This window comes from Leopardus geoffroyi, chromosome B1, assembly GCF_018350155.1.
Source record: "Leopardus geoffroyi isolate Oge1 chromosome B1, O.geoffroyi_Oge1_pat1.0, whole genome shotgun sequence".
Taxonomy (NCBI): Eukaryota; Metazoa; Chordata; class Mammalia; order Carnivora; family Felidae; genus Leopardus; species Leopardus geoffroyi.
The window spans coordinates 181436432-181580610 of record NC_059327.1 but is presented as its reverse complement, the minus strand read 5'-3'; positions in this window follow the sequence as shown (position 1 = coordinate 181580610).

The following is a 144179-nucleotide window of genomic DNA, read 5'->3' as shown; positions in this document are numbered from 1 at the left end:
TGCACACTTCAAGGAGACAACACTTACAGAAATTGAGGGGGGGCATATCAAGATTTAAAGTGACACAGAGAACCTGGGAAATACACCCACAGTGGCTAGGTTAGCTAGTTCCCTTTAAAGAATTATACACAACTCCTTAACAAAGGTGAAACATTTGTCTGAGAAACCTACATTTCTTTCATGTTGATGCTACTTCCAGTGAATTATTTGCACCTTATTCTATTTCTGAAGATCCTTTCATTTTCCATTACTGTATTTAATTTTAATTGATTTTGAAGGAATGGGTATGTACAGATAATTTACTGGGTCAGCCTTTTATAACCTCTCTTCTTAAAATTAGTTTTTACTTTTTAAAATATCCATTGTAAGAAACTTTGAAAATGAACAATTTTTTTTTAAACCACAAGGAGAAAAGTAACAGAAAAGCCCTGCTACTTAACATAGAGATAATCACTGTTAACTATTTTGAGTTTTACACGTATACGTGTATATATATGCACATAAACACAAAACAGAAGCAATAACCTTTATACTGTTTCCATGTGATTTTATAGCTGTTAATTTATAACATACAACACCTTATATAAATTAATACATTGCTATAATAGTTGATTCAATGATTGTATAATATCCATTACTTAGGTATCTCATAATGAATTTTTTTTTTAATTTTTTTTAACGTTTATTTATTTTTGAGACAGAGAGAGACAGAGCATGAACGGGGGAGGGGCAGAGAGAGAGGGAGACACAGAATCTGAAACAGGCTCCAGGCTCTGAGTGGTCAGCACAGAGCCCGACGCGGGGCTCGAACTCACAGACCGTGAGATCATGACCTGAGCCGAAGTCGGACGCTTAACCGACTGAGCCACCCAGGCTCCCCTCTCATAATGAATTTAACCAACACCTTAGGAGAGTATGGTAGCTTTGTAGTTAGGATTATTGATTTTGAAGAAGACAGAAATTAAATCTAACAGCAGCTTGTTGAAATCACTCAATCATTCAGTTCTCCGTTGTTAAAAATCACTGTTTCACCTGGACATTTTGTACATAGGTGCATCCCCTCTAGTAAAGCTGTATTGAGTGTGACTCAGGCTTAGGGATGCCTCAGTGAAGAGAGAAATATATTAAAAGAAAGTTATTTGCAATGTAATTGAAAAATAAACTATTCTCAGTAACTCTTGGCCATGTGTATGATGAGGTAGATGTTGAGGTAGTAATCAGGAGTGAACCGCAACAAATGCCAATCTAGAAAAATTTTGACATCCTTTCATGGATATTTCCCTATGATGATTCACTTATACAATGAAATTTCTAAGTATAAGATATACTCAGTCTTGGGGTGCTTGGGTGGGTCAGTTGGTTAAGCACATAACATAGGCTCAGGTCATGATCTCCCGGTTCATGGGTTTGAGCCCTATGTCAGGCTCTGCATTGACAGCTCAGAGCCTGGAGCTTGCTTCAGATTCTGTGCCTCCCTCTCTCTCTGCCCTTACCCAGCTTGCACTCTGTCTGTCTTCTAAAAATAAATTAACATAAAAAAAATTATGCTCAGTTTTAAAGCCTTTGATGGACATTGCAAATTTGGGGGGAGGCAGTCTGAGCTAATTTACACTCTCATCAGTCACACCAAAGGGAACTTATTCACTCCTTCCACATTGAAAATATTGGGTGTTTTCTTTTTTAAAAAACATGCAATTTGAAAGGAGTAAGGTATGTCAATCTTATTTCATTTTGAGTTTTTTGTTTTTTATGAATTTGTTTGCCATTTAAAATGATTTGTAAGAGGCTGGAGATACAACATGGTGGAGAAGTAAGGGGACCCGAAATTCCCTCGTCCCTCAAACACAGCAGTGTTGAGGCCAAAGGACTTTGAATTTCAAGAGTCGGGGCTGCAAAGTGACAGAGATGTCTCCAGGGACCCATGGGGACAACCTGGAGGGCCATAGGCGTGTGATTGCAAACTGAGAGAGATAAAATGCACTGGGTAGGCACGGAGGGTAGGGATCCCCTTCTGCAGGGAGACAAAGGGCAGAGAAAGAGAGACTGTGAAAGTGTAAGAGGGGATGGTATTTGGACAAGAGAAAAACCATGGACCAGGAGGGAGAAAGATCCAATCTCTAACTGCTGGGCTTTCTCCAGACTGGGGCTGTCTGCCCTGTTGCACACCTGGGGTGGAGGGGAGCCAGCCCTGGCTTGGTAACTAGTTCAGAGGCAAAGTCTGCAGTGGGAGAAAGCGATCCCCTCCCTGGAGTGCTGTGGGAAGAAGGTATATAACTGCTCAAAGGACAAAGACAGCCTGTGCCCTCCAGCCAGAGGTCATATATGGGCTGCACAGAGAGGCACTTTCCCAGAACCAAGCTGCAGGGAGCGGGACCCTTTAAGACACCAGGGTTTAAATCCCAGCTGAGCAAGGGGAGGCACAGGAGTCAGTAGAGGGGGACAAACCGCCTTTTTCACACCTGTAGCAGTGTGAGGATGTGGAACAGAATTGTTTAGGACACCTGGTCCATGGAGGAGAGACTGGGGTGTCACCATTTTTCTCCCTAGCACCACCAAGGTGAGGCCTCAGGCCCAACAGGGGGCCCACAGGGGAGGCAGGCCCCGCCCACACAAACCACGCCCCTCCCTGCCAGGTAACTGCGTCTGTACGGGAGCAGGATTGACACTGATGAATCAGACAGACTCTCTTCCAGACCAGCACTACCACCAGTTCCAAGGCACCCAGTGGTTTGGTATTTTCTGATGTAATTCTTGTATAATTCTTATTATATATATATATATATATATTTTTTTTTTTCTTCCTTTTCTCCACCTTATTTCTTCTCTCCAGTCTGGTTAGTCTGGTTGTTGGCTTATTTAAGCAGACATATTTAATATATTCTCTTTATACCTATTCTATATCCTCTTCTTTAATTTCTTCTCTCTCTCTCTCTCTCTCTCTGCATTGGATTAAGCCATTTAGTTTCTCTGCCTGGTGAATTTTCTCTTCTTTTCTTTTTCCCTGCCCAGTTGTTTTGTTGTAGCTGGTGTTTTTGTGTTCTATTTTCTTTGTTTTTGTTTTTACTTGTTGTTTGTTTTCTTCTCCAGGGTTACTTCAATGAACAAATCAAAGCACACCAAGTAGAAGGTCCAAAACATCAACATGAGTAGGGAGATAAAGCATCCAAGTCACAACAACAGAGAGCAAGTAACACACTCCAAAAAACACCTCCTGAAGGATCAGGCCCTGACAGTGTATGACCCCTTTTTAATATGGTAGTACTCTCAGGTGCAGGGCACATAACAAGCTTTTAAAACATGTAAGGGACAGGAAACTAGGCAAAATGACAAAACAGAAGAAATGCCCTCAAAAGAAATTCCAGGAGGAAATGACAGCTAAAGAATTGATCAACACAGACATGTACAATATAACTGAACAATAATTTAGAATAAGAGTCATAAATTAATTGCTGGGCTTGAAAAAAGTATAGAAGACATCTGAGAATCGATTGCTGCAGAGATCAAGGAACTAAAAAATAGTCACAAAAAATTTAAAAATGCTGTAAATGAGGTGTGAAATAAATTAGAGGCAGTGACAGAAAAGACTGAAGATGGAGGAGGTGAGAATAAGTGAAAGAGGACATAAACTTACAGAAAGAGATGAAGTTGAGAAAAAGAGATAAAAAAAATTCTAGACCATGAAGGGAGAATTAGAGAACTAAGTGATTCAACGAAATGGAATAATATCTGTACCATAGGAGTTTCAGAAGAAGGGGGGGGTTGCAAAAGGTGTACTTGAACAAATCATAGCTGAGAACTTCCCCAATCTGGGGAAGGAAACAGACATTGAAATCCAGGAGGCACAGAGAACTCCCTTCAGACATAACTTGAATCAATCTTCTGCATGACACATCATAGTAAAACTAGAAAAACACAAAGATAGAAAATTCTGAAAGTAACTGGCAACAAATGGTCCTTAACCTACACGGGTAGACACACAAGGGTCGTAGCAGACCTATCTACTGAAACTTGGCAGGCCAGAAGGGAGTGGCAGGAAATACTCAATGTCCTGAATAGGAAAAATATGCCAAGAATCCTTTATCCAGCAAGTCTGTCATTCAGAATAAGATACATAAAGTTTTTCCCAGACAAACAAAAACTGAAGGAGTTCTTCACCACTAAACCAGCCCTACAAGAAATCCTAAGGGGGAATCTGTGAATGGAATGTTGCAAAGACCACAAAGGATTAGAGACATCACTACAAGCATGAAAGCTACACATAACACAATGACTCTAAATCCATATATTTCAGTAATAACACTGAATGTAAGTGGACTAAATGCTCCAATCAAAAGATGTAGGGTATCAGAATGGATTAAAAACAAACAAACAAACAAACAAAAATCTATTTGCTATCTACAAGAGACCCATTTTAGACCTGAAGACAACTTCAGATTGAAATTGAGGGGATGGAGAACCACCTATCATGCTACTGGAAGTCCAAAGAAAGCTGGAATCGCCATACTTACATCAGACAGAATAAATTTTAAACTGAAGGCTGTAACATGAAATGAAGAAGGGCATTATGGGGCCAGTCCACCAAGAAGAGCTAACAATTATAAATGTTTATGCACCCAATTTGAAAGCATCCAATTATATAAAACAAGTAATCACAAACATAAGCACTAGCATTGGTAAGAATGTGGTAATTGCAGGAGACTTTAATACTCCACTTACAACAATGGACAGATCATCTAGGCAGAAAATCAATAAAGAAACAATGGCCCTGAATGATACACTGGATCAGATGGGCTTGCCATATATATTCAGAGCATGTCATCCTAAAGCAGCAGAATATGCATTCTTCTCTAGTGAACATGGGACATTCTCCAAGACAGCTCACATACTGGGTCACAAAACAGCCCTCAATAAATATAAAAGGATTGAGATCATACCATGCACACTTTCAGATCACAATGCCATGAAACTTAAAATCAACCACAGGAAAAAGTTTGGAAACCTCCAAATGCATGGAGGTTAAACAACATCCTACTAATGAATGAATGGATCAAGCAGGCAATGAAAGGAGAAATTAAAAATATATGGAAACAGGGGCACCTGGGTGGTGCAGTCGGTTAGGCGTCCGACTTCAGCCAGGTCACGATCTCGCGGTCCGTGAGTTCAAACCCCACGTGGGGCTCTGGGCTGATGGCTCAGAGCCTGGAGCCTGTTTCCAATTCTGTGTCTCCCTCTCTCTCTGCCCCTCCCCCATTCATGCTCTGTCTCTCTCTGTCCCCCCCCAAAAAAATAAATAAACGTTGAAAAAAAAATATATGGAAACAAATGAAAATGAAAACACAACAGTACAAACCCTTTGGGATGCAGCAAAGGCAGTCCTAAGAGGAAAATACTTTGCAATCCTGGCCTATCTTAAAAAACAAGAATAATCCCAACTACAAAATCTAACAGCACACTTAAAGGAACTAGAAGCAGAACAGCAAATAAACCCAAAGGCTAGCAGAAGAAGAGAAACAATAAAGATCAGAGCAAAGATATATAATATAGAATCAGAAAAAAAAGTAAAACAGATCAATGAAACTAAGAGCTGGTTTTTTGAAAAAATAAACAAAATTGATAACCCCTAGGCAGACTTCTCAAAAAAAAAAAAAAAAAAAAGAGAGAGAGAGAGAGAGAGAGAGAGACAGGTCCCAGATGGATAAAATCACAAATGAAAATGGACTTATCACAACCAATCCCTCAGGAATACAAGCAATTATCAGAGAATGCTACGAAAAATTATATGCCAGCAAAGTGGACAACCTGGAATTAATGGACAAATTCCTAGACACCCACACACTACCAAAACTCAAATAAGAAGAAATAGAAAATTTGATCAGACCCATAACTAGTGAAGAAATTGAATCAGTTATCAAAAACCTCCCAACAAATAAGAGTCCTGAGCCAGATGGCTTCCCAGGGGACTTCTATTAGACATTTAAAGCAGAGGTAATATCTGTACTTCTCAAGCTGTTCCAAAAAACAGAAATGGAAGGAAAGCTCCTGGACTCATTCTATGAAGCCAACATTACCTTGATTCCCAAACTAGACAGAGACCCTACAAACAATGAGAATTACAGGCCAATATCCCTGATGAACATGGATGCAAAAATTCTCAACAAGATACTAGCAAATCGAATTCAACAGCATATTAAAAGAATTAACCACCACAATTAAGTGGATTCATTCCTGGGCTTCAGGGCTGGTTCAATATTCACAAATCAATCAATGTGATACATCACATTAATAAAAGCAAGGATAAGAACCATATAATCGTGTCAATAGATGCAGAAAAAGCATTTGACAAAATACAGCATCCTTTATTAGTAAAACCCTCAAGAAAGTTGGGATAAAAGGAACATACCTAAATGTCATAAAAGCAATATACTAAAGACCCACAGGTAAAAACCATCCTCAATGGGGAAAACTGAGAACTATCCTTCTGAGATCAGGAACACAAGACGGTTTTCCACTCTCACCACTGTTGTTTAACATAGTGTTGGAAGTCCTACCATCAGGAATCAGACAACAACACGAAATAAAAGATAACAAAACTGGCAAAGAAGAAGTCAACCTTTCACTTTTAGCAGATGACATGATACTCTATGTGGAAAACCTGAAAGACTCCTCCACCAAAAGGCTGCTAGAACTGATACAGGAATTCAGCAAAGTCCCAAGGTACAAAATCAATGTACAGAAATTGGTTGCATTTTTATACCCCAATAATGCAGCAACAGGAAGAGAAATAGAGAAACTGATCCCATTCACAACTGCACCAAGAACCATACAATACCTAGGAATAAACCTAACCAAAGATGTAAAAGATCTGTATGCTGAAAACTATAGAAAGCTTATGAAGGAAACTGAAGAAGACACAAAGAAATGGAAAAACATTCCATACTCATGGATTGGAAGAACAAATATTGTTAAAATGTCAGTACTACCCAAAGCAATCTACACATTCAATGCAATTCCAATCAAAATGGCAGCAGAATTCTTCTCAAAGCAGAACAAACAATCCTAAAATTTTTATGGAACCACAAAAGATCCCGAATAGCCAAAGTAATATTGAAGAAGAAAACCAAAGTGGGAGGCATCACAATCCCAGACGTTAGCCCCTACTACAAAGCTGTAATGATCAAGACAGTATGGTATTGTTACAAAAACAGACACATAGACCAATGGAATAGAATAGAGAACCAAGAATTGGACCCACAAATGTATGGCCAGCTAATCTTTGACAAAGCAGGGAAGAGTATCCAATGCAAACAAAGACAGTGTCTTTAACAAATGGTACTGGGAGAGCTGGACAGAAACATGCAGAAGAATGAAACTAGACCACTTTCTTACACCATTCACAAAAATAAACTCAACATGGGAGAAGGACCTGAATGTGAGACAGGAAACCATCAAAACCCTGGAGGAGAAAGCAGGAAACAACCTCTTTGACCTCAGCCTCAGCAGTTTCTTACTTGACACATCTCCAAAGGCAGAGGAATTAAAAGCAAAAATGAACTATTGGGACCTCATCAAGATAAAAAGCTTCTGTACTGCAAAGGAAACAATCAACAAAACTTTAAGGCAACTGATGGAATGGGAGAAGATGTTTGCATATGACATATCAGATAAAGGGCTAGTATCCAAAATCTATAAAGAACTTACCAAAGTCAACACTCAAAAAATAAATAATCCGGTGAAGAAATGGGAAGAAGACATTAATAGACACTTTTCCAAAGAAGACATCAGATGGCCAATAGACACAGGAAAAAATGCTCAACATCTGTCCTCATCAGGGCAATACAAATCAAAACCACACTGTGATATCACCTCACGCTAGTCAGAGTGGCTAAAATGAACAAATTAGAAGACTATAGATGCTGGCAAGGATGTGGAGAAACAGAAACCCTCTTGCACTGTTGGTGGTAATGCAAACTGGTGCAGCCGCTCTGGAAAACAGTGTTCCGCAGAAAATTAAAAATAGAACTACCCTACAACTCAGCAATAGCACTACTAGGAATTTATCCAAATAATACAGGAGTGCTGATTCATAGGGGCACATCTACTCCAATGTTTATAGCATCACTTTCAACAATGGCCAAATTATGGAAAAAACCTAAATGTCCATCAACTGATGAATGGATAAAGAAGATGTGGTTTATATATACAATGGAATACTACTTGGCAATGAGAAAGAACGAAATCATGCCATTTACAACAATGTGGATGGAAGTGAAACATACTATGCTGAGTGAAATAAATCAGTCAGAGAAAGACAACTATCATGTTTTCACTCATATGTGGAACTTGAGAAACTTCACAGAAGACCAGGGGGGAAGGGAAGAGGAAATAAAAAAAGTTATAAACAGAAAGGGAGGGAGGCAAACCATAAGAGACTCTTACATACAAAGAACAAACTGAGGGTTGATGGGGCGACAGGGGGAGAGAGAAACATGGGTGATGTGTATTGAGGAAGGCACTTTTTGGGATGAGCACCGGGTGTTGGATGTAAGCAATGAACCACAGGAATCTACCCCCAAAACCAAGAGCACACTGTACACACTGTTATGTTAGCCAATTTGATAATAAATTATATTAAAAAATAAAATGATTTGTAAATTCTAGCATATATTATTATTTTTTAGCACATATTATATTTATGATTATATTTGCTTAAAATTTTCTAATAGTGTTTTATATTAGAATTGCATACTTTTTTTCCCCTGTCATAAATTTGCATGTCCTTTTTGTAATTCCTTTATTTGCCCTTTTCTTTTATAGCTTTCAGTTTATAGCTATTATTCGTGTTTGGAAAACCTAAATATCAATCTTTAATTTGATACTTTCTTCTTTTACTCTGCTATTTAGAAATGTTTGTGTACATATGACAGCAACAATTCTTTTACATTGTTTTCTTATATTTTAATCTAAAACCATACCTGGTACTAACCTATTTCTGACATATACAGTTAATTGAGTGCATAAATATATATGGAAATATCATGGGGGTCATTGAAGGTTTGCTTTAAAATACAGGTCTCACCATTTACTTAAAAAAAAATTATTTATTGTACTTCTTTGTCAACTGGCTTCTGGTTTGAATGGCCATCTGGAGCCACTAGTAAGATGTAATCTGTTATAGTTTCTCTCTTATTTTCTCTGATTCTATGCCTCTTAAATAACAAGAAAATTTGTCATGTCTGTAAGATTGGAAGGGCATTATTCTCTGTGTTCCAGTGCTAATGAATTTTTTCATTGTTTATATTTTTATTCTTTTGGTTACTATTATTAATTTTGGGATGCCATCCTCAACAGAAACCCTCCAATAACATTTCTGCTGAAGAGAGAGAGAGAGGATGAGAACTGACCCCATAGCTTTTACAGACAGAAACTCACTTCTTTTCAGTCTACATTCCTAACAGTTATAGTTTACCTCTACTCAAGAATATTTAATGCAACATGATGGTCATGTTGATGCGAGAGAAGCCAGTGTATATTATTAAGCCAATGATTTGTGAGTGAAGTTCACATTTCCTATTTTCTTTTAATGTTTATTTATTTTTGAGAGATAGAGCACAAGCGAGGGAGAGGCAGAGAGAGAGGAAGACACAGAATCTGAAGTGGGCTCCGGGCTCTGAGCTGTCAGCGCAGAGCCTGATGTGGGGCTCAAACTCACTAACAACGAGATCATGACCTGAGCCAAAGTCAGATGCTTAACCTACTGAGCCACCCAGGCACACCTCACATTTCCTATTCTCTATCTTAATTTTGTAAATGATATATATGTTTTCCTATTGAAAAATACAACCATCCATTTAATCATCTCTTAATTTTTCTCACAAGTTTATTAAAAGTGAAGGCTAGGCAGGCATAAAAATAAATACATAAATAAATAAACAAACAAACAAATAAATAAATAATTCTGAGAAACACCAATGTTTACACACTAAATTATGTGCCAAGGGGTAAATGACAGTTGCAGCATTTTCTGAAGTAGATCATGTGATTTTTTACTTCAACAAAAACAGTAGAGAAAAACAATTCAAGAAGGCTGTTTCTACACAAAAACATGAAGTGCTCAGGTCAGGCAGGGCTCACAGAGGGTGACAAACACAGCTCAATATACATTATTTAGTATACCTTATTTCTCTTTTCCTCCTCATATGCTTAGAAGTGAATTCAGAGAGCTCAGATTTTGATTTACATTTATGTATACACCACATGTTAACCATAAAAAAGGGTAGGTATTGTATATAGCAGCTGATTGTTTCTAAAAAATCCCTGAGTTTTTCAGCAAAATATATGGGTTACTAATTAATTTAGCTATTTATCTCCTAGGATGGCCAGCCCATATCATATGACAGTGTTTCTTAGGAGCTCAGAATCCCATAGGGAAGACAGCATGGTAAGTAAGCTGTAAAAACAAAACAAACAAAAAACAAAACAATTCCCCACTCTCAAAAAAACTCAGATAAGAATAATGGTAGATAGGCAAAATATTTAATGTTTTAATAATTTGTAGGGAAGCCACCTAGCATAGCTAGTATCTGTGAAATTAGAGATGATTTTGCAAAGTTGCTGACATATGAATTAATAAAAGTGAGTGTACAGGTTTGCATGGGATAGGGAGAAGTTCACATTCAAGGAAAAGTAAATGTCATGTGCATTCCTAGAAGAGGAATGAATAGTTAATTATAAATGGAACCTAGAATCTGAGAGTAAAAATAATATAGCTCCAAAGCTGGGGCATTAGTTCTGATGTTCTCATGAAATACTTCATAAAACATCCTAATTGATATGGAAGATTTCACATAGGTGAATGGCATGAAAGCCTTTCCATTTTGGAACAATCTCACTAAAAAAAATATATGTAGACAAGAGTTACATGCCAACAAATTGAATAACCCTGATGAAAATGGATACATTCCTACAACCTACCAAGACTGAATCACAAAGAAGTAGAAAACTTGAGAACACATCAATAACAAATAAGGAGACGGATGGGGCACCTGGCTAATGTGCTCAGTTGGTTAAGAGTCCAACTCATAATTTGAGCTCAGGTCATGATCTCACAGTTCATGAGTTCCATCCTACATCAGGCTCTGAGCGACAGTGGGGAACTTGCTTGATTTTCTCTCTCTCTTTCCCTCTTGGCCTCTTGCCTCCCCCCCCCCCCAATATATAAATAAACATTAAAAAATGAGGCAATTGCATCAACAATCAAAAAAGCTTCCTGCAAAATATAAACCTAGGACCAGATGGCTTTATTAGTGATTCCATTAAATATTTAAAGAATTAACACCAATCCTCAAACTCCTCCAAAAAATTGAAGAGCAGGGAATATTTCCAAACTCATTTTACATTTTGGTATCATTACTTTTTACATTTTACATTTTGGTATCATTACTTTGATACCAAAACCAAACAAGGGCATTGCAAGAACAGAAATTTCTAGACTAATATCTCTGATGAAAACATGCAAAATTCCTCAACAAAATGCCAGCAAACCAAACTCAACATCGCATTAAAAGGATAATACACCATGATCAAAAGAGATTTATTCTAAGAATGCAAAGATTGTTCAACATCTGCAAATCATTAAATTTGACACACCACATTAACACCACGAAGGATAAAAATTATATGATCATCTCAATAGAGGAAGAAAAGGCATCTGATGAAATTCAATACACTTTCATAATAAAAATGCTTAACAAATTGGGTTTAGAGGGAATGTACCTTAATGTAATCAGGACCATCTATGTCAAGCCCACAGCTTACGTACTCAACAGTAAAACCCTGAAATCTTTCCCTCTAAGATCAGAAACAAGATAAGGATGCCCACTCTCACCACTTTTATTTAACAGTACTGGAAGTGTTATCCAGAGCCTTTGTTCAATAAATGAATAAAAGGCACAAGAATTGAAAACGCAGAAGTAAAATTGTCATAGGTCTGGAGAGGATGGTACAAGCTCAAGTAATAGTAAAGCTTCAGAATTGTTTTCACTTTATTGAGGATTGGAGGAATAAAAGGAAAGACAAAGGTGAAATCCTGGACTTTGCTTAGGAAATTATGTAGATAGAGAGAGAGCAATCCCATCTGGTAGAGAACACAAGAGGAGGAGAGTGTTTTGGAGAAAGATATACATAACAAATAAAAAATTTGTATACAACAGATTTTTTCTGCTTATGGAGTAATCAAGGTCAGATGTTTAATGTGTTTAAGAAATAAAACAAACACTGGAATATATTAATAAGGACAAATATACAAAAAATAGTTGAATTCTTTTTTTTTAATCCAGAAGGAACCCTAGAAATAAAACTTACAACAGTTAAAATAATTTTACAAATGTCAGAGGGTAGATTAATTAGCAGATGCATCTAGAAAGACTAATACTAAGCAAGATAATCAAACACACAATAAATCAACAGAGCTATGCATGTCTTAGGGAACCCACAACACACCCCGATGTGGGCTTGAGCTTACCAGCAGTGAGATCATGACCTGAACCTAAACTAAGAGTCGGTTGCTGAACTGACTGAGCCACCCAGGGTGCCCCAAATCCATTGTTTTTATTGTGGGTAAACCAGAAAGTTCTTCAGCAGTCCGTGGGTATTTGTGTCTATACAATTTTTAAAATTTTAATTTAAACCACCACTATTTAATAAACACAGCACCCTCTGTAGACCCTGCTTGTAAAAGACCACTCTATTCTGTCCAGCAACCTGGTTAATATTATCTCTGAAATGCAAAGCTTGGAACTGCATTTCTCAATTCTTGGAAATCAGCTGGTTTCTATCAACAGGATCTTCACACTACACCTGGCCAGCTCGCCCTCCTACCAGCTTGCCCCTATAGTCCCTGCTTGTCCCACATGACCAACCCAAGTCCTGCATCCAGTTTAAGACCTTCAACATGCATTCTGCATGCAAAAGACATCTTTGAAAGTTAAAGACAGGAAAGTCGCCTTTGGAAAAAGATGTAATAAGCAAATATCCAAAGAGAGATCATGTATCTACAATAATCAGACAAAATAGACCTTGAAGCCGAAAGCATTTCTAGAAATAGCCAGGTTTACTCCATCCTAATAACAACTTTAATTCACCAGAAACTATAAAAATTTACACTTGTATGCACCTATGTAGCCTCAAGATAGCTGAGGTAAAAAAGAAAGCTTCAAAGGGAAACTGACAAAGCACCATTACTGTGGGAGATTTTTAGCACATTTTCAAGATAATTAATTGAACAAGCAGATCAAAATCAGTAAGGACACACATGAATTGAACCGTGCATATAACAGACTTGAACAAATGAACACTTGCAGCACATTGCACCCAATAATCGGAGAATATACATGAAATATATATGAAAAGAAAGTATTTGCCAGGAAAAGCAAATGTTAAGGCTGGTATTGAACTGACAGTATGTTTTACTGCAATGAAACTCATTTGAAAATAAGATGAAAACAGTTATAAATTACCATACAACTAGAAATTTACCAACACAACAACAACAACAACAAAAAACAAGCTAAAGCCAAAACCAAAACCAAAACCAAAACCAAAACCAAAACCAACTTCCAAAGAGCCAAATTGGTGTTTACACAAGGAATAAAATGTTGGTTTTTACATCAGAAAATAGATCATTGCAGTTTGACAAGTTAATTTACTAGAGGATAAATATCAAATGATTTCAATACATGCCATGTATTGAAAAAAATTATAAGTTTATTTTTTTTAATTTAAAAATGTTTATTTTTTGAGACAGAGGTGGGGAAGGGCAGAGAGAAAGGGGACAAAGGATCTAAAGCAGGCTCCACACTGACAGCAGCAAGCCCAACGCAGGGCTCCAACTCAGGAACTGTGAGATCATGACTCGTGCTGAAGTCAGATGCTCAACCAACTGAGCCACCCAGATGCTCCTGAAAAAAATAAATAAATGTATATCCATTCAAGATTAAAAAATTAAAATAAAAGAAAAAGATTCTTATTATTCCATACAAAAATAAGTATGCCCTTGATCTAAAAGAAAGAATGCTAAAACTGAAATGCTGGAAATCAGCTTTTTACTATGAGGAGCAAAGGATATCTGCTTACCCTCTCTACCTCTATTTCACTCACTGCCTATCATAATAAGGCCAGAAAAGAAATAAAAGTATCAGACAGAAGGAAAGACAAACAGAAAATTTTCACTATTTCTAGGTGATTCAGTGGCATGCATACTCAAATTAATTTTAATTGATAAGAAAATTTAACAACATTGCTAGATAAAAAGATAAGAGCATAAATTTCATTTATATCTATAGACTATCAATAATCCATTAGAAAATGTATCTTTTCAAAAATTGCATTGATGATCACAACAAAATAAAGTATCAGGAACAATCTAAATATACATAATTGTTTTATGTTAAAATAATAAAGTTATTGAAACATTAAAATACCTATATAAATAGATAGACTCACTCCTTCAGTCTTGAATGTTTATATAAAAATTACATACACCTTTTTGTGAGAATGCCATATTACAGTAAAAGAAAAAAAGTAATTTAGTAAAGAAAGCCAGAAATAGAAACTTGCAACATTATGAGGAAAAAATAAATAAAATAAATTTTTACAATTTATGTCAATGAATTAAATAGTATTCTCCTTCCTTCATGCCAATATACCAATTTTTGAAAATATACATATTCCATCAGCTGGTAAACAATCTTAGCAAAATAGAGCTCCTTGACCTTAAAAATAATTCAACTTCTTCATCTCCAGTTAGTCATGTCCTTCCTTCATTATACATAACATCTATAACTCCCTTCCCAGCGCCTAAAATCAGATGCATCTACTCATTAATCTGATTCATCTAAGGTGATAAGGATCAGTATTGCAGTTTGGAGCCATTACAATTAAAACTGGATTCTGCCTAAGGTCACCCTTCACATCTCTCAGTGCTTGACCTTGTATTTCAATGAGAATTGAAACATGAGAACATGAAGAATAAGTCACATGGGCAACTTACCCTAATACATAGAAAATGAAATTCAATATGGTATAACAAAATAAATAAATCCTCCCTGTATTTCAAAGACAATGCATCCACCTGTGTTCTCAATTTCCCCCGTATTAGACTTCCAAGGTAAGGGCCTTAGTCCGTTATTATGTCCCAATTCTACATTTTTTGCTTCTTCCTCTCTCCCTTTTAAATTAAGTTAAATTTCTTCTAATTTAAGGGAAGAAACCTACCTCTTGAGAAAACTGTCCCTTCCTAACTGTTGCCCAAGATCTCCTTGTCTGGTTTGTTTGCTATTATAGCCTCAGATACTGAAACAGTCACTGGCACTGGAATATTATTCCCTGAATGTGTGCTATTGATTCTTTCTTTTTTTTCTTTTTCCATTTATCCCTACTCAATAATCTCACTTTCTTTTCTAATTAAAACATTTTCTTCTCCCTTTGTCATTTTCTCATTTTGTCTATAATACATTTCTACTGTTTGCACCAAGAGAATACCTAAACCTATTTCCAGGCTCTGGTGAGGTTCTAGAAAACTTCTCCTTGCATTGTATACCCTCATTCCTACCCATCATCATCCTAATCTGGTCAGAAGTGACCCTGCTGTAATTTCTCATCTCTGTCTCCATGAAAGCAGGCAGATAAAGACATATGGAATGAATAGTTGAATGGACATAATTTTTTATTTAAAAAAAAAATCTGAAAGAATGTGGAAGTTGAAAATGGACATGTAAAAATTCATTTTGTCTAAAGTCAAGACTACATTAAAAGGAATAATTGGAATGGTAAAATAAAACAATGTTGCAGAATGACCAAGAAAACTTAAGATTTTTGTGAACATAATGCTGTAATAAGGGGTGTAGACTCTAATTCATTGAGATTCTAGGTGAAGAAATAAAGAAAAGAATGGAAAAATGTTCTGGAACTTCAGTGAGTGAGAAAGTCACCTCCATACCTAATGTCTGAAGCAGTATGAAAGAATAAAACATTACCATTTGAGAGATTTGTTGGAAGAATGGTATCTTCAGGAGACTGTTTCTGAGGAAGAGACAGAAATGAAATTTGAGTATATAAAGTATTTTTCTGGTGATGCACCATAAGTTTCAGGAGATATATGGAAATATTTCAATGATTGGGTGTAGGGTAGAATATGGTGACAAGAAAAGGTTGGCAGACATAAAAATCTGTATGAATATGGTGTTCCTTTTGGTCACTGTCATAGATAGAGATAAAGGGCATACTATTATGAGTCCTACTTGTCTCAACGTAAGAGAGATGGTAAGACTGTGAATTGTGGGTAAAAGGAGTAATTAGTTTTCCATCCAGGAGCACACAAAACTCAAATGCCTTCTTTCTAACACTGACAGCATAGACCTAACTGTGGATACAGAAAACCTCTGATCTCTTTCTGCCTTTGCATGACCCTAAATATGCCATGTAACCCATGTAAACCTTAAGTTTCTCAACCTTTAAATGACTCAACTAGATAATTACTTGGTTATCATTTTGGAAAAAAAAATTTTTCTAAAAATTTTTTTGAAAATTCTGATTTACAATTTCCCTAAATGCACCAAATGTCTTACTAGTGAATACAAAAATTAAAAAAAAAATACTTATATGTATTGGACACTTAGTAATGAGCCAGGAAGTATCCTTAGTACTTTGCATTGATTACCATCTAAACACTTTTATGAAATAATAAGTACGGGGTAATCTCTATTTTAGAGATGGAAAAACTAAGAAAGAAACAAAAATTTGCTCAGTTTCACTCAGCTATCACATTTTTGAGGCAGAATTCAACCCAGAGAGTTAACACTATATCATGGTTTTTATAACACTGTGATTTACTACATTTTTTTAAGCTTATTTATTTTTAAAGAGAAAGAGAGAAAGTCATGGAGGGGCAGAGAGAGAGGAAGAGACAGAATCCCAAGCAAGCCCTGTGCTGTCAGTGCAGAGAGCCTGATACAGGGCTCGAAGTCACAAACAGTGAGATGATGACCCGAGCTGAAATCGAGTTGGACGCTTCATTGACTGAGCCACCCAGGCACCTCTGTGACTCACTGCTATGATAGCAACACATATATATATCCAAAACAGTGTAATTAACTAAAATTAAAATTCATCGATTTCACTTTTGCTTTGTTGTAATTTACATATTCAGATCAAATCTTGGTCATATTACATCCATTCCATTCACTTAATTCACCAAATAAATGCCTACTATTCTGATTAAGTTACTCTAAAAATGAACTTTAGTGTTAATGTGGATTTTTTTTTTGTCTCAATACATTATACAAATTGCTATAGAAACACAGTGATATATGGTGGGATGTATCCAGTACAGTTATTTGAGACAATTGAAACTATGATACACAGAGTTTTATCTTGCCTACATTCACCATTTTATGGTCTAATTAAGGACTATTATCCTAATTCACATTTTTAAACATTTTCAAAAGAAATATTAATGACTCCAGAAGTCTGCCAAGAGTGATATTCGGAAAGGTGATCCCTACAGCAATTTATAACAGCTTAGCTTCCCTTTCTTCTATTAATATTCTTAAATCTTTTTAGTCCTCAAGTACCTTCAAGGGTCATTATCCTTCACCTTAGGGAATAGACGCATCTCAGAAAAACGGACTGTGAAGCAAATCTCTTCCCTCCAAAAGTCCTTCTTTTCCATTGGTTTCTTAAAATGAGAAAGTGACTTCTAAAAGAAAATGGTATGTATTTTCAATAAAAGTTTTAAAATGGTTCTCAAACTTTTCGAGTTTATAAAAGACTAAACTTTCAAAAATAATTTAAAGGAGCCAAGATAAAGTAGTATTATTTTAATTTTTAATTTTTTTAACTTTTTAAAGGGCACAGGTATAGGATAGCTTATCTAATGTACAAGAAACAAAGACAGCTAATAAACTCATATTAAAATTCAAAAAAGAAGAAATATTTAACACTGCCACATTAAAAAAAAGATAATATCAAAATAAACAAGTTTCCTACTCAACACAGGTGACCAAATCAATTTTTCATATTTTCTCTAGATTATTGGTCCTTTGTCACGTAGCAGCATTGTCCTGTGACTGATGTTTGGTAAACATTTTTTGTGATATAAATATACCCACTATGTAAAATATTTTTTCCAATAAATATGGTGTTTCTGCCATGTTCCTAACCCTTATTTTCCATCCCATGCCTAAGCATCTATAGAAGTACAAATTTGTCCAAGATATACACTCATAAATCCTAGAATTTTTTTCTGGTGTTTGAGCTTTTACCCTAATTACACTAATCCAGCTACGATATATAATTTCACTTAGCCAAACTTTTCCTTACCTGATCTATGAACTCATTTAAATGAATCTTTAGATTGATGCTTCCGAGTTGTCATAACAAAATAGTATAGTAGTTTATTAAATAAAACAGATTAAGTGGCACAGAATAAACATTTAATATTAAGGATACTATTTTCTTCTCATAAAGCAGTGGTTAAATATGTGATCTAGAGGAATTATATGAATTGGAAATGTATCTGTATATGATTTTCAAATGCTTAATTTCTCCAGGTGAGGACTTCTGTTATAAAGTTTGTTGGCAAGTATGGTGGAAATGTCTCCATTTTGGACTGCATAATTTAAATTTTAATGCCAGATGGGTCACAGTATTAAACAGTTAACTTTGTGACATTAATTTATGCTTTCTCCTGAGCTTTTGGGAGGGTGATTTTAATTAATATGATAAAATGGCTAACTTGTCTTACTTATTCAATATACGTTTACATATCAGAAAATAATTTGAAAAATGCAGAATATTTTGTAATATACTCGTGTGGCTCTTAAAATGTAGCCTTCTATCTGTAGCACATGGTATTTATTTTCATACACACTTGAGAAAACGTCGTTACAATTCACTTGCTGAAATTTATAAACAAGAATGATTGATTCCTAGTACCCTGAGAAGAAAGAATATGTTGCTAACGTTTTCCATTAAGAACAAAACCAGAGACAGATTCGTGAGCAGCTGAAATGGAAAGGCACAATTTCATGAGGAATAAAAAGGCCTCCCAAATCAATACCAGGATTCAAGCACTTAGAGAAATATTGGATAACGTGAACTACAGATGGAAGTATTGCATAATTAGTAAATTTGCGTTCTAGGAATTGAAGAAGATCTGGAAATAAACAGAGTCACCCCTGAATTAAAACCCAAGTGGCCCTGGGAGTTAAAGTGTATGGAGTTTCCTTTCTGTTCTCGTATGTATGTTTTCTTAATTCTGCCTGGTTTGTGTGTGAAATCCTCTAAAACTGGGTCTCAATCAGGGAAAGTTACACCCTTCAGGGGGCACATAGCGATGTCTGAAGAAATTTTTGGTTGTCATATCTACGGGTGGGAGTGCTACCGGCATCACATGGGTAGAGGTGGGGAATAGAGCTAAACATCCTACATGGTGCAGGACAGCACCCCACAACAGGGAATTATCAATGCCAATAACTCCAAGGTTGAAGTCATGACCTAAAACGTTTTACCTACTAACATTGCTAAATAGATAATGTCCCAGAATAACTCATTTTTGTGCACAAAAGAAAAGACAGTTACTCCGCTCTGCTGATTTCTACTTTTTTCAGAAATCTTTAAAAAAATTCGTGGGCCATCTGGGTGGCTCAGTTTATTAAGCATCCAATTCTTGTTTTCAAGTCAGGTCATGATTTCATGGTTCATGAATTTGAGCCCCTGATCCGGCTCTGTGCTGACAGCATGGAGCCTGCTTGGAATTCTCTTTCTCCCCCTCTCTCTGCCTCTCCCTGCCTCATACACTCTCTCTCTCTCTCTCTCTCTCTCCTCTTTTTCTCTCATTCTCAAGATAAATAAACATTTAAGCAAACAAAAATCTTTAACACCCTCTATTTTCTTATACATATATACTTATATTTATAAGAAACTTAATCATCAATTTAGAGTAGATGTTTTATAAGTCCTTGCTAGAACCCAGCTCTGAGTATTTTTGTATGAAAGAAAAATGGTAATTTAGGCTAATGGACTGCATAAGTAGTTTTCAGAGCCATTGCACTTAATAATGTCATGAAATGTGATCTTTCCTGTCTGCCTTTGTTCACTCAACATGCTAGTGAGCTGCATTGATGTTTTTGTGGGTATAAATAGTATCTTCCATTTTATGGTGAGTATTAGCTCCTTGTATAAGTATACTACAATTTGTCTTTTAATTCTCTTTGATATAAATTTAGGTTATTTTTGATTTTTGGTTGAAAGATAAAGATGCCATGAACATATATATGTATATATGTATACATATATATGTGTATATATATATATGTGTGTGTGTATATATGTGTGTGTGTGTGTGTGTGTGTGTGTGTGTGTGTATGTTTACATGGACACATCTTTTAATTTCTCTATGGGAGATACCTAGAAATGGAATTGCTAGCTTTATAATAAGTGTATGTTTAACTTGATAAGCAAAACAAAACAAAATAAAACAAAGCAAAAAAGTCGTCAAATTGTTTTCCAAAGTGGCTGTGACAGTTCTGGTTGCTTTGTATCCTTTCCAGGATCAGTATTAGTCATACTAATGAATGTGTACTGATATTGCATTGTGGTTTTAATTTGTTTTTCTCTAATGATTAATGATTTGAACATCTTTTCCAGCACTTATAAGCCAATCATATTTTTTTCATAAAAATATATGTTCAACTTCTAGTACATTTTAAAAAAATTTGTTAGTCTTATTATTAAACACTTAATACATTTTATGTGGCCTTAATACAAGTTCTTTCTCAGATATATATGAGGAAAATATATTTTTCCAGTCTGTAACTTGTCTTTTCTTTTCCTTATTGATGTCTTTTTTTAGAGCAGAAGATTTTAATATTAATGGCATTCAATTTATCTCCTTTTTTTTTCTTTCAGTTAGTGTTTTGGATGTCTTAATAAATTTTTGCCTACCCCAGGTCATCAACTTGTTCCATGTTTACTTTTAGAAGTTGTATCATTTCAAATTTAACGTTATGGCCATGACCTACTTCGTTAATTTCTGTATATGATTTGAGATAGTAGCCAAAATTATTTTTTCTTAATACAGATCTCAAGTTGTTCCAAAAATAGTGTTTAACGTTCTTCATCAAGTATTTGTTGGACATATATCAGATTCTCTTATTGAATTTTCTCTTTTGATTCGTTTACCTATATGTCTATTCTTATAATAGCCATCCTAACAGGTGCAAGGGGATACCTCATTGTGTCTCTGATTTGTTCCCTGATGACTAGTGATGTTGAGTGCCTTATATACCTATTTACCATTTGAATGTGTCCTTTGGATAAATGTCTATTCAATTCCTTTGCCCTTTTTATATTGTATATGTGGCATTTTTGTTTGTTTGTTTATTTTGTTTTGTTTGTTTTTGCTTTTGAGTTGTAAGAGTCCCTCGTATATTTTGGATGTTAACATTTTGTTAGTAATATAGTTTGTAAATATTGTCTTCTAATCTGTACATTCACTTTTTATTTTGTTGTTGCCTTTGCTTTGCAGTAGCTTTTAAAATTGATGTAGTCTCACTGGCCTGATTTTGATTTTGTTGCCTGTGCTTTTGGTGTCATATGAAAGAAGTCACTGCCAAGACCAATGTAAAAATTTTCCTCTATGTTTTATTCTAGGAGTTTTATGGTGTCAAATCTTATGTTTATGTCCTTAAGCCCATTTTGTATGTGGTGTAAGGTAATAATTACTGTTTTGCATATGGATATCCAGTTTTCCCAACACCGTTTGTTGAAGATGCTCTCCTTTCCCCATTGTGTATTCCTGGTACTCTTTTTGAAGGTCAGGTGACCCTGTTAGCATGGCTTTAATTTTAGGCTCTTTATTCTGTTCCAATTTCTCTATAGGTCTGTTTTTACGCCAATACCATATTATTTGATTCCTGCAATTATACGTTTGTATAATACACAAATATGTTTGATATCAAAAAGTGGGTAATGTATTGAGCCACCAAGACCCCATTTTCCATCTTCATATTGAAAGGTATTTTTTTGTTTATGTTGCGACCTCAGGGGGAGGAGCCAAGATGGCAGAACAGCATGGAAGGTTTTTTGTGCGTCTCAAGTCCGTGAAGTTTCAGTCCACTGGCTGCAGATTGCTTATTGTTGGTTTCCCTTTGTTTTTGAGGTTTACTTTCATCAAATATAGAATGCTACATTCACATTGATTTCTTTCAACACTTTCAAAATTCCATTTCATTATCTTGGGACTATGTCTGCATTCTTAAGTACTACAGCCTTTTTTTGTCGTTGTTTATATCTACTGTTTTTTTTTCTTCTATTATCACTGATTTTAAATACCTTGACTATAATAAGCCTTGATGCACTTATCTTTATATTTATCATACACATTCATTATTTGAGCTTCTTGGATATCTTAGGTTATTTTTTTTATTAAAATTGAGCTAATTTTAGTTATTATGCATTCAAATTTTTTCCTATCCCACATTTTTCCTTGGGTAAAATTATACGTACAATAGACTATCTTTTTATTTTCTCAAAGGTCACTCGAGCTTTGTTAAATTTCATTCATTTTTTTTTTTCTGTGCTTCACTTCAAATGTTTTCTTTTACATTAACTTCCACTGAACCTTTCTTAGTTTTATAGGATCTAATCTATTAAACACAAATAGTGGATTTTTCAGATATTTTATTTTTCAGGTCTAAAATTCCAAATTGTTTCTTTACTTTCTATTTCTCTCTTCATTGTATGCATGTTATTATGATTCTTAAATGTATTCATAATGATTGTTTTAAAGTCCTTGCATGTTAATTTGATCATATTTGCCACTTTTGAGTCTATTTTAAGTCATTTTTTTCTCTCATTTTTGGTCCAAATTTCCTACCTGGAAAGTCTAGTGATTTTTTAAGTGGGTAATGTATATTGTGAATACTATATTATTGAACACATAGATTTTCTTGTCTTTCTTTAAAAATGTTGAGTCTTGCTTACCTAGAGAATTCATTTGCTGTGGATCATCTTTATCTTTTTGAGAATTGTTTTTGAATGTTTTTAATTCAAAACTCAGATGAGGTTTTACTTGAGACCTTTTATAAGCCTACTACCAAAAATTGCTCTCTCTAGTTCCTGCTGAATGCATTAACTGTTCAATGAGATCTTTCTATCCTAAGTGGTCAGAATCTGAACATCCCTCAGTCATGTGTGAGCCCTGGTAGATCTCCAACTTACAGCCATTTTGTAGTTCCTAAATTTCTAGTTTCTCTCTTGCCATCTTGTTGGATTCTTTCCCTAGGCATGGACAGTATAGCCACATATCCAACCAAAGATTCAAAGGGATGTTTAAGTATATTTCTGGAGCTCTTTCTCTGAAACTATATGTAAAGCTCTGTTCATATTATCACATGTGGTGCAAATTCCAGCCACTTGATCATCTCCTCACACAAGTATGATCTGTTCCTTTTGTCTAAACAAGGTTCCAGAGTCTGCTTGGCTCCTTCTTGACTGTACTGTGTTCTTGAAATCTCCCACTGACAGAAGGCCAAGTTGATGTTGTGGTTGCATGTTTTTCTCCTCTGAACACCATAGCTCTGCTGTGCTTTTTCTTTTTTATTTTTTTTTTCAGTTTCTAAAAGAGTTCTATACATTTTGACCAATTTTCTAGTTTTATACACTTGTTGGGTTTTTTTAACGTTTGTTTATTTTTGAGAGAGAGAGAGACAGACAGAGAGAGTGTGAGCAGGGGAGGGGCAGAGAGAGAGGGAGACACAGAATCCGAAGCAGGCTCCAGGCTCTGAGCTGTCAGCACAGAGCCAGAGGCAGGGTTCAAACTCAAACTGTGAGATCATGACCTGAGCCAAAGTTGGACGCTTACCCGCCTGAATCACCCAGGCGCCTCTGTTTGTTTGTTTTTAATGACAGTCGGTTTCAGTTACTCCATCATGGCTAAACCCTAAAATATATCATTTTAAATAGGAAGAAGAACCTAGGGTTATATTATGTAGGGACTGTGCCAAGTTATCTAAAATATTATTATCATTTTGCTGGAAGAATACCCTAAGAGTTTCTATCACTCCTCTTTCTTCAGTGAAGCAGAAGAAAAAGAGAAGAGTGATAACTAGATGGTGAAGGGTTTCATGAAGACTTTATTCAGGATTAGATCAGTGGGAGGGGAAAGAAAAAGGAAGAGCCTGAACAAGGGTGTAGAAGAACATGACTTCGTGGCCTTCGTAAGATCCATTTTGTTTTCCCAAATGAGGAATTCACAAACAAGAGTGCTGTAAGGTAAATCCTGGCAGATATATGATACTTAGACTACTGAAATCACTGAATATCAGCTTAAGGAGTATATATTTCATTTGGGAAGCCAAGATCAACTATTAAAGGCTCTTTCTGCTGTTCCTCGGAATGGCTTTACCACCTCAAATTGAAAACAACTTTCACATGCATTCTTTCTGCAGCGGGGCAGCCCAATGTACATGCCCACCTCTGGCTTTCACACCCATTGAGTGGATATGCTATTGATTGATTGATTCACAAAGAATTCTGACACTCATAGTTGGGGAAGAAAGCAAATTAGAAGTTTTACATATCTAGTCTATAAAGCCTCTGGCACTGCTCTTTAGCATCGGAGAAAAATTGGAAATATGGCAAGCAGGCGATACTTTCGAAATAAAATACATCAATCAGAGTGGCTAAAGTCTCTGTTTTGCATTCACACATTATCATATAGGAGAAAAACAAGTATTTTAACTATCAAAGGATGGGGAGAAATTAAATGTCTTCATGGTGTCAGCTTGTCAAGGGACAGAAATATATCACCTCCAGCCGTGTGGCAAATGTAGATGCCAATTGAGCACAGCAGTCACAAGAGAACTTGTTTTATTGTGGAACCGAATGTTGTCCAGAACACTGGGTAAAAATCTCAAATCTGCTAACCCCCAAGGTGTTTAGCATGAAATGAGAATTTCATTACCAATTCAGATAAGCATAAAAGATAGAGAATTTATTAGCTCTCTAGAGGTGTTTGTATTCCAAAAAGATTCCATTAAAAGCAATGATAATGGCTGAGAAGTGACAAAAACACTTACGGTTATTTTTTGCTTTAAATAAATGTGCAGTTTTACCATTCTATTTTGGGGTAATAGATCACTTAGCTTGTGAAAGCACCCAAGGTGTGCAGGTGTTACCAACGTTTAATTTTTCTCATTAAGTCTCTCGTTTGTTATTGTTTATGTGTTAAAATACCCCGTCTTACAAGTCTCATAACATATAACATATTTTACATCTTTAAAATCATCCACTGCCACTCAATTCTCAGAAAAGACATGTGAGTTTTAATAGAAGACAAGTAAGACAATAAGCCCTTTATCTACTAAAAAGCAAACAATCCTGAAATCGTTGTGTTACTCTTTTGTTTTTCCTGAATGGTCAATATGATTTCAGTGGGAAATAATTTATTTGGCTGCATAGAGGAGGCACACGAAATCGATTAGCTGTTTTGCAATGGTCTTTGTACTTTGAACATTGTCAATAAGTGACCATTTTAGACATTGGCATGAGAAACCACAAGGCACTTTCATTTGTTTGTCTGTCTTGTTGCTGCTTGAACAGCTGGAGTGTCTTTCAAGCGATTCTCTTTTTCATACGATAGCAGAGCAGAGCAATTCAAATAATCATACTTTAATTTCACAAAGACTAATAATTTGGCTACATAGATTAGAGAACTACTGGTGCCCTAGCAGTGCATTTACAGATCAAGCAATCATAGCCCCAAATTTTCTAGATGTCCGCAAGCTAATATTGCTGCGTGATGTTATTAACTTCTTTGTCATTTGAGTCTATCGTGATTTTCTGCTTTCTTAAAAATGAAGTGATTTGGAATTAGGAATTTTAAGCAGGAAGGTAGCAAATTAAAGTTTCCTGCATGAAAAATATATTTATGTTTTTACCTTGTTAAGTTCTGTCAAAAATGAAGTCAATGATTTTAATCAGGTCTTGTGTTTAGCATAATGAGCTCCGAATAAGGCCCCCTGGTCAGATGACATCATTTCAAGTGGATGAGATGTGACTTTCATTTTTATCTCCACTAGAACTTGCTTGGTGACCTTGAACAAGCTACTTAACCTCTCATTGACTTATTTTTATTACCTGCAAATTGGATATAATAGGTTCAGCCTCCCTCTTGGTGATACTGAAGGATAGTTAACATAATGTTTGAAAAATGCCCCAGGCCCCTGAGGAACCATGCTCTAAAACAGCAGTTGTATTGGAAATCAGACCCTAGCCCACCTTTGCAACCTATAAATTGCATCAATTATGCACATTGTCATGGCTAGCCTTTGCTCCCTAGATTGATCTTAGTCCATTTTAACCTTAAAAGCATCTCTTAAATATTCTTGGTCCATTTAAAATTACCTCTCAGTGAAACACGTAGTTTATGATAAGTGATTTCCAAACCCTAGAGATATTAAAGATTTTTATCAAGAGTAGAAAGTCTAGAGACTTTGAAGAAAATATTTTAAGCATTGAATTAAACCTAGATGAAGCAAATTGATTAAATTATTTAAATTTCAGAGAATATGTGGTAGATAATAAAAAACTTTTTCTTCCAAGGTGTACTGTTGAAAGCTTTCACCTTCAAATGTTTCAGTTAGTAGTTGAACGTATTCTTTTTTTCTTCCTTGAAAGTAATCTCTGCCCATTTTACCCATAGCATACCTTTAACTGTGACATAAATGCCTCGAATTTACCGCACATGTGTATAATTTATTTTCTTATTTCGACCATTGTCACAGTTATTACTAATCAAATGTGCTAAGAAGGATCTACCACTATGAGTTCTTTGCAAATCATAGTTATATCTATTTACTTTCTGTTGTCTGAAGTTATATTTCTCTATCACTCTACCATGAAGTTCAATGAAAACAGTGACGGGATCAACCAGAACTCTTTATTCTTCTACTTTCTTTGTTTCCTTTCTCTACATTTAGAATCCAAAACCATTATATTTGTTTATTTTTTATGTTGTTTGTTTGGTCATGGGAAAAAGCGGTGGAAACCAGCAACAGTTTCCAGCCAAGTGGATAACATGATTTTTTAATCCCAGTGAAGGTATTCAGCTGAAATGGTTTTTGGTAATGACCTGAAAACAGTAGCAATGACCTATTTTATGAACTTGTTTCATCTAATTATTTTTTTTAAATCAGTTAAAATAATCAATACACTTTGCCCAGATTAATTTTTGCTCACTTCCCCCGAATACAATGCATCCCACCAATTATCATCCTTCAGCAGATGTCAGAAAATACCTGAAAAGTGCTGAAAACAATTTTTAAAGAAGGGTTTGTAAATCCTTTTTGAATATCTATGATGAATCCCTCAATATGGACACTTAAGTTAAAATTACAAGATCTCAAGGGATTTCAGCCAAAGAGATATTTGAATGGGAAAAACCAGGATTGAGGGATTTAATATATTTCTTCTGATGCCATTTAATCTGGAAACTTTTCTTTTACTATTTGTATAAAAGTCCAGGTATCAGTCATCTCTGCACATTATAAAGAAGTCTGTCACAAGTATTAGGTATATGTAGAAGGTACTCTACGTGGCAGAATTGGAGGAAAATGTTCCTCGATTTACAGCATCGCACACTTCTATGAAGTAATAAGTCTGGATGAGATTATTTAGAGCTATAGAAGTGGTTGATAAAACCAGTATACATAAAGCAGAGAGAGAATTTTCTGTAGATAGTATAAACAGTTTTCATTTACAGAAGTGATAAGCTCACCAAATGAGTGTCAAATGTGTACTGAATAGAACAGGGCAGTAAAGAATCATTGAATAATACAGAACTGCCCAGAACAAGATGTTATTGGTTCAAAGAGATTATACATGGAGTACTATTTATAATCTTGTGTGTAAATTTACCCTACTACCGATAACCCTTGCCATTTATGCGTTTTCATCCCAGTCTTTCCAATTTTACTACAGTTAAGATAAAATAAACAAAGGACGGTAAAATTAACATCCTGTTCACCATTTGGGGGTTCCATGATTCAAGTAAAAGAGGGAATATTATGAAATATGATGAAAACTTTTGAATATAATTCATATTTAGATGAGAACATCTCTTATCTGAAAGGAGAGAGCTGAGGAATTTAGGCAAGGTCACTGAGTATTCACAAGAGATTTAACACATTTTTTGTTCACTTGAGGTTCATAGGATCTTGATAATCTATTCACAAGTTATTCTGTTTTTAATTCTAAGTATGAGAAAACCAGTTTCAGACAGCTTACTAAGAAAGGAACGTATTATAGTTCATAGCAGGAAAACAGGGGAAGGTGGTTCTAGAGTTAGTTCTTCAGATTAAAGATGACATTGTGGACCTGAGTTTTAAGTCATTTGTTTATTCAATAAATATTTATTAAACACCTAATATATTTCAGGCCCTGTTCTAAGCCCTGAGAATTGCAGTGTACTATGCAAAAAATGGCTGCAAATCCTTTGACATTCCTCCCAAAGTGAGATGGAGTCTAATTCTCCTACACTTGAATCTTGCCTGTCTCTACTGACTTGCTCTGCCACATGAACATAGCAGGAATGATGTTTGGGGACTACAAAGAAAATGTAAGAGTCCGTGAGGCTTCCCTCCAGTGTCCTTGGAATGCTCCTTTTCAGCACAGTCATCTTGGAACCCAGACTCCTTCTCCACAAGCTATGAGAAGCCCAAGTCATGGAGAGGCTACATGAAGGTATTGCAGTTAATAGTTCATGCTAGGCCTGCAGAGAACTTCCGGCAACATGAGTTTCTAGCTGATTCCAAACCCAGCTGTCTTTCACTATAACCATATGAGAACCCAATTGAAAATCAACCAGTTAGGGGCGCCTGGGTGGCTCAGTCGGTTGAGCGTCCAACTTCGGCTCAGGTCACGATCTCGCGGTCCGTGAGTTCGAACCCCGTGTCGGGCTCTGGGCTGATGGCTCAGAGCCTGGAGCCTGCTTCCGATTCTGTGTCTCCCTCTCTCTCTGCCCCTCCCCCGTTCATGCTCTGTCTCTCTCTGTCTCAAAAATAAATAAATGTTAAAAAAAAAAAGTTAAAAAAGAAAATCAACCAGTTAAACCCAGACAGCACATAAAACCGAGAGATATCTATACATGTGCACGTGTGCGTGCCCCCCCCCACACACACCACATATTTTCTTAGAAAGTTTTGATGTTCTATATCATGCTGCCATAACCAAATAACATGGAGTGAATAACACAGGTAAAAAAAAAATCTCTACATTCTTGGAGTTTATATTCTCATTGAGGAAGCAGAAAACATACAAAATGTATCAATATCAGATATTTTAAAATACTAGGTAATATGGTAGTAAAGCAGAGAGGTGTAATAGAGGCAGATAGAGTCATTGCCCTGATACTCTTAACAGTGTAGCACAGCCTAACAAACCAATACATTGCACATTTCTTGTGTTCTATTCCTTAAAAAAAATAAAAAGAATTAATATTTTTTTTTTTCTTAGGGGGGCACCTGGATGGCTCAGTCTGTTGAGCGTCTGACTTCGGCTCAGGTCATGATCTCACCACCCATGGGTTCAAGCCCCGCGTCGGGCTCTGTGCTGACAGCTCGGAGCCTGGAGCCTGCTTCAGATTCTGTGTCTCCCTCTCTCTCCGCCCCTCCCCAGCTCATGCTGTCTCTCTCTCTGTCTCAAAAATAAATAAAAACATTAAAAAAATTAAAAAAATATTTTTTTTCTTAAAAAATGCCTCGAATATTTCCCTTCATATCTTCTTGTATGACACAAGCAAACTCAACACTAGTAATGACTGATCAAACCAATAGGGAAAAACAAATTCTAGAAGTAGGGCTTAATATTTATTTGTACGTGTTGTTATCATGTTAAAAGCCACATCCAGTTAGGGTCAGAAAATGCTTTAGAGGAAGTCTGATTCTATGCTTTGTTTTAAGGAACTTGAACTGGAATCCCTTGAGCCTCTGCACCCAATTTAAATCAAATATATTTAATAAGTTTTGGGTATACAGGGAGGAGATAATTATTGTCAAATATTAACATTGCATACAATGGATAAAATCACTGCTTATTATTTACTTGTTATTATTTCCTTCCATACATACATACAAAGAAAGTTTAACTACTTTTACAGACGTAAAAAGAAAGCAAATATGCAAATAATCTCATTTGACACCGAATTAATGCTTAAAAAGTTGAAAAAATCTAACTGTTAATCAATTAAATATATGATTTTCAAGGGAAGATTTGTTTGAAGGACTTTTTTAAAATTAAAAATATACCAATTAAAAAAGGGGGAGAAGCAAAAATAAAGACAGAGCTTATTTTTATTTTAAAATACATACTTACACTCAAGGCGTCAAAATAATAAAATTAGTACAACTCCTGGAAGAAAAATTCGACAATGTCTCTAATTTGGAATTGTCTGTTAGTGCTATATGAATTGCAAAATAGACATGTAATAACATGCAAATAGTAAATTTCAGATTCTGAATTAAATGGACAATGGATATTTTAAGAATACTTTGCCTGAATCTTTTGTTTGGGGAATACAGTATAGTTACATGAATATTAGAATAAATATGGTGAAGGTTTAATTATAACTGTAAGTTGAGGAAGGCGTTTTAGGGAAAAGATAAGTTCATAAATGTGAAAATTAAAACAGAAAGAAAACTTTCCAAACCTATTGAATGTAATATGAAAACATCACAAAACTAAATTTTGGTTTAGACTGGAGTAGATTTCTCTTTCTCTAAAAAAAATATTTAGATTTCATTCTACTTTAAAAACATGTATGCTGTAGAAATGTTAATTTCTGTTGTCCTTAAAATCATTGAAATTACAAATGTTATATAAATGGTTTGGAAATAATGCCTACTATGTATACCAATAACCATATATTCTAGATAATTTTTCAGCAAGCCCTCACTTTATATAATTTATGTCTAATAACCAATTAAATATTTAATATAAAGTATTTGATTGTCATACTCTGCACAGCTAATTATTTTGTGGAGGGAAGGCTCAGTTAAAATAGAATGAGGTAATCTGCTTAGATTGACTTTCTTGTAAATGTAAGCTGTGTTAGAAAAGTGCCTTGATTTCTCAAATATAGACGTGATGTTACCATATGCTTACCATCATGACTTAGCAAGGAACTTAAGCTTCGCAATCATGGTTCTCATAAAAGCTTAATTAAAATACTGAAAACAATGGCAAATTCTGATATGACTGAGAATGCTTAATTATTCTACATCATCAGTTGAGAAAAAATGGAAATATGGTATTTTAGCATTTTTTAAAATTAGATTTATAGCCTGTATTGCAATCATAGTTTGAAATTAATGATTGCTTTTGAAAAATATTATTGGTTAATTTAATGGCATTAATTTGGCTTGGAAAACTTGATAATTGCTGAGTAATTATACTGCAATACACATTGTATCACACTTCTATTTCCAAATTTTCAATGAATCTGTCATTTAAAAAAACATTTTTCAGTCATAAGAAAGTTACCCCAAATGGTGCACAGGCATCAAATAACAAGAGTCCTAAATGACATGAATTCTATCTTATTTTCCATCTATGTCCACAGGCTTGAAATTCATAGTATGGCAATTTTCCTTCGAGAATTCTGTTGCTGAGATTCATGCTTACCTTGGCTAAAATGTGATTTTTATCATTTATTCTCTTTGCCATTTATAAACATTTTAATTATGAATATTCGAGGTGTATATATATGTTTATGTATATATATTTATGTATACATGTATGTATATGTATATATTTACATATGCATGTTTATGTATATATCTGTGTGTGTATATATATATATATATATATTTGTGAATATATATACTTATAAATTAAGGCTCTAGAAACTATTGAGAAGTTAATTTCCCAAGAAGGTTGATATATATGTACATATGTATCACATATAAACATATGTATGTACGTATAAACATATATATACATGTATATAGTATGTGTGTGTGTGTGTGTGTATATATATATATATATATATATATATATATATATATATCACTTTCTTGGATATTCAACTTCTCAATAGTTTCTATATCCCTAATTTATACAACCAAAAGATGGCAGTGCTTCATCAAGTATTCTTTCACTATATGCTTTAGTATTTATTTTCATCATAGCCAAAACCTATTGGGTGCAATTTTTATATTTAAGAGTAAAACTATATTCAGTATTAACAGCTCTCCAATAAATATTTTAATTTTGATCAGTAAATTATTTCTTTTAAAAATAATTTAAGAAAATAAACGGCCCAGAATAATGTCAAATAGAGCAGACTCAGAGTGCATTTTTTAAACACTCTTCTCCAACACTCTCCTGGCTTTATTTGATTAGTTGCCTATGAATCTCACTGCAGACAGATCTTTGAAGACCTGTGGAGGTACCTTTCTATTAATACAATGATCTTGATTCATTTCAAAGAACTTGAAGCCTGTATTTGTGCTTTCCTATGTGCCAAGGTGAGGCTGAATCTTAGAAATTGTCCGTTAGCTCAAGAGTTTTGACTCCAGCTCTAACAAAGGCAGCACCCAAGTATTTCTAATTAATACACCAGCAGTATAAGGGAGATTGTCATGTTTAAATATAGCAATACTGAAACTCCACTGAATTTTTGAGTGTAGAATGATAATTAACTTTTTTATTTTCTGCACTGTCTGTTGTATGAAAAGCTAGTCTTCGACAATCTTTATCCCCTTACCTACTTTTGCTCACAATAACCAAATCCCACAATAGTCCATTTTGATGTATTTTAATGTAATACCTTTTTAGCAACATATAATAAATGACAAATAGTTTAAACTCTACATAACTATATCCAGATTTATTGTTAAATTTCTAATTAGTCCTCTTGCAAGAACATTTGTCAATACTTATTACTATGTCATTTATTATTGAAGGTGAAACTCCAAATATTATATGTGTATTTTCCAAACTGCTTACTGACCACGACAGCCTTAAGGTTTCTCTCAACTTGACTAAACTTTATACAGGTGTTTTCTTGATCCTAGGGCCTCCCTTTTCTTAGAGCATTTCTTCTAGAAACCTTGTGCAACTCTAAATTCTTTCTCTGTTCCGATGAGATGTAAATCTTCTCCCACCCTATTGCCAGCTTCGTTTTTCTCTCGGAACTCCAAATCATCTCTTTGAAATGTAACCATCAAAAAACATAAGGTTGCAACTGCCCAGTCTCTGTGGAAGGGTAAGAGTCTAATTTAGTCTATTTAGCAAACAGGGTCTAATCGCGTTGACCAACCCTACCCTTACTGCCCTCTGTTACTTTTTTACTTGCTCACTACAGGGCTTAAAAGTTTCCTGCTTTTCGCTTTAACAAAATTGAATTCAATCTCTTTCTCTACTGCAACACTCTTGGCCTCTATTGCAACACTCTTCAGTAAAGTCTTCTTTGCTTGTTTAACTCCATTCGGTGCAATTTTTCTTTGGCATTATTTTGTATTGTGGAAATTGCTGAAAGAAAACGTGTCACAAAAAGATTCCAGTGATCCTCCTTATCCAGAATGTGTTTGAGCTAGAAGAAACTGGAGTATATCTTTTCTTTTTGTTGTTTTTCTTTATTAAAAAAAAAAAAACAGAGAAAAAAACAAAAGCCCTGTTGCTTAATTAAATATGTACAATTTCAGAAGAATGTGAGGGCTGGATCTTGGGGCTTTTGACAGAAGTACCCATTTCTATTTTACCTCATTTCCCAGCTTCGTCTGTAACTTCATGGAATCACCTTTCATCAAGAAGTCACGGTCAAGATTAGAAAAATGTGTTACATAAACAAAATCTATCCCAAACTTAGGTAAGAGCCAGTGAGAGGAAGGGTGTTGAAGTAATAGGCCAAACACAAACAGGGACAGATTCAGGCTTTGTAGAGTTTGAACCTCATACAATCTGAGAAGTTTGTGATTGAACTACAGAAAATAATATTTTTTTTTGAGAAAGAGAGAGAGAGAGAGAGAGAGAGAGAGAGAATGAGCTAGAGAAAGGGGGAGACAGAGAGACAGAGAGAGTCTTAAATCTGAAGCACCACAAATGGTGGACCCAATCCCATGACCCTGGGATCATGACCTGAGCTGAAATCAAGAGTTGGATACTCAACCAACTGAGCCACTCAGGCTCCCCAACAACAACTCCAAATTTACAAAGTCCATGCATGGGGTGTGAAGTAGATTTAGAGCTCAGAACCCAGAGCATATCTCAAAGGAAAGCAGAAAACAATATGAGATTAAAAACACAATCTTAAAGATTCATGTTAAATAGTTAATGTTTTCTCTTTTCTGCCCATTCTTTTTGAGTATTATCCTAACCAATGACTATACCTTATAGCTGAGGTCAGTCCAGGAAACAGGAGTGAGCTGATTAAAAATGTAACTAGAAATAACCTAACAGGATAAAAGTATGGATAAGTATATAATATGGATTTACATATATGTACATGCATGCACACACATATTACTTATTATTTATATGTAATTACTGTTTATCTGCAACAGATAACCCTTACCTCCTAGGTGTCTCCATTCCACACTCTTTCAACTTTTACTATAAATAAAAGAAATAAGGGGCTCTAAATTCACATGTATTTTAGAAATAATTTCATTTGGGGCATGGGATTGTATGTGTTACTATAATTGTCCATATTTGTTATCATAGTTGTTTTTAGTACCCTTTCTCCCCGTCCACCTAGAAATGGCCTTCAGACAACATCAGACATTCCTAATCAGATTATAGACAGTCAGAGAAGAATGCCAAGGACCAGGGTCATTGCCAAAATAAGGTGAGTTGCCTGGGCCACTTACCCACTCTAAGTAGCTGCCAAAGAAAATTGTACTTGAAAAGAGGCCAGGGTTACAGAATTTCTACAGACTCCTTGGAGTAATATAATTTTAATTTTAATGTTCTTCAGAAAAGAGGTTAACGGAGCAATGCCCCATACCGCTTCCAGAGTTCCAATGCTAACAAACCCTTGCCAAAATACACTGGGTTTGAAGCGAACTGTGCTTAGAAGTCATAGAAATGATGGCAAGGCAGGTTTTTTTTAGAAACAAAGATGCAATCACGTCACTTCCCTTTAACAAAATCTTGTCCCAGAATCTTGTTTTCTCTTGGATAAAATACAAGGGCTTTACTTAGCATTCACAGAGTCAGGGCCTTGAACGGACATCTTCCTGCCTCGCATTGCAGTGAGCTCTGTTCACGAACCTTCCTCGCGTTCATCAATGGACTCTTGAAATTCCCTCTGGTTTTGTCATTTTCGCTCACGTGCCAGGGCCTTCAAACAACAGCGTGCTGAGCCTGAGACATTCTCAAGTGACGGTCTGAACCCTATTCTCCTTTCAGGTCTTTTTGTTCAAAGTGGTTTCTTCAGGAAACCTTCTCAATCTGGATTTATGTGTGTTTTGTTTTAGGATTTTAAAGTCTTCTTTATGAGAAGGAGTGAAAACGAGGGTGAGAACTTGGTAGCGAATATTCACTCACCTCCCACCACATGTCAGGCTCCCAGGAGCTCTTCCAGCCATGACAGCAAGTCCACGAGGGAGATACTCCCGCATTATCATCCTCATTTCAAACTAGGTATTAGGTACCGGTTGTAGTTACTTGTCCAAGGTGACAAGGCTACTAAGTGGCAGATGATTACTTCTTCATGGTGCCTCTCACTGACGACTTTACTTCCATGAGAGCAGTCACAGCCGTCTGTTTTGCTCATCTTTGAGCACAGTCGATATTTACTAAATACCGAATGGATGATTAAATTATGCAGATAACATGATGGTGAGACAGCTTTAGATGCATGTTATGCATGTCATAGATTATGAGAAACCTTACTGGGTGAGCATGGAACAAGATGTCTTTGGTTCCAACACCACTCAATAAAAGAAAGGTCTTCACTTACTAGTGAGAGCTGTGCATGTGGCTCAGTCTCAGAGAGTAGTAAGTGAGGGTGTGATTTTAAAATAAGTGAGTGCAACATAGGTACTTATTGCCAATTATCTGATTAACTGATGGAATTGTAGGCATTACTCGTTATTGCTGTAAAGTTTTTTTTTTCTCTTATTGCTGTAAAGTTTTGAAAAACATTTTAAAAAACTCCAAAAACAAAATTGTTCTCTGTATCAGTTACATAGGTAACCATGCTGGATTATCTAATCTGCTTTAATCGAGTACTTCTGTTGCCTAATAAATCAGAGAAAGAAAAACTATTATAATGATCACAGGTATTATAGAGAACGCAGAAAATACAGACAAGCTGAAAAAAAGAGAGTGATGGAGAAGTCCAAGGCAAACATACAACCCCTGTTGAAATTGGGCTATACTTATTTACCTATAATCTCATATACATACTGAATTATCACAATAATCGTTTTAAGCAAACTTTTTAATTAGGGGACTTAAAAATTCTGAAATCTTTTCAAAATTATGCTCCTGGGAATTTCTCAGCCTATTTTTATTTTAAAAAAAAATGTTAAGAATCATTTTTTTGGTCAATGCTAATATCAACACGACAGATTTGTAGGCTTGTTTTGTACTTGGTTAATGTTCAAAAGAGAAAGTAGGACAAGAAGTCTTTTCTTTATGCACAGTTTTCTAAACAATCTGATTTTCATAAATTTTCAAAATTTTTATATTTTAATTTTGTTGCCTGGATTAGATGCTAATAGTCTGATATAGTCTCATCCTTCTGTTTTGAAATTAATGGACCACTAAAGTCTTTTCTTCCATTACTACTGTTATAAATCTATTGACACTATGTAGATTATAGATTATATTTATATTTATATATTATATGCTTTTAACCTATATGTTAGGTTACATATTATAAAATGTGTTGTATTTTCAGTTGATTCATTTTAACACTTGCAAGAATCTGTTGTGTCACGATACTGTGGTAGTTTGATAGTGAAGTATTTGTAGTCAGTTAATTTATTTCTTCCAGCGTTTTAAACATTTTAAAGCTTGAACAATTGATTTTCTTAAAATGCTGAATTTCATTAAGTCTGAATCACTCTTCTCCCATTTTGCAGGAGTGCCAATAAAGTCTAGACTTACCTAAGCATGTCTATTTGCAATCAGAATTAACTTCTAACATACAGCCACAAAAGCTCTCCTTTAAGAGATTTACGAAGGCCCACAGAGTCTGCTGACAAGAGTTTGTTTGTTAAACACATATTCCCATGGTAAGTGAATGATAAGTCAGTGCATCTAGACAAGTACTCAGCACTTTTATGTGGAGTCTCCAATTTTTTTTCTGCAGACCCAAAGAATATGGCCATAATGTCAGGTTCTAAAATATTCATTATCTAGTTTATATGATCTTTAGAAGATATTAAGTATCTGCTTTGAATCTCAAAGTTTCTGATAAACGTCAAATCAAAGACTAAATAGTAGGATATGTATATTAGAATATATTGAAACAAATTAAAGTTGATATAGTGACCCTTGCCAAATTTCTTCTGAAAATATAAAGCTGCATTGATAGGACTTTTAATTATTTTTAATAGATGATTAAAAACTTGGATCATCTCCAAAAAATCCTTTTAAATGATAGGAAAGTAATTTCATTCACTGAATATAAAATATGTACATTGTATCAGGCCTGAAGAAATGGACCATTAATGATTTGTCTCTTTTCTTCCCCCTTTGGAGAAACTTACGTTAGAGAAAAAGAGGAGCTATACATTTAAATAAGGAAAATGCAAAAAAAAAAAAAACAATATAAATATGAACAAAGACATTGTTTCAAGGGTTAATATGTTTAAGCCATGACCTCTACTTTAAGAGGAAAGAAGCGTCAGCACAATGTAGGTAGGGTGCTTTATGCACAGGTAAATGTATGTGGAATATATTGTATGTGGAATATATTGTCAGAATCATTATGTACGATGGAAATAAGACAAAAAAAACTGGTATCGATTCTTGTTAATGGCATGGTGGTGACTACCCAGAAATTATCTAGAAGAATAAACATAGATCACTTACTATTGATTAAATATTCCAGACTTGGTGGAGTTACCTGTGAACTTATAAATTTCTGTTCAGTAGGCATGCAAATCATTATGCTGTAGATAACACTAGAGGAAAATTTCTCTGTAAAGATATCATTTTTGTACCTAATGCAACAACCTAGTCCTAATATTTTATTTAATTGCTTCCAAACGATGTCTTCTCCAATACTCTTTGAACCACTCATAGCATTGTCCTGGTTATAATATTTTATTAATTAATGAGTTAAATATCATCTTTTATATTTGTGTGAGAATTATATTCATTAGCCTTCTGAAAATTGTTACATATGTATATGTAGATACCCACATATACAACACACACACACACACACACACACACACGCCGTCTCTCCAGGAAAAGGGAATGATAGGATAGGATGGAATGTGAGAATCAAATAGTAAATAGTTGAATAATGCTAGTTGAACAAAACATTGTTAAAATTATTTCTGGAATAGTTGAAGAAAGATTACATGATAATGAAAATGAAATTGAAAAAAGAAGGGTCTAGAATAAATCAAGGAGGTCTTTACAGTTACTTAAATGTTTGTTTTTATATTTTGAATTTTTATTTTATTTTATTTATTTTTATTTATTGTTTTCCTTTAATATTGCAAGTTTAGAAAAACATACGGAATAACAGACACTTGGCACCCATAGTGTTTTAAGTTAAAGAAACAGGATATTGCATATTTGAAGTCCCCTTTTCTTTCCCTCCTCTATAGAGGCAACAAATACAAAACCTGAAATTCCAGTTTTGACACTATTCCTAGGTAGGTATTATCTATAGCAATATATATTGTTGCTTTGTACATATTTTACCTAAGAGTTATAATTATAATTCTGTAACTTAATTTCACTCTCAATATTTTAACCTTTTGCTTTTTAATATCGCTTCTAATATATCTAGTTTTTAAATTTCAATTCCTACATAGTATTGCATACCATAAATAGATAATAATAATGATATTATTATTATTATTATTATTATTATTATTATTATCATTATTTTTGCTCTTGCTGGTTATTAAGCACAATTTTTTGTTTCCAAATAACAGGACACGGTCATTTTGTCTTGGCCTTCTCTGTGCACATGTACAGGTGTTTCTCTGCGGTGTATATCTTGAAGCCTAATTGCTAATTCATAAATTATAATCATGTCTCACGTTTAGTAGATGTTGGCAAAATGGTTCCAAAATTGTACAAATTTTTACCTTAACGAGCACTGTAAAAGCATTCTTGCCTCTGGACATCCCCAAAAGCAACACTTCGTATTGTCAAGTTGTGGGTGTGCCTGTGTGTGTTAATTCTATATTTAATGAGAAACTCTTAATGGTGAGCTATTAAATTTAAATGTAGGAAAATGTATCAATCACCAATGTAATTTTTAAAATTTGTGCCATATATATGGAATTGTTTCCTCCCCACAGTTATAAAATGTATTCTCCAATACAGTCTCCTAGTAGTCCTGTAGGTGAATATGCGTATGCATGTGGTTTGTGTGTGTTCTTGTGCGTGTGTGTGTGTGTGTGTGTGTGTGTGTGTGAGAGAGAGAGAGAGAGAGAGAGACAGAGAGAGAAAGAGAGAGAAAAAGAGAGATTATCCCCTTTATCCTATCTAATTTGGTATCTTTTTGTAATGATTTCTGATATCTTGTGTATTAATCTTCCCTTCTTGTTTTCCTATTTTACAAATTTATTGGACATTAATGGACATGTATACTTCCAGTTTATGTAGTTCTACAAAAAAAAAAAATCAGATGAAAGTTTGATTGGAATAGCATTGAGTCTATGGAAGAACTGATTTAATAAGTGCCCAAAGCAATATAGAGAGATTCACAGCAACAGCTTCTGAGTCCAGAAGAGGGAAAGGGCAGCTATAAGATTAGGAGGGCAGAAGTGACGTGAGCACAATAGCAGACAGCTTAGAGAGTGGAAGAACTACCAGAAGTTGAGGGAAAAAAGGCATAAGCTTTTAAGATCTTATGGACCTCCTCCATTGGCCAAGAGTTTTGGCTTTTAGAGGAGTAGTTCTCTATGACTCAGGGAGGAGTCAGAACTCTGTCTCATTTGTTGTGAAAAAAAGAAAGAAAAAAGATAAAAGAAAATAAAGACTGGAGAAAATGTTAGATATGCTCCTTACTTGTAGGATACTGCAGAATATTTTGAGAATTTCCAAGAGAACTATTAAGTATATAGTATTTAATAGAACGTTTCTTGCTGAGAATCTCATGGGTAGATTATTCTACTAAGAGCACATTTGTGAAACTCTGAACACCAGAGTTTATTGCAAAAATTATTTCAATAGCCGCAGATTTGCTCTCTCTTCAGACTGACTTCCTCTGAAACATTCTAGTAAGTTTTCAGTCTACTTTGTATTTGTGATTGTTTACTTACTGTACTTAAACTACTCAAATGGCTCTTTATAGATTTTAGGATATATAAAAACTTCTATGGGATCTTCATCTATGTACCTAGTTTAATTCCCATGACTCTTTCTTAAACATGGTGACCTTCAGTCATATTGAATTCATTGAAATTCTTGAAATAACTCTGCTTTTCTTATGTCCATAACTTTATGTCCTTTTTTTACTTTTTATGAAATGACTTTCTTCCACCTTTGCTATTGACTAAGTTCTGTTCATTGCTTCATATGTATGTAGCCCTTCTTGGGAATATGTTCTATCTTCCTCCTCCCCTCTCCATATGTTCGCGCTCTCCTGTCTTACTCTCCTAACTCCCACACACCCATTGTACCCATGCCATTATACCTATGTCAAAACTTTCCTACTCTGTAGTTTTCCTCCTTGAGATTAATTTCCTAAAACAGAACCTGATATATATGTGGCATACATGGAGTCAATAGAATAAGTACTATGTTCTTAATTTTGTGCTCAGCTAAAAAGTTTAGGTGAAAATTTCTTGTTATGACTTTAGTTACTACTCTGTTTTCATGAGTGATTGTCTGTTAACATTTTCTTAGCCACATTCTATTCCAGTATTTTTGTTTGTTTGTTTTGTTTTGGTAAAATTAGACTTGGAATCATGTATAGTTGGAATATATTTAGAAGTTTGCTCTCATTTTTACTTAGCAGGTGCTTTGCCCTAAATAGTTTTTGTTAGTATTGTTGTAGGGTGTTACTTTGTTTCCTTTTCTTTTATGCATTATTATTAATCTTAGGAACCAGCTGTGACTGTGATGATCCAGTATTTAATTCCATTAAAACTTGACATGTTTTCTTTTTAACATGATTATATTATATATAATTATACATGTCACACTTTTCTTGTAGATGATGAATGTTCAGAAAGTTGATTTAGCAAGATGATTAGCTGATTGTATTTTAAGTATTAAAAATGAAAACATTTCATAAGATATGCTTATCTTTTTATTTTATAATGCAAATAAAATAAAAATATGGATGTGACGAAGACATCTGAACAAAGTACGTATTGGGGATAACATGGCCAACTAGGTTAAAAATTAGATTTCTAAATTTCCATCCATACGCATTTCTCTAAAGTAACTCTAATTCTGCAGGCAGCAGTCCTATAATATTGTATAACTTGTCTAATCTAATTTGAGAGATGGATAGATTAATTTAAAAAACAACTTGGTTGAGTATGTTACTGGCTATCTGCCATTTTTAAATGGCTCCCAATAATGGTTTTGTGGAAATTCTGTTAACTAGTGTGCATTAAATTGAATGCACTTAAGTCGCAAAGACTTCCAGCTAGTTTAACAGTTCAGATTAAAACACTACAATACTACATGTATAATTAAAATAAATCTTCAATAATTATGTCTTGTGCTTTTAGCAAACTGGATGAAATTTCTTTCTCTACTAAAGAAAGAAAATAGACAACAAAGTTTATGATTTAAAATCTATGACCTTAATGGACAAGAATGATGGTGATATCTCTATCTATCTATCTATCTATCTAGATCTAGTATCTAGTAATGTGATGGTTATATATATGTATATCTGTAGTAATATATATTTTTACATGGATATATAAAAGATATATATCCATATATATTTTTATATTATATAAATATATATTTATATAATTATATATTAATTATATATTATATAATATAATTATATAATTACTTATATTAATATAATTATAGTATTATATAATATTATATTAATTATAATTAATACAATTAATTATTATATAATTAATATATATAAATATATATAAATAAATATATAAATATATTTTATATTATATAAAAGATATATCTATCTATCTATCTATCTATATATATATCTTTTATATATAGGGAGAGAGAAGAGAAGAGAGAGAGAGAAGATATATATATATAGAGAGAGAGAGAAAGAGAGACAGAATATATATATATATATATATATATGAAGTATATATACACACACATACATATAATCCTGTCTTAAGAAGTAAAGTATTTACCATTTCTGTATATTTTGACATTATTTTAATGTACTGAAATAACTTCAAAAATATCTTTAAAAAATTGTTACATTGGGGGTGCCTGGGTGGCTCAGTCAGTTAAGCGTCCAACTTCGGCTCAGGTCATGATCTCATGGTTTGTGGGTCCGAACCCCTGGAGTCTGCCTCCATATCTGTGTCTCCGTCTTTCTCCGTACCTCCCCCACTCACCTTAAGTCTCTCTCTCAAAAATAAACATTTAAACAATTTAAAAATTATTAAACTAAATTTGATTATTAAATGTTTAAATAAATTTAAAATATAAAATAAATCCCACTTTGTATGTTTTATGATCTAAGTATTTTCACCTTTTTTTTATATAGAGAAATAACTTGACATTGGGAGCTGAAATGTAGTACTTGAAACAATTTAAATGTGGATTTTTTGATCACACTATGTCTTAATATGGTTTATTCAATTCATTAAGGCAAGATGGTTCTTGATGAATGGGTAGACAAAAAGTAGTGCAATCATGTATATAATGCTCAGCAATACACAGAGCTACTAACACATGCAACCATATGGAACCATATGGAAGAATCTCAAAGGTATCATTCTAAATGAAGGATGACAATCCCAAAAAGCCACAGATTAATTAATTCACTTATGCGATATTTTGTAAAAGGAAAGAAGGTAGGTGCAAAAAGCAGATGAATGACTTCTAGGCGTTTTCTGAAAGAGAGGTGCAGACTACAAAAGGGCATCATGAGGGAATTTGAGGATAGAACTGTTCTTTATTTTGATTATGGTGATATTTATTATATTTCCTGCATGTGACTGAACTCAAAAAATTTCATCAAAGATATTAAGTTGTCCTGTATATAAATAAAAAGCAGTTAAAAATTGTACTGTCTCTACAAATAATTTAGTTTACTTTCTTCTATATTGTTACTAACCATAATCTTCAAATTATCTTTAGGTTACAATTTTTGGAACAATTAAAAACAATTAAGTTTATTCATTTTTGAGAGACAGAGAGAGACAGGGCATGAGTAGGGGAGGAGCAGAGAGAGAGGGAGACAGAATCCAAAGCAGGCTCCAGGCTCTGAGCTATCAGCCAAGAGACCTATGCGGGCCTCCGATGTACTGACTGCGAGATCATGACCTGAGTTGAAGCCAATTAACTGACTGAGCCACCCAGGCACCCTTGGAACAATTTTGATAGGTGGTTTAAAGACAGATTCATTTAGGGGCGCCTGGGTCGCTCAGTTGGTTGAGTGTCTGACTTTGGCTCAGGTCATGATCTCAGCATTTGTGGGTTCAAGCCCTGCGTCGGGCTCTATGCTGACAGCTCAGAGCCTGGAGCCTGCTTCAGACTCTGTGTCTCCTCTTCTCTCTGCCCCTCCCGTGCTCATGCTTTGTCTGTATCTGTCTCTCAATAATAAATAAATGTTAAGAAAAAAAAAATAAGATAGATTCATTTCAGGGCGCCTGGGTGGCTCAGTCGGTTGAGCATCTGACTTCAGCTCAGGTTATGATCTCACAGCTCGTGAGTTCGAGCCCTGCATCAGGCTCTGTGCTGACAGATCGGAGCCTGGATGGAGCCTGCTTCAGATTCTGTGCCTCCCTCTCTCTCTGCCCCAACCCACTCGCATTCTGTCTCTGTCTCTCTCAAATATAAATAAACATTAAAAAAATGTTTAAAAAAGATAGATTCATTTCAATGATGAACGTATTGATTTTTTTCATATTTTAATTTTCCTCCAATTATTCCATATCTTTCTGTCTTGGGTCAAGACTAGAATCTCTCTCTTAAGAGGAAGGATAAACTTGCACATTTGTTATTTACACCTCTGATTCTTCTATCATATATGTTCCCCATATATCTTATATAATTAAAAAATGTAATCCCTGTTAAAAAATCTGTCTCTATTTACATGCATGTTTTGCTGAAAAAAGAGTGTGCATATTATGGGTCAAATTGCTTAATTCTGATTTTAGAAATAGTTATTTTAGGGGTGCCTGAATGGCTCAGTCGGTTAAGCATCCAACTTCAGCTTAGGTCATGATGTCTCAGACTATGGGTTCAAGTCCTGCATTGGCCTCTGTGCTGACAGCTCAGAGGCTGGAGCCTGCTTCGGATTCTGTGTCTCTCTCTGTCTCTGCCCCTGCCCCGCTCACATTCTCTCTCTCTCTCTCTCTCTCTCTCTTTCAAAAATAAATAAATATTAAAAATGAAATAGTTATTTTACTTATTACCTATAGGAAACATGTTAGTCATTCTAAAATATGATGGTTACTCCATTTATTTATTCATTATTTTTAACATACATTTATTAAGAACCTACTTCACATCAGGCACAATTCCACATCATGGAAATAAATCATTAATAAGACTTGAACTTTGGTCTGACAGACCCAAGAGGCATTAAAGGTACAACAATCTTATAGTACAATAAGTGTCCATAATCACGGAGGAGCTCATACCAAAAAAAAAAAAAAAAAAAAAAAGAAAAGAAAAAGAAAAAAAAAAAAAAAGAACGTCTTGGCTTCAGTGTTTTAGATTTTACAGATACGTTATTTAATTTGGGTCTTGAGGGGCGCCTGGGTGGCGCAGTCGGTTAAGCGTCCGACTTCAGCCAGGTCACGATCTCACGGTCCGTGAGTTCGAGCCCCGCATCAGGCTCTGGGCTGATGGCTCAGAGCCTGGAGCCTGTTTCTGATTCTGTGTCTCCCTCTCTCTCTGCCCCTCCCCCGTTCATGCTCTGTCTCTCTCTGTCCCAAAATAAATAAAACGTTGAAAAAAAAAAAAAAAAAAATTTAAAAAAAAAAAAAAAAAAAAAAAAAAAAATAATTTGGGTCTTGAATGATGGGTATACATTTGCCATGATGATGGAGCATGGTGGAAGGCATGGCAACAGAGGGAAGAACACATGGAAGGCAGAAGGCTAAACAAGATAATCCAGGACTAGCTATGGAAGAGTGTGAAATGTAGATCTGGGTACTTTCACATGTCTAAACCAGAAGAAAATATGGTTACAATATTAATTTGGAAAACACTAAAAAACTACCAAACATTTAGATGTTGTTCAGACAGAGATTAAATTTATTTCCATCATTATATTGATACTGCAAATATTTACCTTGGGTTTTGATTTTTCAGTGCGTGGAATGAATTATGGTCCATTTACTGGTAAAATTGGTATATAAATTATTTTCTAAAGAAATTTATTTCTAAATAGTGTTTGATAATAAAGAGAAAAGTTCTTGATTTCTGTGTGTGACCGGTGTACCAATTTGATTCTAGATATCTAAATCATGTATATCTAATCTTTCTTAATGAAAAAAAATCAAATGTTTCCATATACTTATCTCTTCTCTGGGCAAGTGTCTCTCATAACATTTTTGGGGTTAGAAAGCAAACCAAACCTAACTCTTTCCTATCAAGACTTGACAATCTAGTTGACAGAAGTCTTTAGAACAAGCACACACACAAAAGCAATTAACAATTAAAGCCATATTTATGCCACAAAGTAGATAAGTGAAAGATATCACTGATGAGAAGACTACAAATAATTCTATGACATGGGATCATACTTTTTATAAGCGAAACTTTAAAAAAATTGAATTATGTCTATTATATTTAGAATTAGAGCCTATTTTATTACTTTAATAAGTACACCTCCATTCACACATTACTATTTATCATAAAAAATATTTAACTTAGCTTTTAAATAGTATTCCTTGAAATGTTATCACACCAAAGAGAAACAATGGAATGTAATAGAATACAATAGAGTGAAATGGAATACAGAGTCTAGCCATGAGACATTTCTTATAACGTACTCTTTTATGGAGTTAGATATGTAGATAAAGAGAGAACCACTAAAAAAAAAGCAATAAAGGAAGAAGCATAAAAATATCTTTTGAATTTCTGAATAAAATCATTACTGACATTGAAAACAAATCCCTGAATTTCAAAAGTCTTGAATTTTGGCAATGCAAGATCATATACACTTTCTCAGAGCATATTTTGGCTCATGTATCTCTGAAATGGGGATGTATTTTGCCTCTCTTTCATTCGTACATTCAATTTATTTGATAGTGTTATTTTATTGTAAAAAATCTTAAATATTTGCCTTAGCTTTAGAAAGATACTACATGAACTAAATTGTTAGGTTTGTGTCTCCCTAAAATTTGTATGTTGAAACTTAATTCCCCATGTGATGAAATTTGAAGGGGGGCTTTGTGGAAGTGATTCGATCATGAGGGTGCAGCCCTCATGAATTGGATTGGTGCCATTGTGAAGGAAACCAGGAGAACTGCCTTACCCTTCCACCATGGGAGGACAGAGGGAGAAGATTCCTGTCTATGAACCAGAAAGTCATGACTCAAAATCAGTCAGCATCTTGGCCTTGGATTCCCTACTCTCCTGAACTGTGAGAAATAAATTTCTGTTGTTTATAAGCCACTCAATGGTGTTTTGGTTATAGCTGCCCAAAATGACTAAGACAGAAATACAGAACACAAGCATGAGCATAAAATATTTTAATCAAATGCTGTGTAATAAGCTTCTTGTCTATTCAAAATAATTTTCATAATTTTGAAATAGATTTCCTTAGATTTGGTCTATCTTATAGAATTTATATATAAGTTTTCAATAATTGGCAATTTTGTACATTTTCATATATTAGATTTAATAGAATTTTTAAATATTGTGAATGGTTAAACAAGTTCAATTATAAAACAAATATCACATTTGATCCTTAAAATCATGAGACATATTGTTATTCTCATTTTACAAAAGGACAATATTAAATTAGAAGAGTACCAATAAATTTCTTATATGACATTTAAAAAGACACAATTTGAATTTGAGTCTATATGACTTCCAATTTAATGTAGTGGATACTTAAGCATTGCAAAGCCCATCAATAAATTCAAGAAACTCAAACGTTTGTGGTTTTTTATAAACCCTAAAAATTCACCCCCAAAATGCATTGCTTAAAATTGCTAAAAATATCAAATGATATTCAATCAAACCAATGAAAACACCATCTGTATACTGAGTTTGTGTATAGATAGCAAAAAGAAAAACAAAAAGGTTCAAAGCTTTAAGTGAGGATTCAGTGTGTTAACATTTGTAAAGATTATTAAACAATGCCTAGGACATAGAAAATTCTTTATAAATGTTAGCTCTTATTGTTTTATTTATACAACATTTGTATTATTTCAGTTAATATATTTTTCAGATGGACATGTCTTTTTGAGAGATGCTGAAATAATGCAGGTTAAATAGTCTAAGGTCAATTTCCCATAGCCTCAGCTTTTTTATCCCATGTTATCACTAATTTTAAGATATGAACCCTTCCTTTTTCTCCTGTTTTTCTTACTTTTAACTTTGTTTGATGTTTATTTTTTGAGAGAGAGGGAGAGAGAGAGAAAGGAGAGAAAGGAGAGAGAGAGAGAGAGACTGTCAGCAGGGGAGGGGCAGAGAGAGAGGGAGACACAGAACCCCAAGCAGGCTCCAACCTCTGAGCTGTCAGCACAGAGCCCGATGCAGGGCTCAAACTCAGGGACCATGAAATCATGACCTGAGCCGAAGTCAGATGCTCAACTGACTGAGCCAGGAGCCCCTCCTGTTTTTCTTTAATTTATCTTCCACCTCCTATACTTCCTTCTCTTTTTCCTTCTCTACTAGCACTTTATATTCTTAACAATAATTGAAAACTTGGGGTGCCTTGGTGGCTCAGTTGGTTAAGCATCTGATTCTTGATATCAGTTCAGGTCATAATCTCTCAGTTCATGAGTTTGAGCCCCACATCAAGCCCTGTGTAGGACTCAGTGCTGACAGTGCAGAGCCTGCTTGGGACTCTCTCTCTCTCTCTCTCTCTCTCTCTCTGCCTCTCCCCAGCTCACACTCTCTCAAAATATGTGAACTAAAAAAAAAAAAAAAGTAATTGAAAACTTGGTCAGCAAACATTTGAAATCTGGCACCCATAATTGTCCAGCATTTTTTTCTCAACCACTTATCTTTAATAATTAAGTAGAAGTTCATGTCTTCAGCTCTGTTGCCACATCTTTCTTGCCCCATGGAATTGCCAATCTTAGTAGAGTGTTACACTTGACCCAGATACTTAGAATACACAAAAGCTAATAAAAGGGTTAAATTCTTTCCAGAATTATGTGGGATTCAATATATATTGCACAACAACATTTAAAACGAAGCCCAAGGCTTTTACTATATCCTTATTCCTAAAAACATGAACATTTGGTTTGGAAATAAAAAGTCTGTTAATTAATTTTGAATCATTCCATTTACTTTTCTCAGTATCACTGACAAGAAAGTGGAAAGCACATCAGCTATTAATAATCACAAAACATCAATAACCCTTTTTAAACCCCCTCCAAATGCTGCCTCTATTTAAATATATAAATTACTTTTCTACATTTATTTAAATCTTTCTACAAGATTGCTCTCTTAGAATGTACTCTAATTTCTGAAAATTTCTTTTTCTTCTCAAAATATCACATTTATCTTCCTACTTTATAATTAAATGTTGGTAGCTTTCCTCTGATATCTCTGTGAAATATCAGCCTATTTTCTTGCCCTTCTCCTCTTCCCTTTCAAACTTCTCCTTTCATCTATTACTCTGACTTTCTCCTCATGCACCTCTGAATCTCAGCCTAGAAAGCAGAACTTCATGGGCACCTGGGTGGCTCATGTGGTTGAGCATCAGACTCTTGATTTCTGCTCAGGTCATGATCCCAGGGTCGTGGGATTGAGCCTCACAACAGGCTCTATGCTCAGCAGGGAGTTGCTTGGCATTCTTTCTCTTTCTCACCCTCTGCCCCATCCCCCTACTCACGTGCACGCTCTCTCTCTCTCTCTCTTTATATACATATGTATATATATATATATATGTATATATATACATATATATACATATATACATATACATATACATATATGTATATGTATACATATACATATGTATACATATATACATATACATATACATATATACATATACATATATATATACATATATATATATACATATATAAGAAAACAGAGAAAACAGAACTTTTATTTTCATTTTTATTTTCTGCTCCCTGGTGATATATTTAAACAGGTTACCTAGATATTCATAACTCCATAGTTATATTTCTGTAATAACTTCTATATTGATCTACTCTTCCTCTCCATTGCCATTATCCTGCCAAACATTTATTTCTAATCCACACACAGCCACTGAAATACATATTGTTTATATCACATCCTACCCCATTTCTACTTCCACAAGTTACTAACCCTTAACAAGTCTACTTAATTGAAGGAAACACAAAATCCACAAAATGCTATGCAGTGGTTTTCAAAAAAGGCAGCACTGTTTCCAGAAACTGCTTTATGGTTTTTGTTTTCCCTAATAATTGGGAAAGTCTATGACGTTCACTATGTGGTATCAGATTTATAAAATTTCCCTTATGCACAGAAGATTACAACAGAGTAAAAAATTGTCCTGCATGCCACAACTTTTGAATTTGCATTCAGCAATCTTACCAGATAATCAAGTAAGCAAGACAAAACAAAACAAATACAAACAAAAAACACCAGCACCATTCATAATTAACTGAGTCTAGAATCTGTTTTTAACATGTGAAGGCTAAACATTGTAATGTTTTATGTACTATTAATTTTCCTGCAACTGTTCCACTTAATGAAAAAGAGGTTGTACTTTTTTAAAAATTTTTTTCAACGTTTATTTATTTTTGGGACAGAGAGAGACAGAGCATGAATGGGGGAGGGGCAGAGAGAGAGGGAGACACAGAATCGCAAACAGGCTCCAGGCTCTGAGCCATCAGCCCAGAGCCCGACGCGGGGCTCGAACTCACGGACCGCGAGATCGTGACCTGGCTGAAGTCGGACGCTTAACCGACTGCGCCACCCAGGCGCCCCGAGGTTGTACTTTTTTAAAATGTTTATTTATTTTTGAGAGTGAGAGAGCAAGTGGGGGCGGGGCAGAGAGAAAGGGAGACAGAGAATCTCAAGCAGGCTCCAGGAGGCTGTAAGTGCAGCACCCCACGTGGGGGTTCCAGCTAACGAAGCGTCAGATCATGACCTGAGCCAAAATCAAGAGTCTCAGGGACATTGAAACAACTGCAATGCCCAGACGCCCCAGGAGATTGTACCTTACTTCCATCAGAACATCACTTAAAATTACTATGCACCATGTAAGGCATATCTGACTGTCGTTCTTGTGGTATTTGAACAGTGAGTTTCACATACACAGGCTGCACTTGTAGGTGTTACATGCAAATACATAGCTGGAGATTTGGAACTACTTTTAATAGACTTAGAAGTGAGAGAACTATAAGGGGCATCTGGGTGGCTCAACTGGATGAGCGTATGACTCGATTTTGGCTCAAGTTATGATCCCAGAATCCCATCCAAATACTAACCAGGCCGGACCCTATTTAGCTTCGGAGATCAGACGAGATCAGATCTGGTGCGTTCAGGGTGGTAAAAAGAGGTTGGAGTGGGAGAGAGAAAAAGCATAAGAGACTCTTAAAACCTGAGAACAAACTGAGGGTTGATGGGGGGTGGGAAGGAGGGTAGGGTAGGTGATGGGTATTGAAGAGGGCATCTTTTTGGATGAGCACTGGGTGTTGTATGGAAACTAATCTAACAATAATTTTCATATATTAAAAAATAAAAAAAATTTAAAAATGTTATGATCCCAGAGTCACAGGTTCCAGACCCACGTCAAGCGTGGAGCCTACTTGATATACTATCTCTCTCCCCGTGCCTCTCTCCTCTGCTCATGCTCTCTCTCTCGATTAGGGGAAAAAAAAAAAAAAAAAAAAAAAACAAGGTAAGATAGCCATATAACATACTATTTAAATTGGGGCACTCTTGAGAGTGAAAGGGGTTATCAAAATCATTGTTATGTAATACGTCTGGAAATGCTGATTTTGTGACTGAATTTTTATTCTATTGATGGAATTATGAAGTGGTTCTATTTAAAAATGATTTTTAAAAACGAATGTTTTCTAAAAATAATATATAGCACTGTATTTTGAAGCAAAATAACATTATTGATTATCGAAACTTTTTTAAAGAGGATTTCTGTTTCCAAAAATAATGAGTTAACTGGGACCAAAATTATTCTCCTTAAGTAAACTACTAGAAAATCAAATTAATATGTGAAATAAATGTTTCTAGACATTTGAACAACAAGGAATTCCGGAATATGTACCCTTTGAGGAGCAAACAGGTGAGATATCAACTGAGTTAAGTTGAACTAAACTAACTGGATAGATGTTTCTCTATCAACATATGTAACACAGTTTTCAGAGTATGTCAAATTTTTGAGGGTACTTGAGGCAGAAATTTTATTCTAGCCTCTTCTTGACTTTTTCTGGGAAAAGCCCATTCTCCCACCGGATTTTTTAGTCACTGTGGAAGTTTCAGCTTATGGCTTAGCAAATATGGTTCTAAATTTGCTTGATTTATGTGTAATTCTTCACAGTCTCTTCAAAAAACTTACCTTTGTTTTCTGAGCAGTCTCACTTAGCTTCTTATTCTTGAATGCTTATTACCATTAAATATTTTTATGATTATTACTGAGATACCCTCCAAATTTATGTGTTCTGTCTTGTCACATTTGAGATGTTTCTATTTTGTATTTATGAGCGCACGCATCACCAGTCTGAGATCTTCTGGGTCATTGCTTCTATTTGATAAGTGACGATATTGTGGGAGAAGCATCCTGAGAGGGAAGACATACCAGCTAAGGCTCCAAGAATTTGCTTGCTAATCCAGTTTCCTTCCAGATTGCATTTACACTCTCTCGGGAGAAAGAAACCCCCTTCCTTCTTACATTCCAGCGTCTCTAGTGTAAATGTTTTCATATGGAAAAATTCTTGGTTTTACTTTAGAATATCTATGTACTCTTCAAATAGAACAAAATTGCTCCCCCTCTATAGCACATATATAAGAGACCTAAATTTACCACATTTAAGAAAGTGCACATGAAGATAATTTAGACATTGAAAGTTAAACCTGCTGAAGTCTGGCAGATCTTAATTCATTATTCTCTGGAGCCCAAATTAAGTCATTACATTCCCTGTAAAATGTTATAGGTTGATGCAATACCAGTAGGAATCTTCTAATTGCTCATTATTACGGCTTATTTCTTCCACGAAAGTGGAAGCATCACATTAAACTATTCCAAAATAAAAATCCTTTCAGTCATGAACTACTGTGCACCAATGTAAAAATCACAGATTTGCTAGAAACTAAACAGGACTTTGCAGGTGCAAGGGTCCCACTGTGGTTCTTATTCACCTTGCCATGATAAGAGGTCTAATTTGGATATGCAGGCTATCATATTTGATTATCACATATGTATATTGAATTCTAGTCATTTTCGTGTAACTTGCCAAGATATCTTATTTTATTTTATTTTTAAATTTATTTCGTTTGGGGGTGGGGGAGAAACAGAGAGAGAGAGAGAGAGAGAGAGAATACCAAGGAGGCCCTGCATTGTTCAGTACAGAGCCCAATGTGAGGCTGGATCTCATGAACTGTAAAATCATCATCACCTGAGCTGAAACCAAGAATCAGACACTTAACTGACCTGGGCCAGCCAGGTGCCCCAAAGATATTTCAACGATATAGTTATGAATTTAGCCCTGCGTATGTAACTTTCCAATTACTGTACAGTAAGATTGTCCTAAGACCTGTTTTCTTTTTCCAATAGAGAAATTCAGATAGCTGTCTTTAGAATGACAGTAAACTTGTTTGAAAAGTAGAAGGGACTGTATTATATCTTAAAAATCACACATTATTTTACAACTCAACCTTATAAAATGCTGAACACATAAATTAGTGGAATAGTGTCATTTGTAACTGTAACAAGAATGAAAACATGGGAAAGCATTTGCGAGGAGACTCTGCTCTCTTCTCACTGTGACAGCGGTGTCCTGAAAACAGGTTTTAAAATCATGAAAGGCAGTCGGGCCATATGGAGTTGAATTCAAAAACCGAACTGAATAATGGATTAAAGCAAATAATCTTAGAGATGACTTAGAGGAGTCCTCATTTCATTAAGATATTTGTGTTTTTTCTAGGAATTATTCTTAACATTTTGGGGTTAGCTACAGAATCGCTCTCAAAAATGTGGATTGTTTTCCTGAACGGTAATGAGCTGCAATAATCTATGGACAGGGTTTCATCCTTTTCAGTTTTTCTTCAGTGAATACTTTTGTGGAAGATGTGTGCAGCCTCGGAAGTTCTTTGGGGAGTGGATCAGAGCTTAATGTTGTTTACGGTGGTTCTTGACCCGTTGTGAATCCTGTCCTGCCAGTGGGCTTGACTCTCCTCATTCTCTAAAAATTCCAAACGTCTGATTGTTTCATGGTGCAATGTCTGAGTTTTGAACCGTTTGATGTGTTGTCTGTCAGTGTCCCCACATCTCTTTATCGCTTTCTCGATTATCCTGCTTTCATTTTTTTATGCTGGTTTCAAGGACTTGACTGCACAAAGATAGCATGGAATGCAGATTGCTTGGGAAATATTAGATGGTCTCACTTCAAGTCTCTCTTTCACTGATGACTCCGTAGAGTACATAACCCTGTCACCCTTTATATCCTCAAAATATTCAGGCCCTCAAATATCCTTTCATCTCTTGACTAGACAAGAGACTGGACACCTGAGCAGATGTTTCCTTCTTCTCTATTCTTGACGCTTCTTTATGTAACTTGCAGGAATCAGCGAGTCAAATTCTGTATTCTCAAAAGAATGAAAACAACTAGCCTTCTCCATTTCTTCCCAGCCTCCCAACCCCATGGTTCTTATTTACCCCGATGGCAAAGATGCCTCTACAAACTCCTGATATCAGAACAGAAGAGGAAAAAACAAAACAAAAAATTATCAGTCTCTATTTTCTCATATGCAAAGAATTCCAAGGAGCTCAGGTCAAACTCTCTTACCAACTTCTCAATAGATTTTAAGGAGTGATGCCAAGGTGGAAGTGATGTTTCCAGTTTATCAAGTTCTCAGGAATGAGATGTTGGTCTCAGCTTTTTCCAAGAAAACTTAATCTCAGGAGTGATGCTCTTAAATGAATGGCTAGAGCCATTGTAATTTAGAATATAATAGTAATGTAAATTCAGTAATAATCATAGCCTATGGAACTTATAACATTGCAGTTTCCACCAACTTGTTAGAGTCTTTGATTTCTACAATTCAAAGTTCTCATTTATAGTAATTCATATACCAGTCTAACTTTGTTTTGTATATGGTTTCTCTAACTCACTGTAAACAGACCATGTGGAAAGATAAAAGATATCATCTATTTTTTTTTTTTTTTAATTTCGTAGTTCGGTATGTCCAAAGCAGTGACATTGTTGTCCCTTCTAAATATTCTTTGGATCTTCCATTCATTTGATCATTTTCAAAAAGGATAGAGACTATTAGGGGGGAAAAGACTGGTGCTCTTAAGGAGTACCTTTTCACTTGGCTCCCAGGGATAAAGAGTCCCTCTCTTTTTTTTTTTTGACAGCTCTATCCCACAAAAAGAATCACTATTTTTCACAGAACTTTTTTTCTTTTTTTCCTTTTCTTCTTCTTTTCTTCTTTCCTTCTTTTCTTTTCTTTCTTTCTTTTCTTTCCTTTCCTTTTATTTTTTCTCTTTTATGTTTCTTTTTTCTTTGCTTTCTTTTCTTTCCATCACACAAATCACCATATGCAATCATTAAATTTATTTTTTACCACAGACTTATTGCCTATGTTTCCACTTAGACATAAGCGTCATGAGGACAGATACTTTTCCAGGCCTGGTTTCTGTTGCATCTCTGAAATGTAAACTGTAACTGTAATGTGTAACTATTCCCTTTTAAAGTAGATCAATGAATTCTCTAACAAGTATATATTGTCTAACAAGAATGAAAATGAACAAATCCTATACCCTTGTCTATAAACTATTAACAACTATCTACAACTATCGAAGTTGTAAATCTGCCTCATTCAGCTAACATCCAGGTTAACCTATTCAAATTAAGCTTTAGGTGCTTTGAAAATTTCAAATCAAGTTGAAAGAGAAGCACTTATACTAAACAAATTACCAGTTTTTATCATTCAAGATGAGAGATAGATGACGCACCAAGTGATTGGACAATACATGAAGTTTTCTACACAACTGCATAGGTGTGTGGATTAATATAAACTAAATGTTCAGTGAAACATAAATGAAAAGGTTAGAACTAATGGAGACCCCCAAAGATAAATAACCTTACTTCCATGGGAGAAGAAGGGAAAGGAATCACAGAAATACTCGCAGTAAACAACAACAACAATAATAAAACTTTGGTGACATTAACAAGCATAACATGCAGAATTAGTAGAATGCTATATCAATAATACCAGTTTGACTCAAAAAACATATACAAAAAACAAAAAACAGTTTTATGAATAAAGTTAGACCAATTCTTCAAAAAATAAGTGGCAAGGATAATGCTGCTTTATCCTTTTCCTTTTGTAGACAGTAGGAACCTTGAAGGTTAGCTTTGATAAATGGTCCTTTGGGGGTAATGGGCCAACTGGTAAATATATTTCTCCGTGTGTGTGTGTGTGTGTGTGTGTTTGCTTTTATATATATTTATCAACACTCAATTAAAGTTGGTGGGTCATTACTTCATTTTAAGTATTTAGTTAGTTAACTGTGTTTGTTTTTACCAGTAAAGTCTATCTTGCCTCTATTTTAGTGTTTCTTCATGTACTTATTAATAAATGGTAATTATTAATTTTCTATGCAAGTCATACAAATGTTTTCCTCTCTTCTTTTAGAATTTAATTTTTGCACAAAAACTTTCAGCTTCATGTGCTGCCACACTTATAAGTTATGTATATACCATAGTTAAGTCTGTAATTAAATAAAATTACATAAAATAATCATGTTCCTTGAAGTTAGAGCTCAATTATTTTTTTTCAATTTTCTCTTGTTTTCTCTAGTTTCCTAAAATGGAAGCTTAGGATGGTTGATTTTAAAACTTTCTTTTTTTAAAAAATTCCCTCAAACACTTCTTTTGCTGCATCCCCAAAATTTTGAGTGTTGAGTTTGTTTTGTTCCATTTTTTTTCCATTCAGGTTAAAACATTTTTAAATTTTATTGAGATTACTTATTTGACCCATGTGTTATTTAGACACGTGTTGTTTAATCTTAACATATTGGTTTTTTTTAGTTGTCTTTCTGTTGTTGGTTTCTATTTTTATTCCAACATAGACTGAGAACAGACATTGTATGGTTTTTATTATTTTAACTTTGTTAAAGAAGGTATGGTATGTGAGTGCTATAAATTATTAAAATATGATGGACAACTTAATAATACAATTTTTTTCTTTCAAAAGTCTAAATGGATAGGTATTTATTACTGTTAATATTTACACTTTCAAACTGAAGAGAAACCAGGGATGTATTTGCATTAGGCAAGATGCATTTTGACATAAGTGTTTTTTTTAATTTTTTTTAGTGTTTATTTAGTTTTCAGAGAGATAGAAAGACAAAAAGGGAGCAGGGCGGGGGGTGCAGAGAGAGAGAGAGAGAGAGAGAGAGAGAGACAGAATCTGAAGCAGGCTCCAGGCTCTGAGCTGTCAGCACAGAACCCGATGCAGGGCTCTAACTTATGAACTGCGAGATCATGGCCTGATCCGAAGTCTGACATTTAACCAACTTAGCCACCCCGGTGTCCCTCAACATACATGTTTTTAAATAAAGAGAGCAACTACTTTAGTGTGAAATAAATAATAAAGGGTACTTCACATGATTTACTTTAAATTTTTTTAATGTTTGTATTTATTTTTGAGACAGAGAGAGACAGAGCATGAGCAGGGGAGGGGCAGAGAGAGAGGGAGACACAGAACCTGAAGCAGGCTCCAGGCTTTGAGCTGTCAGCATAGAGCCTGATGTGGGGCTCGAACTCACGGACTGTGAGATCATGACCTGAGCTGAAGTCTGACACTGAACCGACTGAGCCACCCAGGCGCCCCCATAAGACTTAGTTTAAAAAAAATAATTTAATGTTTGTTCATTTTTGAGAGAGAGAGACAGAATATGAGAGGGGGAGGAACAGAGAGAGAGCAAGACAGAATCTGAAGCAGGTTCCAGGCTCTGAGCTGGCAGGACAAAGCCTGACTCAGGGCTCGAACTCACAAACCATGAGATCATGACCTGAGCTGAAGTCAGTCGCTTAAACAACTAAGCCACGCAGGCACCCCGAGACTTATTTTTTTTTCATTACTAATTATTATGGAGCCGAAATATACAATATATATATATATATATATATATATATATATATATATATATATATATTTGTGATTTATATACACATATATTTATGAGTACATAAATACGATTATCAGTTGGCTTAGAAGACCTTTTAGCCAAATGATCTAATTAATATTTATTAAGTCTCAAGTTTCTCTTTTGCTCACCAAATTTCAGCCACATTATCCTTCCTCATTGTTTGAACAGGCCAGGCACTTTCCTTCTCAAGGTTTTTGCAACTTGCCATTCTTTCTTGAATGCCTCTCCCCAGATAACCATGTGACTCACTGCTTACCAGCTACCAGTCTTGGCAGACTTCTCACGGAAGCCTTCTTTGAATACCTTACTGAAAGTTAAATTTAAAATCTCAACTTCATCCAGCACTTTCTATCTCATCTTCCTTTCTTCAGTTTACTACAGAGTACTCATTACCTTCTAACTTATAATATTAATACTCACTATTTGTATTGTTTCTCTTCATCTCTGCAGAAGAAATAGGTCCCTAAAGGACAGGATTCTTCCCTGTCTTATTTGCTAATATACCCCAGTGCCCATTACAAAGTAGGTCTTACATAAATATTTCTGAATTAAAAAAAAAAAGTCCTTAAAACACTTTTTTCTACTTACTAGTTGGCTCACTCCCATCTACTAGCTTGATCCTATACAGTAAAACCAGTACAATTCTCCCATAAATGAAAATTCTCCCTCCTTTTTGCTATATCCTAAAATAAGTATTTATTTTTACTTCTATCATAATTTGGGGATAGAAGAAATTATAAACTGCACTCTTAAATGTTTTGAAAAAGTTAAACAATACTTTTGTTTGAATCATTTAAAATTCATGTTCTAATTGTTTATATTGTTTCATTGAAAATATCACATTCCTAAGCTATCAAATTGCTATTAACCTTTATAAGAATAAATGTCAAAGTTATTAATATTTTCCACAGAGAAGAGATAGGTGTTTACATTTTGAGTGCTTTCTTTAGTTTTCCTTTCTATCTCTACCTTACAACATTCATGCGGCCTTGTTTTTAACCAAATATGTCACATGATAAGTTAATCACATGGATGTGAAAATGTTAGTAAACAATTTCCTTTCTTTGTCATGGAAATTATTTCCAATTAATTTTAACTAATATTAAAATTAACATGTTTATGCAATTTTGATACACTATTTTTTAATTAAAAATAATTTTAATGTTTTTATTCATCTTTTGACAGATAGAGAGACAGACCCTGGTGGGATGGAGTGGGGGGAACAGAGAGAGAGGGAATCCGAAGTAGACTTTAGGCTCTGTGTGCCTAATACGGGGTTCAAACTCATGAACCGCGAGATCATGACCTGAGCTGAAGTCGGCCACTTAACCAACTGAGTCACTCAGGCACCCTCTAATTTTTTTTAATGTTTACTTATTTTTGAGAGAAAGAGAGAGAGAGAGAGAGACAGAGTATGAATAGGGGAGGGGAAGAGAGAGGGAGACAGAATCTGAAGCAGGCTCCAGACTCTGAGCAGTCAGCACAGAGCCTGATGCAGGGCTCTAACTCATGAACTGTGAGATCGTGACCAGAGCCAAAGTCAGACACTTACCCGACTGATACACCCAAGTGCCCCTGATGCACTATTTAAAGCTATTTTACCAGGATACATTTCCAGAAGACTGTAAGGTCAAACAGTGAGACCATTTTAAATATCTTGTTGTGCATTTCCAGTTTTCTTTCCTGTTATACTTAATTCATATATATTTCATTGATCCATTTTCTCTATTTCTGGCCTGCACTCTGTAATATTCTGGGAAACTGCCATCTTTCAAAACAGTGTATCAAAAGGCTAGAAAATTAGGAAGCTAAATGGAAGAAAAAGTTGTGTTTTTATCATAACAAAAACAATTAGATGCTTCACAGACATAACTATTTTCTGACCTATTTCTAACAGAGGTGGTATAACTGTCACTATGAATTTGATCTCTGTTGTCAGATTACGAGACTTAAAATCCCAAGCGTGCAAAGAGCTAGTTATGCAACTTCAGGCAAATTAATTTCTCTTATCTTTTCCTTGCTTCGTCTATTAAAAACAGGAATTGTTAGAGGATGAATTATGTCTTCCCGAAATTCATATGTTGAAATCTTAACTGCCAGTTACAGTAGGTTAGTGTGACCCTATTAGGAGATAGGGTCTTTAAACAGGTAATTAAAGTTGAATGAGGTCATTAGGGTGGGATTTACTCCAATATAACTGCTTTCCCATGTAAGAGATTAGAAGACAGGCAGAGACAAAAGACACCTGAAGACACAGAAAGAAGCATAGAGGCTTTGGAAAGAAATCAAACTCGCCAACGCTATGATCATACTTCTAATCTCCAGAACTATAAAGAAATACATTCTGCCGTTAATCTACCCAATCTATTAATCTACCCAATCTATGGTAGTTTGTTATCACAGGTCTAGAAAACTAACGTAGGGATCATAGTTTATCTTTTATTATTGTTATAATGATTCAATAACATACATACGAATTCCACAGAATACGATTTGGCACATTGCAATTCATTTTTCAATGATATTCTTGTGGATTTAAAAATACAAGCCCAAAGTAGGTAGACAGTAGGTATAAAAGTCCATTTCAGACTATAGATGATTTACGACTATTTTGTTAACTATATAAATAGTATGTATTTCAAAGTCAAGTAAATTCTACTTCCAATATATTGTTCCATATAAGCAAATTTGTCAAAGATGATAGAAAAAAAAAAAAACACTAAAAATCTTGCCATACAGAGAACTATCCTGAATCAGTTTCCTCTTTCCATAATATTAGTTAGAACTAACATATTCAAAATGTCCTTTGAAAGCTCTACCTGCATGATATATCTATAAGTGAGTTGTATGGGGAAACAGGAAATATGGGTTCTTTTCCAAAGTTTATTATCAACTGCCTTTCATTGCTACAGGACCACTGACAACAGTTAATACTAAATAATTTTATTCTCTTCTTGAGTTCTTACACCATGCTAGACACTGCAACATTCACTTTCAAAGAAAGGTCTGACTTAAAGCTCATAACAAGAGGATGAGTTATGAGATGCTACTATTTTCATTTACACATGAGAGAAAAGACTTAAAAAGTTCCAATAATCTGGTGAAATTCCCACGGGAAGACCTTGAAAGAGTCAGGATTCAAGTCCAGTTGTGCTGAGTCTGAAGATAGTGATTAAGGTGTATTATGAACACATTCACTATTATTAGCGCTTGTTTTTTTCTGGACCATCACTGTAAATAGGAAACATATGAATAATATAATATAACCAATTTTAATTCTAAATTTTTAAAAATGTTTTTTTATTTAGTTTTGAAGGAGAGAAAGAGAGAGACAGAGCATGAGCAGGGGAGGAGCAGAGAGAGAGGGAGACACAGAATTTGGAGCAGGCTCCAGGCTCTAAGCACAAAGCCTGATGCGGGGCTGGAACTCACAAACTGTGAGATCAGGACCTGAGCCGAAGTTGGACACTTAACCAACTGAGCTACCCAGGTGCCCCGTAACCCTTTTTAACTCTAAATGGCTATGATCCAATGAACTCGGATTCTGATATCTTTAAATTATGCAGGGCTGAAAAACCATTTCTGTTAGAAAAAAATGACTCTCTAGAAATTAAAGAATTAACACCAGACAATGTTGATGATGAATATTTATACATTTATTTACTGAAAAAAAATATTTCCAAAAAATCCACAGCACAATTTATTGTTTATTACTTATCATCAGACACCTTTTTCTTCATATGAGGCACCAGAGTTTGAAAAGTATAGACTTTAATATGATATTGACAAAGACTGATCTTTTGATGACTTAAGTCTCCACAATATTTGCACACTTTTCTTGACATAAACAGAAGGACATATTTGTAACTAACTTTCTTATGATATATTTAACATACATTTAGTTCAAGAGAAAAGTATCAGCAAATTTGACTTTTGCTTTCACAAATTCATTAGCTGAGGTTTTTGAGAAAAAATGTGGACAATTAAGTGTATATTTTTTTTAAAGAGAACTCTTAGACCTTCTGTTTTCTAAAACAAAGAAAAATAAGATTCTTAAATCACAAATCTAGTACTCCTGCATCTCCCAATAAAAATGATTTTTCTATTTCTTGCTATTAATCTTTCAACCTACTGTTCAAAACAAAAATTATTCTTCCATCTTGTCATGAATCTGTCAAAGGCACTGCCTTCCAACACAATTGACTTCTCTAATTTATGTTTTTTTCCCTGAATCTCTCAAGCCTGTGTTCCCAATTTATAAAATAAAAAACTTATTCTGTATTTTTGGGGTCTTTGGGTCATAGAAAAATTACATTTTCACTTTGGTTAAAGTTTCTTTCTGTGAAAATATTTGTAACTAAATGAAATATTTATACTGAATATATATACATATATATAACATACACATATATTTTTTTCTATGCATAGAAAAGTAAAAGTGTTTTCTTTAATAGACTATTTGAACCCATGATCACCTGAAGACACAAAAATGACTTATTCTTAAACCATATAAATACATTTAAAATCGTAAAATAGGATATGCTTCATGACTTGTTTTATAATCATATTCCCTAAGTGCTATTGCCATTTTAGCAAGATATACACATGATCTACATCATCTGTAAAATTTCATCATCAGTTACATTAGTTTTTTTTTTCTTTTGGGGAAAAACCTGTGGTTGAAGGGAAGAGGGGAGAAACACTGTCTTCTAAATGGACACTAAGTGGCAAACACAGTATCTGGTACAATATATCCATCCGGTCAGCCATTTTTGATTAGGTGCATTAAATGAATAAGTATAATTATAAATGTCTATATAAGAATCATATTTGTTTAGTATATTGTAACACTTTTTAAGTTTTTTTTTAAAGTTCCACTTTTTAAAGTGTAATATTAGTTTTGGGTGCACAATATCGTGATTCCACACTTCTACACATCGCCCAGTGCTCACAGTACTCATCACAAGTGAACTCCTAGTCCCCATCATCTATTTAACCCATCCCCCCACTCATCTTCCTTCTGGTAACCATCAGTTTGTTCTCTATTGTTAAGAGTCTGTTTCTTATTTGGCTGTCTCTTTTTCCATTTGCTCATTTGTTTTGTTTCTTAAATTTCACATATGAGTGAAATCATATGGTATTTGTCTTTCTCTGACAAATTTTGCTTAGCACAATACTCTCTAGCTCCATCCATGTGATTGCAAATGGCAAGATTTCATTCTTTTTGATGGCTGAGTAATATTCTATTATATATACATATATATATATGTATATATAATGTATATAAATACATATAATGGATACATACATATATGTACATATATATGTATGTACAAATACGTATATATAATATATATAAATACAATATATAATGGAATATATTGGAATATATGGAATATATTGGAATATAATGGAATATATATATATATGTGTGTGTGTATATATATATATATATATATATATATATATATGCCATCTTCTTTATCCAGTCTTCAGTTGATGGACACTTGGGCTATTTCCATAATTTGGCTATTGTAAATAATTCTGCTATAAACCTCCTTTTGAATTAGTATTTTTGTATTCATTGGGTAACCTAGGAGTGCAATTGCTGGACTATTGGGTACTTGTATTTTTAACTTTTCAAGGAAACTCCATACTCTTTACTAAAGTGGCTGCACTAGTTTGCAATCCCAGCAACAGTGCAAGAGGCTTCCCCTTTCTCTGCATCCTTGTCAAAACATGTTGTTTTTTGTGTTGTTAATTTTAGATGTTCTCACGGGTATGGGGTGGTATCTTATTGTGATTTTCATTTGTATTTTTCTGATGATGAGTGATGTTGAGCACCTTTTCATGTGTCTGTTAGCCATCTAGATGCCTTCCTTTGTAAAATGTCTATTCATGTCTTCTGCTCATTTCTTAACTAGATTATTTTTTTTTTGGGTGTTGAGTCTGATAAGTTCTTTAATAGATTTTGGATACTAACCCTTTATCAGATATGTAACTTGCAAATATCCTCCCATTTGTTGATCATTTCCTTCACTGTGCAGAAGGACGAGGCCCCAATAGTTCATTTTTGCTTTTGTTTCCCTTGCCTCCAGAGATGTGTCTAATAAGAAGTTACTACGGCTGATGTCAAAGAGGTTGCTCTCTGTGTTCTCCTTTAGGGTTTTGATGGTTTTCTGTCTCATGGTTAAGCCTTTAATCCATTTTGAATTTATTTACTTTTGTGTATGCTGTAAGAAAGTGATCCAGTTCCATTCTTTTGCTTGTTGCTGTCGAGGTTTCTCAACACACTTTGTTGAAGAGACTGTCTTTGTCCTTCTTCCGCTGGATATTCTTTCTTGCCTTGTCAAAGACGAGTTGACCACATAGTTGTTGGTTCATTTCTGGGTTTTCTATTACGTTCCATTTTGTGCCAGTGCCATGCTGTTTTGATTCATAACTTGAAGTCTGGAATCGTGATGCCTCCAGCTTTGCTTTTCTTTTTCAAGGATGTTTTAGCAATTTGGGGGTCTTTTGTGTTCTATACAAATTCAGGATTATTTGTTCTAGCTCTGTGAAAAATGCTGTTGATATTTTGATGCATTAAATGTGTAGATTGCTTCAGGTAGTATAGACATTTTCACAGTGTTTGTTCTTCTAATCTCTTATGATACCATTTGAATCAATCATGTAACAAACTTTTAATTGTATAACCACTGGCAGCAGTTATGTTAAAACAATATAAAAGACTGAGAAAAAAGCTAGATTGGTCATGACTTACAGAATATGTCTCATCAGAGTTGGCAGTAGAAATATTTGCTTTATTCAACAGCATCATTATCTCCTTACCCTCAAAAGTGACAAGTGGTGGACTCATTGTTATACTGAAAGAGATTTGTTCTCATATGAACAATGTGACTTTCCTATATATTTCTACGTAATGGAAAACGAAAGAGACAAAGAGAAATCATTGCTGCACTCAAAACTCTCCTAAGACTACTGACAAATAATTCTCCTATTAAGACTTATCTTGTAGAAGTACCTTTGGGCATGTCCATTGATGTTTTGTAAACTTAGTACAACATAGAATATTTACATGTATTTGTTTGTTAATCTTTTTCAAGGCCAGACATTATATCATAGAGAGAGGAAGAGAGTGAGACAAGAAAAAATAATGTAATTTATTCTTGATGGGCCAATTATTCATTGTCAGAGACTATGGAAATACAATCATTAGGTACAATAGCTACTATCAAATTTTGAAGAGTTCTGTCTAAAAATAACTTAATTCAGATATTGTTGATACCAAGATATAGAAATTGAATAAACAATGTATATATTGTAAGGCATATTCAATTATATTATTTTAAATTAATCATAGCTGTATCAGCATTAAAACAATCATCTAAGAGAGTGGCCAAAAGTGACGAAATATCTTGGAGAAAGTTTGTTAACAGTAAATGTTAAAACTATGGTTAAATTATCAGGTTTATGATTCCAAAATATTACATATTTCATTGATAACTTTCAGTATATATAAAAAAGAGATTTCCTTTTCAGCCTGGAGTGATTCAAGGGAAGCCTACAGAGGTTTCAGTTGTATACAGAAAGTAACCTAGAAGTTAGGTTCTCTTCAACACTGGTATGGTGAAATAAATTTTAGGAAAATTTCAATATCACACATCTATAAAAAAGACCCACTTGTATCTCAAAGATAATTAATTACTGGTGGTAATTTGATATATTAATATTGTCCTCCTTTTTTTTCTAGTTAATATTATATTGTATTTCTCCTAACATTAAGTGTTCTCACAAGCAATTTTAACAGCTGCAAATATATTACAGTTGGTCCTTAAACAATGCAGGGGTTAGGGGTGCTGACCTCCCATGCAGTCAAAATTCCACGTATAAATTTTGACTCTCCAAAAACTGAACTACGAATAGCCTAGTTTTGGGTAGAAGCCTTACCAACAACATAGATTATAAACACATATTTTGTATGTTATATGTATTATATTTGTATTCTTACAGAAAGTAAGCTGGAGAAAACAAAATGTTATTAAGAAAATCATAACAAAAAATAAACACATTTACAGCACTATACATATTTATTTTAAAAAATCTGCATGTAATTGTCCCTGCTCAGTTCAAACTTAGGTTGTTTAAGGCTCAACTGTATATTAAAAATCATACAAAAATGAAAACTTAAGCATTATAACTCGCATATTTAAATGTAATAGATACTTTTTTTAGAGGAAGTATATTTTTATTTTAGACAATTGAATACTTCTTCATTGGCTTCATTAGCAAAATATAGAAAAATGACTGTTCTACTGTTTTGCAACTTAACAGATAGATTTTAGATTTGTATGTTTGTAGTTTATTTAATTAAATGTTATAAAGCTGCATACTAATTGAAGCATTTTATTTATATACCTTATTTCATTTTTGGAGTCATGGTGACCAACTTATAGTGCATTAATAAAATTGATAGGTTTTTTTTACAAAAAAAAGACATTACTACTTTATATGAGCTAGCCACATTATTTAATTATATTTATTGGAATTTTTAGTTGAGATAAAATGCCATAAAACTTTATGAATGAAAATCCAGTAGCAAGGATTCACAACTCAAGATATAAGTATTAAATATAGTAACAAACCATTCAGTACCTCTAGAAGTTATAGCAAAATATTACGATCATAAATGGAAATACATAACCAAGCTAACATGAAAACTGGTGGGATTTTCAGCATAGTAAAAAGAGGTTAAACAGAAAGCATAGACTATGGTGGGGAGAAAGATCCAAAAGTTACCAGTAAAACAATAAATGCAAATGGATGAAGTTCTGATAAAAATTTTAAAACTGAGTGAGCAATTCAGTTACATGCTGCTTACAGAAGAAATATCTAAAACACAGGGAACATAAGTTTTTAAAAATAGTTATAAGGCTATACCCAGCAAGGTCAAAATAATTAAAAATGAGTACAGGTGTATTGATATCAGTAAATATATGTCTGTGAGAAAAAAAATTAGGGCAAAAGACTGGCCCCTCAATAATAACAAAATACTAAAATTTCACCAAAAAGAAAAAAAAATAGCTCCTAACTGAAAGTATGGAAATTAATAATTAACATAATTTCAAAGAGAAATTGTCAAAATTTACCGTAACAAAGTGAGGTTTTCACAAAACATCATCCTCTGTAGGTGACTCATAGTGTGCATGTTTGATGGAAGTGGTCATGATTAAATAATTTAATCTATTTAATTACTGAATTGCAGAACTTTGGTATAGGATTTAATAAAAGCCATTAAGAAATCTAGTGATAAAAAAATAATAGTAAGAATAGAACCAAGCAGAAGACAACAAGCTGAATGTAATGAATACTTATTGAATTTATTGAACTTTACATCCAAAAGGGCCAAAATACACACAATTTTTTTCATAAGATTTTATTTTTACATAATCTCTATACTTTTATCAAATACTAACCTGAGTGCTCTGAAGAGATTTTGCAGATGTAAGGTTCTAAATCAGTTGGCTTTAAAATGATGGGGATTATGTGGGTGGATATAACCTAATCACATGTGTTCTTTAAAAGCACTGTGAATCAGGGGCTCCTGGGTGGCTCAGTTGGTTAAGCGTCTGACTTCAGCTCAGGTCATGATCTCGAGGTTCATGAGTTCAAGCCCCACATTGGGCTCTGTGCTGACAGCTCAGAGCCTGAAACCTGCTTCGGATTCTGTCTCCCTCTCTCCCTGCCCCTCCTCTGCTCATGCTCTCTCTCTGTCTCAAAAATAAACAAAACATTAAAAAAAATAATAAAAAAAAGCACGGTAAATCAGAGATTTGAAGCACTAGAAGGATTCTAAGCAGGACTTTTGGCTCCAAGATGAGGAAAACACATGATGAGAAATGCAGGAAGCTTCTAGAAATTGAGGGCTGCCCCCAAATTGAAAAACCAGCAAAGAAATAGGGACCTCAGTTATCCAACCCAATAAACTATATTCAGCTAACAACCGGAAAGAATTTGGAAATGCTTCTGCCCCAGATCCTCAAGATAAAACTCCAGCCTCCTCAAAATCTAGATTTTAGTATCATGTCTTGGGCAGAGAATCCAGTTGAATCAGTCCAGACATATGACCTATCAAACTACAACATAATAAATGGCATTCTTTCAAGCTACTGAATTGTTGGTAATTTGTCAGGCATCAATAGAGAACTAATATAGTACCAAACCAAATAAAAATATTTAGAAATGTAAAAGTATCACTTATGAATCTATATGCAGAAGTCTCAAATAAACCAATAACAAAGTTAATTCGGCAGTTAAAAAAGGGTTATGACCCAAGGATTTATTTAAAGAATATGAGGATAATAATGAAACTAAATTCACTTCGGGAATTATTCCTATGTGTAGGGAAAGAAAAATGAATTCAAGGGAAGGAAGGAAATTGTTATTTAGGATCTTGACACATATATTCCGTAATCTCTGTTTTAGGACATTTACTTTGAAAACCAGTTTGTTGAGTGAAGTTGACTTCAAAAACAGAATGAAGTGGTGATAAAAACAATTTACAATTTGACTGTTGGTTTTAATATAATCTGACCCTTCCAAATAACTTCACTTCTCATTTCATCCCTCCAAGAAGACCACGTTTCCTTTCTGCACTCTAAACATAGCCACCTTACTTCTAGCCTGTTCCATGCTGCGTAATATATTTCACATGTTCTTAAACGACGAGTATTTTTTTTTTAGTTATAATGATGTTCCTCCATCACGAATCAAGATCATTTAGTACATATTTTTGTTGTTATTTCACAGTATGCTGTTTTTCCTCCCACTACTGCGTTTCTAAAATCTTCCCATTGACTTGGCACTGTGTTATTTTCCTCCGCTACTAGACCAAAAGCTCTTCAAAGAGAAACTAGGCCTTTTTTGCTTCCATTCTGCTACAACTTGCAGAGTATACAGTCCACGAGTAATGCTCATGATGTTTATTGATAGAAATAAATAATTGTAATTGTTTCTTGGAACAGTAATAAAAATTAAATACATAAATATACATCAGTGCCTAGGAAAGAGAGCCTTCAATTTATGGCTATTGTTATTATAGTTTATATTGGTTACTGTTTTCCTAAAATTTGCACTTCTCTTTATTTTCATAGCATGACAGATGTACTCTGTGTGGATACTGAGAAGGGAAGCATACACAGAAATTACTGAAAGACCTATTTTTCTTGGTGGATGCTGCAGAACTAAGATTGGATTTTAGTCCCTTCTTGTCCATTTTACTTGTTCTTTTGTACGGAAGACAGCAAGCAGGTCTGGTAACTCCCACAGGTGGTAGGATAATATCTCACAGAGGAAATGATTTTATTTTTACAAGACTCTATAATTGAGACATGACATGTCTCCTGAGATGCGACATGGCCATCTAGGCAACCTTGCGATGCCCAAAGCATTTCCTAATCTAGCTGACATCTTGGTACACCTGTAAACCATTCCCAAAATATAAATTCTGCCAGATTGTGAAGCTCTAATTCAAGCTTGCCAAATAAAAATGGTTCCTCTGTTGTGTAGAAAATTTTCAAATGCCTGAGGCTAAAGCCATAAATACATCACTTTCCTTATTGACTAGCTTGATGGAGATTTCTACAAATGTATGTTGGTTTTAAAAGAACTTGCGGGATTCCTCTTTATCACAGTATTCCTTAATGCTTTGATTTTTATCATAAATGGTTAAGACAAAATATTTTGCATCCCAGTTAAGAAACTCCTAAAAGCAAATGCAGGAGAGTACAAATTATGCATTATATGCATCTCAAAATGGAAAATCATTTGTTTAAATAAAGTCAAACCAGGATCACTAATTGGTGCATCTTTACCCCCTAAAGCTGTGTGAAATGACTGCTGTGCATGTATATAATAATTAAAATGTGTTGACAACAATTTAGTTGGTATCCACTGAAATTGTTGAGCACTATTCAAAATAGAAATGAAAATGAAATCAGTCAGACATAGTATTATATGTCATTATAATTTTCAGTATCTGGATAAAAAGCAATTGCTAATATATGTGTATTTTCATCCTCAGAATTAACAAGGGTATGGATGATGGCTTCTTGTGGTCTCTTTTTTCAGCTTTTTCTTTTTTAATAGATGAATGGCATGCTGAGGTAACTCAGCATTTCTGTGGTCTTTTGTGCCAAACTGATAATATTATGGATATTCAGGTTGACTGGAATATAGCTCTTCTCATGTCTAATCATGCCATTTACTTCTTGAGTCATATTCTAAGTACTAGACAAGCATGTGGTTAGAGAAAAAAGCCCTTTGCAAAAAGCATATGTGTGTGTGCCTAATCTTCTAATTTTCCATTGTTCTTGTCATTTGGGGGAAAATATTATTTTTTCCAAAAAAACACAAAAAACAAAAACAAAACAAAACAAAACAAAACCAAAAACCTGGGTGAGAATCAGTACAACTCCCAGCCAACATGCAACTTTAGTCTGTGTCTGAAGTTTTACTTTGGCTCATAAAGTACTTAAATCTAAACTTAGATACAAACCAGAGAACTATAAAAATAGTTGGAGATTTAATATTTGAAATACTTACCATACCCTTAGTGCTATGCATACAATTAGTGCTACTAAATATTTGCTAAATGAGTACATTATTAAGTTCTTCCTTCACCTTAATATGGGAAACCCTGAGAGATTCATATGTGCTTAGTGCTATAAATTTGGTATACATTAAATGGAAAAAAATGTGTTATGAAAGAAACAAAATAAAGTATGTGTCAATCATATAGCTTGCATTGTTCAATTGAGCAAATAGGAGTTCAGGACTCGTGTGTGTGTGTGTGTGTGTGTGTGTATGTTGTGCTGCAGTATGTGCTCAAGAGAGCAAACAGAATGAGGCATTCATTGCTTTTGTGAAATTGACTCTTTAGTGGAGCAAATAGATAAATTCACCAATAATTGCAATGTTATATGAGTCTTGAGGAGTTATATACAGCAACCCGGGGAGATGGAAAGAGCAAACATAAATGTAACCTGAGGATTCAGATAAGGCATTCTGAAAGAGTTGGTCCAAACCCTGAATAGTGAAGGATGGCATGAAAATTGGGTACGAATACTTTAAGCTAAGAAAAGAGTAGAAGCAAGATCTTAGCATTAACAATGATGGAGCTAATGACCATAATAAATTATAATTAGCAGTACATAAACCTAATTGAGAACTTATTATATTAGGATTCTTTATGCCTTATTACACTGTTAATCTTCACAGTGTAGTTATGGGGTAGGGTCCCCTCCTTAAGGAAAAAACAAAACAAACAAAACAAAACAAAACAAACCTCAAGGCAATCTGGCTATATGTGTACGTGATATCCCTCATGACGTCATAGCATGAAACCACTTAATCAGACTGCATGTTTGTGTGTTACCATACATGGAAAATAAAGAATTAAAAAATATGTAAAAAAACCCACACCACGTGGCGTTCAGGGCTCAATTCTTTGGGAACGAACGTAACTGAGCCAGTGCTGTCACAAATAAAGTTGCTTCCTGAAAAGAAAAGCCTTGGTGTCATGACTCTCTGTGCGAAAATCCTGCTCAGTTACTGTTATAATCATCTCCATTTTGCCATATAGGAAGACTGAAACAAAGAAGGGCTCACAAACTGCACAAAAATACACAGATAATAAGTTGCGAAGCCAGGATTTGAATTAAAAAACTCTTGGAATACTATAGTTTATGAGGTAAACATTAAGCAATTATATACTACCACTGTTCTGGAAATGCATCTTTGTAAATATTATTTTTACTATGGTAAAAAATATAAAATAAAATTGACCATTCTAGCCATTTTAATGTGTACAATTGAATGGAATTTCATATATTCACAACGTTGTACAACCATCACCACTGTTTCAGAACATTTCGTCATCCCCAAAAGAAACTCTATATCCATTAAGCAGTCATTTGCATATCCCCTTTATCTTTGCCTATGCTTTGGACCATATATATTTATATATTCTTATATATTTTTTAAGTTTATTTATTTGTTTTGAGAGAGAGAGAGAGAGAGAGAGAGCATGCAAGTAGGGGAAGGACAGAGAGAGAGGGAGAGAGAGAATCCCAAGCAGGCTCCACACTGGCAGCCCAGAACCCAACACGGGGATCAAACCCACAAACTGTGAGATCGTGACCTGAGCTGAAACCGAGAGTCAGTTGCTTAACCACTCAGTTAAGCAACCCTATATATTCATATTTTTGGTTCACTTTCCAATGAGTTGTTTGGCTCGTTATTACTGAGATAGATGTGTTGCAACAAATTTATCAAGTTTTCTTTGTCTGCAGTGCCTTTGTTTCTTTCTCGACATTGGCAATATTGGATTTTTATGCAAATCTAGATGAAAGTTATTTGAACTTAATACTTTGAGATATTATCCCTTTGATATTCACTAATAGTATTGATGGAAGTGCCCGGACCTATGTTTGTTCCTTTTGAAGATCATATGTATGTGTTTGCTAATTTACTTAAGATCTTTTCTTTGTTGTCAGTATTTTGTAGTTACGTTATGATGACTCCAGGTGTGGAATTATATTCATTTGTCCTGCGTAAGATTCATATAGTTTCCAGAATCTGAACAGTTTTACTTAAATCAATTCTGAAATGCCCTTATCCAGTATATCTTTATATCTAGCTTCTTTATCACAGTAGATAAGGCTAAAATCTCTCATTTTACTCCCAATCTCTCAAATTCCCTCTTATTTTTCTACATCCATTTGTCCGCAGTGAATTCTGAGCAATTCTATCCATATCTCTGTTCCATTTCATTCCTTCTTCTCGCTGTGTCTGTTCTAGCTGCCTCATCTGAGGTGCTGTTTTTCCATTCCAAAATTTTCATTTTGTTATTTTTCAAATCAGATTCAGCATTTTGATAACCTCTTTTCTTTCATCTACTTGAACATCCACTTTTATTATTATGCAGATCATTCACACTTTTTAACACTCTACATCTCATTCTGATTGTTTGTGTATATTCTGTTAACTCTTGTAAGGAGTAGCTTGTTCTTTTGCTTTTTATATTTTATTTTTTTAATTTTCTTAGAGATAGCCCATGCCTTTTGTACTTTGTTCCTCAGGAAACGTTGATGGGATATGGTTAACATCTGTTGCTATAATGAGGGCCATGTTCATTTTTACAAGGCATCTGGAGTATTGACAATACTCAGAAGTTCTATACAAATTTTGTGATTTAGGTTTTAGGTTCTGTAGGTAATATGTTCTTGGTCTCAAATCTGCTTCAGGTCAGACTAAAGATTTCATCAAGGAAAACTTTCTGTACCCTGCCTCCTCATTGTCAAGTTTAATTATTGTCTTCTTTTATTGGGGAGTGTTTTCTCCCAGTTAGGTATTTTATTGAGAATTCATATTTTGGAGTCATGGCCTTATATTGAAAGGCTCTTGGTCTGGTTTTTACCTTGTCATTCCTAGGATTTTTGTTTTGTTTTGTTTTTCTTTACACTTGTTGGATTAAAACCCATAACTAAAACCTCCTATAATTTGCATGTTTCTTCAGAGCAAGGGTAGCTTTTTTGTGAGCTTTTCTCTTTGAATTTTTGGTTTCTTCCAGATAACTATTTTTTTTTATTTAAACTTATTTTAATTTTTTAAAACTTTCTGGCTAAGTTATACACTTAAAGATTTAAAAAAAAAATCCAGTATTTTGAGGTAGGTTTTGGAAAAGTCAGTGTGTTATATTGCCAGAAATAAAAGTTCTGTCATATTTCTTCATTTTAATTAGCATTTGAGGGATAAAATTAAAAAAAAAATGGGGGGAGAGTTAATAACAATCTTGCTGTAAGATCTTAACAGGTATTCAATATCTCAGACTTCAGTTTTTTTCTGGGTAACATTAATGGTATTGATTTATTGTACAATCAGCAAATGTATATAATCATATAGATTTGAAATAAGTTCATAGGAATAAAGACTATATATATGATATGCCTTTTCAATTATTTAAAAGGACTAATTTCCAGATAATCTCCAGATGTTTTCCCTGACCACAGTCCCTAGGGGATTTGTCCATCCCTGTCTTTGCCTGAGAGTACAGACTATTCCTATTCTCTGCTACTCTCCGTTTCATTGGCTCCTGCCCAGCTTCTCCTTCTTTACCACTGCTTTCGATTTATGACTCATTCAGGTTTATCCTTTTTAATTTGGCTGCTCCCCAAGTAATTGCGTTTTGGAGTACATACTTCTCCGCCTGCTCAAAAATTCTTAAAAAAAAAAAATGCTTTACTTCCTCACCTTAGCTCTGACTTGATAGAAAACTCAATTTTCCTAGTTCCCCAAAATGCAAGTCACTCTGACTCTTTAGGGTATAAAGTATTCAAATTATGTATTTATTTAATAGGGTTAATTGGGATGAGAAGCAATTGTGGTGAGCACTCTAGTTTATTATTTGACTCATGTTGAACCAGCGGGGTGTGACTCCCTCCTCTTGCATTAACTAATTAACTGTGTAACCTTGGACAAGTTAGTTTCTGCATCTGAAAAATGAGAATAAGAGTAGTACTTCAATGATAAGATTGTGTTGACATTTAATGAGAAAAAAGTTAGGGTTTATAGGTGCTTTACATCTATAACTATATATTTAAACATGCACATATATACACACACATATATGTAAGAAAACATGAATTTACTATGTATAAATAATATTGGAAATATGGTTATGAAAATATATTATTTATAGAAATATATATTTTGCAAAATATATAATAGTATATAGACAAATATAGGTATAGTATGGGTTATATTAAAACTACCATTTAGGGGTTCCTGGGTGGCTCAGTCAGCTAAGCATCTGAATTTGGCTCAGGCCATGATCTCATGGTTTGTGAGTTCAAGACCTGCGTTGGGCTCTGTGCTGACAGCTCAGAGCCTGGAGCCTGCTTCAGATTCTGTGCCTCCCTCTCTCCCCTGTTTGCCCTCTGTTTGTCTCTCAAAAATAAACATTAAAAAAACTTTAGGGGCGCCTGGGTGGCGCAGTCGGTTAAGCGTCCGACTTCAGCCAGGTCACGATCTCGCGGTCCGTGAGTTCGAGCCCCGCGTCAGGCTCTGGGCTGATGGCTCAGAGCCTGGAGCCTGTTTCCGATTCTGTGTCTCCCTCTCTCTCTGCCCCTCCCCCGTTCACGCTCTGTCTCTCTCTGTCCCAAAAATAAATAAAAAAAAAACGTTGAAAAAAAAAATTAAAAAAAAAAAAACTTTATAAAAATGTCATTTTAGATAGTAGAGAAGGAAAGCAAAATAAAGATATTTACATGAATTTTTAAAAATTTGTTTAGATCATCCGATAATAATTTAACCTGCCTGTAATACTGCAATATATATATTCATATTCTTGCTCCTTTCTCTTCACCAAAATCTTTATTCCAGTTCAGTAAAGCCACTACAGTAACTCTGATTCCCACCAATATCTACCAAAATAACGTGTGTATTAATTGCATTTTATTATTTGATCTTCCATGAATTTGACTATAAGTCTCCTAAGGGAGATAGCAACAGAGTTACTGTGCATCTGGCTCAGTATCTGGAACATAGTAGACATTTAATAATTATTTGCATGGAAACTATTTTATCTTTACTCCTCAAACCCAAGTGTCTCAAAAGAAATGATCTTGCCATAATGTAAATTAGATAACTAGTGGACAGAGCCCATTATTGTAGCAAACAAACAAACAAATAAACAAACAATTACAAATATCTTCTCCCAAAGAAGATCTCTTTTGCATTGTTGGTGGGAATGCAACCTGGTGCAGTCATTCTGGAAAACAGTATGGAGGTTCCTCAAAAAATTAAAAAGAGAACTACCCTACAACCCAGCAATTGCACTACTAGGCATTTATTCAAGGGGTATAGGTGTGCTGTTTCGAAGGGACACATGCACCCCCATGTTTATAGCAGCACTATCAACAATAGCCAAAGTATGGAAAGAGCCCAAATGTCCATCGATGGATGAATGGATAAAGATAATGTGGTATATATATATGTATATATATATATATATATACATATATATATACACACACACACACACACACACACACACACACACACAATGGAGTATTACTCGGCAATCAAAAAGAATGAAATCTTGCCATTTGCAACTACGTGGATGGAACTGGAGGGTATTATGCTAAGTGAAATTAGTGAGTCAGAGAAAGACAAAAATCATATGACTTCACTCATATGAGGACTTTAAGAGACAAAACAGTTGAACGTAAGGGAAGGGAAACAAAAATAATATAAAATCAGAGAGGGGACAAAACAGAAGAGACTCATAAATATGGAGAACAAACAGAAGGTTGTTGGAGGGGTTGTGGAGGGGTGATGGGCTAAATGGGTAAGGGGCACTAAGGAATCTACTCCTGAAATCATTGTTGCACTATATGCTAATTTAGATGTAAGTTTAAAGAAATAAAAAATAAAATAAAATAAAAATAAAATATGAAAAAAATTATTTTCAACAAGAACACTCTTTAAAGCTATTAAGCATCTTTAAGAAAAGCCTGTTAAACGATATTAACAAACACATTTGGCTTTTATATAAAGTCGCTTCATTACGTATATTGTCAAGTTTTATCCAGTATTTTTGTTTCTTCATTTGCCTCATGTAAGCAATAATACTTATCTCTTAAAATATCCTAACTGTTAAATAAAATATTATGGAATGTCAAAACAAAATCTTCTCCCTAAGAGATTAATTTTCAATATTCTATCATTGTAACACTCAAAGCAAAGGAGAAGTGTGTTATTTCCTCAATTATTTAAAGGAGAACGAAGGGCAGAAAGAGAAATTATTACACAAATAAATTTTTCTAAGCTCTTTTCTAACACTAAGTGCCCCAGAAAATAGGAATTAAAGCACAGGAAAGAAATGAGAAATCATGGTCATACAACAGCTGTCCCCACATCTTTGCTACACCAGCCCCCTTTCTTGAACATCTTTCAAGGTAAAGAGAAGTTTTATTTCTGGAGACAAGGCATCAGAAAGTCTCTAGAATCAAGAAAATTAGGCAACACAGACAGGCACTGTGCTGGAAATAAGTTTTTACTAGAAGTTTGCATATTGAACTTTGAGATAACCACTTCCCTTCCCCTAGCTCAGCGGAGAATTCATTTTACCAGGCGTATAACATCACGCACTCACAGATTCTGAGGCGAGGTCACAGAGACAAAGACTCCCACAGGTTACTAAGTGGGATATACTAATGGGAACAAAATTGAAAGATCACTCACTGCCTGATTACCTTCCATCAATGAATCTCCAGTTTCAGTTTATGTCAGAACAACCTCTAGGGTTTATTGCAGCATACATAGCCAGGCACATAAAGGATCTAGGAGATATGGACACAATTAGGAGGAAAAATGGCAAATGAATAACCAACTCTAGAAAGAAAATAAAACCTATAGGTAACAAGTGATACAATAGACGTCTTGTTCAGTATTTTCATGTAGAGTAATTAAGCATTGCATGTTTTCTTAAAATGCAATATGTTTAAAAAAATTGTTTTAATGTTTATTTTTCAGAGAGAGAGACACAGAGCATGAGCAGGGGAGGGGCAGAGAGGGAGACATAGAATCTGAAGCAGGCTCCGGGCTCCGAGGTGTCAGCACAGAGCCCGACGCGAGGCTCTAACTCTGGAACCGCAAGACCATGACCTGAGCCAAAGTGGGGCACTTAACCGACTGAGCCACCCAGGCACCCCAGTGTTTACCTAATTTTGAAAAAGAGAGAGATCATGAGCAGGGGAGGGGCAGAGAGACACACACACGGAATCCAAAGCAGGCTCCAGGCTCTGGGTTGTCAGCACAGAGCCTGATGCGGGTCTGGAACTTGTGAACTGAGAGATCATGACCTGAGATGAAGTCAGATGCTTAACCTACTGAGCCATCCAGGAGCCCCAAAATTGCAATAAGTTTTGATGAAATACCAAGATGGTTGAGGAAAAAGAAAACTAAAAACCTTATTTTCCATAAAAGAAAACAAATCATAGAATCTAAAATTAACAAGATAGCATATACACCATGTTATTTAACAACATGCATTTTAAAAACCATAAGGAGAAATGAGAAATGGTTAAGTAAGAAGGTTGTTGGATTACTAGGAATGCGATGGTGAGAGATGAAGGGCACCCTGTGAATTTGGATATATTCTTTACATTTCTGCTTGTTTATAACTATGTATATACATGTTTTTTACTAAAATAATGCCAATTTTAATATCCATAATTTAAGTACAGTCTTTGATATTTAATTAACATCCATGATCAGCTATATTATTTTCTTTACATAAACTTTAATACTCTAGTATTAATTTAAAGTAATACATATAATGTAGTAAAGTTTCAGACTTAGAATAGTGCTCTTTGTAATTTGAATAGCATACATGAATTTCAATGAATTCTTTATGGAAGTTGTTTTGCCATTTTTCATATTGCTGAAAGTGTGAAAACTTTAAAGGTCATTGTATAAATATTCTTCAATTACTTTTTAAAATTACATCATATAGTGAAACATATACTTTTAAAAGATTACAGAACAAATACTTTCATCTTTACTAGCTAATTAGTTTAGTATTCAAAAGCATATACCTTTAATTTTAATCCTGATGCTCTAATTTAGCGCAGAAAATAGAATTGCATTTCTGTGTTAGATTTTCTATTTCCTATGTCACAAATATGCCACACCCTTGTCCTTAATATTCTTTTTGGTGGATCAAATCCTTCAGTAGCATTTATGGAATAAATGAGTGGGAAGTGAAGTTTTGAGATTTTGTATGCCTTGTAATATCTCTATTTCACTCCCTAACCCAAATGCTATTTTGGAGAAAATAAAAATACTTCCTAAATCTTTTACTGGAAATCAATATTTAATAATTTTCAAGACCCTTGTGTTACTGTCTTCTAACTCCCATTGGTGTTTTTGAGATGACCTGTGCCATTTTGTTTCCTGATGTCTCCCTCTCCTTCTCCTGAGTATATTATCTGTCCTCTCTCTCTTTCACTCATTTCTTATGTATGTGCATACATATACATGTGTGTTTGATGATATCTTAACCACTATTATTAAATTTCATGTGTGTTTTTTTAAGTGTGTGAAGGTTTTCTCTTTACTTATATATACTATTTGATTTGGGGGGAAGGAGGCTCAAGACAAATTCATACCAAATCAATCCTTATGTGTCTTAGGTGTGTATATCCTTTCCTAATAAAAAAGAAACTGCTTCTTTCAACTAATATTTATTTAGCAGTTACTATCTATCTTGTGAATATATACTGTAACTAATGTACATATAAAAACCATGTACATTTAGTAGGAAAAATAAATATTTTTGACACAATTATAACTCAATGTAAAACTTACAGAAGAATGTTCTAAATGGATTTTATGAAAGCAAGCAAGCATTTAAGGAAGCAAGCAAGAAAGATTGCTTTTCTGTCAAACATGTCAACCATTCAAAACTTTAGTACCATAAAATTTGGATCACCGTATCATATTGAGCTGCTTTTTCATAAAGCCTATTCCTAGTTTATGATTTTAATCTACATAGCAGATAAAGTAACCATTCATTACTGTGATGGTTAATTTTATGTGCCAATTTTACTGGGCCATAAGGTCCTAGATATTTGGTCCAATACTATTCTGGGTGTGTCCGGGAGGGTGTTTTTGGATGAGATTAACATTTAAATTGGTAGATTTAGGAAAGTAGATTGTACCCCTCACTGTGAGTGGGCCTCATCCAATTAAATTAAGATGTGAATAGAACAAAATGTCTGATTTTCCCCCGAATGAAAGACATCCCTCTTGCTTGACTGCCTTGAACTAAGATATCATCAGCTTTTTTCTGCCTTCAGACTGGGACTGAAACATCAATTCCTCCTAGGTCTGAGCCTGCTGGTGTTTGGATGGGATCATACTCTGCACTGGAGATATAAATACAAATAAGACATAGTTGTTTATTTTGAGCAGCTTATGGTAAAATAAACAAATGCAGACTTATAAACAATTAGACATATGTTTGTTGTTAGTAAAGGATAATAATGAAGGATACCAGAATTTAAAAAACAAACAAACAAACAAACAAACAAACAAAAAAACAAGGAATGTTTCATTAAGTTGTGTTGTGTGCTTTAGAATCTAAGTGTGGATCTAGTTGATTATATTCTGTATGTGACTAAAAAGGTATTTTTGTCGGAGACCTTCTCTAGAATTAGAAAAACTAGGGCAATAGTTCTAAAACCAAAGATTTGATTATGGCAGAGAGGTTATGTTAAGGAAAGGGAAATATTAAAGGAAATAAAGATACATTAAATTAAAAAAAAGTTCCACCGTTTCTGTGTGAGTGATTTTTGTGAAAATGTGTCTGGTGTCTTTTTTTCTTCCTCAGTTCTTTTCAAATTTTCTGCTATAAAATATTCTTTTCCACTCTTCAATCTGTGTGTTTTTCTTTTTTGTTAGAGAAGAGGTTTGGGAGATACTTGCCATGGCTAAGAATGTGCTGTAGGCACAATTTCTGCTCACACAAGTTTGAAACTACTTCAGGATTCTTGTATGATTCCATGAAATGTAAGTCTGCTGGCTGGACTTACAATCATTGATCTGTAAGGCCTTTTTCAGTCCAGTTACATATGATGCCAGGCCGATGTCAGTTAGTGGAAGCTTCCCTTGAGTGCTCTTCAAATCACATTAAATCACAAATCACTTTGAGTACTTTTAAAATCACAGCATCAAGAAAATGAAAGAGAGGCATTTGAAGATGTTGAAAGGGTTAAGAACAAGTTTCCCTAGAATGTGCCACACTAGTGTACTATTTTGAGCTGAAGACAATTAAAGCTTTTCCCTTTTTCCTCAACTTCTAAGAATTTAGATAGATGGACAGGTCCAGGAATAGAGCTATCACCAGAGACAAACACAAAGAGTAGGGGGTAGGTGTGGTAAACTGGGGCAGCTCAGTAGGGTTTGTTTGTTCAAAAGTCCTCTCTGTTTCCCATTGTCTTTTCTTTGCATGACAAACATTTGTTTACCAAATATTTGCTTTTCCCAACTTTGTGTGAACCATCTTCCTTCCCTTGGAAGCCCAAGACCCCCACCCTCTTATTCTTAGCTCAGGAGAGTATATAAATCACAATTGTCTGACTGTTGGGGGGGGATCTTATTGTCTTTTGGGGCTTCATACATATATAATTCCATTTATTTTTCTCCTATTAATCTCTCTTATGACAATCTAATTAACAGACTCGTCAAAAGAGCCTAGAAGGGTAGAGGAAAATTTTTTCTTCCCTATGATGTAAATAAAAATTATTTCAAATGTACATCTGTCTGACTTTTACTTTAGAGAAAAGTATATGTGAATCAAAGAAAGCAAAATGTATATAAATAAAACATATTTGATAACATATGGTATACACGTTTTTAAGTAATACATATTATGTTCAAAACAGTACTCTCAAATATGCATTTTTCATAAGTGTGTATGGAAAACTCTATTTTTCTGTCTTTAAAATCATATAAGTTGTTTTTGGCAAGACTTGGATGTCAACGGAAATGGGATTGACCTAATTCAGTAAAGATAGTTATTCCTCTCATCTTCAGATAAATATGTAAAAAAACCTACTTTACATTAATGTCATTATGATAGAAGCCAAATTTGAGTTTTACTATAAGGCTTACATATTTTTCAGGCCATGATCAGTCACATGTATATATAAATGTATTTAATATTGTAAGTACTCTTGAAAAACTACAGCATATAAAAGTAATCAAGATGATATCTTTTAAATTATAATTTAAATTTTTAAATTGTATTAATATATAGTAGAATAAGGCATGAATTGGGTTTTAGATTGTATTTTAACAGGCACTGAATAAAAATAAATCTATATTATTCTTTTGTAAGTGAGTTAAGTTTAAAATAATGTAAATACAGTATTGGTCAAAAACTTCCTTTGTTCCATTGGGATTTTTACATGGTAAACAAGTGCTTGGAAGTCAAATTGTCTATGAAAATATTAAAAACAATATAAAAGAAGCAAAATCTAATAAGAGTTGTTTAAAAGTGTTAATAGAAAGTGTGTGAGCTGTTATTTTATTTTCTAGAAACTTAGAAACTTTTCCAAAGTCAATATTCAGGTTTAAACAATATTTGAATCAGTAACTACTAAGCTTGATTTTTGTTGTGATTTAAGTATGTAACTCATAGAGAATCAGTGGTCCCATTAATTGATTATATAGCTATGAAAATATATAATGAAATGTTTCCCATCAAGATATTAGGAGAAAAAGAAAAATCTATATGATTATTTTCCTTCTATTAAAATTGAGGCAATTGTAATTCAAAACAAGCAGTCTGATACATTGCTCTTTTATAAAAGCTAGTTTTGTTAAAACTAAACCTGGGATTCCGTTAGCAAACATTATGTCTGAATGCACTTGGGTTCACTTAAAGTCTTTTCCTCTGCCTCTCTTTCTCTGTCTGTATACTATATAATGTTGTTATATTAACATATATATTAATTTATTAATTTGTTGGTTGAGTGGATGGATTATGAGCATATTCATATACTACTTTTAAATTTATTAATGGTGTTTCTGTTTACAAGGGCCACTATGTAAGGGGAATAAATAAAATTCTATATAGCTGCAATGTGGCAGCCAAATGGAATAGCAAGGTTGATCAGGAAAATAAATAGAGGCAAATTTACATCTAAACAGCTATCAAATTGAATTATAATCCACTTATTGAATGCTTTTTATGTATAAAACTATCTGTGGGGCATTGCAAGGAACATTATAAGTTATAATACCCACTTAGAAGAGGCATTTATCTTTTTTTGAGAAATGAGTAAATAAAAAGAGGTTAGAAGATTAGGTAAGAAGTTAACATTCATTTAAGTAATAGTTCAAGAAAGGTCCAAGCTGCGTATATTTAAATGTCATAAGCAGAGCAAATAAGTTGATTGAATGGAAGAAGAAAGTGTGACCAGTCATTTTTAGGGGAAAAAATAAACTTTTAAAAAGATAGAATATCAGTCAGGTTTCTTGAGAGGAACAGAACCAATAACATGAGGGAGGGTGAGAAAGAGAGAGAGGTTTTAAGGAATTGGGTATGTGGTAGTGAGGGCTGGCAGGTCTGAGTTTTGCAGGGCACTTCAGCAGGCTAGAGATCCAAGGAAGAGTTAATGCGTTCAACTAGAGTGTGAAGGCATTGCAGAGGCAGAATTCCTTCCTCCTCAGGGGATCTTATTTTCTCTCTTCAGACCTTCAACTAATTGGAAAAGGACCTCCATACTCTGGAGGGTAGTCCACTTTGCTCCAAGCTTACCGTTTTAAAGTTAATCGCATCTAAAAAATACCCTCACAATGTCATCTAGACTAGTTCTTGATCAAATGTCTGGGTACCAAAACCTAATCGAGTTGACACACAAAATTAACCATCATATATGGTATTTTAAGTATCTGAAATCTAGTCTGGTGCCCCACATTCTCTATAAGGCAAGATCTTAATATTATAACACTTAGTTGTATATTTCAATAAAATTCTTTGAATGCGCATATGGTAGAACTTATTATCTTATTTGTCTCCTATTTTTAATTACTTATCTACATATAAATTAAAAAAAACTTACAAATATTCAAATGTCTAGATTCTGTCCTCTGTACTACAGCTTTTTGCCACCAAGAATTCAATTCACTTTTATAGTGTTCCCCAACTATGGAATACTTTGTACTCATGGACTTTCATTTGCAGTCTATGAAATCACAAATGATGTCTTTGATACATGGCAAATCACCTTTTCATATTTCTTTTTTTTTTAATTTTTTTTTTTCAATGTTTATTTATTTTGGGGACAGAGAGAGACAGAGCGTGAACGGGGGAGGGGCAGAGAGAGAGGGAGACACAGAATCGGAAACAGGCTCCAGGCTCTGAGCCATCAGCCCAGAGCCCGACGCGGGGCTCGAACTCACGGACCGCGAGATCGTGACCTGGCTGAAGTCGGACACTTAACCGACTGCGCCACCCAGGCGCCCCAACCTTTTCATATTTCTTAAATGAAGTTAGAAACCAATACAACAATTCAGAAACTTATTCCAAATAGTTTTTATTTGATCACAGCGCTGATCTCTGGCTTTAGTCAAGAATTCTACTGGAAAGAATTTCTCTGATACAATGATTCTGCCTCACTCCTCAGTCTCCTCTAGATACGCATCAGCTGGAGATTTCTCTAAGTTACCTAAGTTATGGCAAATGGCCATAATTAATAATTGATGAAATAACACATTTACTATATGAAACATTACTTTGTTGCTACATACTTTTTTGAATCCTCATTGCTTATCTCATCTTTCCCCCCAATCCAACTTCCCTCTCCTGGTAACAGTCAATATGTTCTCTATACTTAAGGGTCTGCTTCTTCTCTCATTCTCACTCTGTCTCATTCTTTACTTGTTTATTTTGTTTCTTAAATTGAGCATATCAGGAAAATGATATTTGTATTTCTCTGACTTGTTTCACTTAACATTATACTCTCTACCTCTATCCATGTCATTAAAAATGGCATGATTCCATTCTTTTTTATGGATGAATAATATCACACTGTGCTGTATGTATGTGTGTGTGTGTGTGTGTGTGTGTATATATATATATATATATATGTATATATATATATATATATATATATATATCTCATTTTTTTTAACCCATTTATCAATGGATAGACATTTAAGCTGCTTCCATAATTTGGGTATTGTAAATAATTCTGCTACAGACATTGGGGTGTATATATCCCTGTAAATTCATGTAATTGTATTTTGGGGATAAATACCCACTAATGAAATTAGGGTAGGGTAATTTTTAACTTTTTGTGGAAACTCCACACTGTTTTCCAGAGTGGCTGTATCAGTTTGCATTCCCACTAACAGTGCTAGAGGGTTCCCTTTTTTCCACATCTTTGTCAACTCTTGTGATTTCTGGTGTTTTTGATTTTAGCCATTCTGGGAAGTGTAAGGTGATATCTTATTGTAGTTTTGATTTGCATTTCCTCAATCATGAGTGATGTTGACCATCTTTTTATGTGTTTGTTTGGTCATCTGTAGGTCTTCTTTGGAGAAATGTCTATTTATGTATTCTGCCCATCTATATTTATTTTTTAACTTATTTTGTTTAAGTTTATTCATTTTGAGAGAGAGAGAGAGGTGGGGAGAGAGAGAGAGAGAGACAGAGAGAGAGAGAGAGAGAGAGAATGAGCAGGGGAGGGGCAGAGAGAGAGAGAGTGGGAGAGAGAGAATCCCAAATAGGCTCCATGCATTCACTGCAGAAACTGATGCAGGGCTTGAACTAATCAACCTTGATATTATGACCTGAGCCCAAACCAAGAGTCAGATGCTTAACCAAATGAGCCATCCAGGCATCCCTTCTGCCCATTTTTAAATTGGATTATTTGTTTTTGTTTTTGTTTTTTTTTTTTTTTTGTCAAAACCTACATACTTTTTTGCCCCGTTTTTATTTTATTTTGTTTATGTATTTTTTGACCAAATGTTTCTCCTTCCAGCAGAAGGCAGGAAATAAAGATTATAACAGAAATAAATGATATAGACCAAAAAAAAAAAAAGCCAAAAAACCCAATAACAACAACAAAAGAAAACAAAAACAAACACACACAATAGAAAGAACAATGACACTAGGAGCTGGTTCTCTGAAAATATATACCAGATTAAAAAACCTCTAGGCAGACTCAACAAAGAAGAAAAAGAGAAAGGGAGAGAGAGAGAGAACCAAAATAAATAAAATCACAAATGAAAAAGGAGAAATAACAATCAACAATACAGAAATACAAACAACTGTAAAAGAATATTATAAGAAATTATATGCCAACAAATTGAACAACCTAGAAGAATACATAAATTACTAGAAACATATAAACTACCAAAACTGAAGCAGGAAGAAATAGAGAATTTGAACCAATTACTAGCAATGAAATTGAATCAGTTTAAAAAAAAACAAAACAAAAAAAAGAACCAAAAAAAAAAAAAAAAGAAAAGAAAAAACCTACCGACAAACAAAAGTCCAGGACCAGAGGGCTTTACAGGCAAATTCTATCAAACGATTTAAATTTTTTTTTAAAACGTTTATTTATTTTTGAGAGAGACAGAGACAGAGTGCGAGCGGGAGAGGGGCAGAGACTGGGGAAGGCACAGAATCTGAAGCAGGCTCCAGGCTCTGAGCTGTCAACACAGAGCCCTATACAGGGCTCATACTCACAAACTGTGGTATCATGACCTGAGCTGAAGTCGGACGCTTAACCGACTGAGCCACCCAGGCGCCCCAAATTCTACCAAATATTAAAGAACAGTTAATAGTTATTCTTTTCAAGCTATTCAAAAAAATAGAAAAGGAAGGAAAACTTCTAAATTCTTTCTATGACACCACTATCACCCTGATACCAAAACCAGATAAAGACATCACACAAAAAAGAGAACTACAGGTCAATAGTTCTGAAGAACATAAGATGCAGAAATCTGCAACGAAACACTAGCAAACCGAATCCAATAATACATTAAAAGAATCATACACCACAATTGTAGGGAATAAGCTTAGAAATTTCCTGGGTTTACACCAATGGGTTAATAAGGCATAAAGAATTACAAAGCCATAGGGTGCTCACACCCAAGTTTGGATAAACAAGATTAGTTAATGAGTATAGAGAAGGTGGGGCAGAAGCCCCAGTGTAGATAGGGCATGGCAAAGGCCCCAGTATAGAACATTGGTCTATGAAATAACCAAGATTAGGTATTCAGGGCAGAAGCTCCCCCCATTTAGTACTACAGCAGAAAGCTGCTTTCACAGGAGGGAAGGACCAAGCTAGGTAAACAGGAAAATTGGGCTATAGACTCCTGAGTGGCAGGTGAAACAGCCCAGAGCTGAGATAATTAGCAAAACAAAAGGTGCTTTGTTAACCCTGAGGTCACAGGTCCTACCTATCTCATCCCCTAGGCTAGCTAAGATAAACAGAGGTACTGCCTCATGCCCCCTGTAAACAACCCTCCTCCAGACTGCCCAGCATCAGGATTTTGCTTTGTATTAACCCAAACCCCTAACCCCAAATATCTTCAAGACCCCCTTTCCTCATGTCCACAAATATCTCTTTGTGCACGTCCATTGCCATGTTTGGAAGCCTTCTGATCCTAATAAAAATGGGGCACGGACCCTTATTTGGGGCTCTTGTCTTTTCCAGGACATTAGCCATCTCTTGCTTTTCATCCTGCATCCCACTCTCTTGCTAGAAAAGAGAGAACTTTAAACCCAAAGTCTACAACACACAATCAAGTGGGATATATTCTTGGGATTCCAGAATGGTTCAATATTTGCAAATCAATCAACATGGTACGTCACATCAATAAGAAAGGAGGAAAACCATATTATGATTTCAATAGATTCAGAAAAAAGCATTTGACAAAGTATAACATCCATTTATGATAACAACCTTCAACAAAGTAGGTCTAGAGGGACTATCTCTCAACCTAATAAAGGGTTTATATGGAAAACCCACTGGAGGCCTAGGTGGTTCAGTTGGTTAGGCGTCTGCCTCTTGATTTCCATTCAGGTCGTGATTTTGTGAGTTCCAGTCCCTCACTGGGCTCTGTGCTCATGGCGTGGAGCCTGCCTGAGATATTCTCTCTCTCTCTCTCTCTCTCTCTCTCTCTCTCTCTCTCTCCTCTCTGCTCCTCCTCTGCTTGTGCTTTCTCTCTCTAAAATATATAAATAAAACTTAAAAAAAATTAAAGAAAAGAAAAGCCCATACCTAACATCATAGTCAATGGTAAAAAACAGAGCTTTTCGGATGCCTGGGTGGCTCAGTCCATTAAGTGTCCAACTTCAGCTCAGGTCATGATCTTGCTCTTCGTGAGTTCAAGCTCTGCATCAGGCTCTGTGTTGACAGCTCAGAGCCTGGAGCCTACTTGGCATTCTGTGTCTCCTTCTCTCTCTGTCCTTCATCCACTTGTGATCCGTTTCTCTCTGTCTCTTAAAAATAAATAAACATTAAAAAATTAAAAAAAAATAGAGCTTTCCCCCTAAGGTCTGAAACAAGAGAAGGGTGTCAACTCTCACCACTTTTGTTGAACATAGTACGGGAAGTCCTCACCACAGCAATCAGGCAATGAAAAGAAACAAAAGCCATCCAAATTGGGGAGGAAGAAGGAAAACTTTCACTATTTACAGACGACATCATACTCTATATAGAAAATCTTACAGACTCCACCAAAAACCTACCACAGATGATGCAAGCATTCAGTAAAGTCACAGGATACAAAATCAATGTACAGAAATCTGTTGCCTTCCTATAAACTAATAATGAAGCAGCAGAAATTGAAATTAAGAAAACAATCTCATTTACAATTGCACCAAAAACAATAAAATAACATAACCAAAGGGGTGAAAGAACTGTACTGTAAAAATTATAAACCATTGATGAAAGAAATTCAAGATGATGCAAAGAAATGGGAAGACATTCTATGCCCCTCGAGTGGAAGAACAAATACTGTTAAAATGTTTATACCATTCAGGGGCGTCTGGGTGGCTCTGTCAGTTAAGCGTCTGACTTAGACTCAGGTCATGATCTCACTGTCTGTGAGTTTGAGCCCTGTGTCAAGCTCTGTGTTGACAGCTCAGAACCTGGAGCCTGTTTCCGATTCTGTGTCTCCCTCTCTCTCTGCCCCTCCCCTGTTTGTGCTCTCTCAAAAATAAATAAAGGTTAAAAAATTTTGAAAAAAAGTTTATACCGTCCAAAGCAATTACACATTTAATGCAATCTCTATCTCAATATCAGTAGCATTGTTGCTACAGACTCTTGGCTGCTTTCCTGTTTATACTACCCAATACAGTAAAACCTTGGATGGTAACTTGTTTCATGAGTGTTCTGCAACACAAGCAAACCTTTCTAATACATTTTAACTTGATAAACAGTGTCTTGCAATATGAGTAGTACATGATACTGAACATCACATGATCACAACTGAGCCAATGGTTCTTAAAATTCACTTTGAGACAGGAATGCCTGGACAAGCATGTTTCCCAAATGAATGATGCTCGCAAACCAAGGCTTTATTGGTATTGGTTACTTGATTTCCTGTCAAATGTGAAGAGTACAGCTCCAGGCCAAAATGCTATGTGACTTCCAGGTCCTGCCCTAGGAAATTACAAAGGCTTTACCAGGCAGGCATCATGGGCTGCCTTCTCACACCAGACTTAGTGCAGAGGCAATCAACATATTGTAGTCTTTGAAGGGAGGAGCAGTTAAGAACGCAGGACCTCTGGCCAGTCATGCTGTTGTACATATTTGCAGCCCTATTCCCTGGATGTTAATTCCTAGGTCCATTAATTTAATTCCTTTATCTGAGCCCTTGTCCAGACTCTTCTTCAAGAGCCTCTTTATTAGGAAAAGGGAGGAAGGAAAACATGGAAGACACATTTCCCCCTCTGATTCAGGAGTTTCCATTCCCAGCCATTAAGTCTTATCCTCACCCCATCCTCAGGATCTATACATCTGCCCCAGACTTCTGTTTGGGACCACCTCAATAGTGAGATGATTCCCACATCTGTCTTTGTTGATCTACCTGACCCTCCACTGGTGTTCCATACTACTGGGGAAAATAAAAGAGTGGGAGTGGGTGTCTTCTCAGGTTTTAGCCTCTTGCTTATAGTATTGCAGTAAGTGATTAAAGCCTTCTGTCTTCCACTTTTTGGCCTGTTGCTTTAATGGAATATTCTGATATTTGGCAGCTCAGCAGGGCTTCTGACAAAATGTAGTGATGAATTAAAATGATAGCTTCAAGTCAAAGCATTTGGCCAGGACACTCTCTTACTTAACACTGGGGCTTTTAATATTTCTCACTTAAGACAAATTGATAAAGGTCCACAAATATACTTCCACAACTAATTTGGGGATAAATATTATTTTCTATACTTAATCAAATTATCATAATTTTGTCACCGTCATTTAAACGCTTCTGAAACAGATCTAAGAAAATTTGCTAGAAAGAACTCACTTTATTAAAGCATGAGGGAATTTTGGTGGGTCACAGAGGGGTGAAAACGAATTTTGTTTGGATAAGATGTAATTGAAGAGATAATCCATAAGCCACCTCTTAATGAATGAGTAGAAATTTTCATAGAAAAAGTGGCAGATAAAATTTGGAGAATGGAAACAACTTACATAGGAGTATAAAAAAGGTGCATGAGTGTGAGAATATATACCATGCTAGTGAATGCAGAGAATTCAGTATTGCTGGAAGAAAGGCTGTATTTGGTGCAAGACTGGTAAAAGTACATTTTGATAAATCTCAGGTATCATGCTTAAGAGTTTTAACTTTATCATCCAAGGATAAGGTAATATAGACATATGCAAATGAAGAATTAATACAACAATGATTTTTGAGGTTGGGCATTCGGAGAACCTTGTAGATGATATATCATAATGAATAAATAAATTATTAACAAGAAAGCCACTTAGGAGTATATATCACCAGTGAAAGCCAGAAAACCAATACGAGTTTTCACCAAAAGGCCTCATTAGCATAACATGTGAAGCTTTTAGAAAAGATAGATGTTTGGACTCCAGTCCAGCCTTTCTGAATTGGAACTTTAGGAGAGGCCTGATTATATATAAATATATATATATATATATATATATATATATATTAAAAACTTCCATAGGTTTATGAAATGTCTATGATCTGTAAAGAACCAATGGAAAATTGCAATGAACACAGAAGATAGAAATAGATTCAAGACATCTTGCTGAATTGGAATCTGTGAGAAAGAAGCCCACTGACCAATCAAAGGAGGGATGTATACATTTCCTGAGGTGACACAGAGACTTTCAGCCCCTCCTTTGTTCTTTGGGGCATACTCATTGCAAAGCTTGGAGGGGAAGAAGAACCAGGAAGTGAAGTGTCTAAGGGTCGGGGACTCCATTGTTGTGGGGCGGGGTTCGTACATATTTCCAATATGTTGTAAACCTATTGTTAACTAGACAGCACAGCTTTTATTTGGTATTTCTGAAAATGAAACATCTCCTTTATTTCTCACAGAATCAAAATACTTGGATGATGTATTCTGATGGTTGTAGTATAATGTATTAACTATGACTAAATAGGTAGTGATGGTATTTGAAAATATTAGAGCACAGGAAGAGAAAAATCTTTGAAACAGTGGAGAAGAAATTCAGTTTTCAATATATAATAAGTTATAAATTTGTTTAATTCTTCATGGAGTACACACTATCCAAGTACATTTACACAGTTACAGTTTCATACAGTTTTAAAAGTGTATGTATAAATCTATATCTATCATCTATCTATCTATCTATCTATCTATCTATCATCTATCTATGTATCTTACACATTACTGGTTTTATTGATGTGATATTATAGTTTCTGTAATATTTTGATCAAAAATTTTTTTTTACTTTCCTTTACAGGAGAGATTTTTTTGTTGTTTATTTTAATACTTTTATGATTGCGTTCATAATCCATTTGAGTACTTTGTGTTGACAGGTAACTGACTTCCAGATTTGATATCCAATGACATGATTCCATTGTGAATCCTCAGGATAATGCTGCTTACTGCCAGTAACAGCTGATTAATTTCTTATATGATATTTACTGTCATCTCATAAATCTCCTTGGATTTACATGTCTAACCAATTACTTTTTTTTTTCTTTAGCAAGTCATCTAGTTTCTACAAAATTCTTGAAATGGCCTGTCCTTGTTCCTAGTGGATATTTCTGAGGCTATGTGTTCACTTTACATTTTGGTTTCACATGATATATGCTTTCTAGAAATTGAAATATTTTCCCAGGAATTGAAATTTTTATTAGAAATGTTCATATTCTAAAATCCAGAATAATATAGGGTAATTTATTTAAATGTACAAAAATTATTTTGCATTGAGAGTATATAGTTGTAAAGATGTTATTATTGTTATTTAAATATTAAAATGTGCAATTCTGACAGTTAAATTATCTATATTAGTAGCTAATAGGCAGGAATATGTCCCACAATATGTTTTTCTACTTTATAATTGTAAGGACTCACAATAAGAAGTCACAATAGGAACTTTAGCAAATGCAAATATTCTAGGATTTTATCTTTTCAAATGGTTTCAAACACTCAAAGGGGCTTGAAACTATTTTGTGTTTTGTACAAAACAATGATTTGTATTTTACTTTTGGAAGACAGGAATTTAAAATGGTCCCCATAATTTCTATTCCTTGTTGTATAAACCCACTATAAGCCCATCCTCATGAGTTCTGATAGAATCTGTGAGTATGATGGGCTATCACTATTGTGATCTTTTTTGCTAATTAGTCAACTTTGATTTAATCATGAGAGCTTCTCAAGGTGAGCGTGCTTTAACCAAATGAGCCCTTAAAAGAGACTGGGCCCTGGGGCGCCTGGGTGGCGCAGTCGGTTGAGCGTCCGACTTCAGCCAGGTCACGATCTCGCGGTCCGTGAGTTCGAGCCCCGTGTCGGGCTCTGGGCTGATGGCTCGGAGCCTGGAGCCTGTTTCCGATTCTGTGTCTCTCTCTCTCTCTGCCCCTCCCCCGTTCATGCTCTGTCTCTCTCTGTCCCAAAAATAAATAAACGTTGAAAAAAAAAAAAAAATTTAAAAAAAAAAAAAAAAAAAAAAAGAGACTGGGCCCTTTCTGAGGTCAGAGACATTGGAAGTTGAGATGGTCTATGTTGGGGGCCAAGCGGCTCAGAACTGCAGGTAGCTTCTAGGAGCTGAAAGTGGTTCCTACTCAACAGATAGCAACAGAGAATGAGGCTCTTAGTCTTCTTGGATTGTAAACAAATACAAGAGAGAGAATTCCACCAAAAAAAAAAAAAAAATTGAAAGACCTCAAGCTCCAGAAAGGAGAATAGTTCAGATGACACTTTGTTTTAGCCTTGTGATTTCCAGAGCAAAGAGCTCAATTCAGCCATGCTTAGATTTCTGATCTATAGAGATTGTGAGATAATCAGGGGATATTGTTTTAAGTAGCAAGTAGCTAAGTTTGTGGTAATCGGTTAAAAGACACTAAAAAATGAATACTCTACTTTTCTCTGGAAATGCAAATATAGTTTGAAAGTTTTACTGGCATTTGAATATTATGCAAACCCTCAGATCTAAAGGTGGCCCTGAAACTGTACTTTTGTCTGCTCATCTCAAAAGTATAATCCAGCCATCCAAAAGGTGTTTTCTTAGTTTCTTCTTTGAGATATTTCATTTCCTTTCCAGTTAATGTCATCGTGTTTTAAATTTCTTTTTCTGTTCAGGTCGAATCGGGTATTCCATGAAAGAGGAAAATAGCCAACAAGGAGATTGAGTTTATTCAGTGAATGAAAAGTGAACTAAAAAAATAAATCTTTTAACTTTAACATTAAATTACTTTCAATACTAAAAATGGAAGACATTTCTTAAGGATTTATTAACTGTGGAATTCACAAAAATAGTGTTACCTTAGCAACTCATGACACAGAAATTAAGCTGTCAAAATCTCGATCATTCAAAAGGGGTCACTGATCTTCGTGTCAACACAGCAGATGAAAAAGAGCTGTAGTGATGTATTTTGCCAGGTTTCTGAACCCTAATAAACAAGCCAAGCTGTGTTTATGAACTGACTAAAATAGACAAGTGGAGAATGCAGCAGTATCTCAGTGTGCCAAAGCAGATTTACAGGTAGTTGGGCATGGCCCACACTCTCAAAGGAGTCTTCCTTTACTAGCTCCTTTTATAACGAGGGGTACCAGATGTACCACAAAAAGCCAAGCAAGACAGCCCCTGCCTTTGCCAAGTCATGACTTTATCTGTCACATCACATTATCTGTCATTAAGAAGAGGCCCATTAGGGGCACCTGGGTGGTTCGGTCGGTTAAGCGTCGCCTTCCGCTCGGGTCATGATCTCAGGGTCCGTGAGTTCCAGCCCCTCGTCATGCTCTGTGCTGACAGCTCAAAGCCTGGAGTCTGCTTAAGATTCTGTGTCTCCCTCTCTCTCTGACCCTCCCCCGTTCATGCTCTGTCTCTCTCCATCTCAAAAATAAATAAATGTTAAAAAAAAATTTTTAGAAAGAAGAAGAAGAGGCCCATTAGGTCAGTGTTTCCTTTGAGGAATTTTAGGGTACCTTTTGACTTGAAGCTTGGAGTGAAATTGACATAAAATTCTCAAGTCCATAAATATATCAAGTAAAGATACTACCATTGCCATTCTGCTGAGATAAAAGAGAAATCAAGAACTAAAAGTAAAAGAAGAAATTCTGTAACTTGTTTCTTCAATGCATCTTTGTATGGGTTGCACAAGTTCATTCTAGCTTAGTTCTTAATAAACCTTAAATTGACGAGGTTGTTCCAGAATATACATTTCACATGTCTTGAGTAAGGGCCAGCTTTTGACCATATCATACCATATACAATAATTGTAGTAAACAAAAGTAGGGACGATTAGATTGATTCCTGGCTAGTCATTTGTCTCTCAGAAACATCTTATTTCTTAAGAATCTCTCAACAACGTGTTTGAAACAACAGTATCTTGCTCAGACTCTGGACATCTAATCTTGGCATCAGGGGTAAAAGAAAGACTATTTCACTTTCAGCACAACTCAATTACAGTTTATTTTGACTGCATTGCTGATTTCTGTTTTTATTCCAGACTTCAAAAGAATGAATGTATGGTTGTTCAATTCTATTAGCTCAATGTACATTAATAAAGCCTAAATAATGATCTCCCAAAGAGAGCCACCTCCTACTCCCTGGCAGGTGTTAATATGTTTTGGTTACATGGCAAAGGGACTTTACAGATGCGATTCAGATGGGAAATTTATTTTTAATTAACTACATTGGCCACATCTAATTACTTGCACCCGTTAAAATAGAGACGTTTCCTCCGGCTAGAGTCAGAGAGATATGGTGGAAGAAGTGGCAGGAGTGACTTGAAGTGTAAGAGGGACCTCATCTGCTTTTGCTGGCTTTGGAGACAAGGAAGGTCATGTGCCAGGGAACGCAGGCAGTCCCCGCACCTGAAAATGACCCCTGAGCCCCGAAGCAGAAAGTGAACAGGACCTACCGTTGCATGAATCTGAATTTAGTGAATAATCTGATTAAGTGCATTATCCTCCAGAACCTCTAGACAAGGACCTAGGTCTGTGGACACCTTGATTTTGGTCTTGTGAGACTCTGAGAAACCGAGAGATCCTACCAGATCTGACCAAGAGAACTGTGAGCTAATAAATTTATCTTGTTTTAAAACACTAAATTAGTGGTAATTTTTATGGCACCAATAGAAAACTAATAAGCAACTTAATAAACTACTCCATCGTGCTCGCTTCGGCAGCACATATACTAAAATAAACTACTCCATCATGACCTTTCGTGTCTGACTCAGTCTGGCCCCAGGTCTATTACCTAATGGTTTACTCTACATTCTTACTATTTTCTATGATTATTTTTGCTCCGGCTCCAAGTGGGTTCATGTGTGTTCACATTTCCACTCCAACTGGAAATACCACATACTTGAAATTCTGGCAGCCACCTTCTCACACTTGGAAAGATTTGGGCAAGTACAGTTTTATAAATGCATACGCTGTTGACCATACCTGAAACTCCAAGTGCTTTGATACTTGCCATTGTGCTCACGTTTCCAAACAAAATCTCTCCAGAGCATTCCACAGAACAACAAGATAGACCTGGGCCGGGAGCCAATGCTGGGAGGCCAGCCAGCACTAGATATCCAAAAGGAGTCTGGATTGTGGCCACAATGAAAGGAAACAGACAGAATACTCTCATATTGTAAGTGGGCACATTCTATTGTTAGCTTACTTCCTTCCCTGAATCTTGATGAAATGGAGCCCATTTTGATTTGAATAGCCTTTTCATTGGCCACAGATAATGATGTCAGCTGGTGATGGCTGCTTCTTTTTTATTTTCAGAATGTTCCTTGTTGCTACCTCCTTCTCTTTTCCCCCTCTTCCCCTGAGTATTGTATAGGAGTGTGTCTGTGTGTTTCTGCGTGTATGTATATATACACTCATATATAATATCATATTATATAATGCATATGATTCTGTATAATAATATATTAGTACATAATGTGTAATATATATTATGTTGACATTATCTTTGAATGACTCACATTTAAACAACCAAGGCTATGTGATATATTAGAGAAACTATTAAGTAATGTGTTTTAATTTATTCCTTTATAAAATTGACATATTTTTATGGAGTGGTTACTATGACAGATGCCGGAGATATAGTGGTCATTGTATTTCTACTTTCACGGAGTTTCAATACAGGAGAAAGGTAGATATGAAACAGGGAAACACATATTTCATATGCTACAGTGGAAAAATCTCCATTGTTATAGGAACCTGTACAAAAATCAAGGCATTTTGAGGTAAGGTAGGCAGAGTGAAGATTAAAAAAATCCTTCTGAATGAAGTAATATTGTATCATTGAAACCAAGATATAAAGATTCAATAGGAGTTGATTGAGAAAATTCATGGAGAAAGGAATTGCTAAAAAGAAAAAAAATAATAGTATGGAGATCTTAAGATGAAAGGTGCTTGGCACATTCAAAGTAAGAGAAGACTAATGTGATTGGAGCACAATGAAGGTGGGGAGAATTGGCGAAGAATGAAAAGTGTGTAGGAACCAGATTATGATGGGTATCAAAGGAATTGTTAAATTTTATGAACTGTAACCTAAGAGCACTAGAAAAATGTTAAAGTGACCTAAGCAAGAAAGTGAAAGGATCAGGGACATAGGCACGCACGCACACACACACACACACACACATACACATAAAACTAATGCCTCATGTATACAGATATTTTCCCAAGGAAATACTTGTAAAGCTATCTAAGAATTGTGCATTGTGGTAATAGAGGCTTGTAAACTATTTTAATATTTACAAAATAATACTTAATAAGATGTTTAAGACTCTACACATTACATTTCATTGCTTTGGCAGAAATTGTCATTATAGGGGGTTCATGCTGATCAGAAACTCTGAATACAATATCCCAGATAATCTTTGGGGAAAAAATAGTTTTTATATTAATAATGTTCATGGAAAGAAAATGGAGGCACAAGATGCTAGTCGTGTGAATGTGGGAATGCTACTTTTGTACTTTTCAGTATGATTTTTTGGCAAACATTGATTACAGTCAGTGAAGTCTGGTGCTCCTCCCCTTTCCGTCACAAGGACAATCTTTCCCTTATATTTTGTGATAAGGCACAGCTATTTGACAAGTTCTTCCAATAGGCTGTGAATAGAAATGAGCCGTTTGCTTGTAGGAGCATTTAATTGTCAGATCCTCTATTGTCCTCCCCTGCCACGATACTGCTGGGGAGACTAGAGTTGAAGGCTGGAGCCACAGAAACAAAGCATGCTGTGGGCTGGATCACCACCAGAGTACCTAGAGCCACACTAGCGTCCGCCTGAGTGGAAAATAAGCCTTCATCTGAAACCACTAAAATCTGAGGGGTTTGTCTTAGGTTATTGGGTTTGTCTTAGGAATAGCTTAGGTTATTCTAATTTACACATTATCATTTTGGTTTTATATTTTATTTTAATTTCCAGTAACACTAGCTTTAGTTTAATGGTTCATGTGTATATTTGCCTTTTAATTGAATAACGAGTTGTCTATTCTTAATCAACATTTTTAATTGTCAGACGACATAAGGACTTCCCTGCATTTGCTTTCGCTCCTCTACTAAAACTAAACTTCATTCAAGAGGCACCTCCACCGAGAAGATACCTCCACAATGCCATGTTAAAATCATTTTTTTAATATTTATTTTTATTTTAATTTTTGAGAGAGAGACAGAGAGAGAGAGCACGGGGGGGAAAGAGGGGCAGAGGTGGAGAGAGAGAGAGACAGAGACAGAGAGAGAGAGAGAGAGAGAGAGAGAGAATCTTAGGCAGGCTCCATGCACAGTGCAGAGCCTATGCAGGGCTGGATCACAGGACCCTGAGAGCATGACCTAAGCCAAAATCAAGAGTCGGATGCTCAACCTACTGAGCCACCCAGGTGCCCCTGAAGTCAGTTTTAAGTGGCTCTGAAAGCATTTCTACTTGCCACTTAAAGTTTATAATTGGATAATTATGGAGAAAAACCTCAGACTGCGATATGTCAAATAAAGATGACAAGTGAACCTGAGGTTGCTAGACCATTAATACACAGAAAACAAGTCAACACTCAAGTTACATAGCGATTTAAAGTAAAAAAATGTAAGTTTCACCATTTGTTTGTTTGTTTTGTTCCTCTGAAATATACTGGAGAAACTATTCATTCCAAAACAATGGTCACCATTGCTATCTTTCCCTTGGGTTTTGCAATATTTCACCCTCCTGATTAAAAATTTTTCGTAGTTTATTCATCTAATTCTCCGAACGTGCTTTCAAGGGGTATTCCAAAATGGAGCTCTTTTCCATTTTTCTATACTCAATTTATTAACCCTTTGTACACTCAAAGTAAAAAACTGTCAGTTTTTATTGACATTTCCTTCTTCCCTGAAAATAGGCAGTCATTAAGTCATCAAGGTTTTCTTAAGATATATGTTATGTAGGTCCATGCCTATATTTCTCATAGCCAAAGTCTTTGGGGCTATCATAAGTCATTCCTGAAATTTTCACCTACATAAGCCAACCTGCCTTAATGATTCTTCATGTTCTTATATATCTTCAAATGGCTGAATATCAGTCTTTATAAATCACTGTTTGGATTATTTTAACTTTTTTTTTTCCTAATGGCGTTTGCTGACTCTCTTTTCTTAGTCTAACTGAGCAAAGTAAAAATATATTCTTTTGGTTTACAAATTTATGTACAATCTCAAAGTTTAGTCTTTTTTTTTAAAATACCATTCTTCATTTCAGTGGAAATAAACCCGCTCAGAAAAAAAGTTCTACTGTCTTCATCCATGGCAAGGCGCCCACATTTCTCATCTATTTTTCTATCCTTCAAGGTATGCCTTGTATGTTAAGTCTTCCGTGAAAGTCGAAACAAAATTTATAATAATTATACTATTCTCTTTTGTTGTAATTAACCCTTGAGTATCTCTAACAATAAGCCCCAGACAATTCACTATCTAATATTTGTTTCTTTCCTACTGCTAAATATAGTTATTTTCACATTGAAAAAATTGTATGATTTATTTATGATCAAATATTCTATACTTTATTTGCATGATATGAAGAGCACACAATTGTATTGTCCATTGTATAAACAATAACAGCACCACCACCAACAACAAAAATAAACGCTGTGCTAACAACCTTCCTCGATGGTTTTAGAACTGCACCATATCTACTTTCTGGAAAGCTTTTCTTTTTGAAGAATGTGTGTTTGTCTGTGTGATAGGGACAAAATCATAATTAGTATTTGACAATTCTGCACTGAGACGTGGAGTCTCAAATATGCACTGAAGTAATTTATAAGGCGTTTGATAAGGTGACCAGGTGATTAGATGTAGGTTACGTCCTGGCCTAAACTTTCTCAAATTGTTCTACTAAAATTAAGGCACGGATTGAGAGAGGATTAAATGGTGTTCGAGAACTACTTTATAATCTGCAGGGTAACAGAAGGACTATTTATTCCTTCATCCCACTTTTGAAAGCTATTTTAAGCAAGAAATAGCTCATATCTATTTTATATATATATTTTTTTCCTTTGAGTTTTTACTATGTTTAGGCATTATATGCACCTACAGTAGTCTGGTTATTTAAGACCAATGTGTATTTGCCACAAATCAAACAAAAAGGTGATTATCAGTTTGTACCATACTCAGACTGCTTGTATTCTCAAAAAAAGTTTTAACAATTAGAAAATTATTTTTTTTCTATTAATTGGGTTTTTACCTGTAATGGACTACTGCAGAATAATGGGACTATCCAAATTGGCTTAATTATTGTAAAAATTAGAGTTCATAGTCACAGGATAATGCCCCAACATTTTAATATGACATGATATAAAGTCTTTCAAAATATGTTACCACTGAATTCTCCAAGTGAATTTTCCATGGGCCCTCTCTCATAGCCTTGAAGATCACTAAACTATTTTCTCTCTGCAAAACATACTGTATTTATTTTCTTTCCTTCTTTCTTTCCTTCTTTCTTTCCTTCTTTCTTTCCTTCTTTCTTTCCTTCTTTCTTTCTTTCCTTCTTTCTTTCCTTCTTTCTTTCTTTCTTTCTTTCTTTCTTTCTTTCTTTCTTTCTTTCTTTCCTTCCGTCTTTCTTTCTTGCCATTTCAAGACCTCAAATATTTGCATGCACTCTTTTCTGTATATGTTGCACCTGAAATGTCTTTTATTACTTTTTTTCTATTTAGGAGATTTCTGTATGAGAAGTGCCACCTAAATACAGTTAGAGTCATTCATTAGGCTACAAATTCTTTAGGAAAAGAGAACAGATAGGACTTATATTACCCATCTTTGAGAATTCAGAATATGATAAATTGCCAGATACAAAATAAGCATTTAATAAACACTTGTTGGCTGAATTGATTGATGGAAAAAGGATGACTTTTATTAAAAAATAGATGTCTAAAAGTCAAAAGGGCACAATAAGACATGAAAGGTTGCTACCATCTGTAGAGCTGAGAAGAGTTTACAGAATTTTTTCATTGTGTTGGGTACTTTGTTTTATATATATTTTTCCTACCTGGAGGTAAAATGACTATAGCATGCCTATCAGTTTCCCACTTTAAAGGTTCTCCTTTGACAAGTTTTGGAGAATTTAATGTTTAAATAAAATATTGAACAAATACATCAGAAACAAGGCAAAATTATTATTTGTAGAATATGTTTTAGTCACCCATGTTATTTTGCATGAATTATGTTTTATTTTTTGTTAATTCTGGAAGAAGTAAATAGTACTCCTACTCCAGATTTTAAATGTTTATATTTTAATATTATCACCTGCTCTCAGTGTGCTTTCGTATGGCTTTCCTCTTTTTAATGAGGGACACATTTGGTCCCTACAGGGATTCTGGAGTATTAAGTGATGAAAGTTTGATACACAACAGAGGTTTTATTACTATTATTTCATGGGTAGCAGTATTTCCTATATATATTTTTTTTGTCTACCCATTTGAATGGGTCCTTTTGAAAGATTTTTCAAATAGGTAAAATATCATGTAGTACAAATATACCACACATATTTCTGTTAGGTTTCTGAACAATATTATATGCTTTAATTATCTGTGATTCATTCCTGAAACTTTTGGTCTTTTGTGAAATGTAACTGGTTTACACCTGACAGCCTACTGCCCATTGTAGTCCAGACATTGAACAAAATAAAAATTAATAGTTGATTGAATTAATGAACTAAATATCCATTTAAGCTAAGTTGTGAGAGTAATTTCCTAAAATTCAGCTGAAGAAATTAAAATAAGAGGTACAAGCTATATACTGCATATTCAGAAGTTTTTTTAAAAAAAATTAATGTGTATTTATTTTTGAGAGTGAGAGACAAAGCATGACAGGGGGACGGGGGAAAGAAGGGAGACACAGAATCTGAAGCAGGCTCCAGGCTCTGAGCTGTCAGCACAGAGCCCGATGTGGGGCTTGAAGTCATTCACTTCATCAGCTGTGAGATCAAGACCTGAGCCAAAGTCAAGACACTTAATGTACTGAGCCACCCGGGTGCCCCCAGAAAGTTTGATTATTCTATCAGTCACGGTCCAGTAAGGAAAGAGAAACTGCATGGTAATTTGAATAGAGTAAGTTTATTGTAAAATCACTAAAATGGGGATAAAAGGTGGGTTAGTAAGAAGTTAAGAGAAATCTAAAGGATACAGAAAGAGTGGATATAAAGGACACCACTAATCCTAGAGCTGAGATGGAACGTTCTACTGCTTCACACTGGCTAACCTTATTCCAGTTGGCAAAGGACAAATAGTAACAGAGCCAAGCTGCACTGTCGCAGAGCAGGCAATAAAGGGAAAATCTGGAGGTGACAGGTAATAATCTGATCACGGCATCCCTATAAAATGAAAAGTAAATAAAGGGAGGGAAAAATGGAGACAAAGTTAAAGAGGTTGTGCATGTAACTAGATAAGTTATCTGTTTGTTTGCTTTATAGGAATCAAAGTGCTTAAGAAGGAGGAAAGGAGTAAGACAAGAAAGGAAGGTGAATGTCATGAGGTGAAAAATAAATGCCATGAAACCATGAATACAACAGCAGGTGAAGATGTCATGAACAAAATTTTAAGTTATACACATTGATCTTGTGTTTGTAATACAACAATACAGTGATCCTGGTGACAAGATTGCTTTTTCATGGCTCCGTATCTGTATTCTTAAAACAGTATATTTGAAACACAGATTTTACAGCAGCTTAAGATTTTAGATAGGAAAAATATAGAGAAGTTACATCGCAATACCAATACAGACTTAAAAAAAAATATAGTCTTTAAAAACCTAAATATATTTATTAGATACCTATTTAGCAGATAAAGTTCACAGGCAACAGGTTTAGGAAAGTCCAACGTTAGATTTCATTTTTTCTAAGCAATGTATACAGTGTATTAATATACTTATTTAAATAACTAAATAATCAGGGCTATCAGATCTTAAACATTATGACTCATTTCTCTGAAATATATGAAAAGCTATGCACTGATAAAAATAATTTTTCTTTTAATTGACAAATAACACATGCAATAGGAATTAGGAATTCCTACTAAGTAGGAATTATGTAGTAAGAATTGGACTGAATATATGTTCATTAATAAAGCAAAATTAACCTGGCAGGCACATTTCCTCTAAAAGTGTAACAGGCAGGGATTTAAAAGTTATTGGGATTTCCCTTTAACCATGTTTAAGGTATGCCCAAAAGAAATAACTTATTCCCCGACAATTTTTATTAACAAAGTTATACCTTCCATGAAATGGATATAGTTCTTGTTATTGTTTAAGTGGAAATGCTAACAAGTCTAATTTTAATCTCAATCATCTATATTTTCATTTTGTGCTTTTTCTTCTTACCATATAGATTATTCTAATTGGATCCTCATGTACAAGGAGAACATTTCAAGGGCATCTGCATGAAAAAAATCAAAGAAGCATTTTAATGATATTTAATATTTGGTTTTATGTTGTATCAATTAAGTATTTGAAAAAAATTAAAATAAAATATATTTGTGGTTATATTTATAAGTTACTAGTGATTAGAACACATCACTCAGTGATACAATATTTATAGAGACTTTACTAATAAAGTAATATTTAATCATCTAATAAAGTAATCAAAGGGTTGTTTCTATTGTCAACCAATAAACACAGAGTGTGTTATTTGGGAACAAAACATCACTTTGATCACTGTTAGGTTATTGAAATCATTCGCAAAAAAACAAGTACTTTAGTAAAAATGCGAAATATTTTGCCTTGAACATTTTATACATGCATAAACCACAATTATAAGTATTTATACTAACCAAGTCAAAATAAATAGAAAAGTCATAATAAGACTAAAACAGATATATTTGAGTTTTTGGATTATATTATTTAGATAGATTGCCCAGTTACATAGAATGTGGTGTTTGACATGTCCCCATAGGAGGGATTCGAGCTGAAACAGAAATCTCATTTGCTACCGGTAGTGATGAGTTGGTCTCTCTATGAGTTACAATCTCCACTGACTTCAGAAATATAATTTTGTTGAAGCAGAACACAGTTGTTTTTACCCTTACCTGACAAGAAAATGCGAGCACTGCTTTTGTTACTAATATAAATCGAGCTGCCCCAATTACAAACACACGGTCATTTTCTGTTTGTTGCAAAACTAATGTGGTCTATTATTGCAGTGTATTACTTGAAATGTACCAACATATGTATCCTGTGATTATTTGCCATCTACATGTTGGTATCCAAACTATTAGTCATTTTGTATTTTATTCTTTTAGAGCTCTTTCTGATTCCGTGCTTAGATTTACGGTAAAGTGTTCATCAATCAAACTGGCATTGCTTTTAGTCACATTTACGGGGGAAAATGGTCTAATTTAATCAACAAATGCGCATGTTTTACTTCTGTATAAAAAACTACAGGCCCATTGCAATTTTAATAGCAGATAGCTTACTTCAGGGGTTTTCAGAGGACTGCCATTATTTATACAAATGCTTTGGAATGTTGTTGCCAATTAACACTTGAAATGAAAAGGATACACAAGGATCTTCCAGAAGTTTACTGTGTCAATACTTGTCCAGCTGCTACTTAAGGCGGTCCTCAAATAGTAGTCTGCTTGACTCTGGCTGCCAATTGGTTTTGCTTAACTATTATTTCCCCTTAGCCAAAGGCACAGAATGTAGAAAATCTATATGTAAGGACTTTGGCAGAAGCTTAGCTATTTATCATTTGTGTGAGGATCAAGCAGTCCAGGTGTACTGTTTATTTTAATGAAGCCAATATTGAGAAGGGAGTTCGGTATAACAACATAAAGCATTATTCACTTACTTTTCCCCTTGTTTGCACTTGCAAGAATGTTGCAAAATAGCCTTGGCTTTAATTCATTTTCACAAATGCTTACAATAGAGAAACCGCTTTTATTTAGGCACCACTTACACAACAAGTATATATATATATATATATACACAACAAGTGTATATATATATATATATATATATATATATATATATATACACAATTTCTATTAAGAAACATATTTTCTGATGCCCGAGACTACAAGACAAAAAGAGGAAAAGCGATGATTGAAGTCTCAAGACAATGTAAACAGACTGTGTATTTGAGTATGGAGTCAGTGATCTGAAGGTAATTTCAAAGTCCCTTGCCTTCTTTTATGTATACTATGTTTGGCACAAACCTCGTTCTTCTGAATACGCCTAAACTCCAATACCAGGGATGACGTGAAAGTTACGGTTAGGCCTCAAGGTGGCGAGCAATAACACTGATTAAGATAAAGATGACCAGTCTGACACCGAAACAATGTGTGGCAGTAGTTATGGTAAGAATACACATGAGAGAGAAAGGGACGGCATTCTGCAGAAAACAGATACTACTTTAATACCCAGTACCCTACTGTGCTCCTCAACTCTAATATTTGGGAATGCCCAGGGAATACTATTCCACTACCTTGTATATTGGATTTCAGAATATATACAAGAGCACTTCAATGTTTTATCAGATTGGTAAAAATACTACAAGGGATATGCATTGGTCCGCTCTTATCCACAGTTTTCCTTTCCGTGATTTCGTTTTCCTGTGGCCACTTGCTCTCTGGAAGCAGATGTTCCTCTCTCCGACACCATCAGAAGGTCAACAGTAGCCTAACTCTACGTCAAATGCCTACGTCAACCCCTGTACTTCATTTCTTCATGGAGACATTTCATCATCTCACATCATCACAAAAACAAGAAGGGGGATTACAGTACAGGATATTTTGAAAGAAAGAGTGACAGAGAGAAACCACATTCATATAACTTTTATTGTAGCACATTGTGGTGAATTTTTCCATTTTATCATTAGCTGTTGTTAATCTCTTTCTATGCCTCATTTATAAATTAAACTTTGTCATAGGTATGTATATACAGGAAAAATCATAGCATCAATAGAGTTCTCTACTATCCATGGTTTCAGGCATCAGCTGGGGTCTTGGAATGTATCCACCATGGGTAAGGGAGAGATGACTGTATTTTCTCGGAATCCCACAAATTCCATTGCTTCTTTGGTGTTTTCTGCAGGAGTAGACTTTTGACTTCATGCTTTGGGGGTCAACAATTCTGAAAGCATCTATGGCAAGGAAGAGTATTATTCTTCTATCCATTCAGGTAGAATATCATGATGTCCTTTGACAAACTGTGTTCTAGACACCATAAAAGCTTAAAATCTAATAGGAAAACATTGAGAAACTTTGGAGTTTTTTCCAAATTATCCATATTGTTTATCATGACTTCTTATAGTGCAGAAAGCTTAAAAGTAAAATATCTATTGGAAAAGTAAAATATCCATTGGAAAAAACAAAACAAAACAAAACAAAAACAAACCCTGCACTAGAAAAGATAGTTTCATGAGATAAGTAGAGTTCAAGATTATAAGATTGAAGCTGTTACCAAACATGGCAAAGCCTCTTTTTAATTCAGAGCTTCTGCACTATCTATCTATCCCCCTCTTGAATCCCTTTCCTGGAGAGTTGCCTGATTAAATACCTCATTTCCTTCCAATGAGGTCTCTTCAAATGTCACCTTGTCAAGAAGCCTTTCTTGACTAAAATACACCACCCTATTCAATAGTCCTATCCTGTGTATTTTCCTTCATAGTACGCTTACCATCACCTAGATATGCAAATCCTTTCTCATTCACAGTCATATTTAACTTTTTTAAAAGTTTTTTTTTTTTTTTGAGAGGGTAAGAGACAGAATGTGAGTGGGGCAAGGGTAGAGAGAGAAGGACACAGAATCTGAAGCAGGCTCCAGGCTCTGAGCTGTCAGCACAAAGCCTAACACTGCTATCATAACCTGAAGCTGAAGTCAGATGCTTAACCAACTGAGCCACCAAGGTACCCATTCACACTCATATTTAAACATATACCTGACATTATCTGTGTCCCCCCCAATTGATTGAAAGTTTGATTACCTCTGGAGCTCTCTCTGTTTCACTATCTCCGATGTCTAGAACATTGCCTGATGGGACAGTTCACACTCAGTAAATATTTGCTGAATGATTATCTACTTATATATCAACTACTTCCTTCATGAGAAAATGAATTACATCCTTTCAACTTATGTGGTGTATAACATAACGATTTGGGAAACCTTGCCCTTGATTGCAAAATACCATTCACTTTTACCTATTACAAATCAATAAATTCATATACCTATATCCCTTTCCTAAAAAATACTAAGTAGTTACCATGATGAGTACCGGCTATATTACCCTCCCCACCCCCCTGCCCCATATGTATACATATGTAGGTGTACATATGTATGTGTATACATAAAATTAAGAATGAACACATACAATTCTACTCTTTATTGACAATTGATGAAAAAAATGAAAAAAAAACAAAAAAAATCTAATTATTTTCATAGAACTATCCATAATTTGACATGTTATTGGCTGCTTTGTTGTGTGTTGTTTCTTGACAGCTTTACTGTGTATAATTGAAACTTCATATGATTAAATTATACAGATTTTCAAGTTTTGATATATGGACACACCTATGATATAATCAACACATTCAAGATAATGAATACATCCATCACCCAAAAACACTTTTTTCTCTTTCACTTTTAACATCCCTGCCACTAGTACTTGCTTACAACTCCCTCCCTAGGCAATCACTGATCAGTTTTCTGTCATTATAGATTATTTTGTTTTTCTATAATTTTATATAAAACGAACCATACACTATGTATTTTTATGTCTGTTTTTTTTTTTTCCACTTAGCCTACTTATTCTTGATTTCCATCATTGTTGAGAGCATCAGTTACTTATTCCATTTTATTGCTGGATACTGTATTATTGTTTGAATATACCAGTTCATGAATCCATTCCTTTTATGATAGGCATTTAGATAATTTCCAGTGATAGGCTGTGCAAATAAAGCTACAATGCACATTTAGGCACAAGTTTTTGTATAGGCAATGCTTTCAATTCTGATAATTTGTTGCCTGTGAGTAGAATGGTTAGGTCATATACAAAGTATACATTTAACATTTAAGAAGTTGCCAAACTTCTCCCCAAAGGGAAATTAAATTCCATCATTTAAATTCCATCACCTAGTGAATGGGTGTTGCGGTCTCTGTGCATTCTCACCTACACTTGGTAGGATCAGTCTTTTTAATTTTAGCAGTTCTCATGGGTGTTCAGTAGGAATCCCATTGTATCTTTTCCTGCATTCTCCTGCATTTTTTCTTGTGCCTATTTGCCATACTCACATAATCTATTCCACAAAGTGTCTTTTCAGATTTTGAGCTCCTTTTTCACTGGCATGTTTGTATTTTTATCATTGAATTTTGAAAGGTCTTTCCATAATACAAATGCAGGTCATTTTGCAGATGAGTGAGTTGGAAGTCATTTCTCCCAGGCTATGGCTTGTCTTTTTATTCTTTTATTAATGTCCTTTGAAGATCAGAAGGTTTTAATCTTTATGTTTTTAATGTTTATTTATTTATTGTTAAGAGAGAGAGAGAACAAGTGAGGGGTAGAGAGAGAAGATCCCTCTGTCATCACAGAGCCCAACAAGGGGCTCCATCTCACGAACTGTGAGGTCATGACCTGAGTCAAAATCAAGTGTTGGACACTTGAGCAACCAAGCCAACCCATGTACTCTGGTTTTAATCTTTCTGAAGTCCAATTTATCAATTTTCTTTTATGGATTATGCTTTTGGTGTCATATCTAAGAAATCTCCATCTAACTTAAGGTCATAAAATTTTTCCTCAATTGTATCTTCTACAAGTTTTGTCGTTTTAGATTTTAGTATTAAGTATATAACCCACTTTAAGTCACTTTTAAATATGACACAATGTGTGACACTTCATTTTTTTGCCTATGGATACCTATTATGCCATACCAGTTTGGAAAACTATGTTTTCTTTACTGGATGGCATTTGCAATTTTATCATAAATATTGTAAATATATTATGTTTCAAAAATGTCTAGGTACAGTTTTCAACTCTGTTCTGAGGAATTAACCTGTTTCTTTATCTTGATTCCAGTATCATACTCTATTGCATTCTGTAGCTTTGTAAATTATGTAATGTTACTCTTTCAACTTTCTTCATGTTTTTAATTTTTTTTTACTATTCAATGCCTATTCGATTACTATTGCAATTGCATATGAATTTCAGAATCAGTTTGTTACCATATCAAAAAAGTGCTAGGATTTTTAATAGGATGTATGGAATCTATAGATCAATTTGGAAAGAATAAAAATCTTACTAATATTAAGTCTTCTGAACTACGAACATGGCCACGCATTTAGGTCTTACTTAAGTTTTCCAACAAAGTTTTGTAGTTTTCCAATAGCATATCTTTTATCACTTTTGTCTCTAAGTGTTTATATCTATGATGCATTAAATGTGCTTTTAAAAAATTTATCACTGGGGCGCCTGGGTGGCGCAGTCGGTTAAGCGTCCGACTTCAGCCAGGTCACGATCTCGCGGCCCGTGAGTTCGAGCCCCGCGTCGGGCTCTGGGCTGATGGCTCAGAGCCTGGAGCCTGTTTCCGATTCTGTGTCTCCCTCTCTCTCTGCCCCTCCCCCGTTCATGCTCTGTCTCTCTCTGTCCCAAAAATAAATAAACATTGAAAAAAAAAAATTTAAAAATAAAAAAAAAAATAAAAAAAAAAAATTTATCACTGATTCTAATATATGCAAATACACTTGACTTTTGCATATCAATCTTGTACCCTGCAACTGTGTGCAGTTCCCTTATCACTTCTAATATTTTAATAGATACAATTGTACGTTTCACATAGACCATGTTGTCTGCAATTAAAGACAGTCTTTCCTCTTCCTTTACAATTTAATTGTTTTTTTTCTTTTTCTTGCCTTATTGTGCTGTCTACCTCTTTCAGGATGACATTTAATAGAAGTGATGAGAGAAGACATACATGTCTTTTTCCTAGTCATAGGAGAGAGAGCCTTCAGTCATTAACCATTAATTAGAGCATTAGCTGTATACTTTTTTTCATAGGTACCCTTTATTAGGTGTAGGAAGTTTCTCTCCATGCCTACATTGCTGACAATTTTCACATGGAACAGCTATTAAATTTTGCTCAACGATTTTTCTGCATCTATTGAGATGATTTTCTGTATGATTCTCTATTTTAGTTTAATATGGTGAATTGCATTGATTAGTGTTTTGAATGTTAAATCAGTCTTTAGTTTCTGGGATAAAATTCACTTTGTAATGAAACTTTATTATTTTTACATATTATTGTTATCCTATTTGTTAATCTTTTTTTTTTCTTTTTAAAGAATTTTTTTGGGGCGCCTGGGTGGCGCAGTCGGTTAAGCGTCCGACTTCAGCCAGGTCACGATCTCATGGTCCGTGAGTTTGAGCCCCGCGTCGGGCTCTGGGCTGATGGCTCAGAGCCTGGAGCCTGTTTCCGATTCTGTGTCTCCCTCTCTCTCTGCCCCTCCCCCATTCATGCTCTGTCTCTCTCTGTCCCAAAAATAAATAAACGTTGAAAAAAAAAATTAAAAAAAAAATTAAAAAAAAAGAATTTTTTTTACCTATCTTTATAAGCTATATTAATCTATGATATTATTATCCTATAATAGTTTGTGAAATTTTGATATAAGGATAGTGTTGGTCTTTTTGAAGGTGCTGGGAAATAGCATCATATTTTTTTCTTTTTCTGGAAGATGTATGTTATATTTGTATCCTTTCTTTGTAAAACTTTTTTGCATAATCTATCAAGGAAGCCATCTAGACTTTGAGGTGTGTGTGTGAGTGTGTTTATGCAGGGACGTTTTAAGTACAAATTCAGTATTTACATTTTAATATGTCTTTTTAGGATATCCACTCTTGCTTTTTAAAGTTAATTTATTTATTTTGAGAGAGAGGGCAGAGAACAAGGGAGAAATAGAATCCCAAGCAGGCCCCCTCATTGTCAGTGGGGAGTCCAAACCCATGAACTGTGAAATCATAGCCCGAGAGGGAAACCGAGTGGGGCGCTTAACTGACTCAGTCAGCTAGGCGCCCTTAGGATATCTATTTCTTCTTTCATGAGTTTTTATAGAATGTGTCTTTTGAGGAATTTGGCCATTTTTTTGAACCTGCTAAATTTGTTAGCCTGAAGTCATTTGCAACATTCTCTTATTATTTTATTACTATCTATGTAATTTATAGAGATTCTTTTAGTTTTATTGATATTCGTTTTGTTTCTGTTTTTGTGATTTCCACTCTTCATTTTTGCTTGTTTGTTTTGTTTTGCTTTTAAACTTAGTTTGGGTTTAATTTACTGTTAGTTTCTTCAGATGGAAGCAGTTGAGAGCTGAGATAATTGATTGAGTCCATGCTTCTTTTCTTATATAGAATTTTTTTACAGCAATTTCCCCACAAGTACTGCTTTAACAGAGTCCCACAAAATTTAATATGTTGTATTGTCATTTTTATTCCATTAAAAAATCTGTTTTATTTCCTTCATTGGATTGTTAGTTATAACTCTCAGTTTTCTTATTTTAGTGGTTAAACTTTGGAGTTTATAGTATTTATCTTTATTATAATTTACCTTCATGTGATATCATATCACTTCATTTATAGTATAAAAATATGCAATATACTTCTCTATCCTATGTTTTTCTTCTATTGTCATCAAACATTTTTACATAAGTTAAATAGCTCAAACTGAATTTCTATCATATTGATCTAATAGAAAATAATACATTATTTTATTTTAATTATTATGTTATATTTTTATTATTATGTTCAACGAGCCAATTATCTTTTAAGAGATGTGAAAATTAAAAGTCCATATAGTTACATTTTCTTTCTGTTGCTCTGTTTATATTTCTACCTGTCATTCGACCTTCTGAAGGACTTTGACATGTCTTGAAATAAAAATATACTTGTGATGAAACCCTTCAGCTTTTATATTTCTCAAAACCTTAGTCCTTAATTTTTGAAAGGTGTTTTTCTCTTAGTATACACTTCTAGCTTGATAGTTTCTTTCTTCTCTTTTCTTTGTTTTCTGTACTTTAAAGATGTTGTTCTACTGATTTCTTGTGTTGATTGAATCATGTGTAAATCTATCATTCTTATCTTTGTTTTTAGGTACATAATGTGTGGTTTTTTTCTTTTTTTTAACTTTTGGCTCCTTTTAAGATTTTCTCTTTATCACTGGTTTTGAGAAATATTACTATGAGAGGTGTTGGTATAATTTTCTTTATGTTTCATGTGCTTAGATTTTGTTAAGTGTTTGGTTCGTTTATAAGCACATAGTTTTCAGTAAATTTGGAAAATTTTCAGACATTATTTTGTGAAAAAATTTTGCCCTCCATTTTCTTCTTTGGGTATTCCAATTATCTATTCACTAGGATGTTTAACATTATCCCACATTTCAATGCTGCTTAATTTTTTTTTCCATTCTTTTTGCTCTGTGTCTCATTTTTATAGCATCTATTACTGTTTTCAATTTCATTAATATTTTTTACCTTGCAATATCTAACCTACACTAAATCCCTTATTTGTGTTTTTCACCTTATACATTATAATTGCTTCCATTAAAATTTATTTATTTTTTTATACTTTCATTACTCTAAATGTTTTAAGTACTTAGAATTTCATTATAACAACTGTTTTTATGCATGTACCTCCTAATTCTAACATGAGTCATTTTGGAGCTGGTTTAATTTACTTACATTCTCATGGTTGATTTTATTTGCCTGCTTGAGTGACTGGCAAAAATCAACATGGTTGATTTTACTTGCCTGCTTGAGTGATTTTTTTAAAAAATTAAAAAAAATTTCCATATTTATTTAACATGAGTCATTCTAATTCTAACATGAGTCATTTTGGAGCTGGTTTAATTTACTTACATTCTCATGGTTGATTTTATTTGCCTGCTTGAGTGATTTTTTAAAAAAATTAAAAAAAATTTTTTTTTCCATATTTATTTATTTATTTTGAGAGGCAGAGACAGAACGCAAGCAGGCGGAGGGCAGACAGAGAAGGAGAGAATATCCCAAGCAGGCTCTGCACTGTCAGCACTGAGACCGATGGGGGTCTGGAACCCACGAACTGTGAGATTATGACCTGAGTCGAAATCAAGAGTCACAGGCTTAACTGACTGAGCCACCTAGGTGCCCCCCAGTGACTGGTAATTTTATTATTATTTTTTAAATGTTTTTATTTATTTTTGAGACAGAGAGTGACAGAGCACGTGCAGGGGAGGGGCAGAGAGAGAGGGAGACACAGAATCCGAAGGCGGCTCCAGGCTCTGAACTGACAGCACAGAGCCTAGGGCCCCACGCGGGGCCCCAGGCAGGCCCGAACTCACGGAATGTGAGATCATGACCTGAGCTGAAGTCGGACACTTAACCGACTGAGCCACCCAGGCACCCCCACTGACTGGTAATTTTAATCTGATGCCAGACATTATAGATTTTTCAGTGTTAGATACTTTTGTATTCCAGTAAAAATTCTTGAGCTTTCTTATGTAATAAGTAAAGTTACCAGGAAGCAAAATTTGATCCTTTATATACACATATAAATTTTGTATCTATGTATAATAAGTACATATTGTATTCAAGACTTTGGCATTGCTCGGTCTCGGGCTAATTAATCCTTGCTACTTAAGGAAGACTTCCCTGACTATTTTATCTAAAGCCTCGTAGATCATGATGTTTTCTACTTTGATTGGTGGGAACAGGCACCGTACTACATGTGGGAAGCCAGGATAGTATTCCATATAATTATTTTGGGTGCATATTTCCTTGAACCAAGTGTCTCACAAAATTGGAAACGTGATATAATAAGTAGGTACAGGGGCGCCTGGGTGGCGCAGTCGGTTAAGCGTTCGACTTCAGCCAGGTCACGATCTCGCGGTCCGTGAGTTCGAGCCCTGCGTCAGGCTCTGGGCTGATGGCTCAGAGCCTGGAGCCTGTTTCTGATTCTGTGTCTCCCTCTCTCTCTGCCCCTTCCCCGTTCATGCTCTGTCTCTCTCTGTCCCAAAAATAAATAAACGTTGAAAAAAAAATTAAAAAAAAAAAAGTAGGTACAATGAATTCATGTGTGAATTGAGAATTTTTTTTAGTTTAATAAATGTGCTATTCAGCCACACCTGCAATTTTAAAAGGATATTTTATTTGAAGTTAAAGTATCTATGTATTATCATGTGTGCAAAGGAGCAACTTATAAACTCTTATAAACTACTTATCATTTTTTGGGTTACATGTAAATGTATTAAGGTTATTATGCAAAGGAGAAGATAAATATATAAAATCAATCATCATTTCTTGGATGTCAGTGTATCATTTGTGTATTGCAGTAATGCATAAAGTCTTCTTTTGTTAGAGAAAACTTAACTACGCTCACATACCATTAGCTATATTTAGAAAACTGTGTATCTAATCTACAAACGCAGCCCTTGGTTAGATTGGAAACTCCTGGTCCCACCTCCCTATTAGAAATATATTATTTTAAAAGTCATAGCTAAAAAGAAATAGACAAACTAAAATTTTAAAGCTAAAATTATGTGCAGCCTCATTTGAGGGAACAAGGAGTGAATAGGATAATGTTACATCAAAACAAAATCACTGATCCAAATATAGAAATATAATGAATGTAATTTCCCTTTCTTTAAGAACATCTTCGTCAACAATCTCTTTCCTTTTGCTTTTCAACTTAGTTATTGCTTCCAAAGGCAATGTATTTTTCACAGAAAAGCATTCTAGTTTTCAATGTAAAAAAGCAGTATTGTATAGTCGGCCATGATTTTCATTGTATAACCAGATTGTAATTCAACACTTCATCTTCGATCATAAAACCTCAACTATATAATAGAGTACAAATAATGTAAATTAATTTTAATATGTAATTACAGGTATAATGGCTCACTGAATAAAAGTTAAGTACAAATTAATGCTGCAGAACATAAAAAATATTAACATACCACAATGCCTTTACTAATTTTAGCATCATCCCTATTATTTTTCAAGATAATTATATGTATGAAGGTTCCATTTTGTTTTTCATTTCTCACCCACCCATTATTAAAAAATAAAATGGTTATTTAAAATCTCTGAGGAATAAAATCCATTGTTGATAGAACAAATTTAAACTTCATTACCCACATTTGTCATGATCGCTGGAAAGGTCTAATCACAGATTTCCATTATTATCACCACCCTCATCAGAGAGAGAAATTGCCATCCCAGAGGATGCTATGAAGAGTAAAACCAGATGATCTGAATGGAAGAAATCTTTTTTGGGATAAATTTAGTGAGACAGCATTAAAAGAATATTCATTATTTGGCAGATTCTTATATCTATATCATCGGATTCAATAATCATGAAACCTTGTCAAGTTGTAATTTTTTCCATAGTAAGGCTAGAATTTGCAATCAGCACTTGACTCTGAAGTATGTTACATGAAGCCAACTGATGGATACTTCTCACACAGCCAGTGGTTGTGAAGTAATGTAATGACTTACAGTGAATTTTTACTCTACCTTGGGCCCCAGTTTTTCATTAGGGAATTTAGGCATGAAATGTGATTAAGGAAGGTTTTAATAACAACACTAATTTCATCTTGAGTTATTTTTGCATGACTTTTTTCTGAAAGCACTGTCAGAGTGCTGCATATGGTGAACAATAATAAGAGTAGTGGTAATAAAAATTTTAAATAATTGTTACTTGAATTCATTGTCTTTGAAGCAGTTAAATTAATTAGTAAGTATTAGGTTTTCAATTACTTTTACTTGAGAGTTTGCTTCAGACTCTGTCTCAGAATACTTTACTTGGTCTTCGGTCTTCTATCACTTTTTTTTGCCTGTATACCTTAATAATCTATAACGTGGAAATGGCATTTTGTAATTGTTGTTATTTATATTATTACTATTATTATTATCATTAGTGTTTAATGCATTGACTTATATCTGACTCAGTTTATTTTTTTTAATTTTTTATTACTTTTTTTTTTTTATTTTTGAGAGGCGAGAGAGACAGAGCATGAGTGGGGGAGGGCAGAAAGAGAGGGAGACACAGAATCCAAAGCAGGCTCCAGGCTCTGAGCTGTCAGCACAGAGCCCAACGCTGGGCTCAAATCCACGAACCGTGAGATCATGACCCAAGCCAAAGTCGAACATTCAACCAACTGAGCCACCCAGGCTCCCCCTGAATTCGTTTGTAACATGAATGTGAATCAAAGGAATATTTTATGTTTTCATACATTAAAAGTTCCTAAATTTATGCATAATTTACAGTTGTATCATACATCTTTCTCATTCATTTATTCACCCTGTTATTCTCTAATTTATTCAACAATAATGGAGCAACTAATGTATAGGAAGGGGTGGGAGACATCCTCCAACCCTCCAACTGTGTAGGGAAAAATGAGATGTACTGAACCTAAGTGATAAATTATTCAACAACCCTTGGTGGATCTGACATATTAGGGCTTCTTCCTCTGCCTGACAAACAAAAAGTTCAAAGGTGCATTGGAAAAAGTCCTCTTGTACTCAAAGTTGATAAGGGTATAGAAGCTAAAAGCGTTGGGAGTAGATTTTAGCAAAATGGGGACAAACTTCTGATTCCAGAGGCTTTCTCATGAATCCTTACAGTATATACATTTTTTTTCTTTTTACCACAGCCCCTTTGGCAAAACTAGTCAACGAGCTAGAATTATTCCTATTTTTTTTTTTTTTAAATCACATGAATGGATTTGTCTTTACTGAAAGTAAGATTTACAAACCACAACCTTGGGCAAATTACTCAACCTTTCTAGACTTTAGTTTTCTTTCTTTCTTTCTTTCTTTCTTTCTTTCTTTCTTTCTTATCTTATCTTATCTTAAACTGAGTATAACAGTATCACATGGTATATAACTTTCATATACTTGTTTTGTAGTTTAAATGAATTAATTCAAGGAAGCACCTAGAACATTTCTTGATTGTGAAAGTGCACACTAAAAATATTAGCCACTACTATTTAGTGTTAAAATAGTAACGTGGAGGTGAGGACGTGGTTGCTGTCTCAGTTATTTGTCTCTTGTCTTTTTTCTTTGTTTTCAATGATGTGCTTTGTCCTCTGTTTATTTTATATTTTTTTAGGTGCATATATACATCCATATTTTACTCTCCTCATTGCATGATTTGAACCTGGATAATATTTTTGGGACTCCACAAAACCCTCTGCAGTACAATTTTTCAATATGCTGCTGACCTATTAACAGTCTTTATGTTTTCTTTTTAGCGTGGGGTGTTCTTTGTCTATATGTGGTGCTGATTTATTAAAAAAAATGTTTTCGGTACCGGATATAATCCAGGGTCCTTTTACCTTTTGGGTTAGGTTACATTTTGGTTTATTTAAAATAATCAGTGGAGCACCTGAAACCATCCAACTCTTGATCTCGGCTCAGGTCATGATTTCATGGGTTCCTGAGTTTGATCCCCACATAGGGCTTTGCACTGTCCTTGAGGAGCCGACTTGGGATTCTCTCTCTCTCTCTCCCTCTTTCTCTCTCCTTCCTCCACTTGTGCTCTCTCAGAATAAATAAATAAACTTAAAACAATTTTAAAAATTAAATAATCAGTGAGGGAGGAGTTGGGGGGCAGAAACTTAAGGATCATTCAATAAAAGTTTTCTTCTAGTCTTTTATTCAGCATTTCGATATCACTACATTAGTTCATGCCCTCTTCTCTCCCTCATGTCTTAGTATCTCTGGATCCTATGCCTGAAATGGGAGAACACATCTATTTGCCTACAACCCTGCATCTGCTAAAAAAGGATTTGGGAGTAGCTATGGTATTTTTGTCCTTTATCATACATGGAATCCAATAACCACTCCAGTTCTATTTGTCTTTAGTCCTTTTTTTTTTTTCCTTGTATAGTAAGTAGCAATAAAAAACACACTGATGACATTTTGATCAGACTTCCTGCACAGAAGTAAATGTTTCACTCATTTTAATTATTTTCAGCTTATCTTTGAGATATATATTCACTTTTACCTTTTTTAAAAATTTTTTAAATGTTTTATATATTTTTAAGAAAGAGAGGGTGAGTGGAAGGTGGGGAGGGACAGAGACAGAGGGGAGCAGAAGATCTGAAGCAGGCTCTGTGCTGACAGCAGCAAGCCTGATGCGGGACTCGAACTCACAAACTGTGAGAGCATGACCTGAGCCCATGTCAGACTCTCAACCAACTGAGCCACTCAGGCACCCCTTGTATTCACTTTTTCTTATTGGTTTGAGAATAATGGTTAAACCCTAACTTATTACTTTAACATTTTAAAAAAAATTATCTTGAAAGAGTGGACAAATCTAAATATATGGCAAGGATTACTTTTTTCTCACATTTAAAACATTGTTGTAAATAATTTACATATCCTGGCTATGCTTTGATAATTATTGTGATGTTTGCATGTTGCATACCTATATATCTGTTTTCTTTTAGTTTTCTTGAAAGAAATATTCTGTATAAATTAAAGATATTATTTTTTAGTCTATAACCCCAACTCAAACATAGACACAGGCATTTGAGGAAATAGCCATTTTTAAAGACTTGTGTAGAACAATTTTCAGGGTGAACATCATTGAGTCCTTCAGAGGTGAAAACTATGAGGGTTGGAACTACTAATTTTGCTTAGGAAAAAATTTAGTTTCAGGAAATGTGAACGGGTCTAGGTCTTTATAAAAGAGGAAAACAAAAAAGTTGCTTATCTCACTAAAAAAAGAGGGTGGGGGGAGCTTGGTTACAAAACAACCCCGCTGTTGTATCTTGAAATATATCTCAGTATTTAACCAGTTGCCAACAATTACTTATTTTGATCATACCATGTTAAAAGAATCATGTCGACTATTAAGAGCTTAAAGATATAACTGGCCTCAAAGATTCTACAATATTTGTGTAGACAATATAGGTACATGTCAAAATAAATATCTAATCATAGTCTATATATAGGACCATTTAAACAACTCCCTCTCTCTTACCAACTGTCGAATTCTTTCAAGTGATAATCATCTTTTATTAGCTACTGTATATCATGACCTGGAAGGTTTTCTTACTGCTTAATAGTAGAAAGGAAATAATTTATTCTTGTTTCATCTCAGCACACACATGAGGTGAACAGCCATCACTCAAAAATGTCTATTTTATTTTAATTGACCTTTCACCCTTTTGGAAATTGAATCCTTAAATAGACGTTAATGAAGACCTTTTAAAATCATTGTCAAAGTTTAATTTACAATTTATGTTACCTAAATTTTCAATTAACCCATGACACCACACCAACGTTACAACTTCACCCAATTTTGCTTAGAGAAAAAACTGAGGTCTGCTTGTTATACGGTGTTTAAAAGAAAACTACAGGGGCGCCTGGGTGGCGCCGTCGGTTAAGCGTCCGACTTCAGCCAGGTCACGATCTCGCGGTCCGTGAGTTCGAGCCCCGCGTCGGGCTCTGGGCTGATGGCTCAGAGCCTGGAGCCTGTTTCCGATTCTGTGTCTCCCTCTCTCTCTGCCCCTCCCCTGTTCACGCTCTGTCTCTCTCTGTCCCAAAAATAAATAAACATTGAAAAGAAAACTACAGGACCAAAAGGAAATCACTTAAGCCAAGTTACAAAATCAAGGCTTAATAACTCATCTTTTTTTTTAAACTTTATTTATTTTTGAGAGACTGAGAGAGACAGAACACGAGCAGGGGAAGGGCGAAGAGAGAGGGAGACGCAGAATCTGAAGCAGGCTCCAGGCTCTGAGCTGTCAGCACAGAGCCTGATGTGGGGCTCAAACCCACGAACCATGAGATCATAACATTAGCCGAAGTCTGAAGCTTAACCCACTGAGCCACCAAGCACCCGCCCCTTAATACCTAATGTAATTGCAGTTTCAATTTCCCCCAGAAATCTAAGTCTTAACCTGTCAAGCCAGAAATTTCCTCAACAGTGCCAATGAAGCAATCTGTCATGTTGTCCCTCTCTAGTCCCCAAAGGAAGATGAGGTCATTTCCATGATGAGACTCCCTAGTATCCCCTCTAAGTGAAGGTGACCTTGGAGCAATTCTTTTCTTCTGCTAATAACTCCCTTACCTTACCTTCCTTCCTATGAAAGCCTTCCATTTTGTTCAACTCTTAGGAGCTCCTCTCTATTTGCTAGACAGGATGCCGCCCCAATCATGGATCACTTAACTCATGGATCTTCAAATTTACTTGGTAGAATATTTTTTTTTAAACAAGGTCAATAGAGACAGCTATAAACATGAAAAATCTCAAAGTGAGAAACATTTCAGAATTTTACAAAATAAATGAAGGTTCTATTTTAACAAATAGTATTTTTGACCCATCCCAAATGCACAGTTACAAAGTCAGAGCAGATTCTATTGCTAATACTGTAGGGAAAAAGTGGAATTTGCATTGAATAATTTTGCCAGGTTTGAAATAATAAAAACAATACGGAGAACATAATGGTCTTCCAACCTCAGTTGGTCGTTATGAGAAACCCACAAGGCTACTATGTGACAGCTGAACCAAGAGGCAAACTAACATATTTTTTTCTTGGCACATATTTGTTTACATTAAATTATGATCTGGAAATTCAACAGAAATGGAAACATCCTAAATAACTAATCAAACAATAGTTCTCAACATATTTTATACACTTTTAGCTATGGAATTTAGGTACCTGAAACAGCAGGGTTTACCTCAGAACTGAGAGAAGAGCTAAGCAGAGGAGAGGTAAACAGCATAGCCAGTATTTCTAGACATATATTCATTTAATAGAAAGAGATGTGTTTGAATATTGCTACATTTTTTCTTCCATAAAATTTTATATAAAAATTGCTAAGTTATTTGTAGACCAAATATTTTCTATTTGTAATCCTAATGCTAGAAATAAAGTTCAAGGACACTGATGAGCTTGGCTAAAGGTACAATTGCTTAAGGTGTTTGTAAATATCTTGGAAAAACTGAATTTCTTGTTACCGCCAATGTTGGAAGTATTTGCTAATACAATAAAGCAAGAAAAGGCAACAAAGAGTGCATGCATTGGGAAGAAAGTTATAAAATTGTCTTTGTTCAAAGATAACCTGAATGTCTATGTAGAAAATCTAAAAAGAAATTGACAAAAACACTTCTGAAACTAACAACTGATTATAATGAGGTTGGATGATACAGGATTAATGTAGAAAAGCCAACTGTTTTTCTATACTCCAACTATGCATACATGGAATTTGAAATTAAACACACAATACTATTTACATTGGCATCCTCAAAATTAAATTAAATACTTGCAGTAAAAAAATGTAACAAAATATGTACAAGATCTATATAAGGAAAACTACAAAATTATTTTTTTTAATTTTTTATTTATTTTTGAGAGAGAGAGAGACAAAATGTGAGCGGAGGAGGGGCAGAGAGAGAGGGAGACAGAATCTGAAACAGGCTGCAGGCTCTGAGCTGTCAGCACAGAGCCAGATGCGAGGTTAGAACCCACGAACTGTGAGATCGTGACCTAAACCAAACTTGGACACTCAACCAACTGAGCCATCCAGGGACTCCAGAAAGCTACAACATTCTTAAGAACAAAATCAAAGAAGATGTAAGAAACTGGAAAGATAATTCATGTTCTTGGACAGGAAGACTTACTATTGTCAAATGCCAGTTCTTCTTAACTTGAATTATGGATCAAGGCATTATCAGTTAAATCCTAGCAAGTTTTTTTAAATTAATATTGACAAAGTGACAGTAAAACTTTGTATGGAGAGGAAAAAGACCCACAATGGGTAGCATAATACTGAAGGAGAAGAACAAAATTAGAACACTAATGCTACCTGACTTCACAATTTGTTATAAACTTAGACAATATATATAATCAAACAGTATAGTATTGGTGAAAGAATTTACAAACAGACCAATGGAACAGAACACGCAGTTCAGAAATTTACATAATTAATGTAACCCACTGATTTTTGACAAAGAAACAAAGGGAACATAATGCAGCAAAGGTAGTCTTTTCAATAAATGGTAATGGAACAACTGGACAGGCACCTGAAAAAAAAAAAATCTCTGGGCAGGTGTCTTGACACCTGTCACAAGACTTAACTCAAAATGGGATATCAACCTAAACGTAACAGACAAAACTACAAAACTCCTGCAAGATAACATAATAAAAAACCTAGTTGGCAATGTCTTTTTAAATATAACACCAAAGCCATGATCTATTAAAAAAATAACTGATTAGACTTCAACATAATTTTAAAAAATATTCTCTATGAAAGACAATGTCAAAAGAATGAGAAGACAAGTCAATGACTGGGAGAAAGTATTTCTGAAATGTCATTGTATAAAAGCTTATCATCCACAATATACAAAGAACTCTTAAAATCAACAACAAATAACCCAATCGAAAATGGTGCAAACGTCTTAAGAGACACCTTACCAAAAATATACAAATGGAAAATAAGAATATGAAAATAGACACCACATTGTATGACATAAGAAAAATGCAAATAAAAAAGACTGAGATACCACCACACACGTACTATGGAGACTAAAATTCAGAAACTGACAACATTAAATGTTAACTAGGAAGTAGAACGGCCTGAGCTCTCATGCATCACTGGTCATAATACAAAATGGCACAGTCTCTTTGGAAGACAGTTTGGTACTTTCTTACAAAACTAAATATACCCTTATCGTATGATCCAGTGATTGTACTTCTTATTTAATCAAAGAAGTTGTAATCTTATGTACATACAAAAATCTGTACACATATGTTTGTAGCAGCTTTATTCATAACTGCCAACACTTGGTAGCAACCACGATGTCCTTCAGAATGTAAACAGATAAATAAACTGTGGGAAATACAGAGAATGGAATATTATATAATGCAAGAAATTAATGAGCTACCAAGGCATGAAAAGACATTGATGAACTTTAAATGTACATTACTAAACGAAAGAAGCCAATTTGGAAGGGCCACAAACTGTATGACTCTAATTATATGACATTCTGGAAAAAGCAAAATGGTGGGAATAATAAAATGTAAAGTGGTTGGAGGTGTGGAGGGTAGAGGAGATGAATGGGCAAAGCGTGGAGTATTTTTAGGGCAGTGAAAATACTCTGTATGATATTGCAATGCAGAATATCTATCATTATATAGTGCCCAAACCCATGGGCTGTACAACCCCAAGAGTGAATCCTGAGATAAATAATAAACTTAGGGTGATTATGATGTGTCACTGTAGATTCATCCTTGGTCAAAAATAAATAGTGAGTCATGTTGATAATGGGAAAGCCTATCCATGTGTAAGGGCAGGAATATATGAGAAGTCTCTGTGGCTCTTCTTCAGTTTTATTCTAAATATAAAACTGCTCTGAAAAAAATAAAGTCAAAAAAATTACAAACAGGAAATTTTAACAATATAAGTGTATAGATTGCTCCCAGAGGCCTACATTATTCATCTTTGCCTTATGAAAATGACAAAAATTTCTTGAGGATGTATCATTAAAATAAGAGGGTATAATCCTTTCTTTTTGTACAAATCTGTTTTAATCTGCTTCACATTTTAATCAGAAGGGATCTAGCAAGTCTGATGAAAATAGAATTATTTATACTTATATCAATATAAAATAAAACAAAACAAAAAAGAAAATAGAATTCTTTGGCAATATCCCATAGAATCTACAAATTCCCAACAAAAGTGACCTGGTCATAAAAGAACTAGGAGACCTTCTATCTTAAAATCTGAGAATATTTTCTTTAAAAGTCTTTGCTAAGTCACTATTAATCATTGCCTATAATGACCCTTGTGGTTAATAATTCTTTTATATAATTAAGAATTTTTTCTTTGTGTATTTAAAATAGATATTCTTGAGCCTTGAACTACAATTTGAAGACTGCGACTAATGGAGAGAATAAATAATCAATAATAGCAAACTATCGAATTAATGTTGATCTGCAAACGTGGTCATACCATATTGTGGGAACATGACAAGTAGACAGCCGGAAGTTGGCAAAAGTCCATAGAGCATTTCTTGGAGAGAGTGGTCAGTTGTATGAATCTTGGGCATAAACTAATGTAAAAAGATTTATAGCAGCTGCACATATTTTAATGTCCTAAACCACTGTAGTGCCGGCTGGTGGCTCAGACAGGAGGTGACGAAGGTAGATTGAGGGGCAATATCTGGTAATTATGTCTGGATTTGAATGAACAGAGTGATATCCAAAACCCCCTTCAAATGTGGCTCTAAGGGAAGAAACAGTTATGTTTTTATGCCATGATGAAAGAAGCTACGGAAAGGCAACTTTGAGTTTTGTTGGCCAACTCTTACATAATCAATTAGATTGACTTTGTGACAGTCCAAATCAGTCATTACAATGAGCAAAAACAGTGAATCGATCCTGCTACAATCCAGTGTTTGCGTCATACAGGCATGAACTATGTTTATATGTCTGAAGTAAATGGATGAACAAACGGCAGAAAGGTCAATATGTTTCATTGGTCTAGGCTGCCTAATTTAGAATCCCGATAGCATTCAAAACCAGGTCCTGTGGAACAGTCATTGAGACAGCCAATCACAAATTACTCTAGGAATTAAGCCATAATGCTGGAACAGGTATGAGAGTATAAAGTGGAGTTGATCTTGAAAGAGCTTTTATTAATTTATTTTCCTGATTGTTTTAATGACTTATTAACCATCATTTTCTACTATCCATACCCTTTCTTTCCAAACTTGTAATATTTGTCTTAAAATCTTAACTACACTAAATGCTAATGATTTATGAGTGAAACACTATACTACCCAAAAATAGCGAGCAGGTCCAATATTGGAAAAAACAGTGTGTCTAATTACAGTCCCCTAAAATGCTGTGATATATCTCCTTGATAAATAAAGCATGTTTGGAGATCTGTAAAACTCATACATTTAATTCAATTATATTATTTACTTTAAAAAATCTTCCCCTGGGACACTTAGGGGTTTAAAAAATATAACTCCTACTCTTTTCCTAGACTATTTCCAAAGTCTCTATATTTCTTTTAAAATAACTTTTGTCCATTGCTTCTTTAGGTGTTCTACTGTATCTCTCTTCTTAAAACATCTATCGGATTCACAAACATGTTATACCTTTCTGGCATATCAGAATGGAGATTGGAAGAGTTTGACAAGACCACCCTCTTTCAGACCATATGCTATTGTTTCCTAACAAAATTATTTCTTACATTTTTCACGGCAGGTGACTTTTATATGTACACGCATATTTGTGCTTACTAGTGTTTCAAAGTCATTCTTTAATAACAAATAAACTCACCTTGCAAAATTGCAGAGATTCAAGGTCTCACCCTCCCCTAAACATTTCTGAATATAATTTACATGGATTATTTTTTTGCTTTCCTTCAATCTCAAGTATAGCCATAAATTGTTGCCTGTAAATCCAAGACAGTGAAAATAAATTCACCATACATCAAACTTTACAAGTTATGAAGAGAATGAATGAATTTATATAGAAATTATATATATGTATGTATGCATGTATATACTTATGCATACAAGAGATATATTTGCAGGTGATATATCTTTCTATCTCTCTATCTCTCTATCATCTATCATCTATTTACACACACACACACACACACACACACACAGAATGACAACAGTGACAGTACCCAAAGACTACCAGTGATTCTACTGAATACAATTTATTTTGTTATTTTTTCATACAACAAATGCTATCAAACCACCATGATATTTCTAAGCAATTCTATGGCCCACAAGGAGAGAAAAGAATAAAACAAACAAAGCCCTTGCATTAATGGCGTTAAAATTTTGATGGAAGAGACAATGAATAAACACTTAATAAAATGCATAATATAACATCAGATAGCTTTTGAAAAGAACTATGAAGATCAACATTTAAAACAAAAAAACAGAGTAAGTAGTATCCTATTTTAGATGGTTTGGTAAGGATACTTCCCTTTGAGGCAGTGAGATGTATTCTCATATATGAATGAAATGAGGAAGAGCCAGAAATCCACACGGAGAAAAATTATCCCGCACAGACTTCATTAGGGCTTTGTGTCAGAAAAGTACAAGGGGCCCATGTTCAAGGGGAAGCAAACATACCACTGTGACTGGAGAATAGTGAACAAAAAGTGGAGTCATATTTGATGATGGTGGAAAGATAACTAACAATAGATAAGATCAGGCTTTGTAGGGCATGCAAAAATGTGATGTGTATCACTCAGGTATTACCGCAATGATTGTGGGTAATGAATCCAGCCATGAAACCAGGGCTGTGAAAAAAAAAATGCGTGTATGTTTCAATTCTACATCTGAAGATCAGTCAGGGTTCACCTGGGCTCGTGGGCATAGTCCCAAGTGGTGGGTTGGGTTCAATATACCCAATGGAAAGCCCTCCTCAGATTATTACATTTATTTTTAAAATGTTTATTCATATATTTACTTAGGAGAGAGAGAGCACAAGTAGAGGAGGGGCAGAGAGAGAGGGAGACAGAATCCCAAGAAGGCTCCGTGCTGTCAGCACAGAGCCTGATGCAGGGTTCCATCTCACGAATATGAAATCATGACCTGAGCCAAAATCAAGAGTTGGTGCTCAACCGAGTCACGCGGGGCCCCCAGATTATTCCATTTATATTTCCTACAATGGACCTATCTCCATGTAAAAGTAAATTATTTGTGTTTGTTTTCCTCTTTTCCCCTGGATGAAAGCTATATTGAAACACTAATAGTACCTGACTTTTTCAACGCTGCAGCACTTGGGGGTAAGGTAGTGTGTGAAGCTAATGAGATACTTAATACCATATTTGCAGATTGGAGAGGTTTTTCAATTAAAGCCATTGTTAGATGGATCGATGACTCTGATGTATTCCTCTGTAATTGCCTTTTCAAATTTGCTCATAAACTTATTGAAAACACACACCTTTCTTATGCTTGCCTTGTGTAAACCTGTAGCACACACAGAATTAAGTCAATGCATAATGTCACTTAGCACCTTGCAAGTTTCATCTTCGAGACCAGGGATTGGCAAACATTTCCTGTAAAATGCCAGATAGTAAATACTTTATTATTTGCTGTCACAGCTAAGCAACTCTGTTGTAGTCACATGAAAACTACCATGGAGGACACATAAATGAATGGGTGTGGCTGTGTTCCAACGAAACTTTATTTATAGAAGCAGGTGGAAGGCCAGATTGGGTCCCCTGGTCAGAGTTTGTTGACCCTGTTCTAGGAGACACACATATTACTTTTTTTTTCTTCATTTTAATTTAAAATCCAATCAGTTAGATACAGGTTAATTTCAGATGTATAACACCCGGTCCTCATCACAGCAAGTAACACTCCTTAATCCTCATCCCCTACTTAACCCATTCCCCCACCCCACTTCCCTCTAGTAACCATTCATTTGTTCTCTGTAGTTGAGTCTTTTTCTTGGTTTGCCTGTCACAACCCACCCCCCATCCCCCGCCCACCAATGATTGACTACATATGTCTCCTAAGGCAAGGGGGAAAAAAACAAAAATAAACTATTGGGACTTCATCAAAATAAAAAAAGCAACCTTCTGGATAGCAAAGGAAATAATCAACAGAACTAAAAGACAATCTATGGAATCAGAGAAGATATTTGCAAATGACATATCAGATAAAGGGTTAGTATACAAAATATATAAAGAATTTATAAAACTCAACACCCCCCAAAATCCAATAAAAAATGGGCAGAAGACATGAATATAGAGATATTTCCAAAGAAGGCATCCAGATAGCCAATAGACATATGAAAAGATGCTCAATATCACTCATCACAGGGAAATAAAAATCAAAACTACCTTGAGATATGATCTCACACCTGTCAGAATGACTAAAATTAACAACACATATTACTTACTTTTTGTAGTACTCCTATTTACCCCTTTAGTACTTTTTCCTATATGAAAAAGATATTGCAGGGTGCCTGGGTGGCTCAGTTGGTTAAGCCTCCGACTTCAGCTCAGATATCCCGGTTCATGAGTTCAAGCCCTGCATTGGGCTCTGTGCCGACAGCTCGGAGCCTGGAGCCTGCTTCAGATTCTGTCTCCTCTCTCTCTTCCCCTCCCCCACTCATGCTCTGTCCTTCTCCCTCTCTTTCTCTCTCAAAAACAAATAAATATTTTATTTTTTATTTTTTTTAATTTTTTTTAAACATTTATTTATTTTTGAGACAGAGAGAGACAGAGCATGAACGGGAGAGGGCCAGAGAGAGGGAGACACAGAATCTGAAACAGGCTCCAGGCTCTGAGCTGTCAGCACAGAGCCTGACGTGGGGCTCGAACTCACGGACCGTGAGATCATGACCTGAGCCGAAGTCGGACGCTTAACCGACTGAGCCACCCAGGCGCCCCACAAATAAATATTTTAAAAAATTTAACACAAAAGGAAAAAGCATCCTGTGGATGTAATAAATGAGCTCATACATTTCTGTTTCATAGGTTTCCTCAAAGCCTCCTGTGTTTATATTTGATTTCTGATTGCTGCTTTATGTTTACTGCCACATCACTTCTGTAGTGACTACAGTCCATAGGTGAGAACCTCAATGTCCCAGTGGAAGGTGATATATACCCTGATGCCCATTTGGCTTGAACTCTCAAAGTGTCAATGCAGTGTTGTTCTTGGAATCCATGTGTTAACTTATCCTGTGTTCTAGCCACAAATGAGGATATCATGCCTTTCTTACTGCATCATGTAGTTCTTATGTCAGGGTGGCGTATAGTACAGCATGTCTCAAAGATTTCATCCAAGGGGCGCCTGGGTGGCTCAGTCGGTTGAGCGTCGGACTTCGGCTCAGGTCACGATCTCGCAGTCCGTGAGTTGAGCCCCGCGTGGGGCTCTGTGCTGACAGCTCAGAGCCTGGAGCCTGCTTCGGATTCTGTGTCTCCCTCTCTCTCTCTGCCCCTCCCCCACTCGCACTCTGTCTCCATCTCAAAAATAAATAAAACATTAATTTTTTTTAATTAAAAAAAAAGATTTCATCCAAGAAAGCGACTTTACAGTTTTTTGTTTTGCTTTGTTTTTGAGCCCCTGAAATAATAGCTCTTGGCTCAATCAGGGGTTAGAAGCAAAGCCTATGCAGAGTAACAACAACAACAAACACGAAAAACAAAAAACTGCCAGTTGAGAGCTCTTCAGCCCATTCACTAGATGTGCACAGAGAGTGAGCAATGTACCCGAGATGCACAAAATAGATGATATTGGTGTTTGCTACTGAAAGATCAATCCACGAATTCTGGTAAATTATGATACATTTCAGATCTCCTTCCCTTAGGTCAGCCACAACTGGTTGATCATAAGTGTGTTTGGTAAGCTTGAAGTTTATGAGAGAAAAGCAGGAAAGGTTTATGGTGGACGTTTTTATTCTCATGTAGTTGTTTCTCTCAGGGATGGATGAGCATTCCTTGCCCTATTTCTCTTCATTCTCTTTGGAATCAATCCCTCTGCAGACAATGCTCACAGGTACAGGTTATATCCCTGGAAGAAGAAATACCAGATTCTAGGGAAAGTTTGAGTCAGGGGAGATATCCCAGGGACTCTAAAGTAGCCAAAGATGATACTACATTCTCCAAAGTAACATTACATAAATTTAAACTGATATTTCACATCTATCTGCTTCACTCATCATTTATATATTATAAAAGGTTCTGAACTTGGGCGAAGGCAAGCAGGTAGTTTATTAGCTTTCTTAAACTCTAAAATTTGTTATCCAAATACAGTGTCTTGATGCAGTTCAAACAGGCATAGGAAAGAAAAGAAAAAGACCCACCATGATTAATTTACAAAGCGAATTTGGCGTTCTGGTAACTGGAAGCATCACAAAACCATATGATTACTCCTTTGCATTGCATACATTGTTCGTTAAATATGATTCCAAGACCCATCTGTATTCATTATAGAGTAACATAAGAAATAAATGCAGAAGGTATGCTGAATATTTTTCATTGCATTTGTAGAAGAAATTTCCTTCTCCCTATTGATTTAATAGATTGCACTACCTTAGGCATAATCCAGCTAGAAATTCCCTAACTGGTGAAGTTGATATGTGAGCCTTTTAATGTGTTTTCATTTTCTTAAATGTAAGGTGGAGAAACAAATGAGATTGAAAGTAATGAGGCATGGATTCTTTTTTTTTTTTTTTTCTTCCTAGCAGAAAGCATTACATTTTAAAGGTAATAAACTCTTTTAAGAATAAAGACACCTGTCACAATTGGTGCAAAAAGGAGAGAAGTAAAGTGACTACCGAGCTGATAAGATTTCATTGTTATTGTTATGTTGAACCACTTATTTTCTGTGCCCCAATTTATGTAGTCTATGAGTATTTTTTGTACTATTTTTCTCTTTCCTCCCATTCACGATTTTTGATCTTTTTTCTCCACCCTTCAGGGAACCTTGGATCGTGGCATAATTGCATGCCAAGGTCAAAATCATAGGGGCACACAGAAAGGTAGAATCCTGGAAACAACTGTATTGTGGCTAGATTTCAGGTGACACTTACTTCTAAATTTGCATTATTTAATGATTCTCTTCAGATTAATTTTCTCAGTCAAATATTCTGCTTATGAAGGTTTTCTCCTGGCAAAGAATTTCTTCATTTGATTTTTGTGGAATTTGCAGTTCAATACATAAAGTTCTATTTATTAATCTGCACGGGAAAATGTAGATATATGGATGACAATAATTTGTATGAATAATTAATATATTGTTAATTAACATGGCATTTCCTAAATTTACAGTAAAAATATCACCAACACTTCAATACCTTCGCAGAGAAAATTTTATACATTATTCAGATAATATTAATCTTTAAAGTCAAAAGAGATTGGAGGACTTGAAGTGCTTCAAGACTATTATTGTGAAATTTAACACTGTGCAAGACTGTAGACAATTGAAAGAATACAAAAAATGGTCTCGGTTAGGGTTCTTACATCAGAACGCTTCTTGCTAGAAGTTCTTCTGTGTAATTCTGTGACAATAACGTATTTACCTGTCCTTTGATTTCCTCTTATAACATTATAACATGATTTCCTCTTATAACATTAAATGTATAATGAGGTAAATAAGAGAATACAAAGGGGAAAATTTATAGAAATTTAAAATAAATTTTTTAATGTTTATTTATTATCACTGAGAGACAGCGAGAGACAGAGCATGAGCATGGAGTGGGGGGGAGAGAGTGGGGGAGACACAGAATCCGGGGCAGGCTCCAGGCTGAGTTGTCAGCACAGAGCCCAACACGGGGGCTCAAACCCAGGAATCACGAGATCATGACCCGAGCCAAAGTCAGATGGTTGACCGACTGAGCCACCCAGGCGCTGCTAGAAAATTTAATTATATTCATTAATGTGTACTTATTGAGGTTCAATTTTTTTAATATTTTACAATGAGGTCAGAATAATTCTTAGGTCCTTTGTGAAGGACAGTAATGGCCATATGTCAGATTGGGTATATTTTTCCAATGAGTACACTTCCTTTCAGTTATGAAAGCCGAGAGAGTACAATTACAGCTTCCATGAGGTTCCAGACTGATGTGTGTCATTAAACTAGCTGCATGTAACTATGGGTTTGAAAAAGCATTCATATTGGCACACTGTATCGCTAACAAAACAAGTCAGGGAACAGAGGCTATGTCATTATTACATAAGTATCCTTGCAAATGAGATGGTCTGCTTTGTTCAGAAGTGAGATTCATTTGTATTTTCTACTGGAAGGGTTTTTTTTTGCTATCAATACACAGTGCAGGTAAAGCAGTCAAATACAGAGACAAATTTAGTAAGATGCTAAATTTTAAGTGAAAGAAATTAATCTCTAATTCCAGTTTTCCTGATTATTAATTGTATGATGCTTAATGAACTATCATAACAAATAGAAAAAAAAATGCGGCGTTTGGAGCCAAATTCAGGTTCTTCTACACGTAAGCTACATAGCATCATAACAAATTAAACGAACACGGTAATACCTACCGGAATTTTTCTAAGTAGTAAACAAGTATATACCAGTGCATGGGTACCTGTATCAGATACTATGTTAAGTTTTAATAAATTATACCATTATTCACAACTAAGCGGTATATCCATGCATTAATTTTTTAGTTAATCCAACAATTACTTGTAGGCACTTATACTTTTTAAAACTAGTTGGCCAACGTTTAACAACATGACTATAAATTTGCTTGAATGGCTGTTGCATCAGAAACAGGGAACACTAGGGGTCGCGGGACCCTGTAGTTGTCTAAGTCGGCCGCTAATTGGAATTTCAGGGGAAGTTTTTGAGAACAGTAACTCATATGCCCACCCCAAGCATTCTTATTCACAAAGACAATAGTACTAACATAGTAATCAGGTACGCAGCTAGATTTGGAACCTCTTCTCCAGCTCACCCAAATCTCGTCCCTAAACTTAAGTGTGGGTGTTTTCTTTTTTGTCTAAAAGAGAAGTGAATAGGCAAGCTACTCACTCACTTATAAACAGTATCTGGTTGGGGCGCCTCGGTGGCTCAGTAGGTTGAGTGACTGACTCTTGATTTTGGCCCAGGTTATGATGTCACAGTTGTGGGACCCAGCCATGGGATCGAGCCCCGTGTTGGGCTCAGCACAGAGCACAGAGTCTGCTTGGGATTCTCTCTCTCCCTCTATCTCTGCCCTTCTGCTGCTTGTGCTCTCTCTCTCCCAAAATAAATAAATACACTTAAAAACATACTATCTTGGATGGGTGGTTGATAGGGATGAGAAGAAAGCAATGCATCTGTTCCTCTTTCCATGGTGTTGGTTCATTTTCTTTGTTTCTTTCAGAAAATCAAAGTATCATTAAGTTTAACATAACAAATGTGGAAGTAATAAAAAATGGCACCTAATTTCATCATTTATTTTGTTAACCCCTACTAATATTAAGCATGTAAAAAACCCCGGTGGCATTGAAAGGTAGCAAGGTAGTAACATAGAAAGATGGAAAGTGAAAGCCTCTTCTGTACCTGTCTTTCTCTGCTGAATTGTCAAACAGGACTGCAAAGGACCTGTCTTACCCTGCTATGTTGCCAAACTATGTTTTTAGCCTTCCTTTGTTTGTCTGTGCCCCTTTATCTGATCCTATCACCCAAAATTTCATACTTCTTGAATCTGTCAGTGACTTCCTCACGTTGGTTGAGTTCAGTGGTGAAACATAGAAACTAGGATTTTGTATAAAAGATATAACTCCACATCAATGCAAATATAACCCCTGTCATGTTTAATGAGGGGGTGATGGATTCGTCGTAACAAATCTAGACAGTTTTTTTATTTTTATTTTTTGTTTTTGTTTTTATTTTTTATTTTTTAATTAGCATCCAAGTTAGTTAGCAGACAGTACAACAGTGATTTCAGGAGTAGATTCCTTAATGCCCCTTACCCATTTAGCCCATCCCCCTCCCACAACCCCTCTACTAACCCTCTGTATGTTCTCCATATTTAAGAGTCTCTTATGTTTTGTCCGCCTCCCTGTTTCTATATTATTTTCCTTCCCTTCCCTTGTGTTCATCTGTTCTGTGTCTTAAAGTCCTCATATGGGTGAAGAACAAATCGTGATGGTTTCAATATTATTTGTGTGATTTCATGCTATGATTTTTTTTTTATCAGAATGGAGGAAGGTAGAATTGTTTTTAGTGAAGCCTGGGTCGCTCAGTCAGTTAAGCGGCTGACTCTTGAGTTCAGCTCAGGTCATGCTCTCACGATTTATGAGTTCGAGCCCTACGTTGGGCTCTCTGCTGACAGTGTGGAGCCTGCTTGGAATTCTCCCTCTCCCTCTCTCTCTGCCCCTCCCCCACTCTCGCTCTCTCACTCTCTCCTTCTCTCTCACTCTCAAAATAAATAAACTTAAAAATTGTTTTTTTAAATTTGGTTCCCATCTAGACTATTAGCTTCAGATTAACTGCAATGTTACATAAAATCATATATTCCTAAATACCTACCCACTTACATTAGATCTTAAAAACAAATTAACAACAACAACACACACACACACACACACACAAAACAAAAAATACTGAGTCTAGGTCTATAGTGGTCTCAAAGGGCTGATATAACAAAGCACAACAAACTGGATGGTTTAAACCAACAAAAAGAATTTCTCTCAGTTCTAGATGACTGAAATCAAGGTGTTAGTAGGGTTGGTTCCTTCTGGTGACCGTGAAAGAGACACTGTTCCATGACCCTTTCCTAAATTCTGGAGGTTGTCTGCAATCCTAGTGTTCCTTGGCTTTTTGACACACTATTCTACTATCTGCCCCCTGGTATTCTTCTCTCTCCACCATTTGGGACTCAGAAAAACAGCTACAGGCCTGACCATTGTTACATTTGAAAAAATGTGTCAAAGAAAAGGAGAAAATACATAAAAAAACAAGTAAAAAATGCAGAACCCCAGCATATCAAATCCCCCTCTTTTAAAATACATTTCTGTTATGACTCATCTTGCTGGCTGATATGAAATTTCTTTCTAGGACACACATTGGCCAATTTGGTACTTGTGAGATCCTATATTTTCAACATAATCATTGACTAATAATTTTTACTAATAAAGAAGACATCAATTAAAGAAGATAATTTTTTTTTTTTACATTTATTCATTTTCTGACAAAGAGAGACAGAGTGCAGGTGAGGGAGAGACAGAGAGAGGGGGAGACACTGAATCTGAACCAGGCTCCAGCTCTGAGCTGACGGCACAGAGCCCAATGCGAGGCTCAAACTCATGAACCGTGAGATCATGACCTGAGCCAAAGTCTGATGCTCAACTGACTCATCCAGGTGCCCTGATAAAATGTGTTTTTTAAGGTTAAGATAGACGTTTATTTAAAAAGGTATAAATATCTTCTGGGCTCTTTTCATTGATACATTTTGCATTGATATGTCAGTGCAGGCTCACATAAACTTTTCCTGGTAGACTGTGGTTTGTGGTTGACTAGTATGTCTATCTCTGGTGCTGCATGGTCAGATTATTTTTTAATCCCTTTTTAAAAAAATATATTCTTTTTTTAATGTTTATTTTTGAGAAACAGAGAGAGACAGAGCATGAGCAGGGGATGGGCAGAGAGAAAGGGGGACACAGAATCTGAAGCAGGCTCCAGGCTCTGAGCTGTCAACACAGAGCCCGACATGGGGCTCAAATTCACGGACTGTGAGATCATGACCTGAGCTGAAGTCAGACACTTAACTGACTGAGCCACGCAGGCACCCCTTAAATATATTCAATGCTATCTTTTTTTAAAACATATTTTAGAAATCCCCCTTCTCCCCTTGCCATCAATTTAGATGTAGTCTTCCTTAATCTCTTAAAGTTTAGGTTTCTTTCCTCCTATTTTTTTCCACTATGAATTCAATTACGTGCATACTACTCAGTAAATTTACATTTTGAAAATAAAAGACTTCTTCATTTTATCATTAAGGCACTGCAATGTATCAGTGCATAGCCTAGAAGAGAATTCTAAGAAAACTAGAACTAAATTTGTCTAATGATTAAGATATTTGTATTAATTTGCATTTTCCATTTTTGTTTTGTTTTGTTTCGTTTTTCAGATAAGAACAGGATCTCTGAAAGTCCCTAACTCTGGATCGCAAGTGAGATTTTTGGAAGAGTCAATGCAGTTTATATGGGGAAGAGCTGGTTCAGGCAGGCATTGAATAAAATAGTTAATTCAAGCAAGGTTACATAGTACAGTGAGTTTCAGGGAAGGATTTAGTGTTTTGTTGCATCTGGTTGTAAAAGCATGATTCAGTGAGAGCTTCTCCAAGGACTTTTGGGAGTCTAGGACCTCTGAATTCCCCAGAAATATATAACCACAAGTTTCATATGGAGTGAAATATGTGATCAGGACAACTCACATGCCCTATGGTTTCTGTTCTTTCATCAAAATGTGTTTTAGGGACTCTGGAGGATTTTCCTCTCTCCTCCAAAGATACCAGAGAGGCCCTCGGATGCCACTGGCGAGAAACATATTTGGCAAAATGTCTATAACGCATTCTGCCATCTGCCAGGATTTACCTGAATATCAGACTAAATGTCCCGCCAGACAGAGGACAAGGGTTGCCATTGCTCTAGAGATGTGGGAATACCTAGAGATCTGGGAATGGTGATGGCATACCCGGGGATACTGATAGGTCTCCACCTGCAGCTTTGAATGCTCCAGCAGTGTCTACATCTGTGGGAGACCAGGATGCCGGGAAAAAAAAAAAAAACGGGAAAAGGTGGTTGGCACTCTCACACTGGTAATGTTCTTTCATATCCAGGGAAGCAAATTCCTTGCTGTGATATGTAATATTTTGCGATGGATATTTATTGAATTACAAGATTGAGACTTTATTGTGAATTCTTCATTATTAACAATGGTAATGAATATTTGGAAAGTGTTTTATGGTATTATGGTATATTTAGATAGATAGATAGATATAATTTGTTTAATTTTATTCATTTTGAGAGAGCGAGAGAGCATGATCAGGAGAGTGGCAGAAAGAGAGAGGGAGAGAAGATCCCAAGTAAGCTCTGTACTATAAGTGTGGACCCGATGTGGGCCTTGAACTCATGAACTCTGAGATCATGATCTGAGCTGAGATCAAGAGTCAGATGCTTTAACTGACTGAGCCACCCAGGTGCCTCAGTATATAGTATATAGTTTTTAGTAGGCTTCATGCTCAGTGTGGAGCGCAACGTGAGACTTGAACTTACCACCCTGAGATCAAGACCTGAGCTGAGATCAAGAGTAAGACGTTTAACCAACTGAGCCACCCAGGCATTCCTATGGAATATATTTTTGGTGATAGCCACTCAGCTAATAACAAAAAGCACATCCTCTCATTCATTATTTTAGCATTAGTTTATGACCAACTAATCCTTTACAATCACACAACTTTATGTAAGGTATTTATTGAATATATGTTTATAAACATACCTATACTAAAACTATTCCAAAGCAAGCTGAATTATATTTCATGTGCAATCAATATGTAGGTTATAAGTAGGAACAAAAATGGATATTATTAACCTGACTAATAGTCTTCTTTGACTTTAGATACAGCATTACTGAAAAATTATTAGAATGTTTAAGTAGGCACTGGATTTTATGCTTTATTTGGTAAATACTTTTGATGATACATCAACGATAAGGTAAAGTTAATTTTTAATAGATAATAGTCCAATATAATGTGCATATGTGCCTCATTTCATCAGATTTCCTATATATGTGCTTTAACTGCTCTTTGAACTTAAGAAAACAAATAATTTCTTAACATATATGGTCATATGTCTGTCAGCTGTTTCTGAGTTAATTATAGTAAGCTAAGGTGCACCTGGGCGGCACAGTCAGTTAAGCGTCCGATTCTTGATCTTGGCTTAGGTTGTGATCTTACAGTTTGTGAGTTCAAGCCACACATTGGGCTCTGCACTGACCTTGCAGATCCTGCTTGGGATTCTCTCTCTCCTTCTCTCTGACCCTTCCTCGCTTGTGCTCTCTCTCTCTCTCTCAAGATAAATAAATAAACTTTTTTTTTTAATTATAGTAAGCTAAGTGTTAGCAGAGTCAACTATGAATTGGCATGGTCCAAAGAATTAATAGTCACTTTAGCAACTGAACCAGACATGAAAGTTGAATGTTTTAAACCTTTTCCACATGTTCTTGACTTAAAGCAAATCCAATGCACATGCTTTATAATCAAGTTCTCAACACCCATTACTAAAAATGGAGTCTAGGATTCATTCCTGTGCCTTGTCCATTTTCCAAAGTCTCTCCAGCCAGCAGAAGTATTTCAGACAGGCAACTTTGCCTATCTGAACAAGCAGCTATCTTATTTATGGAATTACATTAGTTTGCTGGGGCTGCGGTAACAATACGTCACAGAATGGGTGGTTCGAAAAAACAGTTTATTTTCTCACAGTTCTGGAGTTTGGAGTTGGTAGACTTGTTTTCTCCTAAGACCTCTCTCCTTGACTTGCAGACTGCTGTCCTCTATCTATGTTCTTACATGGCCTTTCCTCTGTGTATGCGTATCTTTGGTGTCTCCTCCTTTTCTTATAAGGATGCCGGTCATATTTTATTAGGGCCCCATCCTTATGACCTCTTTAAATGTACCTACCTTTGAAAAGGTCCTATCTCCAAATATAGTCAGGTTTTTTTTATTTTAAAATTTTTTTAACATTTTATTTATTTTTGAGACAGGGAGAGACAGAGCATGAACAGGGGAGGGTCAGAGAGAGAGGGAGACACAGACTGAAACAGGCTCCAGGCTCTGAGCTGTCAGCACAGATCCCGACGTGGGGCTCGAACTCACAGACCGTGAGATCATGACCTGAGCCGAAGTTGGACGCTTAACCGACTGAGCCACCCAGGCGCCCCCAAATATAGTCAGTTTGGAGGTTAGAGCTTCAATGAATGAATTTTGAGAGGACATAATTCCTTCCATAATGCAATAGATTATGACAACTTTCAATAAATTTATAATAAAGAATATTTTGGAAAATTTTTCTGACCATATTTTTTTTTTACTAGCTCATCATTGGACCTGTTGAATATGATAACAGAGTCACAGATTTCCAGATAATTCTAAGCGTATTAAGTGACCGGGAATATCTTACACATTTCACAGAAGCTTCCAAGTTTATGATTTAAAATATGCCTGAATATTGGTAAAATTTTTATACAGATTTTTAAAGTAAAGGACAAATATGGTCAATAATATTATAATGGTGCTGTATTGGGACAGAGGATAACTACACTTTTGGGTAAGCATAGCAATAATGTTTAAATTTGTTGAATCACTATGTTGTACACCTGAAACTAATATAACATTGTGTGTCAATTAAAATTAAATAATATTAAATAAAATAAAATTTATATATATATATATATATATATATATATATATATATATATATGACAAACATAAAGCTAGTAACTTGAATTTGGTATGTCAATCTAAAACTAGGTATGCACCTATATCCCAGACTTGGAAATCAAGTTTCCAGGATGGGTCTGATCTGAGACTGTAGTCTGCCTTGGGAAAGTGTGGGATAAAAGGAAGTCAATCAATGTGGTTCATACAGAAAATCTTTGCCTGAGAAATTCCAATCCCTAGGTATTCTTCTGTCTCACGACTCACTCTCTAAATATACATGAAAACTCTGTGAGCCAATTAGCTTCTGTGTACTGACAGTGTTTATGATCTTGGCTGTAATAATAACACGGTATACTTCCTGACTAGAACAATGCTATAGAAATTGACCTGTTGTTCAGTTTGAAGTACAAATTTTAGTTGCAGATTGAATTACAGCTAAAGACGAATGTGCAATCTAACGTATAAAATCAAAAGCAGTTGGCAAAAACTATCTGAAGAGGACAGAAGTGAAGTCTGAGTGGGTAGGGGAATGCAAAGTCCTGTCAGCTTCCCACCAACTTTCTCACACTGTTGGCTTCAGAGATCCGGGGACCCAAACTCATTCCCGTGCCTATAGAATAGGAAAACCACTAGGCAAAATTAATGTCACGTACAGTATCCAATACTGATCTCAATATGCCGTAGCTGCGTTTATACAAAATCTAGCAGATTTCTCGGTGAGAGTACTCATTACCATCCACAGGAGTATAGTCTGTTAATATTATATTGATTTAAAAATGCAAGGGAGAGAGTTATGACCTTTATCCATGTATTTTTTTTCTTTTTTTAAAAAAGATTTTTAATGTTTATTTATTTTTGAGAGACAGAGACATGGCACAAGTGGGGGAGGGGCAGAGAGAGAGGGAGACACAGAATCCGAAGCAGGTTCCAGGCTCTGAGCTGTCAGCCCAGAGCCCGAGGCGGGGCTCGAACTCACCAGCTGTGAGATCATGACCTGAGCTGAAGTTGGACGCTCAGCCAACTGAACCACCCAGGCGCCCCTGTATTTTTTTTTCTAATCCTACTTTCTACATCTTCTCAAGCAATGTAGACTTAGTCGAATAATGATGCTTTGTGACATTAAAAAAAAAATATTTGCAAAAACTCTCACCATTCTTACTGCTTGGAAACCCATTTTCCTGTGCTCTTTTCATTTTTCGTTGAAACCATTCTTAGTTCTCTGTTTCTAAATAAGTTTGGAAGTGCAGTCATTTTGGATTTGCTTTCTCTGGTCCTGTGCTTATGTCATTAAAGAACTCAATCTGGGTGTTGTGATTACAGTTGGTAAACTGGCTCTGGGCTGTGCTACATTTCTGGTTAATCTTGTAAATAACATCATTTAAAAAAGTATGGGGTACCTAAATACTTCTTATATATGGTAATAAGAAGGTGCCTTCCCATCTATGAACCAAGCATCACACACTACTTGGATGTGGTAGCCTAATAATATATTTGAGGAATATTTTCCAATCTAGTTTGAATTGGTGGTAATAAAATTAGCATATTACTTCCAACACTTTCATCAAAAAGTTACCACATTTTGGGGTGCCTGGGTGCCTCAGTTGGTTAAGCGTCTGACCTCGGCTCAGGTCATGATCTTATGGTTTGTGGATTTGAGCCCCACGCTGGGCTCTTTGCTGTCAGTGTGGAGCCCAATTCGGATCCTTTGTCTCTCTGCCTCGCAGCCCCTTCCCCACTTTCTCTCTTTCAAAACTAAACATTAAAAAAAAGGTACCACTTTTTCATTGAGCTTTACAACTTTTTTGATCACTTAATATGTGCAATTTTGAAAAGAATATTGGTCTTTCATTCTGTACTATATTTTTTGTTTCTTTAAAATACAAAATTGAAGTAACTATTCCATTTGTGATTCAGAATAAAGGAGAAGTTTGTTTATAACATACACAGGGACTATGTTCTTTCTTCCCTTGGCAAAGTCAAGGATGTAATTTATCTACTAAATAGCATGATTGATCCTTTCTTAGTATGGTCTTGTCTGAGTTAATAAATCAGGACGCAGCTATCACCTCCAAATGTTCAATTCTGACCCTACAATTAGCTTTCCACTGACTCTGGTTCCTGATTATCAGCACAAACCTCTACTTTAAGCTATCCCGTAATTAGTCAGACAATATAGTGTCCTGTGCTAAAATATCCTAGCTGGTAGAACATTTGCTAATCACTGATCTGTCACTTCCCTTGGATGAATCTCACACCCTTGTTTAGATAAGAGAATCATCAGGCCTAGTTCCCATTACATTGACATTAATGTGGAATCCGAAATTTAAATGCTGCAATTAAAAGTTTTTTTACGTTTTTCTTAAATGGCACCAGGCCAAATCCTACATGCAAAATGTTTGACAGTCTTTCTTAAGTACGAATAAAATTTTCCAAATGTTACACAATTCCGAAGGTGTTACACCAACACACCATATGCATGGAATTTTGGTTTTATTATGAAAAAAGAGAAGAACAGAACTGAAACACAGCTCTCTAGCTGAATTGGAGACAAAATATACTTCTTTATTATTTTTTACTGTTATTTTTGTGTTACATCCTCTACAGTTATCTGTAACTTTCTAAAAGTATTTTTTTTCAACCTGAGTTCTCAACGTTGGTATCATTCTTAATTTTATTTTACCTGTACATGTTGATAAAAATTTGTAAGAATTATATTCTCCGTATTTGGCCTTTAGGCAATAATCAAAGGGCAATTATTAGACGTATTAGAATTTAAAAGAAGACCATTATGTTATTTATAGTTAGGTTGAGGAATATCATGCATAGTTAATGAACTGAACTACTGCCAATAATAAACAAATTTTAGTATTAAGGGGCATCTCAAGTTTACAGGTTACGCTGTCATATTACAGGTTGTTAAAATGCTAGTACAAACAAGTTACGATCCTTGTCTGATTATATTTCCCATTCACTGATTTATTTGACTCTTGTGTTCTCAGATAACATAAAATATAATTGATCTTGTTGTTTTGTGTGCTTTACTTTTGTATTTGTTTTTCATGATTAACTGCTTTTTGACTAAGAAACTAATGAGGAGAGCAAAGTTTATTAACAATTTATGGGGGAACAACTGGATATACATGGAATGACAACAAAAGAGAAACTTTCACTCCGTGTTATACCATTTGATAAAGTTTAATGAAGAGGGGTCAAAGACTTAACCATTAGGGCTAAAATTATGATAGTTATATGGGAAAAAATAACCTCAGAAGTAAGTATTCATGCCTTTGGATTAGTTCAAAATGTCCCAGACTGGATGAAATACTGACCACAAAAAACAAAATTGAGGGGCGCCTGGGTGGCGCAGTCGGTTAAGCGACCAACTTCAGCCAGGTCACGATCTCGCGGTCCGTGAGTTCGAGCCCCGTGTCGGGCTCTGGGCTGATGGCTCAGAGCCTGGAGCCTGTTTCCGATTCTGTGTCTCCCTCTCTCTCTGCCCCTCCCCCGTTCATGCTCTGTCTCTCTCTGTCCCAAAAAAATAAATAAACGTTGAAAAAAAAAATTAAAAAAAAAAAAAAAAAACCAAAATTGATTCATTCAGACTTCATCAAGATTAGAAACTTTGACTTCCAAAGTCATCATTAAGAAAATGATACTATATATTATCGTACTATATTATATATACTATATTATATATATATTAGTATATATAATTATACTATATTATATATTAGTATAATTATATATAATGTAGTATAATTATATATAATTATACTATATTATATATTAGTATATATAAATTATATAAAAATATACATAAATATATAAATATAATCATACTATATTGTATATTAGTATATATAAATATATACTAATATATAAATATAATTATACTATATTATATATACTAGTATATATACTATATATATTAGTATATAGTATATATACTAGTATATATACTATACTGTATTATATATTTGAAATTTGTCAAGAAAGCAGATCTTAACTCTTCTCACCAAAAAAAGAGAAAGGTAACTATGTGGGATGATGGAATCCTTTCACAATGTATACATATATCAAATCATAAAGTTTTACATTTTAAGTATATCACAATTGTATTTGTTAATTGTACTTCAGTAAAAATGAGAAAAAAAGGAAAATCCAAATTACATATTTGGAGGAAATAATACAAACAAATGACAAACAGGTTGTATTTGGAATATATAAAGAATCCTTAAAAATCAACAATAAATTTTCCAAAAAACTAGCTTAAGGAAAATAAGCAAATGGGGGTGGCTGAGGGGCTCAGTCTGTTAAGCGTCTGAGTCTTGATTTAGACTCGGGCCATGAGTTCATGGTTCGTGGGATTGAGCCTCACACCAGGCTATGCGCTGAGAGTGCAGAGCCTGTTTGGGATTTTCTCTCTCCATCTCTTGCTGCCCCGTCCCTGCTCTCTGTCTCTAAAAAATCTAAATAAACATTAAAGAAAAAAAGAAAAACAAGCGAACGTTTTCCAAACAACGTTCACAGCTGATGCTACCATAATGGCCTAGAACTATATTAAAAGATATTCATCACCATCGACCATAAGGAAAATGCAAGTTAAAGCCACGATGTGCCACCTCTTAAACAAGCTGAGATGTCTAAAGTTAAAAACAAGGAACATCCCAAATGTTAGTGAGGGCACAGAATTCCGGAAATGACATCCTTCTGGCAGGAGCATTCAATTATACAACGATTTGAGAAGAGGATATGAGATTCCCTATGAAGTTAAACATACTGCACTATTTAGCAATTACAATTTTAGGTATTTATCCTAGAGAAAACATATGTCCACACAAAGACTTATGTGCAAATATTTATAGCAGCTTTATTTATAATAGGCCCAAACTGGAGACAATTCAAATGTCCACCGCAAAAAAGTAAGTACACATATTTTAGCGTATTTGAAAAAAGAATACTACTCAGCAATAAAAAAGGAAAGTGCTAAAAATTTATGCAACAACATAGATGAATACAAAATATTTTATTGAGAAAGAAAATTCAGACACAAAAGAACACATTTCATGTGATTTCCTTTTTATTACTTCTATATAGGTCAAAATTAAATTATGGAGCTAGCTATCTAGAAGTGTTTCTCCCAAGGTTAAAGGGATTTGTCTAGATAGAAACATCCAGGAACTTTCTGAGGTGATAAAAAATATTTCAAATTTTTGGGGCAATGGTCACCTGGATTTACATGTTTGTTAAACCTCACCAAACTCACGATTCATAATTAAAATCTGTACATTTAATTCTGAATAGATTTTACTTTGTGTAAATCTTACGTCATGTAAATATTACATCAATTAAAATAGTCAATCATCATGGTATACTAACAGAATAAAAAGAAAAACCTTAATTTTCTTATAGATTTAAAGATACAATCACAAAACAACATCCATTCTTGGATTAGTATCTGATAGCTTAATTCTCCATCAACATCATGAAAAAAATTAGCAAGATTGTTCTGAATAGTAAGAAGCTCATGTATAACATAGTACCTAGATAACAGCCAATGCTCAGTAACCTAAATATTATTGTTATATATTATCACTTCATAATGAAATAAGTTGAAAGCTGGATTTACTTCTATTACAGTAAAACATAGTTTTCTCT